The sequence below is a fragment of the Mesocricetus auratus genome, unplaced genomic scaffold, assembly GCF_017639785.1.
Source record: "Mesocricetus auratus isolate SY011 unplaced genomic scaffold, BCM_Maur_2.0 Super-Scaffold_100676, whole genome shotgun sequence".
Taxonomy (NCBI): Eukaryota; Metazoa; Chordata; class Mammalia; order Rodentia; family Cricetidae; genus Mesocricetus; species Mesocricetus auratus.
In genome coordinates, this window is record NW_024429266.1 from 90,394,315 (window position 1) to 90,538,493 (window position 144,179).

Sequence of the window (144,179 nt, forward strand, 5' to 3'; positions counted from 1 at the left end):
ATATGACGTTGTACAACTCCACTCCCATCATTCTAGGAAGCTAGCTCATCTTTGGGCAGGTGGGACTTACAGGCTAACTTTGGGTCTTTAAGTGGATATCTGAGTTCTAGAACAGCTTGATCTACAGAGCAAGACCCAGGACCGCCGAAGCTATACAGAGAAACCCTGCAAATAAGTAAATTACTATTTCATGTGAATGGGTGTTTTGCCTGCATGTGTATCTGTGCACCACGAGTATGCCTGGTGCCTGAGAGGGCCTGAAGGCACAGGAGGCCCTGCATTTACAGATGCATCATGTGGGTTCTGGGAATTGGATCCAGGTGTTCTAGAGGAGCAGCTAGTGTTGGTAACCACTGAGCCATCTCTCCAGCTCTAACTTTACTCTTCTGTCGTGCCTGTCTCTGAGAGTGCTGGAACACAGGCTAGGTTACACGATATGGGACATACTGCCCCACCCCCAAAGCCTGGGACAGAAAAATTCCCTTTGTGTTGTGAAACTATCGTTCCCCCTTCACTATCTGTGAAGGTCAGCCCTTCCAATGAAGATGCCTTTACACCTGAAGCCCTGCTTCCCCGCTTCGGGCTGAGAGGCGGATGAGGATCTGTGCTCACTAGGTTTATGTGAACTTGGCACGAGCTACAGACATCTGGGAGAAAGGAACCTCAAATGAGAAAATGCTTCCATAAGATGGGGCCATAGGCTAGCCTGCAGTGTATTTTCCTAATTAGTGATTCATAGGGGAGGGCCCAGCCCATGGTGGGTGGTGCCAACCCTAGGCACGTGGTCCTGGCTTCTATTAGAAAGCAGGCTGAGCAAGCCATGGGGAACAAGCCTGTAAGCAGCATCCCTCCATGGCCTCTGGGTCGGCTGCTGCCTCCAGCTTTCTGCCCTGGTGGAGTTCCTGTCCTGACCTTTGGTGATGATGAAGAGTGGTGTGCAAGAGTGACTGAAATAAGTCCTTTCCCCTGCAAGTTGGCTTTGGTCAGGATTTTTGTTGTTGTTTGTTCTTCCCAGCTATAGTTATCCTAACTAAGACAGGGTCCCAGGCTGCTAAGTGCTTTGTTGGTGAAGGGATGGTATTGTTATTAGAATGTCTGTCTGCTTCAGATACACAGCAGCAAGAAAATAACATAGGTAGTGGCCGTAGGCTTCACCCTAGACTGGGGCATCCAATCTGGAGTGATCCCCAAACCCCTGGCTTCCTGTCGTCCTCAGGAAATACTTCGCGTGGAATGCATGGAAAGGGAAATCCCTATGGTTGGAAGAAATCACCCATGTCACCTGCTTCACAGTCCACAATCCCATCAGGATCCATTTAGCCAACAAGTCAGAGGCTGCCCCTGCGGAGGGAGGGGGCAATCATGCCTTACATCCTAGCCATAGTGTCCCTAGATGGCTAGAACTCCTAGTGTAACAGTGGAAGGGTGGGTGGGATGATAGCATTAGCTTCCTGGGGTACTGTCTTGTCTACCTCCGTTCATCTGCTAAATTCTGGAACCCTTCCCCTCTGAGCTCAGAAACCTCCACACGCTAAAGTTTGTGATGATGATAAATCTTTGCTCCGTGGGTTATGGTGGGTCTCCCCAGACTTCCCCGTTCCCCAAGATGTAAGTACCAGGCATTTATTAAGGAGCCTGATTGCAAGCCAGGCAGTGGTGGCGCACGCCTTTAATCCCAGCACTCGGGAGGCAGAGGCAGGCGGATCTCTGTGAGTTCAAGGCCGGGCTGGACCAACAGCCTCCAAAACAGTACATAGAAACCCTGTCTCATAAAACCAAAAAAAAAAAAAAAAAAAAAAAACCACAGCCTAGATATTATCCTGTGTTGGTTTGGTTTGGTTTCTTGTTGTTGTTGTTTTGTTTTGTTTTGTTTTTTCGAGAAAGGGTTTCTCTTTGTTTTGGAGGCTGTCCTGGAACTAGCTCTTATAGACCAGGTTGGCCTCAAACTCACAGACATGGTCAAGTATTTATTGAATGACCTCATTTTCTGGTATCAAACACCTGTCAGGAAGAGAGGGTGGTTTGAGGTCGTGGTGTTGAGGGAATATGGTCCATCGAGGTGGGCAAATGTGCCAATTAGCTGTTGTCAACTTGTTGCAAAGTTAGCTGTAACTAGGAAGAGGGAGACCCAATTGAAGAATCGCCCTCATCAGATTAGGCTGTGCGCACGTCTGTAGAGCATTTCCTTGATTACTAATTGGTGGAGGAGGGCCTTGTCTACTCTGGGTGGCGCCACCCCTAGGCAGGTGGTCCTGGATTATGTAAATTAGGTAGCTGAGCAAGCCAGAGGAACCGAGAGTTAGCCGTGTTCCCTTGTGGTCTGCCTTGGCTTCCCTCAATGATGAACAATAACCTGTAAATTGAATAAACCCTTTCTTCCCCTCAAGTCGCTTTTGGTTAGCATTTCTTACCAAACCAAGCTAGAAAAGTACGGCTTGGCAGCAGATGGCGCCTTTGTGTCAGGAGTATGAGGCAGCTACTTGCTCATGTTCCAGTGAATCAAGGAGCAGAGAAAGGGGCCAGAAAGTGAGGCCAGGACGTAGACCTCAATAGACCTCAAGGCCTGCCCCCAGTCACTCCTCTGTGGTGAGGCTCCACCTTCAAGAGGCCCCACAACCTCTCAGAACAGCACCAGCGGCTGGCGACTCAGCCTCACACACCTGTGCCTGGTGCTCTGACCGTGCTTCTCAAGCCCCTCTAAAATGCCTGTTCTCCAGTGGCCTGCCCCCTCCCCCACAGCTTTCCAAGTACCCGGAACACAGGCACTATACCACTGTGCCAGCGGAGGCTAGCCTCTGGCTAAACGGAGTGGTTTACTTTTCAGCAGCAGATACCTCCTAAAGCAAACCCTTGAGTTATTTTTTGCCTAGTATCAACCTGGTGGCAAGAGACAGGAAAGTGTTGTTTATTTCGGTTTCTGATTATTAGCAATTAACCGAGGGCCCTTGGGTAAAACGCTCTGCCTTTCCCAAATGACTATTAAATGGTACTTAGTCTGTGCTGGACAGTTCTGAGCACTTTATGGGGAACCATTTGCTGAACCTCTCAACAACCCTGTGTGACGAGTGCTATTATCTGCCCTTTGGTGGGGAGGGGTGTGCTGGCAACCCAGGCTTCCAGCATGCTCTGCAACTGGGCCACACCCTAACCCCCTAGAGATATGCCTCTTTCAAGCACAGAGAGGTTTAGTCATCTGCACAAGGTCACACAGCCAGCCTATCAGCCAGGGTTATCTAGGGGAACAGAGCCAATAGATTGCGTATATGCTATAATGGGAATTATGAGACTGGTTTACATGATAGGGGCTGGGAAATCCAAAACTGGCTGTGTATACACTGGAGAGGCAGAAAACCACACAGCTTAGCAGTCCTCGTTGGAGCTGAAGGTCTGGAAGGTCCAGCTGCAATGGAAGCCTGGAGACCTAGGAGCCTAAAGTCGGTAGAAGACAGCAGCAGCAGTAGACCCGTCGCTCAGGAAGAAGCAAAGGTCGCAGGCCATCCTGCTCCAGCCTCTTCACATCCAGGCCACCAGCCGGGAGGAGCCACCCACCTAGAGGGGCAGGTCTGTCGGGGTGTCGACTCTGACCATGCCCTCACAGGGCTGACAGGCAAGCACAGTCAGACAGCTGGTGAGGGGTGAACCTGGCCTCCACAGGTCCAAATTTCTGCTCTGCTCTTCGTGGCATCAAGGACCAAACCCCAGGGCCTTGTACACGCTAGACAAATGTCCTACAACTGAACCAGGAACCACATTCTCAGTGTCTCCCCGGGCTGGCGAACATTGCAGTTGTTTCTCGGTCTGCAGCAGTTGACCCAGGCACTCAGAGCTGTAGGGAGGTGTGGGCGGAGCTACCTGGTAGAGCAGGTGCCTAGCATGTGCAAGTCCCCGGGTCAGTCCCCAGCACCATACACACAGAAATTTTTGTTTTGTTTTTTAATGTTGATGAGTCTGTATCTCAGCGGTAGAATACTTGGCTAGCATTCCTGAAGCCTGGGTTTAATCTCCATCTCTGCCAGAAACAAAACAGCCGCAAGCTTTAGGAGAAGGATAATTTTTTTTCTTCTGCCTTCTTCATTCAATTTCTGGGAGCCTACATATTAAACTGGCTCAACCAAGACTGATATAGTTTGGATGAGGGACAGCCCCCTAGACTCATATATTTGAATGTCTGATTACCCAGTTGGTGAAACTGTTTGGGAAGGATTATGGGACGTGGTCTTGTTGGAGAGGACTTGTCACTAGGGGTGGGCTCTGGGATTTAAAAGCCATACCATTTCCAGTTAGCTCTCTTTTTCTCTCTGCCTAGTGCATGTGGATTGATGGAGGTCATGGAAGTATACAGCAGGTGACAACTAGTATTCAACAGGTCTACCAACCAGATGAGTAACTCTCTGATGGGAAGCCCCACTTGGTAAAGACAGTGGGGTTACTGGCTGGAAAAGACTGGCTGTTTCTTTCTGTAGTTTTTCTCATGTGCCTGCTATGGGTATTATTCCCACTGTTTGTGTGTTTATCTTGTGAAAATAATCCATCTACTGGGTACACATATAGCTGTGGGTGGTCAGGAAGATGACTTATGCTTAATATATTTAATTCTGATGAATAGAAATAACACCAGGACGTTCTCATTACTCAGACTGACATAGGAAAGTAATAGCATTCTCAGTCACAAAGACAGCTAATTTTAAACTTCAGAACAAATTCAAAGCAAACTGGTTGCCCCTGGAGACAAATACACAAGAGCAATTTCCCAGGTGCTTATTGCTATTTCAAGGTCCGACACGAAGCAACTTTAGTAGACATAACTTTCTCAGCAGTGGACTTCCTGCTCATACTCTTGACCTCAAGGTTTAAACAACTGTTGGTTGTTTAAGTCCTGAATTTCAATGTTACTTTCTGTCTGGGAACCCTGGCCACTCAGAGATACATGCTTACCTTACTCACTGACCAGTCAGTGCCATCTCCCTAGCCTGAGAGAAACTGTGTGATCAATTTGACTCTGTTTCTTATTGTTTACTCAAGAAGTGCTGTGTGACCCTGAAAATGTGATTCACATTTGTCTAGAGGTTTTTCTGTAAAGGGAGTGGTAGGAGAGAAATGTGTGTGTGTGTGTGTGTGTGTGTGTGTGTGTGTGTGTGTGTGTGTATGTGTAAGGGAGATATAGCTGAAGTATGAGAGATGGAGACAAAAATGTTATGTAGCTGTGTGGAGACAGATTTTCAGAAAGTGATTTTTTGGTTATTTATTTATTTATTTATTTATTTTCGAGACAGAGTTTCTCTGTGTAACAGTCCTCGAGGTCCTGGAACTCACTTTGTAGACCAGGCTGCAGAAAGGGATTTTTTTAAGTTGAAGTAAAAGAGATTACCATTAGGAAAGCGTGTACTTGCTCCTTTTTTCTTAAGTTACCATGAGAAAGCATGTGTTTCCTTGTTTACCAACTCAGACAGAAGAAGTCTAGCCATCAGACTGAGAAGAAATTTTCTTAAGTCCTCGCTCTCTGAAGGCATTCTTTGTGCACTCTGTGTGCAGTCCAGGGAGCTGGACTCCGGGCTGCCCTAGATCAAGGAGGTCAGCTCTCAGGTAACTGCTCCAGGAAACATCCTGCCTGCCTGCTCCCATGCTCCCAGCTAATGGCCAAGGACTCTTAAAACTCTGAAACTGCAAGTCCCAATAAACTCTTCCCTCTTATAAACTGCTTTGATCATGGTGTCTGAACAGCAATAGAAAAGTAACTGAGACAAAGAGAGACTACCAAATTGATCTACTCATGTAGTTATATGTGTGGCTATATTAGTCAGGGTTCTCTAGAGCAATGAGTCTCACACTGTGGGTCAGGACCCCTTTGAGGGTAGAATGACCCTTTCATAGGAGTTGCCTGAGATCATCAGAAAACAGATATTTACATTACAATTCATAATAGCAGCAAAATTATAGTTATGAAGTAGCTACAAAATAGTTTTTAATTTTATGGTGTGTGTGTGTGTGTGGCTCACCACAAAATAAGGAACTGTATTAAGGGCGAAGCATTAGGAAGGTTGAGAACCAAAGTTCTAGAGGAACAGAACTGGAAGAATGAATACATAGATAGATAGATAGATAGATAGATAGATAGATACATACATACATACATACATACATACATACATACACACACACATACATACAACATACACACACACACACATACCATGGGGGTTTATTTGGATGACCTTACAGGCTGTGGTCCAGCTAGTCAAATATTACCAATAGAAGGTCCGAGAATCCAGTAGTTGCTCAGTCCATGAGGCTGGACAGCTCAGCTGGTCTTCAGTACGCACCGGAACCCCAAAGAAGTAGGCCTCAATGCCAGTGAAGGAATGGACAACAGCAGGAGCAGGAAGGTACAGAGTGCCAGCTCCCTGATACATCACCACAGACTAATATCCAAGATATATAAAAAACTCAAGAAACTAGTCACCAAGGAAACAATGACCCAAGTAAAATTGGGGAACAGGTGAGACTTCTCAAAGGAGGAAACTCAAATGGCTGAGGAACACATAAAGGAAGGTCTCACGTCCCTGGCCATCAGAGAAATGCATATCAGAACTGATTTAAGATCCCATCTTACACTCTCTGCCTCCTCTTCTGCAGAATTCCCTGAGTCCTGAGGGGAGGGAGTCCGATGAGTTCAATCCATCTTCAAAGAACTTGCAGCTGAGTCTGCTTGATATAGGAGAGAGAAACAAGGCAAGGGCAGGGGTTTTCCACAATAGCACCCCAGGTTCTCGGGCCTGGCTGTGGTCTGGCTCCTCATTGTCTTGGGCCATTGTCTTAGGATCAGCCGTGTAGAGCTATGTAGGTGCCAAGAAGGTGTCTGTTGCTTAGGCAGCAATTTCTTCGTTTTGTTCAGCAGTTGGACTTCTTTCTGGGATCTAAGGTAAACTGTCGCGTCTGCTGCGCGGCCTGTGTCCGAGAACGTGTGGAGGGTGTCGGGGATTGACAACACAGAGACTTGTTCAACGATGTAAAGAAAACTTTAAGCAGGCCCCAAAAAGGTTCAAGAAAAACTTCCTAAGAAAGGCTCCCTCCAGAGAAGCTTCTGCTCTCTCCTCTCCCCTGGCTGGTTCTGCTCTGACACCAGAGGTGGATGTGTGTGGGTTTTGAAGGTGCGATTAGTCTTTGGACAAGGTCGAGGTCAGGGCGGTTTCCGTGGGAAGGCCTTTTCCAGGAACTTATTGTATCGTTTTTAGTAAACATGTTTTTACTAAACATTGTCTTACAGCTGCCTACTCCCAGGCAGAAGGGGAAGTGGGTCTCTGCTCAAGGTCTGGTGTTCCCACAATTCACCCCTTTTTATTTTCAAATGAGGCACTCTTGGCTTAGGTCAAGTAGGGTCACCCTCCCTTTCCCGTCTTTGGGGCACCTTGAACCCCTGTCTTAGGTGGGAAGGGTCTTCCCAACAGGTTGCCCGTCGTCGGAGACACCCCAACCTTAAATCATCTGTAACCAACCTTCATGGCTATCGGGATTGCCATGGGCTAAGCTAAGCAATACTTGGTTACGGATCTCTTGCCTCTGGAACAAGGCACGTTTGAGCTCGGCATAAAGCCAGAATGCCTACTGCCACTGCCACCATTTCCAGGACCCCCATTGACATAGCGCCTCTCCATCACCGTACCCATCACCAGATCTGGGCCATAACATTCTACCAGCCTTCATCTGTTACAAGGGTAGCATGCACGTGATTTACATTCTGTTACAAGGGTAACCCGCATGTGATTTACATTTACAATTTGATAAAGTTTACAATCGTTTCAAGATCTGCTCAGGAAAGCATTTAGAAAGTGCACTTGCACAGATACATTGGGCACAGTCATTGATGTTACACATGTAGCATTATGAAAAATATGAACAATAGTTGTTGCATTAGGACAAGTTGCATTTCTCCAGAAAAATACACTGGCCTAGTCGTGATTCCAGAAACAGGAACCACTAAGTCTGATATTTCAAGTGACCATGTCCTGTTCAATTACTGAAAAGAGGCTTTTGTCACTCATCATAGTCCATACCAATGTCCAAATATTTTAAATGGGTCCTTTTTCCCCTAAAGGGAAAACTGGCAAAATGAATTCTGTTGTTTCAAGGTGTGTCAAGGGCAGACAGTTAGTCTTTCCAGTTCTCTGTTGGCTCCGGGATGAAAACTCACGGGTCCGGAAGGTTGATGCAGCAGGTCTGTTGAGAAACTGGAAATCTCGAACCGACTGATTTCTTTCTTTCTTGGGCTCTAGATTCGATGACATCAAGGGTCAGGAACACTGATTTAGGAGATCTCACTCAAACTGGCTTAGGTAGGCTCCCATGGTCTCAGGTCCAGTTTTTCTCTGCTCCATGCATCTCACTAAATGGTCTGACAGCTGCCAAAGCTTTATTCTTTTCCTGCAAGAAAACACAAACATGCCCTTGACCCCAAATTAGGGTCTTCTCCACTGTCTAGTGCATGGATGTCTCCATTTGACCTGAGCAATGGTTGCTCAAGTTCCATCATGCCAGAATCTGTCTGAAGCTCACTGGCATTCACATTATAAAATTTTTAAATGAGGAGTGTATTATTTGATGAGTCATGTGGGGACTGGGGGCATTATTTCCCCTTTTTTTATTTTCTAAAAAAAATTTTTTTGAACTGTTGAAGCTGGACCATAACAGTAGAAGGATTTGTCTACCCTCCTTGGTTAACTATCTAGGTAAATTGGGATTACTACTTAGATTATTTGTAGATGCCCATTAAAAAGACATATCCATTAAATATTTCCCAAAAACTTCTGAAAATCACTCAAAGATTGTAAACTATACTGTGTCCAAATAACTTTTGAAAATTATTTGAAGTCTGTGAGCAGTCTTTCCCAATCTAACCTGTAGAGCTCTCACTAGCTGACAAGGCCTCATTTGCATCTTAAATTTTTCTGTTAAAACATTAACAGACTGGCTGGATGTTCCTTTTGTCTATATTTAAAGCAATCTAGGTAGCTTCTTAACTATTTTTGAAGGGATTTAAGTATCCTTTTAATCATATAAGCAGTTCACACTCACGCATTCACAATCACATTTCATACATACCGGTGTGGCCACATCATACATTCAGAACATACATGCATCTTTTAGTCATCCTTTTTCCCTAGGTCATGATCAGTCTGTTGCAATGAAGCTCCCTTATTTGAAATCTATGTAAAAGAACAACTCCAGCCAATCCTTGAACTAAAAGGGTTAAAAAGTCCTGTATGTTTTTTATCATTCCTCCATTTGAGCTACAGTCATGGGGTACAGCTGTACCTACTCCTTGTAACTCTGTAGATGCAAGGTGGAGAGGCCAGGCTTTTGGCCAAAAGTTTTTAGAGATGACTCACAAAATAGAACTTAAATGTAAACAAAAATTTCCATTCCATATACCTTTGTCTTTTTCTTTTTCTTTTACTTAATACCAGTACCTCCTTTATTAACCGTTACCAATTTTCAATTCACCCACTTTTAATCTATCCTCCAACTGAGGGTGATCTCTCAGGTTCCCCTTTCTTTCCTGACCTTGGTGTCAGGCGAAGACCTGGAGATTTAATCCAATCCACCCTCTAACTTAGGGTGATCTCTCAGGTTCCTCTTTCTTTCCTGACCTTGGTGTCAGGCGAAGACCTGGAGATTTAATCCAATCCACCCTCTAACTTAGGGTGATCTCTCAGGTTCCCCTTTCTTTCCTGACTTTGGTGTCAGGCGAAGGCCTGGAGATTTAATCCAATCCACCCCCCATCTGAGGGCAATCTCTCAGGGTCCCCTTACTTTCCTGACCTTTGTCAGGCGAAGGCCTGGAGATTTAATCCGGTACCCCTAGCTTGGTACCCCTTTTTAACACATCCGCATAGCCTTACTGGCCAGCCTTTTAGATCTCTCAGTTCCCCTTTACTTTCCTGACCTCAGTGGATCAGGTGAAAGACTGGAGATTTTTTATTTTATTTCTTCTTTTACCCTTTTTTTCATTTCTTTTTTTTTTCTTTTTTCTTTTTTCTTTTTTCTTTTTTTTTTGAGACTGGGTTTCTCTCTATCCTTTTGGAGGCTGTCCTGGAACTTGCTCTATAGACCAGGATGGCCTCATTCCTTCCTATCTCTGCCTCCTGAGTGTTGGGATTAAAGGCGTATGACACCAACACCTGGCTCTCTGAATATCATAGCAAACATCCTCCCAATCTGGGACATTTAAGCCTTCCCCAGTAATGAACCATGGGCTCCCTAGTTCAATCCATTTTAAAAAGCCTGCCATGGTTGTAGTCCCCTGTTCTTCAAGCAACTTTTTTTTTAAAGATTTATTTATTTATTACATATACAGTGTTCTGCCTACATGCCAGAAGAGGGCACCAGATTGAATTGTAGATGATTGTGAGCCACCATGTGGTTGCTGGGAATTGAACTCAGGACCTCTGGAAGAGCAGTCAGTGCTCTTAACCTCTGAGCCATCTCTCCAGCCCCTCAAGCAACTTTTTTACGTGATACTGTAATTTAAACTTCCAGGGACTATTTCCCATTGTGTCTTTTCCTATTTTCCTCCATCTGTCCCTGGCTGGCAAAAGGGACGACCCCGTCCACTTACCTCGCTTTCACGATCTCGGTAGTACCTCCAATTGTCACGTCTGCTGCACGGCCTGTGTCCGAGAACGTGCTGAGGGTGTCGGGGATTGACAACACAGAGACTTGTTCAACGATGTAAAGAAACCTTTAAGCAGGCCCCAAAAAGGTTCAAGAAAAACTTCCTAAGAAAGGCTCCCACCAGAGAAGCTTCTGCTCTCTCCTCTCCCCTGGCTGGTTCTGCTCTGACACCAGAGGTGGATGTGTGTGGGTTTGAAGGTGCGATTAGTCTTTGGACAAGGTCGAGGTCAGGGCGGTTTCCGTGGGAAGGCCTTTTCCAGGAACTTATTGTATCGTTTTTAGTAAACATGTTTTTACTAAACATTGTCTTACAGCTGCCTACTCCCAGGCAGAAGGGGAAGTGGGTCTCTGCTCAAGGTCTGGTGTTCCCACAGTAAACTATAGGGGAGAAAGGTTCAGGAGAATTCAGGACTCAAATGAAAAAAAAATAAAGAAGGGTCAGAAACACAGTGGAGTTTGTAGGTCAGTGTAGGCAAAGTAAAGAAACTACCGAGATGGCCGGCCACTCAAGGGTGGAAAAGGCAGTTTATTCCAAACTGCCAAGGTATCTACGTGGGGAGTGTGTGTGTGGGGGGGGGGTGTGTGTGTGGGTGTGTGGGTGTGTGTACACATGCATGCTGCTCCACACATGTGGAGGTTGTTAGGTTTCAAACCTGGCTATTTAACAACCTTTAGGGGTCAGTTCTATTCCTCCACCATGGGGGTCCTAGGTATTGAACTCAGGATGTCAGACTTGGCCGCAGGCACCCATCCATACTGAGCCATCTTGCTGGCCCCCATCATTCCATTTTTATGGGAGGTTCCTAAATGTAGGCCCAGCTACAGCTCCTCCTTTTCCTCCCCATTCCTCAGTCTTGAGGGACTTGGTCACTGTCACTGGTTTGGCTGTCTAGTGCTTGGCTTGGTACTGAAGTGAGAAAGACATATTTGCTAAATCCTTGCCTGACCTTGTGTTAAATTTGAAGTTAGCCTGACCCTCATGCATTTATGGTACTTAAAGGAACTTTTGCTCACCTGCATTGTTCTGCTTCCTGATCAAACAAATCCCATTCTTGAAAGGGGTTAAACTCTCCCACTTTTACAACTGAATTTAGGTTTCAGTTCTCTGAGAAGGACACACAGGTGTTTTTCCCATCAAAGAGCCCATCATCACTGTACCCTTACATTCAGGGGCAGGGGAGAAAAAAGAGCGAGTGAGTCTAAGTCAGCCTCACAGTATCTCAAGGATAAACCCAGCAGCCCCCTTCTGAGTAATGTGCACGCTTATACAGATGTGTCAAAAATTATAAGACTAGCCAGGCGTTGGTGGCGCATGCCTTTAATCCCAGCACTCGGGAGGCAGAGGCAGGTGGATCTCTGTGAGTTCGAGGCCAGCCTGGTCTACAAAGTGAGTTCCAGGACAGCTTCCAAGACAATACAGAGAAACCCTGTCTCAAAAATCCAAACCAAAACAAACAAACAAAAAAACCAACAGTTTTTAGCAGTTCTATATTCTTGTTCTGATCTCTTAGGAAAGGGAGGATGGCCTTGTATATATGAAAGCAGTGTTAACTCCATGTTGACAGCCTGTATAGCAAATGCTAATTGTGCAAGGCTTCTGGTTTCTCAGTTTCTCAGGAGAAGAAGCCTCTTCATGTCCTCATGCTGCTCTTTGTCTTTCTGTCTGGCCTTGGTGCAGCAATGCATGTTAGTTTTTTTTTTAGATTTATTTATTTATTATGTATATATACAGCATCTGTTTGTATGCCTGCATGCCAGAAGATGGCGCCAGATCTCATTACAGATGGTTGTGAGCCACCATGTGGTTGCTGGGAACTGAACTCAGGTCCTCTGGAAGAGCAGCCAGTACTCTTTGTTTTTTTTTTGGGGGGGGGGTTTCGAGACAGGGTTTTTCTGTATTGTTTTGGAGGCTGTCCTGGAACTCGCTTGGTAGTCCAGGCTGGTCTCGAACTCACAGAGATCCGCCTGCCTCTGCCTCCCGAGTGCTGGGATTAAAGGCGTGCGCCACCAACGCCAGGCTCTGGTTCTGTACTGCCTGTTCCAGGAACAGCAATCATGTCTTTGTTTCAAAAAGTTGTTTAGAGCCGGCTTGCTGTTGGGCCTAAGTTGCAAAGATCCCCAGAGACCACCAGGAAGACAGATCCACCAAACTGCAAAAGCAAGGTTTTAATTGTTCATTCAACCATGACAGGGACCTAGCAAACTGATGCAGCAGCCTCCAGAGGGAATGAAGTTCCCTGTCTACTGCTAGGTTTTTTTTTTTTTTTTTTTTGGTTTTTCGAGACAGGGTTTCTCTGTGGCTTTGGAGGCTGTCCTGGAACTCCCTTGGTAGTCCAGGCTGGTCTCGAACTCACAGAGATCCGCCTGCCTCTGCCTCCCGAGTGCTGGGATTAAAGGCGTGCGCCACCAACGCCCGGCTACTGCTAGGTTTTAAAGACAAAAGTTACAGGATTACATCAGTAGGTACGGGTTGGTTTCTGATTGGTTGACATTTGGGAACAATTAGGAGAATTTCTCAAAGTCATATTTTGGAATGAAATACCTGTGCACCAATTATTTTCATTGGTCAGTGCTGAGGGGGATCATTCTGTAGTTTCTATGGCATTGTCTTGTTACTTGCAGGTGGCCTGTTGTTCATAGATACCAACAGTTTTCAGAACTGTATCCTGGAGACTATAGGGGAGGTTTTGGTCTCCCCTGGAGTTTCTTTTGTGGCCAAACAGTTCCCAGAAACCAAGTATCTAGGAGGCTAGGGGTGTCTGGAGTTTCTTTGTGTTCAGTTTTGGCCCTAGGCTCCGGGAGGCCAGAGGACCTGGAGATTCCTTGTGTCAGAGGCCTATGTGTCTTTTCTGTAGTCTGTCATGGCTACTAAAGCAGGGGGCTGAGTGAGGGTCTGGTCCCTTTATTAGAAGTGAAGCCCTTGAGTTTGGTTTGCCCCTTTCATCGCTGCCCTATCTTTATTTCGAGTGGTGATATGAGCACCTATGGCTGCCTTGTTACCCCATCTTGCAACCATGCATGCGTTTCTGGAGGGACTATGTGTTCTGCTGTTTTTAACAAAAGACTCAAGCGCTCCATAAAAACTGGGGAGGCAGACGCTGGGGTCAAAGCCTGCTAGCTCAGAGAGGCACAGAAAGCACACAGTTTAACTTCCTCCTATGGAGGAATCCTCCTCCCTCACCATCTCAAAAAAACCTCTCCAACTCCAAAGTCCCTCCCTTCCGCTTCCCCTGTGTTTGTCGTGTTTGTCTATCCTGCTTCCCCACAATGGCCTCTTACTCTCTATGGCTTATTCCTCTCAGCTGGTTGCTTGACCTATGGTTGGCTTTATTCAATTCTGTTTACAATATTCAAGCAGAGAACTCTTGGATTAAAGCCACACCACAACTAGAAACATGTTTTTCTAGTAAATAATGCCATCTCAGGAAAAAGTGTGATCAAATATCTTGCAACGCTTGCTCCTGCAACCCCGCCTATTTTGCTTAACCCAAGTTCTCAATGTAGGGCTCCCGCCGCCCCCACCCCTGAGCTATAAAAGCCTTGTGTCTCACATCCAAGGCTGACCTCTTTTTTTTTGTTGTTGTTTTGTGTTTTTTTTGTTTTTGTTTTCTTTTGGAGTCAGGGTTTCTCTGTGTAGCTCTGGCTGTCCTGGAACTCACTCTGTAGTCTACATCTGCCTCCCAAATGCTGGGATTAAAGGCGTGTGCTGCCACACCTACTCCAGGCTGACCTCTAACCCTCACCTCAGGTTTAATTAACTTGGCCATGATGATTTGCGTTGGTGGTCTTTTCTCCTGCTATCTTTGGGATTAACAGGGTGTGTTAGGCTTTGGCTAATGCTTATTTGAGAGGGAAGTGAGGCCGATTACTAGGGAACAGGGAGTTTATTAGAAGAGTTACTGTACGGAATGAGGGACAGCGGGCTGGCAGGGGCTTTGAGGAGAGTTCAGGCCACAGGACTAGAGGCAGACAACATGGTGGGGGTCTCCGAAGAGAGCCAAAGCCTCTTTGTCAGAGAGAGCATCTTTTTTCCCCTGTAAAGATTTATTTATTATGTATACAGAATATACAGTGTTCTGCCTGCATGTCTGCCTGCATGACAGAGGAGGGCGCCAGACCCCTTATAGATGGTTGTGAACTACCATGTGGTTGCTGGGAACTGAACTCAGGTCCTCTGGAAGAACAGCCAGTGCTCTTAACCTCTGAGCCATCTCTCCAGCCCCAGAGGGAGCCTCTTATAGCTAGCTCTCTGGGCATGAGAGTCTTGATAGCGAGAGCTGGAAGGGAGGCAGGGAAGGGAGTAAACACAGTACAGTGATACCCTGGATGTAAACTCACTTCCCAGGTAAGGTGTCAGGGCCCTGGGAAGTCAGTTAGCTAGGGACTCACAATGTCTCTGTAGAATAAAGTGTCTGTGAAGGGGGGGAGCGCTGTTGTGAAGCTATTGAGATCAGGCCAACCCAAGGTTTTCCATGAGGCTATAATGTTTGAAGAAGGAATAGTTTTCCTATGACCTGGAGTCAGGGCATTGGGAGATTTGATTCTGGTTATGCTATTAGTATGATGTGCACCTGAGAAACCCTGTGTCCTTTTTTTGTGAATAATTGCTTGATTAGCTTCCTGTTGACCTCCCCCCATTGTGTGATGGTTTTCTGCTGTCCAGTTTTTCCCTCAAAAATAAGATATACGATGCTGTGCATTATAGACGTGCTGGCACAAGTCTTCAGCTGATGCAGACCTGATCCCAACATTCCTGTCTTCTTTATTTCTGATCTCCTGGATCAGGAAGAGGATCCTCAGGAATCTGTCACTGAAAATCGATCTGCTAGCACTGTGACAGGGTGACAAGGTGCAGAAGTTCTTCTGTCTGGTGTCCTCCTTGAGGCCTTTTCAGAAGATTTAACTAGAGTTTGATCTCCCTTGGAAAACTACCCAACTCTATTCTAGGAACCCACAGTCAAGATGTCCCAGCTAATTTAACCTATCTTTTGTTAAACTGCCTGCATGTGCAAACCCCTCCTCCAGATAACTGCTTATCTTAGCTTCTGCTTGTTTACACACACACACACACACACACACACACACACACACACACACACACACACACACACACACACGCCTACCTGCCTGGTAAGATGCCAGAGTGTGATTTACGCCTTCAAAAACCTTGTGCTCTGCTGGGCAGTGGTGACACACACCTTTGATCCCTGTACTTGGGAGGCAGAGGCAGGCAGATCTCTCAGTTCAAGTCCTGCCTGGTCTACAGAGCAAGTTCCAGGATAGCCCAGCTCAGAGCAAATCTTTTTTTTTATTGTTTTTTTTTTTTTTTTTTTTTTTTGGTTTTTTGAGACAGGGTTTCTCTGTGGCTTTGGAGGCTGTCCTGGAACTCGCTTGATAGTCCAGGCTGGTCTCAAACTCACAGACATCCACCTGCCTCTGCCTCCCGAGTGCTGGGATTAAAGGCGTGCGCCACCAACGCCCGGCTGTTGTTTTGTTTTTTGAAATGGGGTTTCTCTGTTTAACAGACCTGGCTGTCCTGGAACTCACTTGTAGACCAGGCTGGCCTCGAACTCACAGAGATCCGCTTGCCTCTGCCTCCCGAGTGCTGGGATTAAAGGCTTGAGCTACAGAGTGAGTTCCAGGACAGCCTCCAATACAGAGAAACCCCGTCTCGAAAAACCAAAAAAAAAAAAAAAAAAAAAGTGTGCTCCACCAACATCCGGCTCAGAGCAAATCTTATTATTACCCTGAGGGACCAAAAATTAAAATTAATAAGAGTTTAAAAACTTGGACCCAAATTTATACAGAGAAAGGGAACTTCTAATGGAAAAGGAAAATTTAACTCCTTAAATCAGGAGTGCCATGGCTGGCACCTGAGCCCCTGCCCTCAGAGAAGGGGAGGTGACTGTCCACTACTCCTGTTAACATTCCTTTGCTAATTGCTGGTCACAAAGGTCCCCTGCCAGTTGTAAAGATTCTCTGGCCCAAGGGATAACTGACAGACACTGTGACCCTGTAACCCTGCAAGCCCATGCCCTGTCTTATCTTACTCAAATGTATCTTGCTTAAAATATATAGTAACTGCTTTACTCTGTACTTTTTATGACCTTAAGTAACCATGGAAACTGAAATTTTTGGCCTTCAACTTTATGGTCTGCCCCTTTAAAAGCTTCTCTTTTTGGCTGGTTGGAATCTGATTTCCGCCACCATGGAAAGAGACCCAGCTGGCCATCTGAACAATAAATGAAACCTTTTGCTTTTGCATCAGACTAACTCCTTGGATTAGTCTCTGGGATTCCTTAAGCCTGGCACAACAACCCTTTGACAAAGTGAAGTTGTTGATAGTTGGGACTGAGTCCATGTTTATTTAGAGCTGGAATGAGAAGAGATCAAAGAACCTCCCAATTTCTTTTTCCTTTTTCCTTTCCTTTTTTTTTTGGGGGGGGGCTTGGTTTCTCCAGACAGGGTCTCTATGTAACAGAGTTCTGACTCCTGGAACTCACTTTATAGATCAGGCTGGCTTTAAAATCACAGAGATCCACCTGCCTCTGCCTCCTAAGTGCTGGGATTATACATGGCTCCAATCTCTTTCCTGAATTTGAATAGGAACTCTAGTTTCCTAAAACTCTTGTAACCAATCTGGCAGGAAGCCATGCTGAGAAGAGACACTTAAATTCCCTCCCTTTGTCTATCAGGCATCTGAAACAAAGGATGCTAAGGAATTGGAATTTCTAGGGGGGGAGTGGGGAGGCTAAACCTGTTATTAGTCAGAGGAGAACGTTTCCTGGAAAGAGATTTCACATTTCTGAATTTCGTTCAATCACCTTGCAGGACAGATTGGAGCAGAGACCATGTTGGGCCAGACTACCCCTTGCCATTTTAGTGGTTCTGTTGTTGTTCAGACCTAAACCTCATGTCAGTACCTCAAAGATGAATTTGGCGGGGCCTCTGGACTTCTTCCTCCTGATGTGGCTCCATTCAATAAATCTCCTTTCTGTTTTTTTTTTCGGTTGTTATTGTTATTGTCTCTTTTATTAATTATTAAGGATGGATGTTAAGGTTGCTAGGGCCAGATTTCGATTCTAGACACTACCTTAACATTCATTTTCAGTTTCTAAAATCCAAAGCATTCTGCACGCCTATGCCTGCACAGCTGATACAAGCCTGTGGACCTCAGCGGTCAACTTCAGAGACTATGAGGCATAAAGTAGTTGAAGCAATGATGGGTCAAAGGATGTTTTGCGGATTGCTGGTTTGAACTCGGCATTCACAAGCGCCACTCTGCACACCGCTCTGCGAATGCACCGTACCGGGGGAACAGTAACCGTCCAACCGCAGCCCCGACCGCAGCGCCAGGTGTTTCCGGGGTAGGCTTTATGCGGCCTCCCGCAGGGAGACCCGTCGTTCCGGCTTGGGCCCAGGAGACCGCGCTCGCCACTTCCGTCCTTGGCGGGTGGACTTCCCAAGGAGTCCACCGCAAGCCCAACAACTTTCCTGCCCAGAGTCGCAAGGCCCGCCAGCCCGGGCTTGAGGGCGGGGCAGCGGGGCGGCTAGGCCCCGCCCACCGACGCCGGGGCACGTCCGAGGCGGGGCCCCGCCCACCGCGCAGGCCGAGGCCGCGCGCGGATTGGCTGCCGGGCTCCGGGCGCTCGGGCCGGACGCGCCTCCCCCCGACTTTCCCGCCAGCAGCTGCCGCGCGGCGGAGGCGGTACCTGCAGGCGCTCGCCGCGGCGGAACGCTCTGGCACGCCGTCCCTGCTTCACCATGTCGCGACAAAGCACCCTGTACAGCTTCTTCTCCAAGTCCCCGGCGCTCAGGGACACCAAGAAGGCCGCGGCCGGAGCCTCCCGCGAAGGCGCCGCCGTCCCCGGGGCCTCCGCTTCCCGCGGCGGGGATGCGGCCTGGAGCGAGGCTAGATCCGAGTCCCGGCCCGCGGCGGTGTCCGCCTCGTCGCCCGAGGCGAAGAGCCTCAACGGGAGGCTGCGGAGCTCGGCCGCGCCGGCCGCTCCGGACAGGTACCCGGCTGGGCGGAGTGGGGGTGCTGAGGCGGCGCGCGGGGCGTCCGGAAGGAGGGGGAGGCTGTGAGTGGCCGGGCCGGAGGAGCGGGGCTGGTGCCTGGGGCTTGCGGGGGGACGCTGGAGGCGCGTGCCCACTTTGGGGTGGGGTGGGGTGGGTCAGGAGACTCTGCGGCCGAGACCCCCCATCGACCGGGGTGGGGGAGCCCCGCGAGCGGGGTGGGGGGGCTGTTGTCCGGTGCGGGCTGGGGGGGGCGGGGCGGGGCGGAGCCACAACATCCTAGGGTGCTTACGGGGAAAGACGGCAGGAAACTTGGGCGGCAGGTGGGAAGTTTGTTATCAGGTGGGAAAAGGTGTTCCGGTTTGGGACGACGCAGTTTTGTAAAGTACGATTGCACACGAGGGGGTTTTTCGAAGTCTTGGGGTGTAGCGCCCTGGCCAAGAAAATTGGCTGGGGAAGCATATCTGGGGTTGTCCTAGTGCTTTGTGAATTTGCCTGTCTTTTGTAGAGACAATTAGGAGACTCTTTTGTTTTTGGAAAGCTGGCCTTTATTTTAAACACATTGGTTGGTGGCTGTTGAAGCCAGTGATGACATGGAGACTTAAAAAGAAAAAAAGAAATCAGAGCACATCGCTAGCCAGTGGTTCTTCGCAGCGATTTCTGATGCCTGTTCGAGTGTCCTATAGAAGTTGTTGGATTTTTCAAAGTTTAGCTGTAATTGTAGAGTCAGTCTCTGGGTGTGTGTGGGGGGAGGTGTTTTTTTGGTGCTGGGCCCGAAGCGCAGAATCTTGCATGCTGTACCACTAAACTTGCATGCCCAGCCCGTAATTGTGTATTTAAATTATCGGGAAAAGCCACTGGAATAGTCTAGGGTTGGAGCTTCTAACTTGGAGCGCTTGCTGTAGTGTGTTCCAGGTCCCGGCTAGGTGTGATCTCAAAGCCAGCTAAAGAAGTAGTAACCTCTGCCAGCATAAAAGCTAGCATCTGGCGAGGAATTATTATTTACTTGGTTGTGAGTTGATTTTTGTGGTATCCAAAATAAAGGTTGCATTTTTTTTTTTCGATACAGGGTTTCTCTGTGGCTTTGGAAGCTGTCCTGGAACTTACTTTGTAGACCAGGCTGGCCTCGAACTCACAGAGATCCGCCTGCCTCTGCCTCCCAAGTGCTGGGATCAAAGGCGTGCGCAACCAACGCCCGGCTTTCATTTACTTTTTACTGTAAGGTACTTTATGTATTTTATTTTAATGTATCCAGAGTAAAAACTGATCCCAAAGTAGAATGAGAGAGAGAGAGAGAGAGAGAGAGAGAGAGAGAGAGAGAGAGAGAGAGAGAGTGTGTGTGTGTGTGTGTGTGTGTGTGTGTGTGTGTTTTGGAGAGGGGGAAGCTGGGCTCAAGCTAGGATTTTTGTTTTCCTTTTTTTTCGGTTTTTCGAGACAGAGTTTCTTTGTGGCTTTGGAGGCTGTCCTGGAACTCGCTCTTGTAGACCAGGCTGGTCTCGAACTCACAGAGATTCACTCGCCTCTGCTTCCCGAGTGCTGGGATTACAGGCTTGCCCACTACCACCCTGCCAAGCTCTGTAAACTAAAAGGACAAGTTGGAGCTAGCCAGATCCGAGTGGGTTCTGGTTCTGCAAGCTGATCTGGAAGAGAATCTGTAAACCGGAAAAATGAAAGGGGTCAGACAGAAGACGCCTTTCAGTGGAATGTAAACTGGTCCAAGCTTGGGGCAGATAGGTCCAGAGACATTTGGACATGGGATGGAAGCTGAAGATAACTGAGCATCAAGTTTGCTGTTAGGATTTCCTTTTGTGCTGAAGTGTCGGTGATTTGCTTGTTTACTGGTTCTTTGCCGGTTATGTGTGATGCATGGGCTCTTCCATTCTGTGTTTTTCTTTCATTCGGCTCTGGCTGCCTTTTTTTGTTTAGAGACAGTCTCACTGTGTAGTCTTGGCTGTCCTGGAACTATCTTATGTAGACCAATAGACCAGGCTGATTTGAACTCAGATTGGCTTGCCTCTGCATTCTGAGTGCTACGATTAAAGATAGGGTGTTAACTCCAGCTTTGTCTTATCTTCTCATCTCCTTATTTCCCTTTAATTTTTTTATTCTCAGTTTATCTTAATTGAAATATAGCATTTACCCTTCCTTTTCCTCCTCCCAATCCCAATTTTTTGGGGGGGGTTTCTCTGTATTGTTTTGGAGGCTGTCCTGGTACTCACTCTGTAGACCAGGGTGGCCTCGAATTCACAGAGATCCGCCTGCCTCTGCCTCCTGAGTGCTGGGACTAAAGGCGTGCGCCACCAACGCCTGGCTTCCAATTCTTAAGTTATAAATTTTAATTTAACTTAAAAACATTTTTAGCTGGGTGGTGATGGCATGAGCCTTTAATCCCAGTGCTGGGAAGCAGATCTCTGTGATTTCAAGGCCAGCCTGGTCTACGAGTTCTAGGACAGGCTCCAAAGCTACAGAGAAACCCTGTTTGGCAAAAGCAAGCCAAAACAACCATTTTTTAAAAAAAAGATTTATTTATTATGTATGCAGTGTTGTACTTGTATGTCTGCAACATAACGAGAACCAGATCTCATTATAGATGGTTGTGAGCCACCATATGGTTACTGGGAATTGAACTCAGGACCTCTGGAAGAGCAGCCAGTGGTGCTCTTAACCTCTGAGCCATCTCTCCAGCACCAAAACAACCATTCTTTTTTTTTTTTTTGTTTTTCGAGACAGGGTTTCTCTGTGGCTTTGGAGGCTGTCCTGGAACTCGCTTGGTAGTAAAACAACCATTCTTAATGATGTATATTTTTATGTGTGCTGCTATGTTTATATGGATGCAGGCGCCCACTGAGGCCAGAGGCATAATTTGTAGTTACAGGTGGTTGTGAGCTGCCCAGTGTGCATGCTGCAAATAGTACTTAAGTGTTTTTAGCTCACTGGCGCCATCTCTCTGGCTTCCTCTTTTTCAGTTTTTAGGCTTAAAAATACACAGAATATTAAACATACTGTATACTCATAATACATTTACAGACCTAACTTGTGGGTGTTTTTGATGTGTGTCAGCTATCCTTGAACTTGGGGCTGCCCACCTGCATTAGCCTCCTGAGTGCCGGTCTTTTTAGTTTCATTTAGCTCCTCCCCTTACTCCAACACTGTGCTATTAGAGGATCATTTATTTATATGGTATCTCTAAATTAGTTTAAATTTTGGAGATGGGTCTTGCTTTGTAGATCACAGTGGCAATGTTTCCCAAACATGCACCCGCCACTCCTCACCCCCACCCCGTTTGTTTCTGTGGCAGTCAGGCTTCGAACTTCATACATAGCTGCAAGTGACTTTGAACTCCTAATTCTTCTGTTTTTTTTTTTTTTCTTCTTCTCAAGTGCAGGGATTACTGGCCTGTGCCACCATGTCTGGCATCTGTTTATAGAAGCAGATAGTAGCTTGGGTCAATCAATGTATTCTTTTTTCGAAAAGTAGGTTAAAATGTTGATGATGAGGTGGTATCCATGTGGGTACCAGTAGTTGGTGCCCACACGCACTAAATGTTACCTAGGGAAGTGCTTTGCTACCGAGCCACCTTAGCATGTCATTTCTTCAGTTAAAATACGTTGGAAGTGAATTTATGGTAACACCATTTTGCCTTGACTCCATTTTGTGTCTGTCTTGTTGCAGGATATATGATCACACTGAACTCCAAGATTGCATTATTTACTAGAAAAACCTAGAACATAGCATTAATCCAAGAGCTTTCTGTTTGAATATTGTAAACAGGATCAAGTAAAGTCAACCACAGCTCAAGAGACCGAGCCAGCAATCAGTTGGCAGGAATAAACCATAGAGAGTAAGGGAGTCAGGAGGATGGATAGAGAGATGCACAGGAAGAAGATGGGAGGGGCACTTAGTTTGTGGTTTGTTGTTGGACACTGTAAGAAAGGGGGCTTCAGGAAGTCCGTGGGGTGCTCTCTTCCTCTGAGCTTGCAGGCTTTCACCCCAGCATCTGGCTCCCAAGTTTTTATTGGTAAAGTTGAACCATTGAGATTTTGTTAAAAACTGCCTTAATACTTCAGCCTCACCCTGCATAACCACTTCCACCTTGGCAGCACTTTTAGGACTGTCATCCCTGACCATTGTCCAGATGTTTGTGCAAGCTAAAACATAAAATTAAAATAGCTAAGAAGATTCATGAATAAAACATAATTGTAAGCTGTGCAAAGACACCACCCCCACACACACTCACATAATTGATTTTGCCTTTAAAGTGAGCTGCACCAAAGACACGTTTTGGAGGAGTTAGCTTACTCTTGGTCTGGCCATTATTTTTTTATTGTTATTTATTTTTGGTTTTTGGAGACAAGGTTACTGTCTTTGGAGGCTGTCCTGGAATTAGCTCTTGTAGACAAGGCTGGTCTCGAACTCACAGAGATTTACCTGCTTCTGCCTCTGAGTTCTGGGATTAAAGACGTGTGCCACCACCACCTGGCTGGTCTGGCCATTATTAAAGAACTCTTGTGGTCTTAATTGGCTTAATTAGCATGGTTGTTGGTAACTATCTTGAGTGGATCCTTTCACTTTTACATTAATTTATTTACATCTTAAGTAATTTTTAGAAACAGACTGGGCATGGTAACATCCTTTAATTCCTGCAGTTGGGCAGGTGGTTGTCTATGAGGTGAAGAGTTTGTAGAGAGTTCTAGGCTAGCCAGTGCTACATGTTAAGGCTATCATAAAAGTAAATTTTGTGTTTCTAGGTGCTGTGTTTGCATGTGTGTCTGGTACCTGTGGAGGGAGGGTAGATCAGGAGCTGTGATCTGGGTGCTGAGATTTGAACCGAGGTCTTCTGGGAGAACAGTGCTTTTAATCTCTGAGCCTTATCTCCAGCCCACTGATTAATACTTAAGACACTCATATAATACAAGCTGGCTTCAAAACTTGCTGTGTAATGGATGACAAGCTTGAATCTCTGACCCCCCCATTTCTGGATACTAAGGATTACAAGTGTCTCTTTGTGCCTGGCATTTATTTTACTATTAGCATTTATTAACTATTTTGCCTCATTGAATTCCAAATTCAAAGAATAACTTACTTAAAATTTAAGTGGCGCACACCTTTAATCCCAGCACTCGGGAGGCAAAGGCAGGCGGATCTCTGTGAGTTCGTGGCCGGGCTGGACGGACAGCCTCCAAAACAATACAGAGAAACCCTGTCTCGTAAAACAAAACAAAATAAAAAATTAAAAACTTCTGGTACCCAGTACTCTGTCATTTCACTTGGGCGTCATGAGGGGCCAGTGTTTGTTACCAGGGGAGGGGATGAGATCCTTTTTGGATCACTTATTTCACCCTCTCCTTTTGTTTTGATAAAAGACACAACTGAGGAACAACTAAATAGAAGTATATATGTGTGCTTATCTATATGTATGTGTGTGTACCCATGTGCATTTGTGGTGCCTGAGGAGGACCTCAGACCTCTGGAACTGGAGTTACAGACAATTGTGAGCTGCTACGTGTGTTCAGGGAACTGAACCTGGTTCCTATGGAAGAGTAGCCATTTCTCCCACCCCATTATTTCTATTTTTTAAAAAGTTATGTTAGTCTATGGGTGCCGTGGTAGGCTGTAGAAGTCAGAACAACTTGGAGTTGGCTCTTCTACCTGTGGGTCCTAGGGATAGAGTCCAGGCAACCAAGCTTTGGCAACAGGTGTGTTCACCCTGAGTCATCTCAGCCCTGTCCTGACTTTTGGGAGACAGGGTTTCTCTGTGTAGCCCTGGCTGTCCTGGAAACTCAGTCTGTGGACCAGGCTGTCCTGGAACTTAGAGAACCACCTGCCTCTGGCTCCCACACGCTGGGATTAAAGGCATGCGTCACCACACCAGGTTGTCTTGACTCTTTCTGAAAATTAATTATGCTATTTATGTGGGGCTCTGGGTGATGGCTATGACTGTGCTCATGCATGGAGTGTGTGTGGAGTTTGAAACAACTTGTTACCCAGGTATCTGACTTGCTGAGCCATCATGCTGGGTCTCTGTGTAGTCCAGGCTAGCCTTGAACTCAAGATCTGTCTCTGTCTTCAAGATTGCATAATAAGTACATGTGGGGACTGGGGAGGTTGGATGGTAAAGATCTTGCCTTTTGGTTCTTGGCAATGGGGAGTTAGATCCTCAGGGCTAGCAGGCTAGCTAGCAAGTCAGCTAGCCTAGCTCATTTGGCAAGTTCTAGGCCATTGAGAGATTCTGTCTCAGAACCAAAAAGGTGGCGGCTGGTAACGGAGGTGTGACGCCTGAGACTGAACTTTGTGCACGCCACACACAAAGCTTTAGTATTGTTAGAAAAATCTGAGAGCTGCAGGACGCCTCATCAGAGCTGGGTGGTGATGGGCACACCTTTAATCCCAGCACTCAGGAGGAAGAGGAAGGTGGATCTCTTCAGTTTGAGGCCAGCTTGGTCTACAGAGTGAGTTCTAGCCAGGGCTAAACAGAAACCCCATCTTGGAAAAAAAAAGTGGTAAAGTGGCCGCTACCAAGCCTGATGACCTGTGCTTGAACCCTGGAACCTACATGGTGGAAGGAGATTTGTCCTCTGTCTCTATGTGCATGCCATAGCACTTACTTACATACCCTCCACATACACACAAAGAAACAAAAGTACAAAGAAAAAAATCTGATACTGCATATACTAAATGTCTGCTTTAGCTGGGCGTTGGTGGCGCATGCCTTTAATCCTAGCACTCGGGCCGGGCTGGACCGATAGCCTCCAAAACAATACAGAGAAACCCTGTCTCGAAAAAAACCAAAAAAAAAAAAAAAAAAAATCCTAGCACTTGGGAGGCAGAGGCAGGTGGATCTCTGTGAGTTGGAGGCCAGCCTGGTCTACAGAGCGAGTTCCAGGACAGCCTCCAAAGCAATACAGAGAAACCTTGTCTTGAAAAACCAAAAAAAAAAAAAAAAAAAAAAAAAAAAAAGAAGAAAAAGTCTGCTTTATTGTGTCATTCTTGTAAAATGTGCAGTTAGGAGGACCAGCCAGGCTTGTCCCCATTGGCATCTTTCTCCCTACTGGAGTAAAAAACTTGTCTTGGTTGATACACAGTTTGTTAAAGCATGAAAAATGTGTCACACTGGGAAATAGAGCCGTAGCCGTCCATCAGCCGAAATAAGGAGTGCGGCCTAGAGAAAAGTCCCCTTCCTCCTTAGAGAGCTTAGCCAGGTGTGGTGGCACACACCTTTGATAGCAACCCTAGGACACAGAGACAGATAGATCTTTTGTTTGCCATCCAGGTGTACGAGGAGTTCCAGGACGGCCTGGGCTACATAAGGAAACATCGCTGAAAAATAAAATTGAGGGAAAAACGTGTTTAGAGAACTCAACTTTGCAGTGTCTAAATTGGCTCAGTGAAGGGAAGGCCTGATGAGACTGAAGACCAGCCCCTGCTGGGCCGTAGGGTGGTTAGTGCTGAGGGCAGCTAGGCATTTCCCTGAAGCCTGATAGTCAGATGGAGAGGGGACTTACTAGTGCTTGCTTAAAACTCGGTTCGTGCTTGGCGAGGCCAGTAATAGCCTGGAACAGGGCTTTGAGGAAATTTCAGGGTGCTGGGAACACCCCCCTCCACACACACACACACTCTGGCCACCGAGGGCTATGGTGTAGGTGAAGAGCAGCTAGGTGGGCTTGAGATCCTGAAGAAAGACTGGCTGGGACAGGTCAGGTTAGGACACAGTTATCTAACTGTTTGAACTGTGCTGGTACAGCTTCTTAGTGATGAGCGTGTAGTGAGCCTGAGGCGATAGGCATAAACTTGTTCTGGTCACTGGGGCCTGAAGTGAGCTAGGCACTTGTGGTGCACACCTTTAGTCCCAGCACTTGGGAGGTAGAGGCAGGAGGATCTCTGTGAGTTCAAGGCCAGAGTTACATAGAAAAACAATAGAATGAAATTGCGAGCCAGTCTTATAAAGATAACGGGGCTGGAGAGATGGCTCAGAGGTTAAGAGCACTGGCTGTTCTTCCAGAGGCCCTGAGTTCAATTCCCAGCAACCACATGGTGGCTCACGACCATTTATAATGAGATCTGGTGCCCTCTTCTGGTGTGCAGGAATACATTCAGGCAAAAGGCTGTATACATAATAAATAAATAAATCTTTAAAAAAAGATAATGCTCATATTCTCTCACTATTGTATTCTAAAAGTGTGTTTTGCCCCTTTGGGTGGCAGGATGGAACCCTTAGCTGTGTTGTGTGCATGGTAGGCAAGTGTTATACCAGTGACCCATGTTTCCTAAATAACGTGTGCTTGTGTGTACACAGATACATTTTTGAGACAGGTCTTGTAATGTAATCCAGGATGGCCTTAAAATCACGGAGTTTCTCCTGCTTCCGCCTTATTTATGTGCTGGCATTACAGGCCTGGTTGGGAATATTAATGTGTTTTGAAGAAATACTGTTTGACAATTGGGTTGATTTAGTTGATTTCAACTAACTACTCTGGGATGTCTGAAGTATTCTTACTATAGTAGTGTGCTTATTTTAAGATTGTAGGTTCTGAGGACCTTTTAAGTAGGTCTAGAGAACATTGCTATTTAGTGCTTTTGGGCAGAAGTAGCTGTCAGTGGTCTTTCTGTCATGGAGGGGTTCTTGTATGGTACCACAGCCCAAGAGACTAGCTCCCAGAACTGCTCCAGGGTAGCGAAAAGAAACGCCAGCAGAGTAGCAGGACTTAGGAAAATCTCTGTTTGAAGGGAAGGTAACTTTATTATTACTGTCTCTTGAAAAACGACACTCTTGTCCCTTCAGAAAAACTGTAGACAGTGCATAAGTGACTTATTCAGAATCACGTGGCATCTCTTGAGTAAACAGTAAGAAACAGCCATCCTGATACATAAGGGATCACACGGTTTCTCTCAGGCTTAGAATGAATGATACTGACTGGCTGGAAGTGAGTAACCATGGCAACACTTGGGGGGGCAGGCTGCAGGCATGTCCTCTCCACTCATAGCCTGAGACATCATGGAGTGTGACCTTGAAATTCAGGACCTAAGCAGTAAACAGTTGGCTTGTAGCATAAGGTTGTGAGTCTGCAGAAAGTTCAATGCTGAGTTGTGTCTTTTATGTCATCTGCTAGGCTTTTTAAAAAGCAAGTGAGAAACTGGCACTAAAGTTGTTGTTTGTTTATGCCAGCCTTGGTACAGCAGTAGACACTGAGAAACTTGTCTTCAAGCAGTTTGTCTACAGGGCAACTGTCTGTTTGCTCTGAGGTCTGTAATTGTCTTAACATGGAGTAAAGGGAATAAAGGCCTGCCTAAGAAAGTGTATTTTATTCACCCAAATTACACAGTATAAGAAGTCATCATTCCATCAATTCACAGACATAGTTATGCCCCGAAAGTGGAAAACACATCACCAATGGGCCATGAAAAGAACTCCACAGCTGTTCTTTTTAGAGAGAAATTGTGGCAACACATGAGAAGTTATAGACAGAAACAAGCAGTTCCCACAGCCATTAACCTCAAGATCTTTCTCCCCGACAGAGAATTATCATCTGGTGGATCACTGTTGAATATTAGCTGTCATCTGCTTTATATTCGTAATGGCCTCTGGCAATATGATCTGTTAGTTTTTTTTTTTAATCCCTTTCCTCAGACAACTCACAATGGACAGTTTTTGTGAATCATGAACCTTTGGAAAAAAAATCCTATAGGCATGTGTATTCTCATTCTGTCTCTGACTCTCTGTGCACTTGTTGAGGAGACTAGTTTGGTAAGGGGAAGCAGCTTTTGGAATGTTGAGCACATAGGAGTCTAGCTGGAACAACCCTGGCTAACTTGATTGAATTCGATAACGTCACTATCAAGCTGCTAGTCATTCTGTGAATTCATTTCCTGTTGATTCACTTTCTGATGTGTAGTATAGGTATGATACTAAGTCTTCTGTGACTGGCAGGATGCTGTCTGAATTTTGCCATCATTTTAACTTCTGAGAAACAGTTGCTCATATAGTATCAGTTTATTAGTTGTCATAATTGTTAGATAAGCATTGTATTAGTTTGCTTGTTTTATAAAAGTTACTTGAGCCTTCTAACGTGCCAGAAGTTTCTAAACAAGCCTTAATGAGCGCTTCCTTAAAAGTGTTTATTTGTGGGTTATTAACCAAATTCTATATTTCTTTTTAGCAACAGTTCTTGTGACTTCTCACCAGGCGATTTGGTTTGGGCTAAGATGGAAGGTTACCCTTGGTGGCCTTGCCTGGTTTATAATCATCCCTTTGATGGAACATTCATCCGGAAGAAAGGGAAATCGGTCCGTGTTCATGTCCAGTTTTTTGATGACAGTCCAACCAGGGGCTGGGTTAGCAAAAGGCTGTTAAAGCCATATACAGGTAAGAGATACAGGGTGAGTGGGAGAGGGGAGACTGATTCTCCATTATACAGTGAAATTGTGTGTGTTGGGGGGGTTTCCATAGCAAATTGCAGAAATAGCAGTTGTAAAATACAGCATAATAAAGAGAGGGGATGCAGCTGGTCTTAGCTACTTCATTTTGTATGGAACTTTTATTTTTGTCTTTTGAATGACTTACAGCAATTAAAGTCCTGCGAGGAAAATTTCATCTCTTGATGGGAGTTAGTTAATTTCCTAGTTAACTGTGAAACAGACATGAGAAGTGTAAGAAGTTAAATTAGCTCTATTTTGAATGGTAAGAAGGTAGTATAAGCAGGAGAATAGCATGGCCTCAAATTGTAACAAATTGAGTATGTTCGAATTGTTTCACAGCAGAAGCCTTCATAGGCGCAGCCTTATTTGCACAGACACCAACAATGCTGCATATTTAACCTCACATGAGCTAAGGGTATTGTCTCCAGTTATATGCAGTGTACCTACAGTGTTGCAGGATACAGTACACTGTACATTGTCCACATCCTTTATGCCCAGACATCCCACGCTAGCACACTGAACTCTGGTATGGGAAAAAACAGGGTGAGTTTCTCAGAACTCTTAAGAACCACACCTTTGGTTAGTACGCTTGTCCTGCAAAAGGTAGGTTCATTGAAAGCACCATGTCAGAATGGAAAGAGAACCAGGAAGTTGAGTCTACTCTTTTACGTACCTGCTGTATAATCTTGGTGAATGATACTGTTACTACTCATATATAAATGATTTTTAAAAGATTTATTTATTATGTATACGGTGTTCTGCCTGCAAATATTCCTGCAGGACAGAAGAGGGCACCAGGTCTCATTACAGATGGTTGTGAGCCACCATGTGGTTGCTGGGAATTGAACTCAGGACCTCTGGAAGAGCAGTCAGTGCTCTTAACTGCTGAGCCATCTCTCCAGCCCCATAAAGTGACTTCTTTTGGCAGGTAGCAGATGACAAATGAGTTCTGTAGGGTTAATTTTAATATTTTAAAACTGCCTGGGTTCCTGACCTCTTACGTTGTTTCTGTGCGTGTGAAGTGTTGTGTCTTGTCTTTTAGACTCTGTGCTTTGTTTTTGGGCTGAGGGTATATGCTTTGGTGATAGAGCCCTTGTCAAAATGTGCACAAGTATAAGGCCTTATTTTTTCCTTCTAGTGCTGGGGAAAGTGTAGGCCTGGTTGTCCTGGGTATCGTTATGCTGACTAGGCTGGGATTAAGGGAGTGGTGGGGCTTGTTTACTTTTTGGGACTAAATTGTACAGTCTACTTTCAGCTCATTTTGAATTTGCTTTTGGTTTTGTTTTGTTGTTGTTGTTTTTGGTTTTTCGAGACAGGGTCTCTATGGCTTTGGAGGCTGTCCTGGAACTCGCTCTGTAGACCAGGCTGGTCTCGAACTCACAGAGATCCGCCTGCCTCTGCCTCCTGAGTGCTGGGATTAAAGGCGTGCGCCACCAACGCCCGGCTTGAATTTGTTTTTGTAACAAGGTCTTTTTACATAGCCCTGGCTGTTCTGGAACTTACTTTGTAGACCAGTCTGGGCTCAAACAGACATCTCCCTGCCTCTGCTTCTCTATGCTGGGATTAAAGGTGTGTGCCATCACAACCTGTCTGCTTTGAATTGAGTCTTCCTCCTTTAGTTTCTCTGAGCTGGGATTACAATCCCACTACTAGGTTAGGTCCCAGCAAGTCCCTAATTTCTTTAAAAAAAAAAAAGTTGTTTTAATTAGCTAGCCAAGAGCATGGACGGAGAGGCCTCTTTTGTTCAAATCTGTCTTGTAGGTACTGGATCAGGTGTGTATGGGGGTGTGGCGTGGTGTGGAGTGAAGCTACAGCGGGCACTGGGGAAAGTTCAGATCCACCTTCCAGCTGATAACTTTCGAGACAGGGTTTCTCTGTGTGGCTTTGGAGGCTGTCCTGGAACTTGCTCTGTAGCAAGTTTACAGAGATCTGCCTGCCTCTGCCTCCCGAGTGCTGGCATTAAAGGCGTGCGCCACCCAGCTGCTAACTCTTGTTGCAGGTTATAGCTTTTGCTCTTTAGGTAAAGGGTAAGTTGTATCTTCAGTTTGTCTTAGATGGTTCATAAAAGGTGTTAGTACCACCAAAGGGTAGGCTGTCCTGTTTCCATGTGCAGACAGAGGGTGATAGAATGCTTTGGATGTGTTAATTTAGACATTTGGCTTTTTCTTCCAGTCATGGTTCTATTTAGCAGAAGAACAGAGCAAAGCCACTTCTGTTTTCCGTTAACGTTAAATTGGTCATGCTAAGTTTTTGTTGACTAGATGAAAGTGTTTTCACTTATGATATTGATGAAAATCAGGTTCTAGAGATTGAGTCTTGGGTCCATGGTAGGCCGACATTCAGCCACTGCATTACATTCCCATAAAATAAATGTTAAATGAAGAAGAGTTGTATCTTAAAGCAGAGAGGTCTTTGAATGTTAGGTTATGGTGGTATTTGGAGGAAAAACTAAATGGTAGGCTACTTGCTAAAGAAATGCAGGTTGGTTTCCTTTTTTTTTCCCCCTGAGAGTTGTATGTAGCTGAACATGCCTTGAGCTCCAGATGTCTTCTCTCCCAAGGGCTAGCTACAGATTACACTTACTGTTACCTCTTCTGGTTTACTGGGTTAATGGTGCAGGGGATACAACCCAGGGCCTCCCTCATACATGCTAGGCATGAACTTTACCAATTGAGTCACATTCCAACCTGGCTATCCAGTTGTTTATTTAAGTAAGTCTCATCTGTCTTTGGGACAGTTTTACAAAGAGTCCCTAACCATCAATCTTGTTGATGTTGTAATTTGACCAGCTATCCAGCCACTTTGTTCTCATTGTTAAGTTTATTTCTAGGTTCAAAGTCCAAGGAAGCCCAAAAGGGAGGTCATTTCTACAGTTCAAAGTCTGAAATACTCAGAGCAATGCAACGCGCAGATGAAGCCTTAACTAAAGACAAGGTCAAGAGGCTTGAGTTGGCAGTTTGTGATGAGCCTTCAGAGCCGGAGGAGGATGAAGAGACAGAGGTCAGGCCTTCAGTTCTCTTAAGGGGTGATGGGGAGAAATGATGTATCTGTGATGCACACACTTTTAATCCTAGCCCGTGGGAGGCAGAGGCAGGAGGATTTCGTGAGTTCGAGGCTAGCCTGGTCTACAGAGCCAGTTCCAGTACAGACGGGGCTGTTACACAGAGAAACCCTGTCTCAAAACAAAACAAAAACAACGATGTGAATGTCCAGTGTGCTTATATGTATATGCATATACCTGTACCTTCCCTGGATTGGACGTTAGCTTACTTAGATTTCCAACAGTTTCCTCCCCCTTTTTTGACAGTCTTTGTAGCCGAAGCTGGCCTAAGTTACAATCTTTTTGCTTTTTGCCTTTCAAATATTGGGATTACAGACTGTTATACATATTGTCTCCCAGTCCTGGGGATTGAACCCAGGGTCTCATACATGTCAGGCCAGTGCTCCACCACTTAGCCCATCAGCGCCTTCATAGAAAAAAAGCTATTTTTTAATTTGAGACAGAGTGTTGGCAAGTTGCTCAGGCTAGCCTAGAACTACCAGCTCAACCTCACAAGAAGTTGGATTACAGACCTGTGGCATCAGGTTCAGTTTATTTTAAACTTAGTATAAACTGAAATAGCTTTAAGAAAGAACACTTTCTCAAGGGCAAGATTCCACAGTAGTATTGTTTCTGTTTCTTTGAGACAGGCTCTGTGTATCCCAGGCTGGCCTTGAACTCACATGTAGGGGAGGATGACTTTAGTGATTCTCCTGCTTCTGCCTCATTCCTGCTGTAGGACCCAGAAATGTGCATGTTAGTCACCTGAGCTACATCCCTGCCCCACGATGGCCTCTATCCCAGGGATCTTTATGCTCCAGCCTCTGAAGTGCTGGGGTTATGGGTGTGAGCCGTAATGTCTGGGTTTTGTTGTTTTTCCTCCTGGCAGGCGCCTGCAGCCTCTGTGTCTGACACGAGTGAAAAAGACCAGAGTGACAGTGAAGAGGAGCCGCAGCCTAAGACGCAGGGGCCTCGTAGGAGCAGCCGGCAGGTCAAGAAGCGAAGGGTCATATCTGACTCGGAGAGTGACGCTGATGGCTCGGACGTAGAGTTCAAGCCGGACACGAAGCATGAGGGAAGCAGTGAGGAGGAAATGAGCAGTGGGCTTGGAGACAGCGATAGTGAAGGCATGGGCACCTTTGGCAAGGGTGCTCCAAAGCGGAAGAGAACAGTGGCAGGTCACAGTGCCTTCAGAAGGAAAGCTTCAAGGAAGGAAACCCCCCCAGCCACCAAACGAGCAACTCAGATTTCCTCAGAAGCCAAGAGTACCTTGAGCGCCTTTTCTGCTCCTGCAAATTCTGAATCCCAGGCCCACGTCAGTGGAGGAGGCGATGACAGCGGTGGGCCCACTATGTGGTATCATGAAACTTTAGACTGGCTTAAGCCAGAAAAGAGAAGAGATGAGCACAGGAGACGGCCCGATCACCCCGACTTTAATTCTTCCACACTCCATGTGCCTGAAGATTTCCTTAACTCCTGTACCCCAGGGATGAGGAAGTGGTGGGAGATTAAGTCTCGGAACTTTGATCTTGTCATTTTTTATAAGGTGGGGAAGTTTTACGAATTGTACCACATGGACGCTGTTGTTGGAGTCAATGAGCTGGGGCTGGTGTTCATGAAGGGCAACTGGGCCCACTCTGGCTTTCCGGAAATTGCATTTGGCCGATTTTCAGATTCCTTGGTGCAGAAGGGCTATAAAGTAGCACGGGTGGAGCAGACTGAGACCCCAGAAATGATGGAGGCGCGATGCCGGAGGATGGCCCATGTATCCAAGTTCGATCGAGTGGTGAAAAGGGAGATTTGCAGGATCATTACCAAGGGCACACAGACTTACGGGGTGCTGGAAGGCGAGCCCTCTGAGAACTACAGTAGGTACCTTCTTAGCCTTAAAGAGAAGGAGGAAGATGCTTCTGGTCACACTCGTGTATATGGTGTGTGCTTCGTTGACACGTCACTGGGCAAGTTTTTCATGGGTCAGTTTCCAGATGATCGGCATTGTTCCAGATTTAGGACACTCGTGGCACACTATCCTCCTGTACAAATTTTGTTTGAGAAGGGAAACCTCTCAGCAGAAACCAAAACAGTCCTGAAAGGTTCACTGTCCTCTTGTCTTCAGGAAGGCCTGATACCAGGTTCTCAATTTTGGGATGCCACTAAGACTTTGAGAACACTGCTTGAAGGAGGATATTTTCCTGAGAAGTCAGAAGGCAGTGGTGCGGTACTCCCTGAGGTGCTTAAAAGAATGACCTCAGAGTCAGACTCTGTTGGCCTGACACCAGGGGAGAAGAGTGAATTGGCCCTCTCTGCTCTAGGTGGTTGTGTTTTCTACCTCAAAAAATGCCTGATTGACCAGGAGCTTCTGTCAATGGCTAATTTTGAAGAATACGTTCCCCTGGATTCTGACACGGTCATGACAGTAAGACCTGGTGCTCTCTTCACCACAGCCAGTCGGCGAATGGTACTAGATGCAGTGACATTAAACAACTTGGAGATTTTCCTGAATGGGACAAATGGCTCTGCTGAAGGGACCCTGCTAGAGAGGCTCGATACGTGCCATACTCCCTTTGGCAAGCGGCTCCTGAAACAGTGGCTTTGTGCTCCCCTCTGTAGCCCCCGTGCCATCAGTGACCGTTTAGACGCCGTGGAAGACCTGATGGCTTTGCCTGACAAGGTCGCTGAAGTCGCAGACCTCCTAAAGAAGCTCCCAGATCTTGAGAGGCTACTGAGTAAGATCCACAACATTGGATCTCCCCTGAAGAGCCAGAACCACCCGGACAGCAGGGCTATAATGTACGAAGAAACCACATACAGCAAAAAGAAGATCATCGATTTTCTGTCTACTCTAGAAGGATTCAAAGTAGTCTGTAAGATTATAGGGCTTATGGAGGATGTCGCTGACAGTTTTAAGTCTAAAACCCTCAGGCGGGTTGTTACTCTCCAGACAAAAAATCCCGAAGGGCGCTTTCCTGATCTGAGTGCAGAGCTGAACCGATGGGATACGGCTTTTGACCATGAGAAGGCTCGGAAGACTGGACTCATCACTCCCAAGGCAGGCTTTGACGCCGATTATGACCAAGCACTTGCTGACATCAAGGAGAATGAACAGAGCCTCCTGGAGTACTTGGATAAGCAGCGCAGTCGCATTGGCTGCAGGACCATAGTCTACTGGGGAATTGGTAGGAACCGCTACCAGTTGGAGATTCCAGAGAATTTTGTTACCCGTAATTTACCGGAAGAATATGAGTTAAAATCTACTAAAAAGGGCTGTAAACGATACTGGACCAAAACAATTGAGAAGAAATTAGCTAATCTTATAAATGCTGAAGAACGTAGGGACATGTCTTTGAAGGACTGCATGAGGCGGCTGTTCCATAACTTTGCTAAAAATTACAAGGACTGGCAGTCTGCTATAGAGTGCATTGGAGTGTTGGGTAAGGCTTTAAACAACTCTGTTCCTGTCCCCTAGGCTTTGTTCTCCAAACATGGGTGTGTTCTCTAAACATGGGTGTGTTGACATGCTTGTTTGGATCAAACTGTGTTGCAGAAAGCGATTGAATTTTCTGAATCTTGGATTTTTAGCCATTAATAATTGCCTTATGACATTCTTTCCCCCTCCATTCTTGGAATAATTGAGGTAAGAATTTTGGTTTTTTGAGACAGAGTTTCTCTGTAGCTTTGGAACCTGTCCTGGAACTCATCCTGTAGACCAGGCTGGCCTTGCACTCAGAGATCCACTTGCCTCTGCCTACTAAGTGCTGGGATTAAAGGTGTGCACACCACCGCCGGGCTTCAGTTTTCATTTAACAAATGCTTATTGGTACTATGTCTTTTTTTTTTTTTTTTGTCTGGGACAGAATCTTTAGCCCAAGCTTACTTTGAGCTCCTTGGCAATCCTCCTGCCTCAGCTCCCTACCTGCTGAGATTACTGAGAAAGCTGAGAGTAAGGTACTACTCTCTGGCTTTCACAGTTTAATTTGCCATGGATCAAATTAACCTAGAGTCTGTGCATGCTTGGGCAAACATTGCCACTGAACCAACTCTTGAGCTCAAATTACTTTTGTAATTTGAGGGTTTTTGTTTGTTTGTTTATAAAGCAGAGAGAGTAAATTTCGTTTTATTATTTGTGGTTCTTCCTTCTGTATTTCCTCGACTCAGATTTCCATGGAAATAATTTTAGAGGGCAGAGGACTGGGCAAGGTGGGTCTAGGCTTTGTGTGACCTGTATCTCTAGTCCTTGTATGGAATCATGCCCTGATTTGTGTGCTTATAATTTGGTAATGTTAAAATATCAGGACTACTGTATCTGGAACCATTTGGGCATCAGCTTTTTAAAAATATGGCAACCCAAGGTATTATACTGAGATTTTAACACAAAACCCTCATCTGAATACAATCATCAAATGGACTGGAGCAGTAAAACCTTTCTTTCGCAGCACGTAACTCTAAATCGGTCCATCTGTCTGACTCTAGCTGTTCCTCAGCACTAGCCGTAAGGTCCTGTCACCTGAGGCACTTGGTGAATCTGGCTGTACAAGCACCCCACCCCCATGGAGGAGGGGAGAGAGAGCTGAGAACTGCCAGGATGGAAACTTCTCCTGTCATTGAAGACATGGAAAACACCCAGGCTAATGACAACTTGTTTTCAGTAACAGCATTTTGTTGTTCTGAGACAGGCTCTTACTGTGCGGCCTTTGGCTTTCCAAGTGCTGGGATTAAAGGTTCAGTACCATGCCTGGCACTTTGAGCATTTTAGGACAAAATGGAGCATACTGCCTTTACTGAGTAGTATAATGCTTATGTATGTTATGGGGTTAGGCATGTGACAGTTCCCGTGGAGGTGGAGAGGACATCTGAGTGGGAATTAGCTCTCCTTCCACCATGCAGATCCTACAGATTGAACTAAAGTTACTGGGCTTGGTGGCAGGCACCTTCAGCCTGCTGAACATCTCACTGGCCCATTTTTAAAAGCCATTTTGTAGAAACTGGAATAAGCTAAGTCCTGTGTAGTGGGCACGACAGTATACCCAGCAAGAAATTTAACAAAACCTTCTTTTGACAGATGTTTTACTGTGCCTGGCTAACTATAGTCAAGGAGGAGATGGTCCTATGTGTCGCCCAGTAATTCTGTTACCAGGAGAAGACACACACCCCTTCCTAGAGCTTAAAGGTTCACGACATCCCTGTGTTACAAAGACTTTTTTTGGAGATGATTTTATTCCTAATGACATTCTAATAGGCTGTGAGGAAGAAGCAGAAGAAAATGGCAAAGCCTATTGTGTGCTTGTTACTGGACCAAATATGGGGGGCAAATCTACACTCATAAGACAGGTAATATGCTTCATATCCTATTACTTGGAAAGTGATTGTAACGTGAGGGGCAAATGTACTATAGTCCATTTTCCAGAAAGCACAAAGTCATGTATTTGTATCAGTCAGATGCCTCTTAGCTAACGTGAAGGTGGTAATGCTCTGGTGGTAGAAAACTCACCATTAGGTGTGTGACCCTGGCCTTGATTCTCATGAGCAACAAGGCAGGAAGGGAGGTTTTAGGTGACAAGTGTCTTTGATGTAGAGATCATATGATAAAATAATGGTAGCTTTATTTTGATGCTGGGGATTGAGCCCAGGGTCTCATGTGTGTACACGTTAAAGCTGGTTATATCATCTCTAGCTGCACTGTCTTCCCTCAGCTATTAGAGGAAACAAAGCAGCCATTTTGACATACTTGTCTCTTCTAATTACTACACTTAGCCAGCCACAGAGCTGAAATTGGCCTTTGAATTTCCAAAAGGCTGTAAAGAATAGGCACATGTTACATCATTGGTATCTAATTTGCTAGTGGCTGTATCACATGTATTTTTCAACTTTAAAAGAATGTGACAAGTATAGGGGTTATGCATCCAGGGCTGGCTCTCAGTTTTAAGGCACTTCCTCTTGATCTTGCCCTTCTTTTAATGCCAGTCAGAACACCCCTTTCCTCTCACCTTCACAGGCTGGTCTTTTGGCTGTAATGGCCCAGCTGGGCTGTTATGTACCTGCTGAAGAGTGTCGGCTCACACCGGTAGATAGGGTGTTTACCAGACTTGGTGCCTCAGACAGGATAATGTCAGGTGAGTTATTCTTTATACTCCACCCCTAAGGCTTTTACAATCCAGTTGGCAGTGATTAAAAAACAGCTGCCTCTTGTGTTAAACTTTGTAGTTTCATCTCTTGCTTGTCCTGTTCACATAAGATATAATCTGGTGTTAATGCAGTCCTATGTCCTTTTTTAGGTGAAAGTACATTTTTTGTTGAGTTGAGCGAAACTGCTAGCATACTTAGGCACGCAACAGCACATTCTTTGGTGCTTGTGGATGAATTAGGTAAGAAGCAGTTTTTGTTTGAATGCTGTCTTGAAAACACTAGAAGTACTCCTTTCTAAAGACCCATTCCCAGGAAGTTAGCTACTATGACTGTACACTTGTATCCCTTCTAGCAGTACTGGGGCTGAACCTTAGTCTCCTGTATGTTAGGCAAGAGAAACACATTGCCCATCTCCTTCCTCCTCCTCTTAAATAAATGATGTGTATGTGCCATCATTTAAGGGCATATATTGCTATTCTATAGGAACAGAGTTCATTTCTAGCGCCCACACCATGCAGTGCCCTTAGATTGATCTCCTGGAACTGTAGACAGATTTTCAAGATGGGGTTTCTCTGTGGCTGTGTTGGAACTTGCTCTGTAGATCAGGCCTACTGGGTAATTTTTGACAGGGCTTCTAACTAAGTTGTTCAGATTGGCCTTGAACTCCTGAGAAAGCTGGGTTATTAAGCCTGTGACAGCTTTAAGTCTTCTAAACTTGTTAAATCAACTGTGTACTGGGGACTTGCTGCCTGGGACTGATGATACTCATTTGAGATGGAGGATCAAATGTTTGTTGTCCCTGTTCCTAGCACCTCTTAATGTACAGTACATTTTACTTTCACAGGAAGAGGCACTGCAACTTTCGATGGGACAGCCATAGCCAGTGCAGTTGTCAAAGAACTTGCTGAAACTATAAAGTGTCGAACATTGTTTTCTACACACTATCATTCATTAGTAGAAGACTATTCTAAAAATGTTTCTGTGCGCCTAGGACACATGGTATGTGGAACTAATCGAGCATTTTTTATTGTCAGCACATAAATCATAGAGTCATTATAAAACAATGTCTCTGGTTTTGAAGGCTTGCATGGTAGAGAACGAGTGTGAGGACCCCAGCCAGGAGACTATCACCTTCCTCTACAAGTTCATCCAGGGAGCGTGTCCCAAGAGCTACGGCTTCAATGCAGCAAGGCTGGCCAATCTTCCAGAGGAAGTCATTCAAAAGGGACACAGGAAAGCAAGAGAATTTGAGAAGATCAATCAGTCATTACGACTATTTCGGTAATTATTTCTAGATAAAGAGTAGTTTTCCTATAGCTGACTTTGTAAAGAGTTGGAAATCTGGCACAGAGACAAAATATTTTTTTTTTTTTCTTTTTAAGGGAAGTTTGTCTGGCTAGTGAAAGGCCAACTATAGACGCTGAAGCTATCCATAGGCTGCTGGCTTTGATTAAGGAATTGTAGACTACATTGGAAGCTGAATTGACTTGACAAAGGTGGTAAATTCAGACAACATTATGATCTAATAAACTTTATTTTTTAAAAATGACCATTTTTCCATTTTCTTTCTAGGAAATTAAACCCTTTTAATTCTCATCTACCTTCTACATAATGGTTATTGAATACTCCACAATATATTAAGTCTAGATGTTATGGTACATGCATACACTTTCAGGCTGTTTATACCCACTGTCACCAATACACATAAATGGGGGGGGGGCTATGAAACTGTTTAGGGCTGTATATATACTGGTCTCAGCTTAATGCAGGAAATTGCTTTAATTTCCAGCCATTTTGTCTAAACTGTTCAAATAAAAACTATGAACAGAATTTAAATACAGGCCTGTTTTGAAGAGACTTTCTAAAGTGAACTTTAAAACATAGTAGTTTTTACCCTTCACAAAACTGAGATACAAGAATACTTTGTTTTACAGTGCATCCCTTCCTAGGAAGTCTCATTAAAACACTCAACTGTTTTCTAGGGGTGTTTTTTTTTTTTTTTTTTCCTTGAATGCTGCAAAGGAGAGGGAAGGAAATAATAGTCTTAACTTTTCTTAAAGGATACCAGAAACATTGCTGGATATAATTTAAGATTAGTGTTTTTCTCTTTCATAGAAAGAACGTACATACTGGGACATGAGTACAGTTACAGCAAGTCTAGGTGTGCTAACAAAACAGGGCACATTCAAGTACAATAAGATTTTGCTTGAAATTAAAAACAAACTACATGAGATTAAAGCATTAAAATCATATTCTCAATCTGAATACATGTTAAAAAATCAATGCAGAAGTGCTAGCTCACGTTTTTACCATATTACAAAAGCAATTGGTACCCATGTCCATAAAGGCAGCAACAAAGCTGCTGTCTATTGAAGATTACTACTGCAAATCGGACTGCATTCAATGCTAGCTGTAAAAACACCAGCTTTTTCAGAAGTTGGTATCTGTACAAAATTGCAGCTTATTTTCTTCACTTCTGTCCCTTCAAAAGTCTTACACAGTAATGCTAAAACACCCAGCTTTGAGATCCTGAGTCAATATATTGCCACTTTCTTTTTGGTAGCTTGAGCTTCATAGTGTCAACTGACCTTGCGTATCCACTTTTCAGTACAGTCTCTTTCTGTAGCATGGGCAAGTATTTTAAATCTTCCAAATGTTTTAAGTTATGGTGTTAGAATGGCAGGACGTTTTCTTTAGAGAAGGAATTCAGTTGTGCTGCAATGTATTAGATTCTATAGGTGGAGCAGAGTCATATAATGTGTCTGTATCATGAGTAGGTTCACCAGCTAATGTACAAGGATTGGACAGTGTTCCAGCACCACAGTCACAGAAAAACCTAAAGGAAAATGAAAAACCGAAAATTAGCAAAGCCAAAGGAAGTGACTGGGCAATATAGCAACAAGTATTCTACATACCTGTCGTGTCTAATAAATTCTACATCGTGTCCCTGATGGCACTTCTTAATGCAATTCACACATATGGCATTTCGATCTGTGGTGTTACAAGTATGACATCTAAAAAATAAAACATTGTGTTATTGAACTTGTCAGGAATTTAGAACCATGAATTTTTATTACTCTGGCCTTTTACTGAATTTTGGTAGCTGTCTAGAGTCTAGACTGAAGGGAAACTAGTATTGTGTGTCTTCACAGCAACAGTGGGAATGTTACTGTTTTCAAAGCAGGCACTTGAGAAGCAGACAAGTTGATTTCTGTGAGTAAGGCCAGCCTGGTCTGTAACTTAATGATTTTTTTTTTTCCTCTTTTGGTTTTTTGATACAGGGTTTCTCTAGCTTTGGAGGCTGTCCTGGAACTAGCTTTTGTAGACCAGGCTGGTCTCAAACTCACAAAGATCCACCTGCCTCCTGAGTGCTGGGATTAAAGGTGTGTGCCACCACCACCCAGCTGTAACTTAATGACATCAGTTAACAGTTCTACATCTCCCTCACCCAGTGTTTATTTACATCTCCCTCACCCAGTGTTTATTCTAACAGCTCAGTTCAGACAACAGAACCAAAGATATTAGGCAATGACAATTTAAAGGGAATCACTAACTTCTCTTCTGCATTCAAGGAATTTATAAATATACCTGTAGAAGTCATGCATGGGATAGCTGGTATAACTTGATATTTTATATAAACATTGTCCTCTACTAACAGCCTTTTCTATTGCATCTTGATTGTTCATTATTTTGTTATCTGTAAAAAAAAAAAGTGTTTAACAGCTAGCCAAGGATACAATCATTTATAAGCAAGAAAAGAAATAGGTTTTCCTTGTGTAAAATATCCCAACTCCTAGAACAAGCTTAAGTCAAACTCCAAACTAGTCATTTAAAATTGCTAATGTGGAAAGTGAAAGAAGGAATTAATGGCTTCTGATTGAAGGACGAGACTCCAACATACCTTTCATTGTCACATTAACACCAGATGCTAAAAATAAGCCTCCAAATCGGTTGTTAAAAATCTGATTGCCTTCTAGGGTTGCAGTTGCATGATTTGTAATTTCAATACCTGCAGTAAAATTTACAAACAAGTAGATGCATAATCACTTTGTTTTTCAAGACAGGGTTTCTTTGTTTAACAGCCCTGGCTGTCTTGGAACTCACAGATATCCACCTCTGTCTTCCCAAGTGCTGGGAATAAAGGCGTGCGCCATCACTGCCCGGCTACTTTACTGGGAAGGATGTAAGCTGGCACGTTCACATTTGTTTGCTGACTATCTAAAGAACACATTTTAACCATCAACAGTAACATTCACTTTTCAATGCTGACAGGGATGCAGTCACACAGGACAAGTAAACTGGGGGACTAATACTGTTGTTACAAGAGAAAGGGAGACAAGGATAACGCTAAAAAAAAAAAAAAGAGGACAATATCCAGTACTATGCTGAAATAATAGTTTTCCCTTTTAAAATTTACCTGTATTCACAATCTAACTACAACTTTATTCCAGTTAATGGTAAACATTAAGAGTAGTTTCTTGAAATCAGGTGGTGGTGGCACACACCTTTAATCAGTACAGATGCGAGTTTGAGGCCAGCCTACTCTACAGAGTTCCAGGACAGCCAGGGTTACAGAGCAAGGTTGGCCTAGAGTAATGGAATCCAGAACTTTGAATAGGTTCTCTCTTAATAACCAGGAAAAGCTTATAATTACAGGCTGTAAACAAGTCACAGATAAATAATACAAACCTGCAGCAAATCCATCAAATATTCTGTTTTTTCTTAAGACTGGATGACTATTAGTGCTGATAAGAACACCTGCTTGAGCGTTCCTGAAAATATCATTTTCTTCAAGGAGACCTATAATTAAAACACTTAGATTAAAGGCTAATGTATACAGCAAACACTGTTGAAACAGGGTCTTAATATGTAGCCAAGGCTGGCCTCCTAAGTTACAGGCATGCACTATGCCTGGAGCACAGGGGCTAATTTGACTAACATACCTTGTGGTATATGGCTTCTTCCTGTTCTTTAACTCAAAAGGAAGTAATGTGCAGAATTCTCATCGTTTCCTTATTTATTCCTCATTTGATGACTTTCTTTCTCTGCTCATAAATCTAATTTTTGAATGGTTTGAAATAACTTGCATTTGAAGTCTTTTAAGAGTCTCCGAGCCGGCCGTTGGTGGCGCACGCCTTTAATCCCAGCACTCGGGAGGCAGAGGCAGGTGGGTCTCTGTGAGTTCGAGGCCAGCCTGGTCTACAAAGTGAGTTCCAGGACAGCCTCCAAAGCTACAGAGAAACCCTGTCTCGAAAAACCAAAAAAAAAAAAAAAAAAAAAAAAAAAAAGTCTCCGAGGCAGCTGTCTGCCTCTTTTCTGTCCCCACTCTCTTGCTGTCTCTTAGCCCCCAGAAGAAAAGAGTATTCTGGTTATTTGTCCCGTTTGACTACATTACTGTGCATTTGTGAACCTTTGCTTTACATTATTCCTGGAATGCCTTGTATGCTTCCATACTGTCATGCCTACCATCACTTCTGAGAGGTTTTCACACCTTACACCACTCTGAATGTGTGCCAAGGAATCAAGACTTAAATTCTTCAAACACTTCCATGGTAAAGTACACTAGTAAGTAACAGCTATTACACAATCTGGTTTTAAGTGCTGAAGAGATGGCTCAGTCATTAAGAACGCTGGCTGTTTTTCCAGAGGACCTGAGTTTGATTCCCAGTACCACATGGTGGCTTATAAACACTGGTAACCCTAGTTTCAGGGGAACCAAAGCCCTCTTCTGGCCTCTAGATGCCAGGTATGTAAGTGGTGTGACTTCCATGGTCTGTTTTTGTACTGGTGTTCCTCTGTTCCCAGAAAGTAGACTTATTTCAGTAAACATTTGTGAAGGGCCCAATGTACAACTGAACACCACCCCCAGCACATTTCCACCTAATTAATTTGCCTTCCATGTTTGTCTGTGTGCCATATGCAAGCCTGGTGCTCAGAAAGGCTTATAGGATATTAAGATTCCCTGGGATTGGTGTTAACAGACTTCAAGCCACCATGTAGATGCTGGGACTTGAACCCAGATCCTCTGCAGGAACAGAGTATGTGTGTGTGTGTTGAGACAGGATTTCTATATACCAGGCTGGCCTTGAACTCAGATCTGCCTCTGGAGTGCTGGAATTAAAGGCATGTACCACCACTACCACCCTGCCAGACAGGGTTCTTAATCACTAAGCCATCTCTCCTGCCCCATTCCTACCATTTTAGACACATGGTCCTCGTAACTTTTGTTCGTGTATTCATAACTTCTTGCCTACATTATTACCAAGTCCCTGCTAACCAGCCTGCTTGTCTTCACTCTCGCTTACCGACTATGTACACCTATAAATATACATGTACATGTGTGGAGGTCTCTGGCTACCCTATGGGATATGGGGACTAAATTCAGGTTCTCAGGCCTGTGCACAAGCTCCTCTAGACACTGAATTGTCTTCATGGCCTCCAATGCCTGAGGACAGTTAAAACCCTCACCTCGCCGCACATAGAAAACCTCTTAGCCAGTTTCAGCTGTCAAACTTGCATTCTTCTACACCATTTTCATTTTCCCTAAGATTTGGTTAACAATGTGCCACTCCATTTAATTGATTTTATGGATGTCATACTTTTTATTTATGGTCTTTGGCTATCATTACAAAATAAGTCAAAGGCAAACAATTATACTTGGAAAGCTCTCCATCAGCTGAACAGATTATTTTACTATAGGAACCTTTGCTCAATGCCTTGCAATTAAAGCCACCCCTCTGTACTTTTCCCCTTTCAAGATGGTTTCTCCGTGTCCTGGCTGTTCTGGAACTCACTGTAGACTAGGCTGGGTTCAAACTCACAGAGATCTGCCTGCCTCTGCCTCTCGAGTGCTGGGGTTAACGGTGTTGCCACCACTGCCTTTTTGTGTTTGTTTTGGAGAGTCTCACACTGAGTCAAAGCTGAACTTGAGGATTATGGCACTTCTAATTCAGACTTCCCAAGGGATCAGACTAGAGGTGTGAGCCACAACTGGCTTATCCTCACTGTATTTCATAAAGACTGCCAACCTCTTTGAGAGTCTGTACCACTGTTCTGCTACAGGAAATGATCTCAAGCACTGGTATATTTCTTTCATATGGGAGAATACAGAATGCTGGGTGTTGGGTGCTGACATGGTAGAATCCGTGCTTTGCTTTCAGCACGTCTCAATCTATGAAGTTTATCTGGAAGGGGAGGGATCGCTTATACAACTAATGCCTCAAGGCAAACTAGGTTGGCTTTATGGACCAGGATCAAGTTGGCTTTGTTAATTTAGTTCTCCAACAGTTACATAATCAACACTTGTTTGCTATAAAGTTGCATGTATTTTACATACTCAACTTCTCTAACTTGACTTTAATGTTTATTAGGATAAAAGGACCAGAGTGAGGGTGTGCAACTCTATCTTCAAAAACTTTACTGACAACTGGCAGTCAAGGCAGTTACAAAAGATGGAAATACTTTACACAAATTTCCTAAACCATCTAAGGATGTGGTAAGGAGGTTCATCTATTTGTAACATTTTACTTGGCAGTGTCACTGATCATTAAAGATATAGAAGAACAACAGAAAACTGGGTTTTTTACTAATGCAAAATTAACAACAATACCTCGACCCCCATTAAATATACAGATGCCACCATCTCTTCCATCATGGATTTTATTTCTTCTTAGTGTAGGATTACTATCTGTCTTAATCCAGACGCCAGCCATTGCATTGTCAAATATTTCATTGTCTTCTATACAGCCTAGACCTATAAATGTAGAATTTAGGTATGTTATTTACAAGGCATATTTCTAAAGTTTATTAATATAGAAAAAGATGATGGATTAAGCATACCAGAATTATAAACTAGAATTCCACCATTCTGTCCTCCCCAAATTTTGTTGCGTCTAATTTTAGGGTTGCTTCCAGTCCTGTGGGTAAGAAAGAACGTAATGACATTTCAGTCAATCATTCTTGTTCACTAACTCATCTTTTGTAACTACGACAAGCATCAGTAACATGGCAAGAATGAACTGCATAGGGCCAGGGACATGGCTCAGCACCTGACAACACTCTGACGAGCCTAACCACATGGGGGAAGGAGAACCGGGTTAAAGGTTGTTCTCTCAATCCCAAATCTGTGCCTTTGCACACACACCTGCCCACATACACACAAAAGGAAGTTCTTTATAAATAAATGCTTTGATTAATCCTATTTTTCTCATAGAACCAAACCTTATATTATTTTGCTATAGAGTTCTATAGCTAAACTAAGATGAGGTTACATAACTTTAGATCTACTCATGAATGAAGTTAAAGGTTGAATTTATAACCTTTTTTTTTTTTTTTTTGGTTTTTCGAGACAGGGTTTCTCTGTATTGTTTTGGAGCCTGTCCTGGAACTTGCTTGGTAGACCAGGCTTGGTCTCGAACTCACAGAGATCCACCTGCCTCTGCCTCCCGAGTGCTGGGATTAAAGGCGTACGCCACCACCGCCCGGCTGAATTTATAACCATGAAGACTCTCAGCATTCTTGCACCAGGCATGATGAGTGGCATATACCTTTAATCCTAGAATTTGGGAGGCAGATCTTTGTGGGTTTCAAACAAGCATGGTCTCCAGAGACCCTGCCACAAAAGTCAAAGTCTAACATAACAACCACTCCCAAAGATTTCTAATTCCATGAAATATTAAAAATGTGATGTAAAAAGTTATTCGTGCTGGACATGGTGGTACATGTATTGAATCCCAGCATTGTGGAGGCAGAGGTAGGCATATTTCTGAGTTCCAGACCACAGTGAGTCACAAGGTTTGTTTAATATAAACAGCATTTAAATAGAAGTTTCCATTTTATGAAATGGAGTGACACGTCAGGCATAGGGTAACAGTAGGTAGCAACTGAACTACTCTACATGGCAGAGCAGTGAAATGAGCTAGCTCTTCTGCATGACATTAACTCCTGCAGTGCAAAGAGAATCTGCATGCAGAGAACACAATAGTGACTAGCCATTAGATGAGTAGTTTTCACAGTCTACATACTCCAAGTCCGTCAAAGAGAAAGCCAAGGAAACATTTACCTTATCTGCACCCCTGAATACATATGATTGTAGATGTCGTTATCTTCTAGCACACCGTGTCCATTGTCATAAAAATAAACACCAACCTAAGTTGGAAGGGAAAGAGAAGAAGAGTTCTTTCACACCACACCTTTGAAAACAGCGTTAGTGACCCAAAGAAGACCAAGTAAGTGATCTTGCCTGCTTGCCACTGTGTATCCGGTTTCTTCTCAGTACTGGTGTGCTGCCAGTCGTCACCCAGACCCCAGCCAGAGTGTTGCTGTAAACTTCATTCTCTTCTATGACGCCTTGTCCCTTCTCATGCTGGACACAAGTTAAGCTGGTTATAGCATATGCCATCTATGTGTGACCCTCCCTGAAACAGCGCTGCCAACCGCTGCAGTCTTGTCTTTTCCAGCTAGGTAAGGACAACTCTTCTCTAGCTTCGGCAACTGAACCTAGGACTCATGAATGTGAGGAATATGCTTGACCACTAAGCAGTATCTTCCAACACGTTTCTCCTGCTTTAAAAAATCTGTTACTTTATTGTGGGTGTGCATGATGTATGAGGGTGTGCACATGCCCCCAGCACAGCAAGACGGTCAGAAAACAGCTGTGTGGAGTTTGTTCTTTCCTTCCATCTTTACATGGGTGCCAGAGAGCAAACTCAGTGTCTCACAGGCCTTCCCTGGTCGTCCCTAAGGTTGTCAGGATGGTGCAAGAGCCTTTACCAGCCTCACCATCTCACCCTTCCTGCTTGAGACAGAGACAGACTCACTATGGAGTCCTGGGTGGGTCTGAACTCCTTAAGTAGACTAGGCTGGTCTCAGAGACTCACCTACCTCTTCCTTCTGAGTGCTGGGATTAAAGGCATGAATGGCCCTGCCCAACATTGCCAGTTTAATTTTTTAAAAAATTATTTTATATATTGCCTGGATGCATGTCTATGTGAGGGTGTCAGGTCCTGAACAACTTTCAATTTTCCCACCTCGCTCTCGCACACCACCACAACCTTTGTTTTGTTTTGTTCTGTTTTGTTGAGACAGGGTTTCTCTGTGTAGCCCCAGCTGTCCTGGAATAGCAAGCTTTGTAAACCAGCCTGGCATAACCATAACTTTTAAAAAATGTAGCTTCTATTTGAGTTTACTCTTCCAAAGTTTTTGTAACATTCTTTGTATAGTTTTGTACTTTTTTAAAGGAAAGGAACATTCCTAAGATGTGTAACATACTAAAATTGTCTCATTTAGCAAAGTTATTACAAACTTCTGCTGTGAAACATCTCCAAAATGATAAGGCTTCAATGTCATCAGTATTTTTACCACTGTCTGAAAATGATTTAAAAGATCCAGGTGGCTATTTAATTTTAAGGCTCTCTCTTTTGGGGTGGCAGTGGTGGTTGTAGTTCAAATATTGATTCCACAGAATTATGGATTCACAAGTAGTCACATTGATAAAATTCTCTTTTAACAATACAAAACAATCAGTTGCTACAATTTAGAACATGTTACTTACTACCAGTAACAGCCTTTAGAGGTAGGTGATACAGTTAAGCTGGTATAGGCATGTGTATTTCCCAAGCTTGATTTGAATGTGAAGCCTGAGGCCCACATGGTAGAAGGAAAGAACCAACTCTGTTTTCTGACCTCCCATTTTGAGGAGTGGTATGCATTTCCCTCCTCCAAATAGGTAAAGTAGAGAAGGTTCTATCTCCTATGCTACTTGCACACACAACTACAAGTCACTCATATACCCAAAGGAAGAACAAAACTAGTATTTGTCTACTACTAAAGGTACTAATTCATAATCCAAAAGTCCAATGTGCTCTTCTCAACCCTGCCTGAATCCCTCCCTCCCAGCAATTTTCCATTTCAGCCACTTTTATTATGTAGTAAGGCTAGCCTCAAGTTTTGTTTGTTTTTTTGCACTTCAGTTATTTATGCCCCTACTCACCCCAGAGATTCTTCCTTTCTGACTCCCCAGTGGTGGAATTACAGCTACAAGCCACCACACCTCATTATGCTTTTATGGCAAGTGTACTGCCACCAAAGCCACCTTGAAGGCCCTGCTCTGAGCCTGTGATTGTGCCGCCCTAGCTCTGCGCTAGAATTACAGGCCAAAATACCCAGCTGCCCCCACTTTTTCCTTTCTTTTTTAAATGAAAGGGTTGGGAATTTAATAGTATTTTAATATAAGGCTTGACCAGGAGTTAAGAGAAACAGGTGCTTAGAAAGATGTACTTAAGAGCAAGCCCAGGGGCTTCAATGAGTCACTCTGTAGGGTTTCCTTCCTTCCCTTCTATTTTTTGAGGCAGGGTCTCATGTTATCTAGGCTAACCATGGATTTGCTTATATAGCTGACAATTAGACCTTGAACTTCTGATCCTCCTGCTGCCTCCAAATCTGGGGATTATGGGCGTGGGCCACTAGCCTGGGTTTAAGTGGTGGTGGGAACTGAGCTTACTCTAGCTAGGCACTCCACCAAATGAAGCACATCCCTGCCATGGGCCTTGATCTCATACATGAGTTTACAGAACTATATTCATTAACTTACCACATAAATGCCACCATGCTGTCCATCATGGATTTTGTTATGTCGAACAATAGGACAACTGTTTGTCCTAATCTGAATTCCTGCTAACGCATTGCCTATTTAAAAATAAAATTCACAATGTCAATGTTTAGAGCCCAGTAGTGCACAGTAAGGATTTTACATCAGGCAGCAGTAACCGCTCATGTACTGGGATCTTAGGAACATTACAAGCCAACACCAAGAGGACTAGAGTATAAGTAGATGTAGAAATGTCAGATTACAGCGATCAAACGAGGTCGCCAAGGATTCATTTCCAATGTGACTTTGAGCCAGTATTTCAGACTCTTCTTGCCTGTTTTTTGATTAACAACTAGAAAAATACCTTGTGTCTGGCATTAAACAGGTATTAAATAAAGCTTTAATGAGGACTATTTTCCTTCTTTAATGAGTTCAAAGTATAGTGAACTTCAACCAACATTGTTTATTAGATATTGAGTGAACGTAAAAAAAATACATATTCCTTAAGACTAGGGTCTTATTTCTATTTCCCTGTGATATTTGGCATAGTGCCTTGTATATATAGCATTGAATGCTTAAGTACCAGAGAATAATCTTTGAGAATTTATTCTTTTTAAAAGATTTATGGGCTGGGGAGATGGCTCAGAGGTTAACAGCACTGACTGCTCTTCCAGAGGTCCTGATTTCAATTCCCAGCAACTACATGGCGGTTCACAAACATATACAATGACATCTGGCGCCCTCTTGTGGCCTGCAGGGATACACAGAAGCAGAACACTATACATAAAAAGTGCTCTTACCATCTCTCTAGGCCCTTTATTGAGACTTTAAAGGCACTAGATCAGTTCTCTCTCTTAGATAATTTCAGAATAGTCTACTGCTAATATGAAGTCAGGCTAGTCTTACTCTCATGGCCCCTGCTGAAGAGCAAGAGCCATAACTCTGCACTATGCCATGGCTGTACCCTCTATGAGACCACAAAATTACGATAAAGTGCATGGCAAAAGGAGGCACCTCACCAAACACTAAGTTTATATAGGATATGACCTAGGAGTGCACTCCGGAACTGCTCAAGATCTCCAAGGACAGGAAGGTGGACACACATCCAGATGAAACAAGTGCAGGTAACCATGAGGAAGGTGTCCTTCCTTCAGTAAGGAGTGTGCACCTGCACACTCACACAACATGCACTCACATCATTTGCTTACCGTAAATGTCATTTCCTTCAATAAGGCCTCGTCCATCACCAAAGATGTAAACTCCTCCTTGATTTCCATTAAATATAGAATTCCCCCTAAAATGTGAATTGATTACTTAGAAAAATTATATACTTAACAAACTTTATTTCAGATAACTATACCATAAGACCAAGATCATTCATGGTAACATGAAAAATCATTTAGCTTCTATGAGCTTAAAGTTTGTTAATTTGCAAAAAAATTTTTTAAAGCTGCTTTATTAGATATTTCTATATTATTATTTAAGATGAAAAGGGATTTATCTATTTTACAGTGCTGAACTAACTTAGGCCTTCTATATTGCTGGGTAAGCTCTAAACTATATCTGCAAATCCCAAATAATATTCTTTGCTGTCTTGATTTGGTTTTAATTTTTCCAGAGTCTTATTATATGTACAGGTTGGCCCCAAACTTGTGGGGCTTTCCCACCCTCTGAATCCCAACCGATGGGAATACAGGTGTTTGCTGCCACACCCAACTTCAAAATAATATTTTTAAACATTCCTTTGAAATCTGCAAAATAATTTTTTAGCTGGTTCAGAAACATGTGATCAGTGTTAGCAATGTATTTTCATAAAACCAACTGATAACTTGATCATTAAAAATAAATCATCTGGGCATGGTGGCACACACCTTTTATCCCAGCACTCAGGAGGAGGCACAGGCAGGTGGATCTCTGTGAGTTATCAAGGTTAGCCTGGACTACATAAAGTTTGAGGCCAGCCAACTATACAAGGAGACCAGAGACCCCATTATAAACAAAAAACAAAAAGCCCTATGCTCGCTCTGGTTAGATTCTAACAACTCTGTATTACAGGACTGACCAATGGTTCCTTTAAAACTTGCTCTAAGTTTGCTTGTTCTCTTACTGTGAATGGGCAAAAGACTTAGAAATTCTTAGTCTCTCTGTCATAGGGTCTCTGAGATAATTAGCTTCCTCAGTTACACTATTTGCTGTCTTTTATCAAAAAACAACAGCAAACCAAAGGCATTTATGTTCTAGGAAGGATATAGATCTATTTATTGACCTATAACATGAGTCATTAATAAACACCTATAAATGTGTATTTTGCCTACAAGTATGTCTGTGTGAGGGTGTCAAATCCCCTGGAACTGTTTACAGACAATTATGAGCTGCCATGTGGGTGCTTGGGACTTGAACCTGAGTCTTCTGGAAGAGCAGCTCTTAACCACTGTGCCATCTCTCCGGCCCCACACAAAGAAATATTTTAAGCCAGGTGGTAGTGGCAGCACACACATTTAACAGAACTTGAGAGGCAGAGGTGAGGGGATCTCTGGTAAGTTTGAGGCCAGCCTTGTCTACAAAGCAAGTTCCAGGATAGCCAAGACACACAGAAATTCTGCCTCAAAATGTCCCACCCCCTGCCAACAAAACATTTAAGAGTTAAAATTCAGTATCTTTTTTGGGAGGGGGGAAAATCAACCTATATCTGTAATAATGCAAATACCTTATTGTTGGGTCACTATTTGAGGTAATCCATACACCTGCAAAGTTGTTCGCATAGATTTTATTCTCTATAAATTGTCCTCTTCCTTTTTCATGGACATATATGCCTCCAGTCTGCCCATGGTGGATTTCACATCGAACCACTGTGGGGTTAGCATAGGCTTTTACTTCAAAGCCTGCTATCCTGTTTCTGTGTATGTTGCAACTTTCAAAATAACCCTGGAAAAAAAAAAGTTGAAATCTATATATAAAGGCTACTTTCTAAATAGAAATGAAAAATATACACTGATGTTCAAATGACAATACAGAAACTATGCACAGAATATGTAATTATTGTAAATGCATTCAACAGTAGTTAAGAAAAACAGATAAAGATCTATTTAACAAATGTAATTACTTAATATGTATTATCTTTTAGCCAAAGGCTGGAGTCATTAAAGAAAATACATGTTGATTGCCTTTCAACACCAACAAATGGGGTTGGAGAGATGACTTAGTAGTTAAGAGCACTTGCTGCTCTTGCAGAGGACCTAGGCTGGGTTCCTTGCACCTACATGGTAGCTGATAACCATGTTTTTAACTCAAATTCCAGGAAATCCAATCATGTGTTCTGGCCTCTGTGGGTACCAGGGATACATCTGGTGCATATACATACACAGAAACAAAACACTTATTATACACATCAATTAAAATTTATCAGTTGGTTGAGGGTTGGGAAAATAAAATGCCTATCATATTTGATTTTCCAAAGCATAAAAAGAGAAAAAATAGCTTTATAAATCACCTTCTAAAAGATGATCTGCCATTAGGAACTATGGGCCCAGAATCTAGCTAACTTGGAGGCTGATGCAGGATCACATAACCTGATCCCAGCAGATCCGGCTAGCCTGCACCAGAGGCCTAGTCTCAAAACACTCACCTAAAACACCCATTACATATGGTGGTCTGGGACTCTAGCACTTGGCAGGTAGAGACAGGAGGATGGAGAGTTCAAGGCTGGCCTTGGCTAAATAACATGTTTGAGATCAGCCTGGGCTATATATGAGACCCTGTCTCAACAAGCATTAGAAAAAAAAACAAAAGGTTCATTCGTCCTAACCCAATGGAACTAGCCATATTTTGCTTTAAAATGTAGTGTAAAGAAACATATCTATTTTGTTAAGATACAACTATGGTATGAACATAAAATGGTTAAAAAGCCAAACTGTAAAATGAATTTGTACAGAACACTGCTTTGTAACATAAGACCACAAAAGCTATAATTATAATTTTTGATGTTAAATCATTCTTACTACCACAAAGAAGTGCAAGAGACACACACGAAACCTCTCCAAATTAAAGAGCCAAAGCACAGTGGTGCATGTTTTTAGTTCCAGATCTCAGAAGAATAAGGCAGGAGGATCTTTAGTTCAAGGCCAGCCTCTTCTACACTGCCTTAATAAAATTAGAGGGAAAAAAGAAAAAGGCTACTTTCATTGAAACGACATCCACAACCCAAATTATAATTTATGGAACATCTGCCAAATGCGGCACACTCTGGGTAAAGAGGACACTAGACTAAAGTTACTTCATGATGTCTTGGAGCTAGTTCTCCTCACTGTAAGGGTGTTACTAATCTACTGAAGTTATCAGCTCTAATGGCATTCCAATGTGAAATTGGTTTGCCTCTCTGAAACTCCCATTAGCAGGGATTAAGACTTAAGGTAGGGCTGGAAAAATGACTCAGCAGCTAAGAGCACTGGCTGCTCTTCCAAAGATAGCTCCAACATGGTGGCTCACAACTGTAAGGGGATCTAGCGCCCTCTTCTGGGCTCCACTGGCACTGCACACATGTGGTGGAGACACACATGCAGGAAAAGCACCCACACACATAAATGAAAATGAAGGGGGGTGCAATTAGGAGGGAATGAGCTGCTGATTCTGTTCATAGGTAGCGCTCCACTCGTTTGTACACCAAACCAACCAACCCAAAGCAAGCTCTCCAAAGATGTGGGACAATAAGCCGGTTGTGTTCAGAGGCATGGTCTGAAAAGTAATTAGAACTAAATAGTATCACCAAGTGGAGCTTCTACCATTAAATACAGGCTGCTTGGTAAGAAAAAGCAAAGAGACCAGGGTAGAAACATTCAATTTTTTTGTCTACATTATGCTGGGTCACTTTGGATTTCTGCTCACAAGAAGACTGCAACTTCATCCTAGAACAGAACCATGAGCCAAAGTAAGCTTTCTCTACACGAGCCTGTGGTGATGATGATGTTGGCTAACATAGACAGATGGACAAGTAGGACGGGAGGGTAGGTAATACTTTTATCAAAGTATTATTTTGTTGTTTTTGCTTTTTTATTCATATTTCCAAAGACATGGCTGGCCCTTGAACTTGAGACGGGTGTGTATCCCAGCCTCCTGAGTGATGGCTAAGATTAAAGTAATGTGTCACCATTCCCAGCCCCTATAGTAATAGTTAACTGAAACAATTTAGACTTAAAAATGTAAATCTGAAGTAGGAAAATAACAAGCTCTTTCTGGGTTAAAACTTTGGCTTGGCAGTGACAGCACACCTTTAATCCCAGCACTCAGAAGGCAGAGACAGGAGGATCTCTGTGAGTTTGAGTGCAGCCTGGTCTACAAAGTGAGTTCCAGGACAGTCAGGACTGTTGCCGAGAGAAACCCTGTCTCTGATAAACAAACAAAACAAAACCAGAAAACCAACCTAATACTTGCAGGGGCTTGAGCATACCTCAGCAGTACTGTAGTCATTTAGCAAGTATGAGGCCTCAAGTCTGCACCGCAGCACCACCACCACCCAAATGCAAAATATGACTGTAACTCCAGTACTTGGAAAGTAGAAGCAAAAATAAAATAAAAAATAATCAACCGATCGACTGATCAATCAGGCATCTAAGGTCATCCTTGGCTATATGGTAAGTTTGAGGCCAGTTTGGCATACATGAGAATTATTTCAAACAAATTGTCCTCTGACTTACACACACACACACACACACACACACACACACACTCTGTAGCATATCTGTACTGAGTGCACACACAATAATAAATTAACTTAGACTTCCTATTTAAAGTGGTAAGAAGTGAAAGGGCGAGAGCCAAGTTTAAACACAAGAAAGACAGAATTTGTCACAGGATAAATTCAGAAATTTGGAATACATATTCTGAAATCTTATTAACAGTTCATCACCTCTGCTTTAATCATTATTTCACAAAAATTAACAGTCTTCAAACAGGGCATGGTGATGAACACTTTTAATTCTAATTCCATCATGTGGATTTTTGTGTTCAAGGTCAGCCTGGTCTAGACAAAGAGTCTAGACCAGCCAGGGGTAGAGAGTAAGACTCTCAAAATATAAGAAACAAACAGTAGGTCAATATTCTTCAATGCACTACACATAAAATAAAGGGGAAAACACCCTCAAACTGTGAACACCAACAACAGATTTGAATGTATGAAGGAATTATTCTTTAAAAACCTGTGTGCATGCGTGCACAAACACAGAACTCTTAAGAAACCCATCTCCTTTTTTGAGGCCTAGCATGGGTCACCAGGTCACCACCACACCTGCTTTGTTTCTGACTTTTGAAAAAGCACTGGGGATCATCCTCAGGCCCTCACACTTGCACACAGCACACATTTTACCAACTGCGCCACCTCTCTGTTTTAAGAGGAACACTGACATGGGCACTGTGAGAGGAACAAAAGTCCCCTCCTCACCTTTTGACACTGGTGGAAAACTGAGGGCTTCAAGTGCTCTACCACTAAGTCATAATCTCAGCCCCAGAATGCGAGATAAATGCTAAAATATTTACAAAATAAAGCTGTCTTGGATTTTATCAATCCCAGTAATGCTCAATTTTGTTTCTAATTGATTCAGCATGTGAGGAAAGCAACCCAGCAGAACCCAGGAGGTAGTGGAACAAAACTGGTTGTGAGCTATTTGTGACCCATCCAGTTCACCACATCATTTTCTCTTCTCTGTGAAGAATCATACAAAACATTCAAATGAAGTCACACAACACTTAAAGGAAAGGAACACAGCAATAAATAACAGAAGGAGTCAGGTTTCTAAAGAAAACATATGAAACAGAAAAACTGGAAAACATCAATAAAACCAGGATATGAAGACAGACAAAAGCAAACCAGCACCAGATAGAGAGCAAAAGTTCTGAGCCACACTGATGCTAAGAGGGGAAGATGTCAGCATAGCTGCAGACTCCACTAAGTTCAAAGGTAACCAACCGACAGGCGCTTTCAAGGGGTAGACACTCCAGACCCTAAGCTCTTGTAAGAATGAAGGGGGGGGGGAATGGCTAGCTGACAAAATGCAGACACATACCAAGAATGAACCAGAATGCAAAATTCAGGAACGGAGAGTCGGAGGCATGGGAAGAATATAAAAAACAAATACAAAGTAAATTCAGACCCGTAACTGCAAGAACAAAAACCGTTTTCAACATTGACAACGGAATTTGTAAGCCGGGCAGTGGTGGTGCGTGCCTTTAATCCCAGCAACTTGGGAGGCAGAGGAAGGAGGATCTCTGTGAGTTCGAGGCCAGCCTGGTCTACAAGAGCGGGTTCCAGAACAGCCTCCAAAGACAGAGAAACCCTGTCTTGAAAAACAACAACAACAAAAAAACAAAACAAAGGAATTTGTAGGGTTGGAGAGACAGCTCATCCATTGAGAGCACTGGCTATTCTTGCTCACAATTGTCTGGAAATCCAATTGTAGAGGATGACACCCTCTTCTGGCCTGTGTGAACATTGCATACATGTGATAGACGTACACATAGGCAAAACAGGTTTTAAAAAAAGCCTAGGCATGTTGGTGCATAACTTTAATCTCACTGCTCAGGATGCAGGAGCAGGAGAATCTCTGTTAATTTAAGTGTCAGCCTGGTCTACACAGTGAGTTTCAAGCCAACCAGGGCTACACAGCGAGACCCTGCCTCAAAAAAACCAAACCAAGCCAGGTGGTAGTAGCACACACCTTTAATCCCAGCACTCGGGAGGCAGAGGCAGGAGGATCTCTGTGAGTTCGAGGCCGGGCTGGACCGATAGCCTCCAAAACAATACAGAAAAGACCGAAAAAACAAAAAACAAACCAAAAAAAACCAAAAAAACAAAAACAAACCAAACCCCAAAAGATTTGAGTGATGGGATAAAGCTAGTTGAAAAGTTTATTTCCCCCCCCCCATTTTCTTAAAATAGAGAAACTCAAGCACACAACTAACAACAATAAACTCTGAAGTTGTAGCAAAACTTTTATTTTTTTCTACTTTCTTTTAAAGCAAAGTTTAAAGTAACTGTCAACCACAGATACTTCATAAATGAGGGGCTTGTAATCAGGCTAATACACCTCTGTACCTCTAAATCACTGTGAATAAGACACAGTATTCATGATACTTAAATTACATAATTTCTGGACACACTCTAAGGAAAACACAGGCAAAACTATCAGCATACAGTTCCATTACCAAATGTGTTTCCAAGGGAGAGCAACTGCCTAATAGTCTTGTTTCAATGCCCTTGGTATAATTATCCAACCCCCCTCTCTCATCTGGCAGTAAAGAGCTACCTTATTTATTATTACCCCCCTCCCCCAATTAGGGAGTTGCTATGAAGCTCAGGCTGGCCTTAAACCTGTGATCCTCCTGCTTCTTCCTCTTGCGTGCTGACATACGTGTGAACCACTATAACCTCCATTCTGCTTTTCTTTTTTCTTTCAAGACAGGGTTTCTCTTTTTCTGTGTAGCCCTGGTTGTCCTGGAACTTGTTCTATAGACCAGGTTGGCCTGAATTTTAAGTGGATCAGTTTTCTCAGATTATAGTGATAAAATGGGTAAGCCAATCTAAGAATTTGGCTTCTGAACTAAACTCCTTAGAACTAATCAACATTTGAAAAACGTTACTCAACATAGTTTATAATTCATCCAGGATCTGTTTTAGGGTTTCAGGTATAAGCGATGACAATTTTTCGATGACAATTTTTCCATAGACAATATGAACCCAGAATTCTCAGGTAGTTCAATACATAAAACAGCAATCAAATCTCAACATAATCCCATTTGTCACCACTTTTCTCCCATTTCTCTGATGCCTACAATACAAAATGTTGGCAATCCGTATGAGAACCTGAAAATTACCTTAAGAAAAATCAGACACTAAATCAAAAGAACATCTAAATGAGTATCTATGAATACTACTTTTGTTGTTGTCTTACTCTGTAGCCTTGACCTGCTTGGAAATTGCTTTATGGCCCAGGCTGCTCTTAAACCTGCGACCCTCCTGCCTCCAGTGTTGTGCCATTACATCAGTCTGCTATTAACACTATTTTGGAACAATGACCTTAGAGAAATCAAAAGTCAAGACTAGAAAATTGTGGAAAATAAGGAGCCAAATTTAGAATTTCTGCCAGTTTTACAACAGATAGCCTATTCTTTATATTGGCTTTGAATTTATGGAAGTTAAATGATGGTTTTTGTGGGTTTTCTTTTCTTTTTCCCTAGCTCTATTCTAATGTATCCAAGGTTGGTTGTGACTCCAGAGCCTGTGCCTCTACCTTGCAAGGCTGGGATCATGGTACATGGGTATATGGTATACCCTGCTTAACATTTTTCCCCCACAGGAGAAGTAAAATGAAAATCAAATTAACAGAAGAGGCTAGGTAGAACACTTGCCAAGTATTCCCCATGTCCTAGGTTTGACACCTCAACACTGTTCCCTACCAAAGCCAACCAACCAACCAACCAAATAAAAACCCTTAAACAACTGAGACTACTGCTTCCAAAGTAAACACATTACAGATAAGCTACATTAAAAATGCTTTTCTTTGGCCTCATTTTTGGAGGGCACGGAAATTCACATTCACACACACCCACAGACACACAAGCACACATACATACACCCCTCAACAACAACCAACCCCATAGGTTTCCATGTGATTTTTACATACATTCAGACTTGAAATTAACTGCTTGATTAAACTTCAATGATCACATCAATGCTCAATCAATTCCACAATAAACGTATTTTTCTAGGTATGACTATTTGGGAACATGGATTTATAGAGTGAATATTGTATGAATATAAGGATACTTCTCAACTCAGATAATCTGATGAAAATAATGCTGAAGTATGAAATGTTAATTGTCAGAGCCGGCTTTTATCTTAAGAACCAATCTTACCATGCCATGATCGAATGTGAATACACCAACATCACGTCCATGATGAATGTGATTCCGTCTAATAATTGGATTTCCATGATTTTTAACCCAAATCCCAGCTAACGCATTATTGGAAATTTCATTATCTTCATATATTCCCTACAACAATGAGAAACAAACATTAGTGCAGTTTCAAAAAAATTAATAAAAAAGAAAGTCCAAACTACAAAAATACCTGTGCATGATCTGTTATATAAAGTCCGACATTTTCACAGTCACTGATGTTACAATGCTTGATAGTGGGACATGCTCCTTGACCACTAACACATACTGCAGAACCAACTATAAGAAAAATTATTTATTCATTAAAAAACCTCCTGAGTAACAACAGTGACTCCACTTTACACAAAACACAAAGGCAACACAAACCTGTACATGTGCTCCGGATGATACAGTGGTCAATAATAGGGCTGCAGTTTACTGTAATCTCTAAGCAATGGTGTGCGTTGTGATGCTGAGCGGATTTGTCATCGGGGTTGAACTGAAAAGCAGAAACTGTATGTGAAACAACAGCTACCACATCACCTAATTCAAAAGAGGGTTTCAAAACGAAAGATCTTTCTTACTCTTATTGTCATATATCCAACATAAGCATCTTCAGAGCCTTCCATAAAAACAAAAGTTGAGTCTCTAGTGTTTTCAATGATAACCTTGTCAGCCACTTTCCCAGGTGCTGTAGAAAAGACATTTAACGCATACAGCTTTATTCTATTCAACCAGTGAGGTATCTGTGCAGAGGACTTCCCCCAAGGGCAGGGCCTCAGTATCTGGCTCAGGATAGTCTCAAACTCAAGATACTCCCAATGCCTCCTCCCAAGTGCCCAGGACAGGCCTATGCCACCATGTAAACCGAGAAGGGACTTAAAAAAAAATATATAAGTTAGCATTGGACTGGAGAAAAAGCTCAGTGGTTAAGATACTTCCTGCTCTTCTAGAGTCCTAAGTAGAGACCTAAGTTCAATTCCCAGCTCCCACTAGGTGGCTCACAATTGCCTGTGTCTCCAGCTGCAGGGATCTGGCCCTCTCTTCTGAACTCCAAATACACACACACAAATACATAAATTTAAAAGGTGTCAAGTAGCAGGACTAATATTGATCTTTTAGTTAACTATGCTTTGTTAGTATTTATGACAAATAATCATATGTATTGGAGATACTGTTTGATTAACACTATATCCAAACTCATATATGGTAATACTTCTAGTAATATTAAACTATAAACAGTAAATATCAAATACAGGAACTACTAAGAAATAAACAGTCACCGTCACCAGAAGCAGCAGCTCCAGGAGAGAAAACATCTCTTTATAAATCAATTAATTTTGAATGGTGAACTCAGGTTTTAAAGTTACAAGTTTAAAATTAAAAGAAGTCAAGTTTCTCTTTTTGGGTGTGGGTGTTAGAGCTTGAACAGGTTCTCACACATGCTAGACAACCACTATATTCTCAATCTCCTCTCCTCTTTATAATGGAGATAGGGATGGGAGCAGAGAGGCGGGAAATAACTCCTTAGTATTTTAAAGAAATACCTTATTACATTAAATGTTAGAAACCTGATTAGCACAAAAAGCATTTAAAAGCTAGAATTTGTTTCTTTAAACAAAGCAATAAGAGCTAGAGATAGAGATGGCTCAAAGGACTTAGGTTCAGACCCCAGCACCCATATGGAGGCTCATAACCATTTCTAACTCCAGCTTCAGAGGATCTGATGACCTCTTCTGACCTCTGAAGGCACCAGACATGCACATGGCACATATACATGCATACATAGAGGAACACAAAATAAAATAAACCTAAAAGACAAAATAGCACAGCAATAAAAACATAAACATCAGTGCTGGGGAGGTGGCTCGGTGGTAGACACTTGTTGAGTGAGTATATACGAGGTCCTGAGTATGAGCCTCAGCAGCAAAAAAACAAAACCAAAGAACACAGCACGCTTTTTTTCAAAGGGGGTGGGGGACTACACGACTATGTTTTCTCTTTCAGTGAGTAACTGAGAACAACTGGAGGGATCAGTGACACTAACACACACACATCTGTAATTCTAACCCTGTGCTTCCGTATACAAAGTACTCCCACCACTGAGATATTAAAGTTCAACTGGACTTTAAGTCACTAGCACTAAAAAAAGCCCCAATATGTAAATTAAATAGGAACAAAATGCTAAAATTCTAACAATAATGAGTTTCAAAATACCTGCACCAATCATAGTGATTGGAGATTCAATATATATCCATTCATCAGTATATATTCCAGAGTGAACAAAGATAAGCCCATCAAAATGTGCTTCCTGTACTCCACCAAGAGCATCTTCAATAGTATCATAATACTAGAAAAAAACAGAAGTATCAGTACAGAGCAGTTACTATCTAAAGTCATAAAAACACAAATGAGACACGATTAGGTGTGTCCACAGTAGTACAGAACATGTCATATAAGAATGGAAAGGGAGACATGGGGGAGGTCAACAGAAACACATCCTATCTGAAAATGCTGTAACAAAACCCCATATGCCAGTTAAAAAATAAAAGCGAACATACCAGCATATTTTCTCTTCCTTTGTATCTTGCAGGGTTACTGTAGAAGTGCTCAGCAAATCCCGGCTTTACATGTGCGCCTTTATACTGACAAATCAGAAACAAGACAGAAGAGTATTATAAGTCAATGTACCAGTGTAACGCTTACCCCAACTCATGTCAGTCATACAGGACAATGAAGAATCTAGTCATTACTATCTAGCAAGACAGGCACACTCAAGCAGAGGCCTCTGCCAAATGTGATACTAAAGACAAGTGTCCTCTTGTGCTTTGACAGTGTCTCAAGACTGCCGAAAGTTTCCCAACATTTAAGAACCACTCAAAATGGACTGCAAGAAAGTTAAAATATGAAGGGTGTGCTGTATGCCTTTAATCCCAGCACAAGTGTGTGTGTGTGTGTATGTGTGTGTGTGTCCAATTTGCAATCTATTATTGGATACATTCATTTATTTAATTAAAAGCTTTAAATTAGCCGGGCAGTGGTGGTGCACGCCTTTAATCCCAGCACTCGGGAGGCAGAGGCAGGCGGATCTCTGTGAGTTCAAGACCAGCTTGGCCTACAAGAGCTAGTTCCAGGACAGTTTCCAAAACCAGAGAAACCCTGTCTCAAAGACAAAACAAAACAAAAAACAAACAAAACCTTTAAATTAGGTATAGTTGTGTGTATGTGAGTGCAATTGGCCAAGAAGTCCAGAAGAGGGTGCTTGGATCCAAACTCAGGTCCCTTAAGAGTAGTGCATGCTCTAACCCTGAGTCATCGCTCCAGCTCTGGATCTATTTACAGACATGTAATATGAATCTATATTTTCTGTACTTCATACCAACTGCTGAAAACTCTCTTTCCATGGATTTGGATGCTCATATTCTTCTGGGTTAATCTGGTAGAATTTACCAGGTTCAGGATGCATCATAGGGCGTGTATATTCAAATACTTCCATATATAATCGTTTCCTGAAAAAAAAAAATCGAAAGATTTTTCTTATAGAATACTCTCTAGATCAATAAGATATTAAATGTTATCTGAATGACCAAAATTTCAGTACAGATACATTAAATATCCAAATAATAGAAATTAATTTACTGATCAGTTCCTCAGATTGTACTGGCGGTGCAGGGCCTCTGTGTTGTCCAGGTTGGCTCCAAGCTCCTGGGCTCAAGGGAGCCTCCTGCCTTACTCTGCTCGGTTCACCTTTTGTCTCATGTTGGCTTCCTTTATTTATTGTTTTTTTTTTTTCTTTCTTTTGGACAGAATCTCAGGTAACCTCAACTTTCCTATGGAGCTGGAGAACTGAGTCTCTTGCCTAAGATTATAGGGGTGTACCATACTTGGCTCAAAACCCCCAACTTTGTCTAAAGTAAAATTCACTGCTAGCAGATTTATCTCAACCTTCTAAGCAGACACCATACAGTCCATTCACTCACTCCTCCTTTTTGTAAAAGGCGTGTTTGTGTGACTTACTGGGATGAGTTTTGTATGTGCCTCTGAAAGGGCAGTGAACAGTCCTTGTGCCAGCCCTTACCTCATCCCTTACGGCTGGGAGGAGACCATTTCCAGCTCCCTACTCATTACCTACATGTGGTTATGAGAAACTGTGCAAAAAGTGAAAACATTTTCATAAATACAATGAGGAGCCTAAAGGGAATGTGCATTTAAAGTTTATAAATATAACTGTTAACTTATATACTGAACTACTAGATTTAAGGAACTATTTTAAAATTACACTTGGCTGATTCCTCTCCCCCTGCCCTTTTTTTCCCCAGACAAGAGCTTTCCTGTGTACTGGAACTCACTCCGGAGACCAGGCTGGCCTCAAACTCACAGAGATCTGTCTGCCTCTGCCTCCTGAATGCTGGGATCAAAAGCATACACCACTATACACCACTACCACCCGGCCGATTATTTTACTTTATTTTTGAGACAAGGTCTCATATGTAACCCAGGCTGGTCTTTTTGTAGACCAAATAAACTGACCTTGAACTCTGACTCTGTTGGGATTGAGATTAAAGGTGTGTGCCACCAGCCCAACTCGCCCTGCTTTCAAAAATGAGGCAACACTCCTTTGAGGAGCCTGTACCAACACTTGGGCATGTCTTCACACGACTCTTTATTTAAGAAACCCACATCCATGGTCCTGGTGTGCCCTACTTTCTTTTGAGTTATCTTTCTTTCCTCTCCCTCCCCCCATTTTTCTGAGACAGGGTCTCACTATGTAGCCTTGGCTGTCCTGGAACTCACTCTGTAGACCAGGCTGGCCGGGTGGTTGTGGCACACACCTTTGATCCCAGCATGCAGGAGGTGGAGGCAGAGGCAGGTGGATCTCAGGAGTTCAAGTGCAGCCTCAGCTAAACAAGATTCTGTCTTCAATACCACACCAGACTGCACAAATAAAACATTTCTTCCCAAATCACTCAACTGTTATCAACTTATAAACAGCAGAAACAATTTCATTTACTGGCTTATAAACATTTCTTGGGTTGACAAGTCATCCACATTTATGATAATCAGGTAACAGAGTCTATAAACATTTTAATTTTCTTTTAACTACTTAGCTCTAACTAGAAACTCACACCTCAACTTCCCTAAATTTGGCATTTTAGGCATCACATACTATATTTCAAGATAACAAGGAGGTTTTCACTTACCACAAAATTGGATCATTAGCAAGTTCACTGAAGCGTTTACACACACAAGCGGCTCTACAAAGATCCTGTTCCAGCAAATAAGAGAAGATTTTTAAAACTACTTCATCTGGCAGTTTCTCCTGAAGATACTGTTCAGCAGGTGCTGCTAAAAAGAGATTAACAAAGTGTAAGCAATTCATTTACCAAGCAATGATTTCCTCATTAAAGAATAGTTATTTATTAAACTATCTAATAGTTTCTATTTTTAATCCTATTTTCCTTTTACCTTACAAATACGTACACACACACACACACACACACAGAGTTATTGTTTGTTTTTATGTTTAAGGCAGTCTTGAAAAGTTTCCAAAGCTGACTTTCAACTCACTAACTCAGGGAGGCACTTAATTTTTCAACTCTCTAACTCCGTACATGCCCCTACTAGTCTCCCAAGTAGTTACACCACCTGGCCTGGCTATTAAAAACAAAGGACTTTTATATAAAAATAAGGCAGGAGTTGGCACTGTTCTTGCAGGGGACCTGTGTTTGGTTCTCAGCACCCATAACCAGAAGCTCACAAACCCAGGTCTAGGAAACCCAATGCCTTCTTCTAGCCTATTCAGGTAATTGTAATACCCTCTCCACAGAAACACAGACACCCATAATTAAAAATAAAAAATAAGTCTTTAAAAAAAGTCAAGGAGGTAATAACACTTAGGTCCTAACACTTTTAATAGTAACTACTCTTAACATTCAGATATTTATAATTTTTCATATCAAATATATGTTCATTTATTATTTTAGACACGATCTTTTATATAGCTCTGGCTGTCCTGGAAATCTTTATGTACACCAAATGGCTTTGAACTCAGTGATCCACCTGCTTCTGCCTCCTGAGTGCTGGGATTAAAGGCATGTGCCTTCAAAACTCCTTTTTTCTTACTCCTTAGCTTCCCATTCAAAATACCTGATAGATCTTGTGACTTTCCAGACACTCTGGCACGCTTTGCTCGATGACCAAAGTTTTCTGTAGTTGAAGTTGAGGCACCCTTCAGAACCAGAAAGAAAATTTATCAATCAAGTATTTCTCAAAAATTCTGCTCCCCTGCGTCCAGTTCTTTCACTGCAAAAACAATTACATTTAACTGACCTCCATACTGTTCTTTGTAGGACACGCTGTTCTTTTTGGCAAAAGAGTTTTTCTACGAAGTTGGTATGGACTATTTTGTGCACCAGGACCTGATTCTTCTGCAACCATATCTGCAGGAACATCATCTGTAAAAGAAAAAAGAAACATGATATCCATCTTTTTAATAAAAATTTCAAATTTGGCAAGAGAAAGGAGCAACAGGTTTTGGTATGGAATTCCAGCCAAATGGATGTCTGACAGATGTTAGACGTCTTAAAGTGCCTGGAAGACAGACTAAAGAAAGTAAAGATGCCCTAGTTGATGAGAGGAGCAGGACGGACAGTGAGCTGAGCAGACTGAGGGTGCACTGCAGAGTCAGTGCTGTGTATTAGACACCGACAGGGTGAGAAGGACACCCACAGAGGCTGCTCTGAGACTGGTGCTGGAGATGCAGAGTACGAAAGAAATCTGCCATGGGAGGGGGACGGGAGAGGCTGAGGTAGGCAGGGAGAGTCTCTCACGGCAGAGGTGGATTACACATAACAACAGAGTGAATGATGGGCAAGTAAGTACACAGGATAATGGAAGCCATGTTTCTGTTAGAGAGACGGCTGTAAACATAAAACAGACAGCAGGGATAAGCCCTTTGATGCTAAGACTGGAATAAAGGTGTAAATTGTGAACTCATGATTTTCGACCACAGATACAGAAACACAGATGTAAATATTTAGATGTGCATGGAAAATGTGCTTATCATCCTTAGCTCTCCCCACATCTGAGAACAGGATGCTTCTCAAAATAATGAGCGTGACTAATAGCTGGATCTTGCTTCTGAATAAACTTTTTACAAAAGGAAATTTTCATAATCATTGGAAAAATGGTAGATCCTAGGGCTGGAGCAGGAAAAGTACAAAAGAATATCTCGTGGCAAAATTAAAGTACTCAAAAAATGATGAGGTCATATAAAATGAGGTGGAAGTGAGCTCAAAAAGGTGAAACTATGCTGGAGCATCAAGAGTAACCAAAGCAAAGGTGTAATCCATAAATCCACAGGTACTTAGTTATCTACCTGGAGAGTAAGCTGTGAAACAGGATAAATGTCAGCCGCGTGCAGAGTGCAAAGTTAACATCATTAGCAGACAGGCTGAAGCTGCACCACTCTGTGGCACACAGTAGAATTTCTATGACCCCTGACAGAGATGCACAACATGGACTGAACTGGGAAGAATCAAGCAAGCTCAATTTCTTTTCTGAGGGAAAACAGTCTCTGTCAAAACAGAGCACAAAAGTTGTTCTGCAGGGTTCAGAGACAGGGCAGCAAAATGTGACCTGTGCTTCTTGTGGGTAGAAGGCTACTCCCTCCCCACCACCAGTTAGTGAAACCTGCAAACCTGGAGACCGGAAAGCAGGGTGTGTCAATGTTAACATCATGGTTCTTAGGAGGAAGTCTTGTTTGCAGGGCACGCAAGCTCATTGAGGTAGGATGTAAGAGTGGATTCGACTGCTAAAGGACTGGGGACCTCTCTACAGCTAATTCTCTAAGTTTGTATTAAAGCAACAACAACAAAAACCTTAAAAATTTCAATCCTAACACGCCAAAAGAAGAAAGATGGTTAAGAAAAATGACTGCAACACATTACATTGGGGCAACTGTTCACAAATCAATACATGATCAACAGGCTGTGGTGGTACAGAAGATGTGGACAGACAGGTCTAAATTAAGGAAATACAAATAAAAACAACAGTGAGATAAATAAATGTATATAAACACACACACACACACACACACACTTTCAAGACAGGTTTTTCTGTGTAGTCCAGGCTAGCCTTGAACTCAAGAGATCCACCTGAGCTGGGCATTGGTGCCACATGCCTGTAATCCCAGCACACGAGAGGCAGAGGCAGGCGGATCTCTGCGAGTTCAAGACCAGCCTAGTCTACAAAGCGAGTTCCAGGACAGGCTCCAAAGCCACAGAGAAACCCTGTCTCGAAAAAAGAGATCCACCTGCCTCTCTGCTTAAAGGCATGCTCTGCCACCATCTGGCTGATAATTTTTAACTACCAAATTAGCAAAGATACAATAAATAGCTTACATATTAGAACCATCAAGGCTAAGAGGGAGTCAATTTGAACAGGCTCTTATTGACTAACAAAAAAAAGTGATTGGAGAGACACTTCAGTGGTTAAGCACTGGCAGCTCTCCCAGATGATCCAGGCAGTTCCCAGTACCTACTGAGGGGGGTTCACAACTCTAGTTCCAGGTAATCTGGCACCTTCTGGCCTCTTCAGTCACTAGGCATGCATGTGGTGTACAGACATACATGCAGACAAAATACTCAAATTTGTAAAATAAAAAATTTGCTCTTCCTGGATTAAACCAAACCATCAGATGACCAATAGACAAGAAATGACCCCCCCCAGACACACACTCCAAAAGAAAGTAATAAAACCGCAGAACTGTGCTTTGCAATTTCTTAATGAATTAATAGACTTAGCCATTGAGTATCAGTCATCCCTAGCTAGTGTAAAAGAGAAACCAGACTTTATATTTCCTTAAGAAGAACACAAGCCAGAGGCACAGCAGCCAACTGAGCAGACAGCTTAGCTGTTACTATTTCCTTTACACATTGTTTTCAGCTAGGTGTCAGGGCACATGCTTAATACCTCAGCATGGAGTAGGCTAAGGCTGGGGTATCAAGAGTTTTGAGGCTTCTCTGGGATACATAACAAAATGTGTTCTTTTTGTTGTTTTTCATGCAGCATTTCTCTGTGTAGCCCTGATTGTCCTGAACTCACTCTGTAGACCAGACTGACCTTGAATATGGAAATCCACCTGCCTCTGCCTCCTGAGTGCTGGAATCAAAGGCATGAACCACCATCACTCAGTATTTTAACACCATCTTCAAATAAAACTCTGAAAGCTAACTTCCGCATGGGTACAGTCATATAACATCCTAAGTATTTGTGGAGTCCTTCCTTTGTGCTTTGATGTGGTTAGTTTTTACAAATGTCTGTCTGTGTCTAAAAGGGTCGAGCATAGTCTTCTTTCACTGTGTCTCTAGGTAGTAAACCTTTATCTTAGTACTCTTAAGATGTTAACTGAGCCGGGTGTTGGTGGTGCATGCCTTTAATTCCAGCACTCGGGAGGCAGAGGCAGGCAGATCTCCTTGAGTTCGAGGCCAGACTGGTCTACAGAGAGAGTTTCAGGACAGCCTTCAAAACAATACAGAGAAATCCTGTCTCGAAAAACAACAACAACAAAAAAAGATGTTAACTGAATACAGATCAAGGTTATTTATAATTTCTGGTGAATTCTTCAATTTATCATTATGTAATAGCTCTCTTTATTCTTTTCATAAAAATATAGACAAGCATCCTAATCTAAGAATCATCTTAGGAACTACCATGACCCTTTCTGAGACAGGGTTGTGTTAGATAGTTACATATCCTTGGAACTAGTGACGTAGACCAGGTTGGCCTTAAACTTGGGATGACCCTTTCATCTGTTCCTAAGGTTGGCATGCACTTCAAGCTTAATTTTTGCAAGTTGATTTGGCTTATCTTTTCACACTGGTCTGTTATAACTACATCATGCTTTATTTCCTTCTTTCGTCTTTTAGGATACTTTTTTTTAAATTTAATTTTGTTTCTTATTGTATGTGAATTCACAGGCCAGCTTTCTGGAGTTACCCCTTCTACCATGTGTTCCTAGGAATGAACTTGGGTCAGGATTGTGCAGCAAGCCCTTTACCATCCCACCCTTCCTAACTATTTCATAAACATTTTATAATATCTCTAAGTTTCTCTGTCATTGTGTTTATTTGTGAGTGTTTGACTAGTAGGTACTTTTTCTAGTCACTATGAACAATTAGGAATGTTTTCCATTTCTAAGCCACATATCTGGGTCTGTGAAAGCTGTTTTAAACAAAGTCCCAATGTCATACTTTAGCAGGGCAGTGGTGGCGAATGATTTTAATCCTAGAACTCAGGAGGCAGATGCAGGCAGATCTTTGAGTTTGAGGCCAGCCTGGTCTATGGAGTGAGTTCGAGGACAGCCAGGGATACACAGAGAAACCCTGTTTGAGAAACACAAAACAAAAAGTTGCTTTGGTGATGTTTTTCTTTACTGTAATAGAACAGACTAAAACAGTTGCCATAATTGTTTTTTCTTTTGCTGTATCATAATTGTAACCTCTGAGGACAAGAGCCCTCTTTTATATTTTTCTTCACTGCTCAGTACCTATACAGACTCAGTAAATATTGACTCCTCTGATAGACAGAGAATTACTTAATTTCCATAACTACTGAGAACTACGATCTTTACTGAAGAATGAACAGACAGGAATTGACTTAATTTTTCCTTCCTCCAAATTTATAATTTTTTAAACATTATTTTTGCTTCTTCCTAAAATTATAGAGAAGTATTCCTCAAGACAGATCTGGCACACAAGAATAGATAAAATATTATTTATTATATAAATAAGCAAGAAAATAAACAAAGTCAAGTCGGGCTGCTGCCAAATACTGACTAACTCAATTAGGGTCTTGCTATGTAACCCTCTACTTAGATATGTATGTGATCTCAAAAGCAAGAATAGCAACCAAAGTTAATATGCAATTCAACAGAAAGCTACATATATATGTAATACACATGTACACATACAATCAGAATTTATTTTTACATTTCTAGACTTTTCTTCAAATAATATATATGTGTGTTTGTTTATATATATATTTTTAATTTATTAGAATTTTCACTATGAATTGGAACCACTAGGGTAAAGAAGGCCTTCAGAAAATAAACAGGTTTCTTAATTTAAAGGTAAATATTTAACAACTTTATAATTAAGTAGCAATGAAAACTTATTAGGATACAAATAACAATCTGGTGTCTATCCAGTCTTAGGCAATAACACCTTGATTTTTATATATATATTTGGCCATCTCAAAGGTTTGCAGAACACAGTTTACAGAAATTAACATATAGAAGTTATCTTTTCCATGCACACAGACTATCTATATTCCAAATTACTTACAGAAACACAGAGCAGACTGCAAACAGTCAAGTCTGTGCTGGTGACAACCGTGTGTTTAGAAACAGCTCCGAGTCTTATGGTGCAAAGCACCACCACTTGACAACTGTTTCTAACACAGTGGGAAAACACTAAAGCTTTTTTCCAATGACAAATATCCATGAACAAACTAAAATCAAGAACACTTATTTTAAATATTCTGTAATTTAAATATTTTACCTAAAACAGATGTATTTTAAGATAGAGAATCCAAAAGTAGTTTAAATCTGCTTTTAAAAAGCTTGACCTGCTGCACAATGTAATCAGATCCTTGTTATATATTATGTTACACATTGTCAAAATTTAACCATTTGGTACAATGCTACATAACCTGTAGTAATGTATTTTATACAAACAGGTACACCATCACATACTGTAGGGATTAGTTTAATCCTTTAAAACAAAGGAGCAACAAAATAACCGGACACTTTGACTACTCAAAAATACAATCACTTTGGCTACTCCCTAACAACTTTCTCTAAGAAGCCAAAATTACAGAGTTAAAAATCATAAATGCCAAGGACTAACTATAGGTAAAAACAAACACAGCCTCCTTTAACTCCAGCAGTCATTTTGTAAGGTTGTAAAGTAGCCAACAACGGAAGGCATTTGGTAAAGCTGCAAAAAGGTCAACGATGTTGCCAGTTAGTGTGATTTTTTTTTCTGATTATAAAAGTACAAATACAATGAAGGACAACTGTCACAGTCAATGTCAAAACAATGGTCTTCACTGTAGATCACAAAGGAAGTAACGGCTCTTGTTAAACTATCAAACACAAGGGAAATATTCTAAACAGCCAAACTAAAGAGTAAATACAGAAATAGGACTACGACACAGTATCCAGCAAATAATGTAGTTGCCCTACAGAAGCAAGATGAAGGAAGCTCAAGATAAACAGCAGTCCCTCAATCTCTGAACAATCAATGTTTTTGTTTTTCCAGGAGTAATAGATAATGATAAAACAGTCCATTGAGACTGAAGTGACAGCTCAGAGGTTAAAAGCACAGGCTGCTCTTCAAAAGGACCTGGATTCATTTCTCTGTACGCACATAGTAGCTCATGAGTATTTGTAACTCTTCTGACATGTTCTAATGGCCTCTGAGAGCACCATGCATGTAAGTGGTACAAAAACATACATGCAGGCAAAGCACCTATATACATAAAACAATAGCTCATCAATATAACTAGGAAAAATCCCCCTTTGAGTGGCCCAGAGGTAGGGTAATACTACGTACTGGAGAATAAAGTATACTTCTGGTACATACATTCATATTCAGAATAAGATGAATACAAGTATATGTTTAACTTCTATACTCAATGCACACACAAATTACTGAAAAAACTTGAACACTTTGCACACATTACCAAAATACATTAAGATTTATTTATTTTTTTAAATGTACATTGGGGTTTTACCTGCTTGTGTGTCTGTGTGAGGAGGGTGTCAGATCCCCTGGAACAGGAGCTACAGGCAGACAGTTGTAAACTTCACGTGGGCTGGGAACTGACCCGGGTCCTTAGGAAGAGCAGCTGGTGCTCTTTAACACCTGAGCCACCTCTCCAGTTCCCAATATAGACATTCTTACCCTTCATAATACAGTCTTAGTTTCTATTGCTGCAATGAAATACCATAAGCAAAAAGCAAGTGAGGAGGAAAGGGTTTATTTGGCTTATACTTCCACCATTGGAGAAGTCAGGACAGGAACTCAAGCAGGGCTGGAATCTGGAGGCAGGAGCTGATGCAGAGGCCATGGACAGGTGCTACTTACTGGCTTGCTCAGCTTGCTTTCTTACAGAACCCAGGACTACCAGCCCAAGGGTGGCACCACCCACAACAGGCTGGGCCTTCTCCAATTGATCACTAATTGAGAAAGTGTCTTACAGCTGGATCTCATGGAGGCACTTCCTCAGCTGAGGTCCCTTCCTCTCTGATGACTCTAGCTTGTGTCAAGTTGACACACAAAACCAACCAGTACGATGCACATGCAGAACTATCTAGGACAGTGTTTCAATGAAAAGCAAGAACTGAGAATGTCACTATTATACTAAAGACAGGATCTACAGCTATCAACCAAAAGGTTTAAGGGAATTAAATTGATCACCACAGCAAGCTCAATAGACAACATCTAAAAGTAACACAGAAATGGTTGGGTGAGCTCTGAATGGCCCAATTATCTACTTTACTCAAAAGCTACTACTTGGAGCCATCCGTCTTAATGCATAAGTCTTTCAATTAAGACAACAAAGTTCCAAGTCTACACCTAATAGTATATGCACATTTACTTTCTAGAAATTACAAAAATAGGGAGCCAGAAAAACAGCATGGCAGTTAAGGGTGTGTATTGCTGTGCAGAGGACCGAGTTCATTCCTAGCATCTACATCTAGTTACTCACAACCTCTATTTCTAGCTGTAGAAGAATCAGCTTCTAGTCTCTGAAGGTACCTATACTCATATACAGACATGGAGACATCTGTTGAGAATGAAAAGACATACCTGGAATAGTCTTTGTATCCCCATACAGGCAAACTGTAGTAGAAATGATTTATATAAAGAAGCTATATACAGGAACATGCTATCACAGAAGACATGGGAGAAGAAGACAAGGAGTTAAGGCTAGTCTCAGCTACATAAGCTGGAGTTGGAAGCTAGCCTGAGGTTAATAAAAACCCTGTTTCAAAGATCTAAACTAAGAGCACCTTTTGCTCTTGCACACTACCTGGGTTCAATTCCCAGACCCTACATAGTAGCTGACAACCATCCACAATCCAGTTACATGGGGTCTCTTATGATCTCTGTGGGCACCAAACATGCACATAGTGCACATACATACGTGTAAGCAACACATACATATAATAAAAATAATTAAATCAATAAAATAATTAAGCGAAAAAGAAAACCCTGCTTTGGGATTGGGGGAAAAGTGTAAAGAAGTAAATGTAAGCCAGGCAGTGGTGGTGCACATCTTTAATCCCCAGCACTTGGATCTCTGAGTTGAGGCCAGCCTGATCTACAGAGTGAGTTCCAGGACAGCCAGGGATACACAGATAAACCCTGTCTCAAAATAGAGAAGAAGTAAATGTAGTTTAGGATTATGTGATGAGTGTTCATTTGAACGGACAGCTGTGGAACCTCACAGAGGATGAAAAACTAGGTGTTCAGAGATGAGAAGAGATATAAAACCATGAATGAAAGAAAGGATCCTTGTCACTGAGAGTCGGTAAGCAAAGTCTTTAGAAACTTAAAAGACATTGGCTGAGCATTCAAAACCAGCAAAGGAAAGAGTACACAAATATTTTATTCAAGTCTACAGTCATGTAGAAATCAGGCATGTAAAGCATGTTTTAAACTCAATTTTGTGCTTACATAGGCAAAAATAAGAACACAGTTTAACCTCCCTACTTACAAGTTTTACCAAAGTAAATGGAGTATTACATTAGGGAACAGCAGATGGCGCCAAAATGTCATCAAAATTACTGTTTTTTGGTTTACTGTAAATGACTTCATGATTAACTGAAACCAAAGGCAGGATGTGGAACCCAGGGTCCATCATAGTAAAATTGAAGAAATAATAAAACACTGAGGTTTTCATGTGGTACTGTTGAGTGCCCCGCCTCCACAAGTGCTGGGATTCTCCTTTTCTTGTCATGTTGTCAAATTTTCTAGCTATTCAACAACAGCACAGAATATTTTCTTTCTAATAAACCAGCATAACAAAGCAGCTATATTTTTAACGAAAACAGACACTTAATGGGAGTGTGTCTGTCTGTCTGTCCCGTAATAAAGTACATGGGGTTTAAAACTATGTTAGGCTGCATAGAAGTCTATAATCTGTTTCTTAGTGTTATTTCAAATAATTACAATATTTTCTGATACGGCAAGAGGAGGCTGAGTGGTTAAAGGCACCTGCTGTGCAAGCCTGCCTGACAAACTCAGACCTGACCTCCACAGCATATGGCACATGGGAACTCACGCATACACACATGTACAAAAAAACTAGAAAATTCCCGCCAGTGTTCTAACTGGTTATCTCTTGCCAGAAATCACAACCAGGACATAAAAGTGACTATCTCATCATATTGATGGCTATTAAATGTTAATGGCAATTATGAACATAAGATTTCAATCCTTATCCTTAACTAAATATTTTGCCCTAGAAACTAACCAACATTTAGCCTTGGGGTCCTCAGTAGATAAAACCCTGGCTGAACAGGCCTGGAGATGATCGTTTTGGTGCCTGGGATCCATGTAAAGGTGGCACAAAAGAAAGCTGTCCTCTGACCTCCTCTTGTGCCATGGTACATGTCCCTACCCCCCACACTGAAAAACAGAAACACATCAGGAAAGAAAAAGATAAAGATAAACCATAGCCAAACAGTGATACTTTGTGCCACTGAAAAGGAAGGGTCGGAACCCCATTTTTAAGCCTGAGACTGGGAAGTACAAACTGTCTCAGACTCAGCTGAAGAGTAGCCACTATAACTGATTTCACATATCCACCCCCCACGGCAGATGTACGTCTATTTCATGGTAGGCAAGCCAAAGCCCGTCTTACGTAGCATTTGTTTGTAAGACAGCAGTGTTCTTTTCCACCAGCACAATCTAAACCAGCTGACTGCTATACTGTCTACAGCAGATAGTCATCCCAGCGCTAAGGAAAACCAACCAGAATGCCAGGTTGACAACCTGATAAGGGCAAAGATACAACTGTGGAAAATCAGAAATAAAATTTACCGTGTGAAGTATTTCTTATGTTTAAAACATTGAGTTTAATTTACACCCAAAAGCACCTTGGGTTTTGAAAGAGTTCCACCACTCGTGATACAAAATAAGGAGTAACAACATATGAAATCCATGTTATTAAAGGAATTAAGCAATTTGGAGTAATGTGAAGAACTAAGAAGGAACAGTGAAAATCTAAACCTAATCTACAGTGCAAATAACTATTCCAATCCAAATCTCAAAATACACATAATGTATAATTCTTTCTTTGGATCCTCCTTTAACATCAATTATCATAGCACTACCCATATTATTGCTAATTAATAACCATGACTAATCTAAACCAACTGGTCCAAAGACTTAGCAGTTTCAAATACAAGGATTTATTTGACATTCAAGTCTGTTTCAGTCTAGGAAATAAAATCCAAACCAGGTTCCTGTTAAATTAGCTCAATAAGGAGTAGACCCGTCAGAACTATAGAAAAGATAACTGATGGCCAGGCCAGCAGAGGCAGGACAATGGCAAGTTCAAGGTAAGTCTGGGCTACACAGTGAAACCCCATCTTAAAAACAAAATAAAGCTGGGTGGTAGTGGTGCATGCCTTTAACCCCAGAACTCGGGAGACAGAGGCAGGTGGATCTCTGTGAGTTCAAGGCCAGCATGGTATACAGAGTTCTAGGACAGTCAGGGCTACAATGTGTATGTGTATGTGTGGGGTCGGGGGAATTAACAAAAAATGGTGTATTTGCTAGAAACTTAAACATACCTCAATTAAAAAGTTAGCAATTTGTTCATGTTTTACAAAGGCATGTGAATATAACTTCATCTTTAATTTGTAGTATCAAATTAATTGTAGTAAACAGAATCCATCATAAACAAATATTCCTATTCATTACATTCTAAGTTAGTTGTAGGCCAGGTTAGGTGGCATATGCCTGTAACCCCAGAAGTTGAGACAGAAGCAGGTGAATCACTACAAATTTGAGACTTGCCTGTCATACACCAGGGCCAACATAGTGAGCTCCTGTTTCAAAACCAAAAAAAAATTAGCTGTTATTTAACAGTGGCTTCTGTCAAGACTGAGCAGAGGGGCTGGAGAGATGGCTCAGAGGTTAAGATCTCTGACTGCTCTTCCAGAGGTCCTGAGTTCAATTCCCAGCACCCACATGGTGGCTCACAGCCATCTGTAATGAGATCTGGCGCCCTCTTCTGGCTTTCAGACAGACATGGAGGCAGGCTGTTGTATTGATAATAAATAATCTTAAAAAAAAAAAAGTCCATAAAGGTTAGGTAAATGACAACTTTATTCAGTAAGTCAATAGCAGACATACAAATTAGGGATTTTAGCACAGGAGTGTGGAGGATGGACATCAAATAAGCAAAGCTCTGGTGTTTAATTCTGCTTTTAAGATCCTGTTCTGACTCCTCGTGTTGTTTAATTAAGCAGTATGTTTGCTATGTGAAACCAGAGCACACTTTCTCTCTCATGTATTTGCAAACAGTGGTTTGTTTGTTTTTAAGTAACAAGGAATGAGACATCTAAGTGAATAAAAAATACCTGGATACTTTTAACATATTTATAGTTCATTTTTTGGAAGTGTGTGTGTGTGGGGGGGGGGTGAGACAGGTTTTCTCTGTTTAACAGAGGTGTCTGTAGACCAGGCCAGCCTGAAACTCAACAGATTCGCTTGCCTCTGCCTCCTGGCTACTGGGATCAAAGGCGTGCACCACCACTACCCGTCCTATAGTTCAATTTTGCTAAACTATAAATGAACACAGGGATATAGTTTTTACAGTACATACGAACCACAGTACTTATTAATAAGGAATTCAGAACAAAACATGTTTATATCAGTGTAGCAAAAACTGCTAAGGTTCTAACTGTGACAGACCTCAAATTGTGGAGGTTAATAACCTCTAGAACAGTAATTCTCAACCTGTGGGTCATGACCCACGGGGATGGACTGACTTTATCACAGGGGTCACCTAAAACCATCAGAAGATGCGGATATTTACACTCTGATTCATAGGAGTAGCAAAATTGCGTCCATTGAGTTGGCCATCTGACTAGGTTTTGGCAAAGAGAATTCAGTGTTCTGTATGACTTCTAGGATATATTCTAAAATAAAGAATGTCTTTCCTCAGTTTCCTGCTAGACAGAAAGCTGGATCATGAATACATAATTTGCAACAGAAAAGTCATGTAAGAGAGGAGAGTGAGCTAATACAACAGGAACTTAGGTCCCTTATGTCATGATGAAGTCTTCATACCAACTGTAAATCCTAACTCACTTCAAACGCTTCATGCTAGAGGGGGAAAACCTCTTACCTTTCACCCTTCTCTATGTGTGGTGCATGCATGTGTGTGCAGAGGCCAGAGTCAGTGTCGGATGCCTTTCTCTATGGCTTGCCACTTTAAAGAGTTTATTTCGCGTGCGTGCGTGCGTGCGTGCGTGCGTGCGTGCGTGTGTGTGTGTGTGTGTGTGTCCCTCCCTGTGGAGCTGGAGTTACAGGCAGCATCTGATGAGGGAGGAGAACCAAACCTCAGGCTCCTAACAGAGCCACCAAGTAGTGCTCTAAGTGCTGAGCTATGGCCACAGCTCCATCCATTTCATATTTTGCGACCGGATCTCTCACTGAATCTGGAGATCACCAACTCGTTAGAACAGCTGGCCAGCAAGCCCAAGATCCTCCTGTCCTCTGTTCCCTCAAGTGCAGTCACTGTAAGGCACATGCTGCCGTGCCAGGCTTTCATATGGATGCTGGGGATCAGCACACAGGTACTCACATTTCTTTTGCAGTAATCTCCCAAGTTTCCTCTTTAATCTTTCTAAAACTGCTATTTGAGGCATTTATTACCAGTAAGGCCAATCTAATTTTAAAGACACTTCTTTTTATCATGTAAAATTGTGTGTGTGTGTGCGCGCACACACACACACACATGTAAATATAGAATGCTTGTTTTATCCTCCGGGGCTGGAGTTACAGTCAGTTGAGCACCTTACGTGGGTGCTGGGAGCCAAACTCAAGCCCTCTGTAAGAGCAGTACACTGTTGAGCCACTTCATGAGCCCCATGTCTAATTCTAACTCATAGTTACACTGAGTCAAAAATTTACTACATGCATGCATATTTAAAAAAAAAAAAAACCGGGACTGGATCTGTAACCTCACCGAGCCTCAATATCACAACTGTAAAATGGCAAAAAACAAAACAACTATTTATTGAAATTATTTGTGAGGATTAAATATGTAAGGGAAGAAGAGGCAAAAGGATGGTCTGGAAGTGGTGGCACACACCTTTAATCCCAGCTTTTAGGAGGCAGAGGCAGGTCAATCTCACACAGATCAAGGCCAGTCTGGTCTATCTTGTGAGTTTCAGGAGCTAGGGCTACACAGTGAAACCCTATCTTAAACAAAAAAGCAAGCAAGCAAAAGGCAAAGAAAGCATACAAGCATACATGTGCAGAAGAGCTAAAAATCATTAACTGGGAAACAGAAATCAAAATGGTCGTTTTAAAGGCTAAAAGCAGGACTTGGAGAGATGGGTCAACAGTTAAGAAAATGTGTTTCTCTCGCAAACACCCAAGCTCAGTTCCAAGCACACACGGGACAGGGCACAACCACCTTTAAATCCTCTTCCAGGGGATCTGACACATTCTTAGGCCTCTGTGGGTGACGCACACACAAATGCAAGCACACTCCTTAACACTGCTAGGTGAAGGAGCAAAACAAGAACAACTCTGGAAGCCTCATACTGAAAACTAAATGATTGGACCGGAAACGATAAGCATATGTCCATTTGCAGATCTTTGGCAGGAACTGCTTATATAGGCCCATGATGGTGGGCCCAGAAGGAGGCAGGTGTGAGGGCAGGAACAGTCATGTTCTGCCATCAATGGAAGGGACACTATTCTAATTGTGCTCAACATGCCCTTAGGTACAAACAGCTAGGATGAAATGTCTCCGGATGATCCTGACTCCTGCCATTACCCCACCACTGCCATCACCTGCACATGTGACCCCCAGGGGGGAATTCTCTTTATCAACTGACACAGGAAGATGGGGATCACTTTATAGGATGTTCCTGTACAACATAGAGAAACCAGTTCTGGGTGGATAGATACAGCACTGCAACTCCATTCTGGGCCACCCACTGAAGGGCAGTGATGAAGGAATATAGTCAGATATACAATTATATAGCAATCCATGGGCTGTGGCCAATGGCTGGATGGTCAGGAACATGGAGATACATTACTCAAAGTTGAGCATGAAGAAACCTGGGGGAGGGGTATGTGCTTAAACATGAGTGGTCAAACTCCAAGATATTTGTGCTAAGATATAAATAAATGCCACTTGCCAGGCGTTGGTGGCTCACACCTTTAATCCCAGCCTCAGGAGGCAGAGGCAGGCAGATCTCTGTGAGTTTGAGGCCAGCCTAGTCTACAGAATGAGCTCCAGGACAAGCTCCAAAGCAATATAAAGAAACCCTGTCTCGAAAAACCAAAAAAAAAAAAAAGCCACCAAAAGTGGCATCAGAGAAGGATTTTTTTTTTTTTGGTTTTTCGAGACAGGGTTTCTCTGTATTGTTTTTGGAGGCTGTCCTGGAACTCACTTTGTAGACCAGGCTGGCCTCGAACTCACAGAGATCCGCCTGCCTCTGCCTCCCGAGTGCTGGGATTAAAGGCGTGTGCCACCAACACCCGGCTCAGAGAAGGATTTTTAATAAATATTCAAGTGGTGGCCTTCCCTTTTAGTAGACTCATGAACAGTGTCCATTAAGCAAGTAGCGAGGATAGAGGTTATTCCTGGGCTTAGAGGGGGCAAGGAAGGTCAGTTGATTGAGGCTGACTAGCAAGTGCTCTTCCCTACAGTAGGAGGCTGATGTCACACTTCCATAATGGAAGAGCAGCATCTTCTCTACCTTAGAGACAACCCAGCAAATGCTTTTGAAACAAACTCACTGAATATACTACCTGAAAACAACTTGGCTTCACAGAATAAAAGTCTTTTGAAGATTGTTAGGTTAATACTTTGTAAGGATGGGGTCATGATCTACAAGCAACCATGTATTCACTGTATTAGTGTTTAATATATGACACTGTTTCTTCAGTAGCCAGAATCCACATGCTTTAGAATCAAGAGGTAGGAAGTAAGGAATGCTTCTTTCTATCGAGAGATAAAATAATTCCACCTGGCCATTTCAAACACCCATGAATCTGAATCAAAAAGCAATGGAGTTTATAGGTTGTCTGAGTATTTTATCTGAACCACTAAGAGGAAACTGGTCTGTTATTACTCACAAGGGGAAACGGAAGACTGTGTCTGGTACGTAGCACATTCCCCAAGTTATAAAACAAAGTAATAATGAAAGCCAACAGAAAAATGCAACCCTAGGGGAATCAGGAGGAATTACAACTAGCCGAGGTGCTTGTTAAAAGCAAAAAGAACGCGGAATAGACTTCAATTGGAAATTGTTAAGGACAGCAGCTATAATCACCCAAATAGTGATAGAAAGAAAGAAGTACTTCTTCCTCATGTGTGTATATATTTAACACACAGGCTCCATTGGGGGAAGGAGGGTGTGAGTAGACTGAACTTGTTTATTTTCAGATAGTGTCTCCTATGTAGCTCTGGCATCTGGAATCAAGATGGCCTGGACCTTCAGAGATCCAGTGGCCTTTGTCTCCCTAGTACTGGGATTACAGGTGTGTACCACCTTGCCTGCATGTCTTGACTCTACACACACACACACACACACAATTTATTTGAGTTACCTTTAATGAGATTATGATCGGGTGTGGTAGCACATACCTTTGGTCCCAGCACTCAGGAGGCAGAGGCCGGTGGATTTCTGTGAGTTCCAGGACAGCCAGAGATTATGTATGGCTTAAGAAAATAACTTTGGGTGCCAATGTATCAATCTGGAGAGTGCCTTGGGGTAAGATGAATATTAAAACCATAAAACTTTTGAGTATAAATAATGCTCCATAAACACTGAGTAGGTCTCATCCTAGGAACTAAAGATTTGAAGCCTCCAGACTTCATCTGTCCCATCATCAATTATTATGGGTCTCAAGCCTGCTAGACTGCATGCAGATTTGTAAAAACCACAGACCACATAACTACACGAGCTAGTTCCTTAATAATAAACGCATGTATCAATACACACACTTAACAAGAGAAACAAAACACAGAAGCAGGCATTAAATTAAGTATTTTGCAGATTGTCCTCTGACTTTCACATACACTGCAGCATGTGTGCATGCAATAGAAAAACAGAAGTATAAAACAAAATAGTTTTTAGAAGCTATAGCTGGGCCACCCCTTCAGTGGGTGGCCCAGAATGGAGTTGCAGTGCTGTATCTATCCACCCAGAACTGGTTTCTCTATGTTGTACAGGAACATCCTATAACATTGATTCACAGAACTATAAAACAATGTTACTATAAATGTGCTACTGGAGAAGTTGGTCTACTACTTCTTTTTCTCATTAGCAAGACCAAAATAACAAAACAAAACAAAAAAAACCCCTAACATAAAAACCTATGGGGCAAAGATTTGTTTTGGCTTGTGACTTCAAAGGGCATACACAGTCCATAATGGTAGGGAAACTGGTGAAATATGTGACAGATGCTTGCTCATGTCATGTCTTTGATAAAAGCTAGATGGAACCTTCAGACAGCCCAATCCCACTTCCAAAAAGAACCATAGTATTTCAAAATAGTATCACAGGCTGAGAAATGAGTCCCCAGTAAATACATATCCTGTGGTAAAAAATTCAGATTCAAATTATTACTCTTCATAGAAAGTACGCCATGTTGATACATCTATTGCTACAGCTTCTAAAAACTATTTTGATTTATACTTCTGTTTTTCTATTTGCATGCACACATGCTGCAGTGTATGTGAAAGTCAGAGGACAATCTGCAACAGCCACTTCTCTGCTTCTACCTTGTGGGACCTAGGGATCTTACCTGTGGAAGAGCTTGGTGACAGGTGCCACTACCCACTGAACCATCTTGTTTGCCTTTGTTTTATGCTACAGTTACTGTATTAACACTTATAGCCCACTTTAGTTTTTCTAGGGATACCTTGAAAACTTTGAAACAGTTTTAAGTGCTGACAGAAAAACTTGATATTTCTACTGCAGAGTACTGAAAACAGGGTCATAATGAAGTTTCAGTACAAACACTGATAAGTTAATCACCTTCTTTCTAGGGTTTACTGGGAGGACATTGTAGGGTGCTAGAGACTGACTCCAGGGCTGTGTGTGGTAGGCAAATGTTCTATTACTGAGCTACATCCACAGCCCTTACATTGTTTTGAAACAGCTCAGCTTATCTCCTTTAATGTTATGCTGGGAAGACATGTCATCTTTGAAAGACAAATCTAGAAACCTAGTATTTATATGGGCAAAGATTAAAACACTAAGATTCTCACCTTTTCATACACAAACTTCCTACTTAAGTCATCATCTTAGGTTTGAAGACCCTTATCTGTATCCTTTCCATAATATGGCCCAGCTTCTCTACCTTAATAATAGAAACAGGCGTATGCCTAACTGTATACGACACAGGAAGGGAGCTGGATGTCCAACTGTTTTTATGAAAGTCTTAACTATCACTCCTCAAGTGATATAGACCCAGACTTCAAAGGGACTTGTGTCTTTAAATCATCTTTCTGGGTTCTTTGACACGACTTGGCTTGCCCCTTGTATCTTCCGTTCCTACGGGCTTACGTTCAACTTTACTGAAAACACTTTACCCGATTACTTTTTGGTTTCCAAAATGATTTTGGGGGGGGGTGCCTTTTCCCTTGTTTTTGAGTTCAGGCAGTTACAAAATGGTTTCAGTATAGTAAGGTATTGAAGGAGGATGTCTTGGAGATGTGCTGTATATGACTATGTTATGATTTACTTATGTTTTATTTTGTTACTCTGTGTAGCCCAGGCTGGCCTCCAACTCATAGAGATCCTCCTGCCTCTGCCTCCTGAGTGCTGGGATTAAAGATGTGCGCTATCTCCACCCAGACTCCATTCACTTTTAACTGTAAGTTTTAGAATGCAAGTATATTTTTGCTACAAATCCACACATACTGAACAACCCAACAATACCATTTTGCTTTCTATGACTATAACTAACAGATACCTGGCACAAATGCAATCACACACCTTAGATAAGCATTCTACAATCAAGTTAAATAAACTCCACCCAATATTTGTCATTTTTTTTTCTTTAAATTTGGAGACAGTGTCTTGCTATGAAACCCAGGCTGGCCTGGAACTCTAAAACAATCCTCCTGTCACAGCCTCTTGCATCTGGCAACTCCTGAGTGGCTTGTTTCACTCAGCATAACATCTTCAAGCTCTATCAAGGTGGGCCCCATGCTTCTTAAACCCTTGAAGGCTGACTACTCACAACACACATGACATTCTCCTTAACCATTCACATAGGCGTTTATTTGACTTTAGTTTTGTTCTTTTGAAATAAGATTCTTACCTATCCTGGCCTCTGCCTCACAAGTTCCAGGACTGCAATATCCTCTTTTAAACACTAGCGCTTGTTTTTAAACCCTATTATTACTGTGTGTGCACACCAACAGTAGGGCGGGGAGCATGTGAAGGAGTGGACAGCTGTGGCACCCTTTCTCTCCTTTCACCTTATTTATCTGGGACCTGGGGATCAAACACGGGTCACAAGGTTTGCACAGCAAGCCCCTTTACATGTTCAGCCGTCTCACCAGTTCAAGACCACGTTTTTTACTTCTTTTTGTGTTTTGACCGCTCCTTTTAAAAAAATATTTATTTTATGCATACATTTGTCATATTCCTTCTTAACTGAGATGGTTTGCTTGCTGGTCCCGGGACAGCACCCAGAATCTTGGGCAAGCTAAAGAGGCATCCTAGCACCAAGCTACCCTAGCTCAGATCATTTAAATGCTCTCCCTAAGCTTACAAAAAGACAGCTTCTATGATTTTTAAATTGTTAAAACTTATTCTATGCATGAGTATTTGGCCTACATGATTCCACTTTTTTGGCCTTTTTTTGTGTGTGTGGTTTTTGTTGTTGTCGTCATTTGTTTTGAGACAGGGTTTCTCTGTGTAACAGCTCTGGCTTGTCCTGTAACTCACTTTGTAGGCCAGGATGGCCTTGAACTCAAGAGAGATCCTTTGCCTTTGCCTCCTGAGTGCTGGGATAAAAGGTGTGCACTACCACACCACACCTGGCATGATTCCAAGTTTTTAATATTTTAGTTTTCAATGATCCATACGTACCATATGAAAAAACATTAAATTAATTTTTCCTTATATACCTTTGGAAACAGAATGTCCATTAATTAAAAGTTCCTCAATGAGAACTGCTACCTTTGATGTTACTTTGCCATTTCAAAAAACAGTATGTTCTCTCATTTGCTCAAGGCTTGTTTTGTGACATGTAAGGACACATAATGTTCATGAACTAAAATTGCCTAACAGTATATTTCTTAGAAAATACCTTAGGTGACTCAGAACAGTTAAATGAAACTTTGAGAACAAAACTAAGCTTTCTTTAATATTGAAAGGATAAAAAAAATCTTGTTAAAATCTGGTGAAAGAAAATTTACATGCAACTGTACTTGGAGAAAACATAGGAGTCTTGAATCAAACTTGCCTTATTAAGAAAGAAAAAAGTAGAGGGTTGATCTGAGGTTAGCTCATTGGTAGAACATTTGCCTAGCATACTGGAAGGTCTGAATTCAATCCCCTTGCTGAAAAACTGATACAGAACAAGTAGTGGGCTTAATTTACCTCAACAAGATAATTATTTTGAGGTTATGTTTAAGGCAAAACTAGTTCTGCCTATGTATTATGGAAATTGGTTAGTCATGTATAGTATTACCAGCTTACAACTTTTCATGGTGCATGACTAACTGTAATTTCTATATTTCATCTACATTTCTCTATTTACCAGTTACATCATAAGGACAATGTTAAACTAGGATGTTCCCCCAGACATCCACCGGTCTAATTAACATTTAATTGTGGTATTGGTGTAATGTTCTTTTGTATGCTTATAATTCCACTGACTGAATTTATTACTTAATTTGTGATCTTTATTCTTTTGGTTATTATTCTGACAAGCCAATGAAAATATTCTGTCTTCTTTCTCTGTGATATGGGCAGGCCTTGAATTTAGGACCCTCTTGCTCTAGACTTCAGAGTAGCTAGGATTACAGGCGTAGATTTACAACTTGTATCATTTCTCTCTTACTGAGTTACATAACATCAACATCATGTTCTGACAAGATGAGTCACCTTCAGGATTATATATGGCTGTGGATAGCACTGTTCTGCTATCTGTGTATTTCTGAGTCCTTAGGAATGTATCTACATTCAATACTCACCACCAAAGCTGCTCCCAAATGTCTACCGCTGAGGGTTCATACAGTGTTCTTGGCACACACAGTTGGGGGGCAGAGGCAGGCAGATTCTCTGTGAGTTTGAGGCCAGCCTGGTTTACAGAGTGAGTTCCAGGACAGCCAAGGGCTACACAGAAAAATCCTGTCTTTAAAAAAAAAAAACAAACAAACGAGAAACCCTGTCTCGAAAAACCAAAAAAAAAAAACCAAAAAACCAAAAACCAAAAACAAAAACAAAACAGTGTTCTTTGAGCTGTTTGTTACTTCAAGAACAGTGTGATTGGATATGAAAATCTTTAGTTCCTACAGTACCCTTCCTGTATGTTTTGTTGTTTTTCCAAACAGGATTTCTCTGTGTAACAAGCATGTAAGCATGCGCCACTAAGCCTAGTTTCTCTTATTTTTATCTGCTTATCTCTTTACTGCTTTTCAAGGCTATCTCCTCTTTCTAATTCCATGTGAGAGGATTTTTGTCTTTTCAAGTTCTTTTCTAAGTTTCTCAATTCACACTCCATTTCTTGTTGGTTTATCATCTTTTTCCTGAGTTCTTATGTTCCTGACTTTGGATCATCTTTGGCAGAACTTCTTACAGCACTTCCAACTCAAAAGCAAACCAAGTGCAGCAGCTGTGTACACCTATAATCCTAGCTCTTGTGAGGCAAAGGCATCCAGACACACAGAGTCTCTCTCTCTGTCTCTGTCTCTCTCTCTCTGTAAGAACACTTTACTAATGTGTCCTTTTGTGCTCTGGTAAATTTATGCTGCCATGACCACTTCTTTTGTTTTTGATACAGAATACACTGGCTCCCAGTGACTGGGCAGGGCAGGCCGCAGGGGTGGGAGGCAAATGGTACAAGCCACGGAACGGCTGTTTCTGAACCTGGGGCCGTGTGTGCTTCTGTACTGCTCTATTCTCTCTTCCTTCTTAGACAAACCAGACATTTCTGCCATTGACTCTTTCATTACGAGTAACTTCAAGGTGAACTCTCCCCTCCAGCAAATATACTTAGGCTTACAGCTTCTGCCTTCTCAGACACTTCTGATAGTCTTTAACAATCATCTTTAGCTTCACTGAGAATGAAGATTAAGGTTTTTTCTTATTCTCCTTTTTTATAATTTCCAGAGAAAAAAGGCCCAGCTGTTATTGTTCCAAAGACTGCAACTGTTTCATTTGTCAATACTGTTCTTGGAGAGACAGAGACTCTCAGAGCTGAAATTCACACCACCATTTTTTTTGGTTTTGCTCTATATACAGCACAATGCAGGAAATGGTAACTCACAGGTCTAGTAGAGATTAGATAAGCTTCCATATACTTGTAAAGCATCATGCATCCACCAAGAGCCATTTTTGGCTGGGTATGGTGGCTTTAATACCCAACAGCCTGGTCTACACAGGGAGTTCCAGGATAACCAGGGCTACACAGAAGTCTGCCTCAAAAACAAAACATTTTCAAAGAATACATACTCATGTACATTTATAGTAGGAAAATAAGTAACAATATGAAAGTAACATGATTCTAGTAGACACACTTTTACTTATTTCTATGTTTTAGATATTTACTTTTACCAGAACAAAGCATAGTTTTCCTTGGTTTGTTAAATTGCTACAATTTTTCAATTTTTAAACATCCTGAATTTTTAAAAAAGTAAGCATGTAATTTATTACTTATTACTGTCTTCCCCTCTCTCTTGCTTTTTCCAGACAGGGTTTCTCTGTGGAGCCCTGGCTGCGTTTCTTAGAAATATTTTTAGATCTTTTACATGAGATCATCATCATTGGTGCAGTATAACATAGCACTTAAGGGCCCGGTCCATCCAGGTGTTTAATCAAAGACACGGTTTCTAATCTCTACATTTTCTAGACTTCTGCCCTGTCACTATCTGTGTAATGAGGACTGTCACAAGACTAAAGAGCATTTAGTGCTCCCCTAAAACAATGACCAATAAATGACGGTTGTTGTTACTGCTCTAAGTAGTGTTGTTACCATTCTTAGACATTTTCTTCCTTGTTTTCCCATGTGTCAAGATAAATAACTGGGACACACATAAATGCTTCCAAAAATCTCTTTTCACACTTAACATAAATTGTACAGTTTCTATTGTGTGTTACAAGTCCATGCATTGACAACACACACTTTTAAACAAGGAAAACATACTCCAGTTGTATATTTAGCAAACTTAATTGTCAAACAGCATTACTCCTTAGAAATATTTTGGGTTTTTTGTTTTGTTTTGTTGAGACAGTGTTTGTGTAGTCCTGGAAAACTCTATACAGACCAGGCTGACCTTAAACTCACAGAGATCCACCTGTCTCTGTTGGGATTAAAAGCCTACCACCATGGTCAGGCAGAAATCTTTATCTGAAATGCTTGGGATAAGAGTCTGGCTCCCTCAACCCTCAAGTTCTTTTTGAGACAAGGTCTTGGACTAGCTGGCATCAAATTTACTTGAGGATGACTCTGAATGCAGCTCCGCCTGCCCCACCTACCTACCAGGTTCTGGGATTACAAGTGTGCACCACTACAGTCTCCATGCCTTTCTGACTTCTACCGACCTGGGTTACCAACCCAACACTGCTACTCCAAAAATCAGAATTCCAAAAGTTCACAAATCTTAAATTTTTGAGTTCAGAAAACTCTGGCCTTTATGATTATCTAAGAGGGCATACTCAAGACAGTGAAAAAAATATCTTACTATATAAAACACTGCAAAATATTTACTGATAACGTACCACTTATAATAGACCCACAAATGGGTAAGTACCTGAAGTTCTGATATTCGTAGCTATTAAAAACATATAAAAGAAGATGAATACAGAGGCAGTCACCAAGTTAAAATATCTTATAGAGGAGCCCAAAGAATATCAGTAGCCATCTTTGTGGTTCACTCAAGAACAATGTATAAATAAGGGGTCTGTCCAGGGAAGAACCCTGTGAAAGCAAACCAGTTCTATGTATGGAAGATTGTGGGTTCTGGTTTGAAGACAACAAAGTACCAATAAAGTGAACCAAGAGATGAGCAGAGAACAAAGAGTGTATTGGTAACTCTCCCAACCTCTGCATTTTACACGCATCCTCTCACAGAGGGTTGGTTTTTTGTTGCTGTTGTTTTTAATCGTTCTTCTTCTCTTTCCTCTACTCATTCTTCAAAATTTACTTGCCAGAAGTAGTGCCTATAATTCCAGGATTTGGGAAGTGGAAATAGAAGGATCATCTTAAACCCAGGATCCAGCCAAACTAAACCAATCCAAAACACGTAAATCTACTTTATCCCCTTTCTCTCACCTTAGACCTAGTTGTTCCCTAAGTATTTCATGTGGTCATTCAATCAATAGTATTTAATCTTTTTTTTAATATTTTATTTTCCAGTTTAAATTTAGATAAGAAACGAGGTTGCTTCACAAGTCAGTTCCAGGTCCCTCTCCAATTCCCTCCCCTCCTCCCGTGACCTCCCCCCAACCCCCCCCCCACGTTATCCCCTCATTCCCCCAGGGAGGGTGAGGCCCTCCATGGGGGTGTCCATAGTCTGTCATTTCATATAGGGCAGGGCCTAGACCCTTCCCCAAGAGTTCAGGGTGAGAGTGCACCTCACATTGTTCTATGGGAGTCCAAAGTCCGTGTGTATACTTGGGATGGGTACTGATCTGCTGCCCAAGGCTCAATAGATTACCTAGGCCTCCTCACTGACACCCACATTCAGGGGGTCTTGATCAGTCCCATGCTGGATTCCCAGGCTGATGCCTGGGATTCAAGAGTTAACCTTTGTCTGGTCAGCTGTTTCTGGGGGTTAAACCAGCCCAGTCTTAATCCCTTTGATCATCAGTCCTTCCTCTCTGTTACTAGCTTTCTTGAGTTCAGCTCAGTACTTAACCAAGGGTGTCTGCCTGTTCTTCGATCAGCCACTAAATGAAGTTTCTGTTTCCCAGACTCTCTGGCCATAGGATTGTAGGCTGGCACTCCCCAGATCTATGTCTAAAATCCATATATGAGAGAGTACATGCCATGTTTCTCTTTTTGTGACTGGGTTACCTCACTCAGGATGGTTTCTTCTAGTGTCATCCATTTGCCTGCGAATCTCATGATTCCGTTATTTTTTTCTGCTGAATAGTACTCCATTGTGTAGATGTACCACATTTTCTCTATCCACTCTTCGGGTGAGGGACATCTAGGTTGCTTCCAAGTTCTGGCTATTACAAATAAAGCTGCTATGAACATAGTGGAACAGACATCTTTGTTGTATGAATGGGCATCTTTTGGATATATGCCTAAGAGTGGAGTTGCTGGGTCTTGTGGTAGGTTTATTCCCATTTTTCTGAGGAATTTCCATACTGATTTCCAAAGTGGCTGAACCAGTTGGCACTCCCACCAGCAATGGAGGAGTGTCCCCCTTTCACCACATCCTCTCCAGCATAAATTGTCATTGGTGTTTTTGATTTTAGTCATTCTGACAGGAGTGAGATGGTATCTCAGAGTTGTTTTGATTTGTATTTCCCGGATGGCTAAGGATGTTGAGCACTTTCTCAAGTGCCTCTCAGCCATTTTAGACTCCTCTATTGAAAACTCTCTATTTAGTTCTGCAGCCCACTTTTTAATAGGGTCCTTTGGTGTTTTGGAGACTTGCTTCTTGAGTTCTTTGTAAATTTTGGAGATCAACCCTCTGTCAGATGTGGGATTAGTGAATATTTTTTCCCATTCTGTGGGCTGCCGTTTTGTCTTGCTGACTGTGTCCTTTGCCTTACAGAAGCTTCTCAGTTTTAGTAGGTCCCATTTATTAATTGTTGATCTCACTGTCTGTGCTACTGGTGTTATGTTCAGGAAGCTGTCTCCTGTACCAATTTGTTCAAGGGTACCACCCACTTTCTCTTCTAAGAGGTTCAGTGTGGCTGGATTTATGTTGAGGTCTTTGATCCATTTGGACTTAAGTTTTGTGCATGGCGATAAACATGGATCGATCCGCATTCTTCTACATGCCAGTCTCCAATTATGCCAGCACCATTTGTTGAAGATGCTTTCTTTATTCCATTGTATATTTTTAGCTTCTTTGTCAAAGATCAGATGTTCGTACGTGTGTGGGTTAATACCCGGGTTTTCAATTCGATTCCATTGGTCTATTTTTGTGCCAATACCAAGCTGTTTTCAGGACTATAGCTCTGTAATAGAGCTTGAGGTCAGGGATGGTGATGCCTCCGGACGTTGCCTTGTTGAACAGGGTTGTTTTGGCTATCCTGGGTCTTTTGTTTTTCCATACAAAACTGATTATTGTTCTTTCAAGGTCTGTGAAGAACTGTGCTGGGATTTTAATGGGGATTGCATTGAATCTGTAGATTGCTTTTGGCAGGATTGCCATTTTTACTACATTGATCCTACCTATCCAAGAGCATGGGAGATCTTTCCATTTTCTGAGGGCTTCTTTAATTTCTTTCTTTAAAGATTCAAAGTTCTTACGATACAGGTCTTTCACTTGTTTGGTTAGCGTTACCCCAAGGTATTTTATGTTGTTTGTGGCAATTGTAAAGGGTGATGTTTCTCTGATTTCTCTTTCAGCCCTTTTATCATCTGTATATAGTAGGGCTACTGATTTTCTTGAGTTGATCTTGTAGCCTGCCACTTTGCTGAAGGTGTTAATCAGCTGTAAGAGTTCCCTGGTAGAGTTCTTTGGGTCATTGATGTAAACTATCATATCGTCTGCAAACAGTGAAAGTTTGACCTCTTCCTTCCCAATTTGTATCCCCTTGATCCCCCTTTGTTGTCGTATGGCAATAGCTAGAACTTCAAGTACCATGTTGAAAAGGTTTACATTAAAGAGATTTAGAAAGTATACAAACCCCCTTTTTTTTCCAGACAAGGTTTCTCTGTGTAGCCCTGGCTGTCTTAGAACTCACTGGTATCTGCCTGCCTCTGCCTCCCAGGTCCTTTTGATCCAATGACCTAATTTTATGAATCTGTTTCCTGAAATTGTAACATAAGCATGCAAAGATACTACAGTTAATCGCTACAGTTCAGTAAAGGCAGAAATTAAAAACTTACGTATCAGAAAAATACTCAAATACAGTGTATTTATACAGACTACTCAGCAAATATTTAAAAAAAGCATGAGTAATGGATATGAAGGAATAAATAAATACTGTAGACATCTTAACTAAAAAGCAAAACTTAAATCACAAACTAATTCCTGTATATTTTATTAAAAAAAGAAAAGCAATCATAAACATTCAAATCAAAAACTTGGAATCCTTCATTAGTTTGAGTGCTGAGAGCAGAGGCATTCACCCCTGCAACCAACTGAGACTACCTTTTGTTTTGTTTTGTTGAGACAGGATCTTATGTATTCCTGGGTGTCCTTGAACTCAGTGTGTAGCAGAGGTTGACTTTGAACTTTGGGTCCTCTTGCTTCCCTCTCCCAAGGCTGCAGTACTGGTGTTAAAGTATGTACCACCATGCCTACTTGACATGATGCTGGGTATCAAGCCCAGGGCAGGGCTGTGTAGGTGCTCAGCACACACTGTAACAGAGCTATACACCCAGTCAAAACACACACACACACACACACACACACACACACACACACACAAAACTCTGCATACTTACTGCTATAATGTCATGTTTGTGCCTGCATGCACGCTCATGCTCTCTCTAGCCCATATTTGCTAAACTTCGTTCTCCCCACATACTTTTTCTAACAGTCTACTTTTTTTTTTTTTTTTTTTGCTTGTCCACAAAGTTCATTTGGGCAGTGCTGGTGCATGTCTTTAATCCCAGCTCTTGGGAGGCAGAGGCAGGTGGATCTCAGTGAATCCCAGGAAAGCCTGGGATACACAGAGAAAAGCCACTTTTAGAAGTTTCCTTTAACTGACAAAACACAAATATAACTGCTCCATTAAATTCTTATTTAAATTTGTTTCTCTTACTAATTTTTTTGCTAAAAAAAATCACTATTTCAGAGAAACACATCAAGTATATACCTATATAAATTATTACCTATAATCTACTCTTAGTGCCTTTAATTTTTTTTTCTCAGACAGGGTATCATTATGTACATCTGACTAGCCTGGAACTCGCAGAGATTCACATGTGTGCTCCACCATGTCCAGCTACTTAAGTTTTAATGATACTAATTATTAAACCTAGCACTTGAGCATGCAAGCACATAATCTATCACTGAGCTATTCTCAGTTCATTAACCTTTATTTTAAGACAAACATCTTTCACTTCTTTGATAGGTGTCTAATATATCTATAATAGGTAAGAGCTTGTTTTCTCTTGGTCTAGGTTTTGAGAATCCTGTAAGACAGTCATATAACTAATTGAATACATGAATCAATTTTTAAAAATCTAGTGGGGGCTGGAGGGACGGCTCAGCAGTTAAAAGCATGGGCTTTTCTTTCAGAAGACCCAGGTTCAAGTCCCAGCACCCACAGGGAAGTTCACAACTGTAACTCCAGTTCAAGAGATTCAACACACATACAGACATACACGCAGGCAAAGCACATGAAATAGAAGTAAATAAAAAAAGATTTAATGCCAGGTGTTGGTGGTGTATGCCTTTAATCCCAGAACTCGGAAGGCAGAGGCAGCAGATCTCTATGAGTTCCAGACTAGCCTGGTCTACCGATCGAGTTCCAGGTCAGGCTCCAAAAAACCCTATCTTGAAAAACCAAAAAAAAAAAAAAAAAAAAAAAATCTACTGACAATTGTATTTCAAAGGCCCTCATTGTTTGAAAGCAGTTACTCATTCCCTAGGATATCAGGTCTCCTCACAAACCAAAGGTAGAGGGGTGGGCTGCAGAGACAGCTCAGCAGGTAAAAGTGCTTGCTCTGCAACAAGAACAAGGACTTCTGTTCCTATTCCCGGCATCCACATAAACCTAGATGTTGTAGTGTCAGTCTGTACCCAGTTCTCCTAAGGGAAGATGACAGACAGACACAGGACAATTGATAGAAGCTTATGGAACCAGCTGGCCTGGTACACAGAGATGAAAAAGAAACCCTGTCTCAAATGAGGCAGAAGGCTACAAGAACCATCACCCAAGGCTGTTCTCTGACCACCTTATACATGCTCTAGTAGGCACATCACACACTGGTGTGTGTGTGTATGTGTGTTTAAACTGATGACAAAACAACTTCTTTTATCAATCTGTTTCAAAACCTCATGAACCAATAGTCATTAATTTCTCTAGGGCCAAACTCAGTTTTATGAAAAACAAACAGCCTTCAATCTATATACCACTGGTATCTAGGAAAAGGAGGAGCCAATTATTGTAACAAAAAACATATTTCCCTTTCAACCATTCAGTTTAGACACTTAATTTCCTTTTATTTGCTATCATAATATAACTGATACAGAAAGACTTGTATGCTATACTCACCAAGTTTACTCTGGAAAGAGTTGCCTGCTCAAAGTCCCAAATATTTCATCTTTAACTTTAGCCATCTGTCACTGTAAAGTTACTGTGGTTATAAATAACAAAGCTGTTCATAAATTAGTATTTAAAGCTACGCTGAAAAATACAAAGTTTAAGCTTTTCTAATTTAAAAAGAATTATGTTGAGATTACACAATTAACCAAGTAGTGTGACTTTGTATCATAATCAAAAACATTTGCCAGGTGTGGTGGTACACGCTTTAATCTCAGCACCTGGGAGGCATAGAGGCAAGAATATCTTTGTGAGTTCTAGGCCAGCCTAGTCTACATGCGAGTTCCAGAACAAACCCAGCTACATAGAGCCTGTCGTTTTCACCTGTGCCAAGTGCACGCAGTATTGCTTAACTGACACTTTGAGTCTGTTGACACCTCTACTGACCTGCTCTCATTCCGGGACTCATTGATTCTAGGAAACTATTTTAGATAGCTCATGTGAATGAAATCAGGCAGCACTTATCTTCTTGTGACTGGCTTATTTTGCTTAACACAATGTCCTCACAGTACATCAATGTCATTGCATACTGCATAGTATCTTTTTTAAAAGATTGTGTGTGTGCTTGTGTGTATACATTGCTTATCCATTCATTTGTCAATAAAAAGTGGATTGTTTTCACATCTTACTATGGGTAATTACCGCTATGAACACAAGAGGGTCAGCATCTCTTCAAGATACCGAGGGTGCCTGTGATTGAGAATAGAACTCAACTGGGAAGTGCTTGCCTGCTGTACAAGACTCTCCGTTTAACTCCCAATGAGAGAGGAGGGGAGGTACCAGTTTCAACCCTCTTTGGGACAATAACTGGAAGTAGAATTTCTGGGTAATACACTAGTTCTACTTTCTGGAAACCTCCGGCCTGTTATCTTCTACAGGACTGTACTATTTTACATTCTAAGAACAGTGGTTACAAAGGTTCCAGTCCTCTACCCCTCATCCCCCACCCCACCCCACCCAAATATGCACTGTCTTCTAGGGAGTGAGGTGCTAAGGACTGAATCCAGGGCCTTGCACACCCTAGGCAAGTGCTCTACCACTGAGCTACACTCCTAGCCTTGTCTATCTTCTTTTTTAATGTGTACATATGTGAGCTTACATGAGTTTATGTGCACCACATGCATGCAGGACCCCCAGAGGTCAGAAGAGGACATCGGATAACCTGGAACTAGAGTGGCAAGCTGTCTAGTTGTCACACGGGTGACAGAAAGGTTGGGTCCTCTGCTAGAGCAGTAAGCACTCTTAACCCACTGAGCCACCTTCCCAGCCCCATCTTTTTTTGCTGCTGTTGTTTTCAATAGCAAAGGCAAGAAAGCATTTTAGTTTTGACTTGTATTTCCCTGATGGCTAGAGACACTGTCTTTTTTTCACCAACTAGTTTGCATGTATGTCTTCTCTGGAGAAATCTCTTATGTCCTTTGCCCAATTTTAATAGAGTTACAGTTTTTCTGCTATCAAGTAATACTTCATGTATTTTGGAAACTAACTGGCTATCAGATAAATGGTAAGCAAGCAAATACTTTCTCCATTCATAGGCTGCTCTCAGTTTCCTGCCTATGCAGGAAGAAGTCTTTTAATCTGATGTAGTACTACACAACTTCTTTCACTTTTGCTGTCATAGCTATGATGCCAAAACCAAGGTCACACAGGTTCTTTCTCTTTAGGTTACATATATACTCCTGAGAAATAAATGTAGAAGCGTAACAAGCTATTCCACCTCTATCATAACTTCTCACCAAGTTTCTCATTAAAACATTTCAGACATTTATCAATGCAAGAATGCGTATTTCTCAGTTTCTGTTTCTATGTTAAAACATGTCTATAACAGCTATGTGGAATTTTTCTAGTCCCCTAAACCCAGAGTTTTTTTGTTTTGTTTTGAATGTAGCAGCTTTGGTTCAAGCTCCTGACATTTAGTTTTTCAACTCTTAAGAGATTCCGGATAAACTTCCACATCAATAACTCAGAAATAGAGTATAGGTTTCCTGGGAAACCTGAAAGCCCCATGAAGGCCCCTGGGAGTATAACTACTAGTTCATATTTGAGGAGCCTTCCAAGTATTGTTTTATCTCTGCAGTGGAGATATTTGGACTCCAGCAACATACAATTTAACTTAATCTCATCTTCCTACCTTTAATTCCTAGATGAGGTCAAATAAAGTATAGTAAAATAGAACAATACCAAGAAAATAAAATTAATGACCCCAATTCTATAGGTATTTTCTTAGCTGGTATAATTTTTAACAAACAATGCACATACACAAAACCCTAAAATTTGTTAGGTTAAAAGAACTTGGGGGGGGGGCTGGGGAGATGGCTCAGCTGTTAAGAGCACTGGCTGCTCTTCCAGAGGACCTGGGTTCAATTCCCAGCACCCACATGGTAGCACATAACTGCCCATAATTCTGGTTTCAGGGAACCCAACAACTTCACACATGCAAGCAAAATATGAATGCACATGAAATAAATCATTTTTAAAAACCTTTTTGAAATATGGCAAAGGCAATTAAAAGGCAAAAATATCACTACACAGCAGGAATCCCAACAAATCCACACACAAAACTGAAGACACACAGAGTAGCACACATCTACACTGGTCACTGTACTTGAAAATGTACATGTATCTGATTTAAGCAGAAAAACACGGGTTGACATAGGCAATAAATTACTATTCTAAACATTGAGAACATTGCTTTCTACTTGTCAGAAGAAAAAGATGGCATACACCTTCAACCCCAGAACTTGGGAAGCAGAGGAAGGTAAAGCTCTGAGTTCCTGGCCAGCCAGGGCTACACAGTAAATCCCTATCTCAAAAGTTAAAAAAAAAAAAAGTCAGTGAAAGCAGTATCATTATTTACAGTCCATCTTGATCCTGTATTTTATTTTAAAGCCAGCTTCTTAACTCAACCTTAAGTTTCAAAAGGCAAGAATTATGTACACATAATAACAACTAATAAATACAAACCCCACTGACTTATATTAGTAACTCAAAAACTACATGAAGATTTTTAAGAGGTCTCAGTCATCCTATTCAAAAAGACCCTAATTAAGAAATTCTCAGCAGGGCATGATGATTCATGCCTGTGATCCCAGAATTCCAAGGGCTGAAACTGCCTGGTCTACAAATGAGACCACCACCTGCCCTCCCAAAAGAAAAAAAAGAGTAAAAGTAAAAAAGAAGCAGGGAGAAGGGGGGGGGTAGATTCTTATGTCCATATTTTTAGGCAACACTTACAAAACACAGCTCAGCTAAACAAACAAAACAAAGAAGGCAAGACCCTGTCTGGAAAAAAGGTAAGTTTGGAAAGGAAGATAGCAATCTTCTCTAAACTGCTCCTGTGGACAGGAAAGATCTCAGCCTGGCCTGGCAAATACTAAAAGTAGACTTAAAGTACCGAGTCGTTCCTTCTGTGTGTACGACTACCATATGGTCCATTTCAAGCAAGTAGCCATTCTCAGGGGACACTTGGATTTTTTTACTGAGAACTTACCAAGGATGCTGATTTTCATCTTTTTCCTATATGTCAGGAATGATAAGGTCAAGGACTAGAAAAGCAGCAAAATATGCCTCAAATTTTCGGTTAAAGTTTAAAATTTTCAACCAGGCAGTGATGGTGCACACCTTTAATCCCACCACTAGGAAGGGAAGGGCAGCCAGAATTCGAGACTGAGTTCGAGACCAGTCTGGTCTACAGAGGGAGTTCCAGGATACCTAGGGCTACACAGTGCAACCCTGTCTCAAAAACAAGTTTACAAATCTTTAAAAGAGAATTAAGATTTATGTATTTTATGTGTACATGGCTTTTGGTTGCATGCATGTCTTTGCACACTGTGTATGTCTGGTGCCCACAGAGGACCCAGTAGGGGGTCTGACCCCTAGAACTGGAATTACAGATGGCTGTAAACCATTGTGAGTGCCGAGAACCAAACCCAGGGCCTCGGGAAGAGCAGTCAGGGTTCCTAACTGCTAAGTCTTACTGCAGTCCCAGGTTTTCTAATTCTTAGTTACACAGACTCTAAGACAATAAAGAGCAATTTACAGAAGAAATGTTTCTCTGCTGGGTATGACGGAGCATGCTTTTAATCCCAGCACTCTTGAATTCCAAACAGTGCTCTTTATAGGAATTCCAGGCTCCCAACCAGAGCTACTGAGGAATACCCTGGGGGATGTGTTGGGGAGGGGGGGGGTAGGTTCTCACTGTATAGTTCAAGTTTGTTTGGAACTCAATTATGTGCCCAGGTTGGTCTTGAACTCAATCCTTCTGCCTCCACATGTGGTACCTGCCCAGTGTAAGACACTAGATGCTTAAAAGCATCTAGAAACGGGTTTCAAACTTAAATGTGGAAACAAAAATACTTAGAACCACTTCAGTAGCATTAGCTGTTGGAGTGAATACTCAAAAATCACATGTCAAAGTCTTTAATATTTTAAAATTTCTAAAGATAAAAAGATGCTCTCCTTGCAACCACTTAAACCTATAATTTATGAGTAGAACATGAAGTTTGTTTACTTTTGTAGGTAAAAATTTTGGGGGGAGAGGGGAAAACAGTACTGGGAATTGAACTCAAAACCAGCGAGATACACCTTCAATTATCTTTCCAAAGTCTTATTTTCAGATAAAAACTACCAGATTGCCCAGGCTGACCTTAAATTTATAACCCTTCTGCCTCAGTCTCCTAAGTAGATGGGATTTCAGGCACTCATAGGTAAACTTTGAGGTACTGACAGTACAGTTCTCACGGGTTAGAAGGACAGCTTAGTGGGTAAAAGCCTCCAGGTCTGAGTTACAATTCCCAGAACCTGTATGAAAGCTGGACAAGTACCCTGAGGATCTGTAGTCTCAGCATTCCTATAGGAAAATGGGGGTGGATACAAGCCAATCCCTGAAGCTTCAGGTCGGCTGGTGTGTTCAATTAGGAAAACCAACAACAAAAAAAAAGACAAGGTGCAAGGCGAATATCCTCTGACCTCCACACATTTGCTATGGCATACATGAGCCCACATTCACACACAAAAATGCATGTGCATGCATTATGTGTGCATGCACACTCACACACACAGCAGGAACAGTGGTATGTGCATAAATGTCAAATCCCAGCTACTTAGAGGCTGAAGTAGGATTGCTTGATCAAGAATTCATGGCTAAACCAGGTTTCATTAAGGGATCCCTGATGCTTAGAGGAAAGAAAGGAAGGAAGGAAGGAAGGAAGGAAGGAAGGAAGGAAGGAAGGAAGGAAGGAAGGAAGGAAGGAAGGAAACCAGCCAGCCAGCCAGCCAGCCAGCCAGCCAGCCAGCCAGCCAGGACTGCATGGGAACCCACACCTAACACTGCCTCGACCAGAGGCAGGACAGCCCAGAGATAAACCAAACATGACTGGCAAAAAAAAAAAAAAAAAAAGTCAAAGAAATGATTTCTAACGATACTCTGCATACTCTGCTATAAATTGTCAGAGAGGATTCCTCCTGCAGCTGATGGGAGCAGATGCAGAGACCCACAGCCAAACACTAGGCAGAATCAGGGGAACCCCACAGAAGAGCGGGAGGAAGGATTGTAGGAGCCATCAGGATGGAGGGTGCCATGAGAATATGGCCCACAGAATCAACTAAGCAGGGTTCACAGAGACTGCTGCGACAAACACCCTGTATGGTATGAGCTAGGTCCTCTGCATACACCTCAGGGTTGTGTGGCTTGACGTTCTCGAGGGACTCCTGACGGGGGTGGGGGTGGGGGGTGTATCTCTGACTCCCTTGCCTATGCTTGGGAACCTTTTTTTTTTCCTTTTGAAGGGAAATAGGAACAATGGATCTTGGGGAGGGACAAGAAGAATGGAGGGAGAGGATGTAATGTATGAGAGGGGAAAAAAGGCAGTTTGGGGGCCCGGAGAGAAGAGAGCTCTGCGCTTAACAACACTGGCTTCTCTTCCAGAAGACTCAGGTTCAATTCCCAGTGCCTACATGGCAGCTCACAACTGTCTGAAACTCCAGTTTCAGGGATCTGACACCTTCACACCAATGCACTTAAAATAAAATTAAATAAATTATCATTATTATTATTATTAAAGCTGTTTGGTTAGTGGTAGCCCATACCTTTAATCCCAGAAGTCAGACGCAGGTAAATCTTTTAATTCAAGCAAGGACTGTTACACAGAGAAACCCTATCTTACAAAACAAAACAACACAACACAAACAGAAGGGGTCGGGGAGCAAGCACCAAAGTTATAGTAGTGTCTCCGGCATAACCCAGCTATTTCCATACCGATGTGTCTCTACCTGCAAAAATGAAAACGGAGGACATAGCCTTCTCCTCCACTGTATTCTTGGACTGTTAGTCTCATATCGAAATGGTGGAGTTTTTGTGATATCATCATGAGAAGCCAGGTTCATTTGTCTTCAAACTGTCCTATCTTCCATTTCTTGTAAATCTCTCTGGGAAAATGCAACAATCAATGTTGACACAAAACTCAAAAGGATTGTGGATGTGTGTATACTAAATGATAACATAATAATGTTCACTGACATCTAAGCACAAACACTTTCTATGTCTCTATGTTCAACTGTAGAATGGATATGTTGAAGCACATTTAAACAACATAATAAATAAGAATGAACAAGCTAATGCTACATACAAGCCACTAACATGGATGAATGAAGCCCACAAATACTAGAGGCACGTAGCAAGGAACACAGGAGTAGACACAGGTTGATTTTATTCACATTATGTTAAAAACATGTACAACTAATTCAAGGAATTAGAAGAGGGACCCTTAAAGGGGACTTCTAGAATGCCAGTAAGGTTTGTTTATTTCATGTAGATGTTATCAGTCACACACTTGTCAAAAGACATCAAACTGGAAACTATCTGTGCCCTTAACATACTTTGATTACAAGTCTGTTTTTTGTTTTGTTTTGTGGGCATTGCTTGTTTTTTTGAGACAGGGTTTCTCTGTGTAGCCCTGGCTGTCCTGGAACTAGCTCTGTCGACCAGGCTGACCTTGTCAGAGATTGGTCTGCCTCTGCCTCCTGAATGCTATGATAAAAAGGTGTGTGGCACCACCGCCTGGCACAATAAAATCATTCTCTCTCTCTCTCTCTCTCTCTCTCTCTCTCTCTCTCTCTCTCTCTCTCTCTCTCTCTCTCTCTCTCTCTGTGTGTGTGTGTGTGTGTGTGAGAGAGAGAGAGAGAGAGAGAGAGAGAGAGAGAGAGAAGAGAGAGAGAGAGAGAGAGAGAGAGAGAGAGAGAAAGAGTGAGACTCTATGGGGCTGGGGAGATGGCTCAGCAGTTAAGAGCACTGACTGCTCTCCCAGAGAACCCAGGTTCAATTCCCAGCACCCACATGTCAGCTCACAGCTGTCTGTAACTCCAGTTCCAGGGGATCTGACACCCTCACACAAATATATTTGCAGGCAAAACATCAATGCACATAAAATAAAATAAATTCATATGACTCATCTATATATGTACTTCCACTACAACCTATTCCAAATCTACTTCCCTCTATCCCAATCCTTAAAAATCAGTTTCAAAGAGGGAAACCTTAAGAAAACTGAAGTCAGAGTGTAGCAGAAAAGCATAGGATGTGCCTGCAAGACTTCTCCACTCTCCCTCCAATCACCTTCAATCACTGAATTTCACTTTCTGCTTTAACCTGGCCTAAAATATTAAAGCACACATTACTCAAAGTTCTTTAATGTAAAAAGCCTTCAGAGCATTATCAGTCATTCACACACAACTGTGAGTTAATTCAATGGCTACCTTAATATAGTAATATATGTAGATCATGTAAAAGAAGAAACAAATGTTTACACTATTTCTTATATTATAAAATCACTGTTAAAAATTCATTTCAGAAGTCTTTCATCTTTCTTAGCACGAGCACACACATGCACACGAGTGCTAGAAATTGAACTCAGGTCCTTTGGAAAAGCAGTTAGAGCTCTTAGCTGCTGAGCCATCTCTCCAGTCCCAGATTATAGATTCTTAGAAACAACATGCTCCTATATGTATGCACTATGTCATATATTATGGGTACAAAATATTAAGGTACTAAAGGAACCCACATTGGTGGCCAGTTAATTCCAGATCACAGAAAAACCTTCAACATAGATTCTGTCACAATCCAACTTGGTCATTTGGAAAATAGTGTTGTTCAATCAGGAAACAGTGAAACTAGTTCTACCCTTCAAATTTTTACACTTGAAAAAAAAAACTGTAATCTGGGTTAGAGAGATGGCTAATTAGTAGTTAAGAGCACTTGCTGTTCTTGCAGAGGACCTGAGTTAATTTCCCAACACCCACATGTGGCTCACAATCATTCATAGGCACACACAAGGCGCACATACACACATACATCCAGGCAAAACTTTCACACACATACAAAATAAAGAAAAAGCCCTATAATCTTCCTCATAAAACTCAAGAAAAAAAACTTAAACAACCCTCCTTTTCTCATGATACAGAAGTAGTGACAGTTTTTAATGTTTAGTCATCAAATAGGAGAACTCTTAGTAATTTTTCCTTTACCCTTTTTAGTTAACTTTTCAATGTGCTGCATGTTAGACGAGCAGACCGTCTGAAAGTGAAGCTTTAGAAACAGGGGAAGTAAGCAATACTCACACAGAACCTACACTTGCTTTACCATATCTCATTTAGGGTGTTTTAAAATGACAAACACTATTAGTATCTACTTGAAAGTAAAGCAAAACAAAAATGCTCTGGTAAGGAAAGCATACTCAGTTCATAAACTGGTTACAATTATTGTTGAACACCATTATTTAACTCACATTTTCCCCTCCTGAAATATTCCACCTGCAACCATGAGCTAAATAAATGACTTGAAATCCTTTACTCTTAAATTATGTGTAATTCAGAGGAAATCGACCCTTCTTTGTACAATAATTGCTAGTGTTGTCAACATAGATAGAAAAAAGCCATGCTGGCCAATCAGAACAGCATCTTACTAACTATTCTACAAGTGAAGCAAAATCATCAGGTTATTCGGAACACGTGAAGACATGTGACTCATTATTGGTACGAAACAAACATACCCACCTCCAAAACCTGGAGATTAGGTAAAGGGCAGATGTGCTGCTGCAAGGACTAGGCTAATCCTTCTTTGACATGATGCAGGCATCCAACCAACATGTTCTGGGCATTTCCCTTTATACGGAGTCAGTGATGTAAATCAACTTAGAAATTCCTTTTTTTGCTATTTCCTACGCATGGAAATTGTAATTCCTGTTGTTTTGCTGAAAAATGAATAACGAAATGTACTTTCCAGACTTGTATTAAGAAAGTGTCTGCAGATTAGTGCACAGCAGAAAATTAATGTTTACTGTTCAATACCTATTGCTTGTTTCCTATTAAAAACAACAGACAAAACAACCAGGGCCTGGAGAGATGGCTCAGTGGTTAAGAGCACTGGCTGCTCTCCCTGAGGACTCAAGTGCAATGTCTGGAGGTTTACAATCAGCTGTTAACTCCACCTCCAAGGGACCCAACGCCACTGGCCTGGGGCCTGTACCTGTGTGCACACACCTGCATGCACTCATCTCCATATAACAAAAAATATATCTAAAACTCGATTCACTATTTTATTTTTTTTCAATTCACTATTTTAAGATTACTTATTTACAATTTTTAAAAAAAGGTGTCAATGGGGCTGAAGAGACAGCTTAGCAGTTAAAAGCACTTCCTGATCTAGCAGAGGACCCAGGTTCCATTCCCAGCACCCACACAGTGGCTCACAACCATCTGTCACTTGAGTTTCAGGAGTCTCAATGCCCTCTTCTGACTTTCACGGGCACCAAGAATGCATACAGTGCACATACTACATACATGTAGGCAAAACACTTGTAAGATAAATAAATCTATTTTAAAAAGAATAGCTTAAAAAAAAAATCAGTGTTGCTCAGTTTATGCCAAACCATCTAGATCAAAACTTTTGGATCTACCGAAATCTTTAAAGTCTCATGGGCACTTATTTTCTTGCATTTAAGTTTGTACACAACTGATCAGAATGTCCTCTTTTTAAAAATATGTCAAAGAGTTGCCATTACTGAGCGATTATCATATGTACATATCATAGGTACTCTGCATCTTTCACTCTTACTCTTGTCTAGTTCAAGTGCTCACCTTAGAACAGCTAAGTTTTTCACACTACACTGCTTATCTGTCACGTCCCTATATTTTATGCTTCTAATTTTGTTTTCAATGTACAACAAATACAATTTGAAGAGTACTACCTTGTCACCAGTCTCACACACTAATCTGAGTTATTTGGGAGAATGTAATTCAAGCTAACAAAAGTGAAATGGAAAGTAAAAATTAGAATTCTTCAGAGATAGCTACAAGAGGATTTATACAAAATAAAGAGTACCTTATTAGTGACAGAGAAACAGGAAGTCAAGAACTCTTACACTGAAATAACCCACAGGCTGGTTGTTTTCCTTCCTCCTTTTGTTTTAAAGACAGGGTGTTTCACTATATAACCCTGCCTGTCCTGGAACCCTGAGATCAGCCCGCCTCGGCCTGCTGAGTGCTGGCATTAAAGGCTCATGTTTCAATGCTTAGTCCCCAGTTGGTGGAACTGTCTGGAAAGGATTAGTGGCCTTGTTGGAGGAAGTATGCCATGGGGGTTTTGAGATTTCAAAAGCCCACACCATTCCAAGTTAGTTTTCTCTGCCTGATGCTTATAGAACAAGATATAAGTGCTCAGCTACTACAATATTACCCATCATGATTTTCATGGACTCTTAGACCTTTGAAACTATAAGCCCCCAAATAAACTCTAAGTTGCCTTGGTCATGATGCATTACCATAGCAACAGAAAAATAACTAAGAAACTGAGCATGGTGGTGTACATCCTCGAGGCAGGCAGATATCTTTGCGTTCCAGTCCACCCAGGGCTATATAGTGAGACAGTGTTTTAAAAAAATAAGGGCTAGAGAGATGACACTTGATATTCCTTAGGACCCAAGTTCTATTCCCAGCACCCATATACCTGTACCTACTACTGGGGATCTGACACCCTCTTCTGTACCTAATCCATATTTCAGACACACAGACACACACACACACCCCACAGAGAAATTTTATTAAATAAAAAAATTTTTAAAAACTACTAGTTAGAATATTATAGCACATCTACAGATCTGTGTTCCCTATATTTCTAGAAAAGGTAAAAATAGGTTCTAAGAATAAAGGGGATGAACTCTGTGAGACAGGTTGCAAAAGCTAGCTCATTTTAGAATTTTAGAGCAAACATGCATGCATAAACAAACGAAATGAATTCAGTATGAAAACCTACACTGCCTCATTTACCTTAGGAGTCAGGACATGCAAACAACTCAAGAACCATCAACTGATGAAGAATAAGCATGTACATACATACATGTGCACACACATTTTTCAGGGAGAAAGGTGGTGACATATGTCATGATGTTAAGTGAAACAGGCCAAGCACAGAACGACAAATGGATATATGGAGTTTCAAAAGTTGACCTCACTGATGCAGAATCAGTGACACCAGGAGAACTGGAGGAAGGATGAGGAAAGTGTGTCAGCACCACGTTACAGTGAAAAAAGAGAACTGAGCACTGGTGCTGTACTGTCATAGCAGGCTGACTACAAAAACAATAATCCACGTTACAGTGAAAAAAGAGAACTGAGCACTGGTGCTGTACTGTCATAGCAGGCTGACTACAAAAACAATAATGTACTATGTATCTCAAAGAAGCTTGAAGAAAGGACTGTTTTTAATCAGAAAGAAATTATATTCAAGGAGAGAGATGTTTTTCTGATGCTTACCCTGGTTTGAACATGACATTCATGTACTAAAACAGAGTACCCACAAATATTCAAATTAAAAATGTAATATGAAGCCTACCATGGTGTTGCACGCCTTTAATCCCAGAACTTTGGGAGGCAGTGGGAAGTGGCCAGGAGGCCAGCCTGGTCTATGTAGTGAGTTCTAGCCTGTCAGAGCTACCAAGGAGGCCCTGTCTCCAAATAAGTAAACTAGTAAAATATATAGCAAACCAACCAAACGAAACCCAACCCCAAATGTTTTCCAACTTCATTAAATCATAGGATATATTATCCACCTGTGACTACTACATGGAACACAAACTTTCTTCTAGTTTTTAGTAGTATGTGAAATCCCAAACTATAAACTTTCAGGCTAAAACAAATAGCCTGTGCTAGTGTACAGTTTTAAATTGTAGACCATTTCATATTGCATGACAACTTCCCAAGAAGCATGTTGGCTCCTTCTCAAGGACCTATTAGAAATCCTCCAGTAAGTGGCACAGAATCCTGCTAAGATCCCACCTAAGTTTCTACTGCACTTCAAACAAGAGAAAATGTGCCTGTGTGTACAGAACAGACAAATACACATATTTGTAGACACATACTTAATAGCACTCCCAAGAATTTTTATTCTAGTTTACTTGTGGATAAAAAGCAACTAAAAAACAATCTGACAGATTTTGTTTGTTACTATATTGCAACTAAAAAGCTCACAGTAATCTTCATATGAAGTTAATTTTATACAGACTGCACTAAAAGTTGTGACTCTCACTTGATTTACTACCTGAACCACAATTGTGTAACTCTAACCAAGACTAATGTTAAATTAAATATTCACCAAGACTTAAAAAACAAACAAACAAACACATTAGCTTTGGCTCCTTCATTCCCTATAGATAATTTAAATTTTATTATTCGTTTATTTAATGTGTGTATGTATATGCTGATGTAATAAGGTCAGAAAATCACCTAAGGAGTTGGTCCTCTGCTTCCATCATGTGGGTCTCAGTATGGAACTCTCAGGTCATCAGGCTTGACCACAAGCTCTTTTACCCACGGAACCATCTTTCTGGCCCCCTTATAAAATTATTAATTACAGCATATTCCTAAACTAGTATTAACAGAATATTAAGCTAGAAATACTCTGTATACTCCCTAAAACTTTTAAGTACATTTAAAAATATAATAAAAATGCTAATCTTTCAAAGAATGATATTATTTTTGCACAAGCATAGGAAAATGTTCATTATCTTAGTCTTAATTCATCTTCATGTTTTATTCATTCTGAGGCCATCTATTTGCCGGTTGAAAGACTCACACCATTCTCCCCTCTCCGTGCCAATACTGAACCTCCACAACAGTTCCTACAACACAGCAACAACCCCAGAGTGCACTTCACTTACTATTTGGTTAAGTACATAATGAAACCACGATTCAAGAACATCTCTGTCAGTTTTTTAACAATAAAGAGAAAACTGACACTCTGGCATGTGACCATTAATGACCAAGATGCAGGAGGTAGGACTAGACTTTGGTAACTAATAATTTAAAATAAACGAAGAAAATGCCCAGGGTCTATCTCAACTAGATTAGAAACCAGAACAGTGGTGAGACGGGAATGCAGAATAAACATTTTAAAATACACAATGGGAATGGACTGACACTTTCAGTGCTCTGTTATTAACAGTTCAGGACATCTTTAAAAGGCTCACTGCAACGGCAGAATCCTTAACATTGAACACTTAACGTTTCAATTTTGCTTGTTTTCCCTAGTGTCAATTCTAGAGGACCTGATAATTATTTGAGGAACACTGCACAACTCTGGTATATTTAAGTGAAAGGTAACGAACGAACGATGAGATACATTTTTTTAATTTGTCAAAAATTGGTAAACGTATCAAAGAATTGCTAAAACATTTCTACCAACCATGTTGCAAAAGACCTCGAGCTGCCTGGAAACATTCCCGTCTCTCAAACAATATACAGCAAAATGCTTTCCCAGACTATTGTAACAGTGACTAAAGCAAACCTTTTAAACTGTTTTTCAAACTAACAATTTCCTTCACCTGATAAATATTTTGATCAACTACAATGAAACATTTAAGGAAAGAATGTACAACCTAAAAAAATACATTTAAACGCAGTCTCCTTAATCAAAGGAGGTGTGACAACCAACGCAACGCATGAAAAATTAACCTTAATCCGCCAACCAAAACACGCAAGATGTCTCCTAACAGGTCTCCTCCTTCAAACAACCAATACGCGAAATACCGTGTTGACTTACACCCACTGCAAGCGGCTCGTTAATAGACTAGTTATGTTCGGAGATCAAGGGGCAACCTCCCCAAACGACCACATCATCCCGGCAAAACCCAACATTATTTTTTGCTAAAGCAGGAATCCAACCCCGGGGAGCCTCAGCCCTTAGACAATGGTGGTTACCAGACAGCGCGGCACAGTTGGGTCCAAATGACACATTTCACTAGGCCTTGGTCACAACACACGCGCGAGCCTACATACAGATGCGCACGCACACGCACACACACACACACACACACACACACACACACACACACACACACACACACACACGATCCCAAGGGGCCGGTTCTAACACGGGTGCTCAAACCCACCAGGAGATAGAGGGGAGCACCGAGGCGTAGTGGGGAGGAGAGGTGAGGGGGACGACACAGCGGAAGGGTAACTGCACTGCACACGAGGGAGGGGGCTGGAAATGGCCGATGGCTCCTATATTTATTTATTTAAAGGTATTGATCTAACGGGTCCTTCCCGGGGGCTCTGTAACTAAAGGCAAACTGCGCAGCAAACATCTTGGGGTTGGGAAAGGAGCCGCTGCTCCCCGGCCCCGTGACCTGGGAAGGGGGGGCGCAAGTTCCCTAGCCAGCGCCGCGGACCACTCGGGCGCCCCTCTCCCCCTCCGGCAGGGCGAGGGGGAGCCCACGGCGGAGGGGAAAACAAGTTCCCCGGCCAGCCTCACCGCCCCACGCTGCCAGCCGTCCCCCCTCACCACCTACCACGAGAAAGGGGGAGCCCAGACCGAGCCAGCAGGCAGAAAGGGGGAAATCCCACCCTCTGCCCGCCCCCGGCCGCCAACAGCCTCCCGCGGGGTGGGCGAGCCAGCCGGGAAGCCCCGAGGAGGGGTGGGGACGGAGGGTGCCGGCCCCGAAACCAAACAAAGCGCGGCCTGAGCCGCAGCCCGGGCGAATCGCGCAGCCGCGGCTTTTCCTGCCGGCCGGGCCGGGCCGGGCCCGGGCGAACACTGCGGCACGGTGGGACCCGCCTCCGCTCGGCCTCCGTCTCCCACCCCGGGCGCGCCGCCGCCGCCCCCGCACGGCCTCCCGCCCGCCGGGCCCCGAGCGCGGCCTTACCCCTCTCGCCGGCGTTGTTCCGTTCCTGAGGCGGCGGCGGAGGCGGCGGTGGCGGCGGCGGGGGCTGCTGCTGAGGCGGCGGCGGGGGCTGCTGCTGCGGCGGCGGCTGTTGCTGGGGCGGCTGCGGCGGCTGCGGCTGCGGCTGCTGCTGGGGCGGCTGAGGCGGCGGCTGCTGCGGGGGCTGCTGCTGCTGTTGCTGCACCGGGCGCGGCCGCGACACTCGCCTGGGTCTCCGGTTGGCGGCTCGGACGGAGTTCATTTGCCGGGCTGAGGTGGCGGCGTTGGCGGAGGGACACACACGCACTCACGCGCACACGCACCGCGAGCTCCGGGGGCCGGGGGAGACGGGGGGAGGAGGGGGTGGGGAGCGGGAAAGAGCGTGGGGGGGAGGTGAGGGAGGACGGCCGGGGACGAGGGGACGGGGGGCCCGGGACGGGCGTGAGCCCCCGGGTCCGCGGGGAGGCCGGGGGCGCAGCCGGAGCTCGAGCGAGGCCGGCCGGCCAGGCCTGGCGCACGGGCAAGGCCGAGGCCGCCGGGCGGGGCGGCCGCGAGGGACGCAGAGAGAGAGAGAGAGAAAGAGAGAAAGACGGGCCGGGCGAGAGAAAGAAAGAAAAGGGCGTCCGTCCGCCTGGGGAGCCCGAGGCGAAGCGCGGCGGCGGCGTCTGCGGCCGAGCAGACGAGCCGGGCCCGCCGACTCCCGAGCGGCGTCTCCGGCGGCGGGGGGGAGTGGGCGGGCGGGCGGGCGGGCGAGCGGGCGGTCTCGGAGAGGGCGAGCGAGCGGGGCGGGAGCGCGCGGGGGGCGCCCGGCTCCTCCGTTCCTCTTCCTCCCCCCACACCCCCTGAAAGAGCGCCCTGCGAGGAGGAATTTTTCTCTTTCTTCGGCCTCCTTCTCTCTCTCTCTCTCTCTCCCCTCCGCCCCCCCTCCTCAGCGAAGGGGAAATGAGTGTAAAGGGAGGAGGAGACAGGGGCAGAAAGAGGCGTCGTCGGTCCTCCTCCTTAAAGGAGCCTTTCCTCCTCAGCCCCGCGCCGCCGCCGCCGCCGCAGCCGCTGCTCCGTGGCAGGAGGAGCCATGGACACCGCCGGAGCCTCCTCTCCGGCCTCGTCGGTCCCTCCCCGCCGTGGGGCTGGCCGGGGGGCGCGGGGGGTGGGGGGGAGGGCCGCGGGGCGGCGGGGGAGGGGCGGGTGGGCGGGGACGGAGGGGCGGGGATTCCTGCGGGACGCGGCCAATGGGGGGCGCGCGTACAGTCTGCGGGCCAATGGCGCCGCCTCTCTTATCGCGAAGCCCCTTCTTCCTCCAACGCCCTGTTTCCTCTCTCGGGTTTCCTCCTCCTTCCCCCCGCGGAGGAGGAGGAGGAGGAGGAGGGCGAGGGGAGAGGGAAGGGGGGGAGTGTGGCAGGACGGGTGGTAATGGGGAGGCTTCGGGGCCTATAATGGAGCCCGGGGGTAAGCGAAGGGGCGCCAGTGCGCAGCGAAGGTTCTAGGAGAGGAGGTGCACGGAGGAAAGGGCGGGGGCTGCTGATGTAATTAGGAGAAGTGATTAATCCTGCATTTTGCCGTTCCGGCCTCCCGCCACCCCAGCCCTCACCTGGTTTTCTTAGAGTGGAGTGAGGGAGTCGATCTTTGCTAACTCGGGATTTCTGTGCTCGGTAGGTTCTAACTCTGAGCTGTAGGGAGCGCTGCAGGCTCTGTGCCCTTCAGCCCAGCTGGGGGTATTTGCAAAACCTTAGGAGATCGGCTTTGACCGAGCTTAGTTTGGAGGCGCCTCCAGTGTCTCTCGTCACCCAAACCAGAGTGTTGAAGAGCTTGGACACTTAGTTTGCTTTTGGTTTTTGGAAAAGTGGTCTACATAATGTTCCGGAAGAGAAATTGTGTGGAGGTTGTGAACGTGATTGACTATTTCATTGTTTGTTTGTTTGTTTTCCTTTAGGTCCGACGCTCTCAAAAAAGAGAAACTCCCAGGAGGAATTATCTTTTGTATCTATCTGGTCCCCTTAGCATAATCTCTCCCCGAGGAAATGGTTTCTCTTCCCTGGCTGCCGTTGTGATGGCTGAAAATGTGCTCTTCTCACTATTTACTCATTATGGCATAGCTAGTAGTTTGCCTCTGGATTCCCTTATTTTCGAGACCTTTCAGTGATTTCCTACTTGAATTCCATTGATTGCTTTCTAGGCTCAAGATAGATAAGACAATACAAAGCTTAGTAAAACCAAGACGGAGGGGGGAGAAGAGTGAATTCTGAGAGAAACACAAGAAGAGAGATAAAATAGTATTGTGTGAGCCCCATCTTTTGGTTTGGTTTGGTTTGGTTTTTCGAGACAGGGTTTCTCTGTGGCTTTGGAGGCTGTAGACCAGGCTGGTCTCCAACTCACAGAGAGTCACCTGCCTCTGCCTCCAGAGTGCTGGGATTACAGGTGTGCGCCAGCACCACCCGGCTGCCCCCGATTTCTTATGTGATTCTAGGCAAATCACCTTTCTGGATATCAGACATCTCTCCTATTTAAATAAAACTTTATCAGATAATATACAATTGTTGGGTTTTTTTTTGAGCATGTGATTTTTGAGATGCCCACTTTTTAGTCAAGAAAATGGAGACTCGTGTACATAATCTTTTCAAAACCTAAATGTGTCCGGGCGGTGGTGGTGCATGCATTTAGTCCCAGCACTTGGGAAGCAGAGGCAGACAGATCTCTATGAGTTAGAGGCCAGCCTGATCTACATAGTTCCAGAACAGCCAGAACTGTTACAGAGAAACCCTGTCTCCAAAAAGAAAAGCAAAAACTATGTAAGACAGTTGTTTGAAAAACATCTTGAGAAGGCCGGGTGTTGGTGGCAAGTTCCAGGACAGCCTCCAAAACAATACAGAGAAACCCTATCTCAAAAAAAAAAAAAAAAGAAAGAAAGAAAAAGATCTTGAGGAGCTAGAAAGATGTCTCATCCTTTGAGAGCACTGACTGCTCTTCCAGAGGACCCAAGTTCTTTCTTGTTTGTTTTTTTGTTTGTTTGTTTGTTTTTGTTGTTGTTTTTTGAGACAGGGTTTCTCTGTATTGCTTTAGAGGTTGTCCTGAAACTCGCTCTGTAGACCAGGCTGATCTCAAACTCACAGAGATCTGCTTGCCTCTGCCTCCAGAGTGCTAAGATAAAAAGCGTGCACCACCACTACCTGGCAAGAGGACCCAAGTTCAATTCCCAGCACCCATGTGGCAGCTGTCACCCTCTTCTGACCTCCGAAAGCGCCAGGGATACACATGGTGCACTGAGCTGCAGGCAAAGCACCCATACACTTAATCTTGTTTTTTATTAGAGAAACCCAGCCTGAGTTGTGCATGACTAGCTCATGCCTATGATCTAAGACTTCTCAAGGTTGAAGCAGAAGGATGGCAAGTTCTGGGTCATCTGGGACTGCATGACAAGCCCATCTCTAAGTAATTAAGTAAACTAGCATTAAAATGTTATGGTTAACTGGGTGAAAATAAACATTGGTGTTTGGCTTAAATAAATATTGAGGGAAGAATTTAACATGTGTGGGAAAAACATTATAATTGTGTCCATAATCCTGAGCAGTGTATAAGGTACTACAGAAGATACCAATCAAAGACCAAACCTTTGAATTTTGGTGTGGTAGAATTGAAGATTTAGCTATTCATATTAATCAAATGTAGAAAGAAACTATAGCTTATTTTCTCTAATTACATTCTTTTTGCTGTTGTTCTTTTTGGTTTTCGAGACAGGGTTTCTCTCTGGAACAGTCCTAGCTGTCCTGGAATTCACTCTGTAGACCAGGCTGGCCTCGAGCTCACTGAAATCTGCCTGACTCTGCCTCCCATGTACTGGGACGAAAGGCATGCAGCACCACCACCTAGCTAATTACATTATTTTTTGTGTGTATGAGCATATGTGTGCAATGGCATGGTCAAAGGACAACTTGCAGAAAGAGTTGGTTCTCTCTTATTGTGGGTTCTGAGGACCAAACTCATCCCTATTTTCTGTTATTTTTTAACTTCAGATCCATACATCTCATTCTTCTACATAAGTACCATCGTTTAGATTTTGTTTCACAATTTGCTTATTCCAAAGTATGTTTAGGAATAAGCATAAAATTATAGAGACTCTCACCAGGTGGTAATGGTACAGCCCTTTAATCCCAGCACTCAGGAGGCAGAGGCAGGCAGATCTCTGTGAGTTCAAGACCAGCCTAGTCTACAGAGCAGGACAGCCTCCAAAGGTACACAGAAACCCTGTCTCAAAAAACAAAGCAAAAACCGAACTGGTCATTTCTGTAATTTTGAGAAAGTACTCAATTTCCTTTCATTGTAATTCTTTTGTAGGGGAATGTCACCTCCCTCCCCTCCCCCACACTACAGGGTCTGTATTGAACTCACATCTCCACAGGTCCCTTCATCCTCAGAGTGGCACTTGGTCTTCTCACTGAAATGCATCATCACTCTGGACTTCCCGAATACCCCATGCAGGCCTTGATGAGGCAGGGGACTCGCCTCACACTTCCGGGACCACCTCTCTTCCAATGTTGCATTGTCTGCCTGCATCGTGTTGAACATGCTTTGAGGCTGAAGGCGCACTCCAAGAGGCCTTGGCCTTTCACAGGCGCACCCGGGAAAGCAACTCTTTATCTGAGGCACCGTGAGCGTCTCCAGGTGTCTGTGAGTTTGTCAGCTGCCTACTTCCAACTTAATCTTTCCACCGTGACAGGGCATGGAAAGCAAATCAGCTCTTCTATGTCCTCCTGCCGTCTTTCCCTCACCCTCCCGGGTGACGAAGGGTGGATTTCTTTCCTTTTGGAAACATTCCTTACGTGTATGTATGTATGTATGTATGTATATATGTGTATATTTTTTTTAAAGATATGATCTATGTCGTAGTTCAGGCTGGCCTTGAACTTACACCCTGCCTAACTGAACATCCACAGTACTGAGAGAGCACAGGCGCCTCTTCCTCCTTGAGATGGCATCTGCTCTGCTCCGTTTCTTCAGTGAAGTGATAAAGTGTGAGAGAGAAACTAGTTTAATGATAATGGATCTTTGGGGAGATATTTTTTAAAATAGTCTATTCCCATATCGCTGGTTTAGACATATTTTTAGTTTATTTCACGGAATTAAGCCTTAAGAGTCTTGTTTGTACAACAGTGTTCAAAAACATCTTACAACTGTGGAACTCAGAGCTTTTTGGGTGGCCTTTGGAGACCATCTCATCTCATTTCTGTATCCGACAGACTTTGAAACTAAAGCCCAGAGACACAAGATGACAAAACCATATCCCGTTAACTACTCAGTGACACGGCCACTGTCTGCCAGTCCTGTGTCCTTCCATTCACAAGTATGGCAAATAGTTAATGCTTCTGCTGAAAACCTAAGACATTCCAGAAGGTTCTCACCCATTACCAGATCACCTATATTAGCGAGTGATCCTGACAGCTGCCATAGAAATTATCACTGAGCTTGGGCATGGTAGCTCACACCTGCAATCTCAACACTCTGGAAGCTAAGGTAGGCCAATTGCTGTGAGTTCAAGACCACTGTGAGCTATGTGCTGATTTCCAGGACAGTCTGGGCGACAGAGAGACCCTGTTTTGTGTGTGCTGGGGGAGTGTGGGCAGGTATGCTCTGCAGCAGTGTGTGCATACATGAAGGCCTGAGGGCGATGTCAGGTGCTCTCCTGTGCCTTTGAAGCAGGGTCTCTCACTGCACCTGCAGCTAGGCTGGTGGCCAGCAGGTGCCCTGACTGCTGTTCCTGCCTCCCATAGCACTGGGGCTACATGTGGGTATGTGAAGTGAACCCAGCTATTAACATGGGTGCTGGGATTCAAACTCAGGTTCTCCTTGTTTACTCAGCACTCTTACCTACTGAGCCAAATCCCTTGGGGTGTTTGTTTGTTTGGTTTTTGGTTTTGTTTTTCCAGACGTTGTTATTAGATGACGAGAAACAGAAGAAAATGTGAAGGGGGTTTTCAGCTGGGGTAGCAGTCATCAAGAATTACTTCAGTAACACTCAGTATAATTTGAGAGGACTGAATTCCCTCAGGGTTCGTTCCATCTTCAAGAACATTTGTGTTTGTTTTTCTCAGCTAATTACTAGTGCTTAACAGGTTAGTGTTCTTAAAATTATTTGCTTATGAATCCTCTCACAATAGAGGTGTAGAAAAAGAAGCCCTTTAATCATTTTAATTCCTGGCAGGTGATAGTTACTGTAATTTTTAAATTACAATTTCTGCCATTTCTAGGACTCAGCTTCCCTTTCCCTGTCAGCCACCATCTAGGTCCAAGCCATCAACACTCAGTCAGTTACATAAGACTCCTCCAAGTGTCTCGATCCTTTTATGTCGTTTAAGAAATTAGTTTGATCTGAATATAGTTCCCCTACAGGAATAACCAGCTCGGTTCAGGAGATCCGTGTTAGAGTATGAATGACTTATCTCACTAGGCTTCAGAAAGTCATTCCTTAGTACATGCTCAGATAACACTTAACCGCCTAGTGAAAATTGACTTGGAACTAAGGCTTTAAGTGGATGTGCACATGGAAAAGCCTGGTGACCTCCATCCCATGATACTTATGCTAGAGGTCATCGCTAAAGAATTGCAGAGTAACTTTAATACCACAGAATAACACAGCCAGCACAGTAGAAGAAATTAATTAGCTTCAAGATTTAGGGTGGATTGTGGTCCATATTTATACATCTTTACATTTTGCTTTTAAAAGGGAGAACCCCATTTCTCAATGTTGAGAAGAGTAGGCCAAAGTACTGTACAGAAGTTGTCCTATGGAAGGCTTGGTGGGTGTAGTCACTGGCTAGATGACCTTGGACAAATTCCTTGGCCTCTCTGAACTGGTTTCTACATCTGCATAATGAGGGTGGGGATTTATGATAATAGTTCTCATTGCCAGGATTATCACAGGGACTAAATAAATTAGTGTCTATTGAAAAAAAAAGTGTCACCAGGTAGTTGTAGTGGCGATGGCAGCAGCACACACCTTTCATCCCAGCACTGAGGAGGCAGAGACAGGAGGATCTCAGTGAGTTCCAGGACAGTCTGGACTGTTACAAAACAAACCCTGTCTTGAAAAACAACACACACACACACACACACACACACACACACACACACACACACACACACACACACACAAACACAAACACAAACACAGAGAGAGACAGACACTCAAAGTCTATGCTTAAACTTGTGCCTAACGCATAGCAGAAGTCCAGTTACAGTTAGACATTATCGTCATTGCCGCTGCAGGTGATGGATTTACTTCACACATTATCTGATCAGTGTTACACATTTTGGGGGCAGGTACATAGGGAGCAGGTATGCTCTTGTAAGGAAATGTGCCTAGAAAATGTTATAAGAGAATTCTGTTTGTTTTGTTTTTCGAAACAGGGTTTCTCTGTATAGCTTTAGAGCCTGTCCTGGATCTCACTTGTAGATCCGGCTGGTCTGGAGCTCACGGAGATTTGCCTGTCTCTGCTTCCTGAGTTCTGGCACTAAAGGCATGTGCCACCACAAGAAACACACAAAAGAAAGAGACAGGGCAGCTCTAGGCATGAACCTGACCTGGGTTGAAACTGACGAGAGGCGGCTCTTATGCAGAGTCTCTCCACTGAAGCCATACCTGAAGTGGTAGATGAAGGATGAGCTGCCGAGGACCAGTGGAAGCAGTAGGTCAGGAAACAAATGGGGCTGGGCGTTGGTGGCGCACGCCTTTAATCCCAGCACTCGGGAGGCAGAGGCAGGCGGATCTCTGTGAGTTCCAGGCCAGCATAGTCTACAAAGTGAGTTCCAGGACAGCCTCCAAAGCCACAGAGAAACCCTGTCTCGAAAAACCAAAAAAAAAACAAAACAAAAAAAAAAAAAAAACAAGAAACAAATGGGGCTGGATGGGGAGTAGCAGTTGAAGGTTTATTTGTGTTAGAGGAAGGATTGGACCTCCTGAAGTAGCAGCTTAAAATTTAAATACTCAGCCTAGCCAGGTAGCACGTTAATCCCAGCAGCACTCATGGGGCAGACACAGGAGGACCTTTGATTTGGAAGCCACCTGGGTCTAGATCCAGCTCCAGGCAAGCCAAGACTACATAGCAAGATCCTGTCTCCACAAGAGAAAACAACAACAAAACACTAAGTCCCATTGGGAGTAGTAAGTGATAGAAAAAAACAGGACAGGAGAAGAAAAGAGGCAGAGATGAAAGTACACAAAGTTCCAACAACTAAAAGCAGCAGGCTGCTGGAGACAAGCATGTCAGAGAACATGTTAGCCCCACTGAGTTCCTGAGATGGCTGGCTGAAGCAGTAACTGAAGGCAAGGATGTAATTGGATCACTAGACCCAAGATAAATGATAAATGGGCGTTTATTGGGAACAATTGCTTTTCCTACTGGACCCACTGACCCACCAGAAAGACCTCTCAAAGGAAAGCCACACCTCAAGCTCCCTCTCTTCTCACTTTCCATCTGCCTGTGGCCATGCCCAAGGAGGTGTGGCCACTGTTACAAGTTCACTGACTAGGCGCCTACAGGTAACTAGCTTCAAGTCAGGAATCTGTGCAGCTAGGACACACTTTAGGAGAGGGGACCTTGGGAGTAGGGTTAATACAGAGACCTAGAAAAAGAAACAGGGGCAGCAGCTATGCCAGAGTCTACAGTTCTTTCTGGAAAAGGGCAAATCGAGAGAAATCAGCTGTAGGGCTGTGTAAGCATGGAGTGCAGAGTTGACTACTGTAAATGTGAGGTGCCGGCTTCACATTTGAGAGAAGTCATGTCACTGGGCAGAAACTAGGGTAAGTTCAACATTGTGTTTCCAGGTCAGAAACAGCGGGCGGAAAGGGAAATAAGTGTTCCAGATATGGTGAGGGTTCCAGGGAAAGAGGGAGGCTTGAGAAAGAGCTAGACATTGAAGTACTACCAATCCTTGATCTCAGACCAATCAGACTAGCTCTTGATCTCCATGTGGAATGAAACGATGAAGAGATGCAGGGCCCTTAGAAGAAAAACGAAAGATATTTTAAAGTAACACCAGAGCAATGAAGAGTAACTAACACAGAACAGAGTCAGAACTGGAGAGGTCACTGAACCCGACTGCTGCTCCGGGGCCCTTCCTACTGTTTTGAGGCAGGGTTATGGAAGAGTTCGGAGCCGTGGCCTAGAGAAGTCCTAGACGTCGAGAAGCAGAGCTTAATGGGCCATTCGGGTGGGAATTTGGAAGGTAGTGCCTACAGCAGTGGGTCGTGACCCCTTTGGGTCAACTGACCTTTCACAGGGGTCACCTAAGACCATCGGAAAACACAGATGTTTACATTATGATTCAGAGTACAGTTAGGAAGCAGCAATGAAAATAACCTTACGGTTGAGGTCACCACAGCATGAGGAGCTCTATTAAAGGGCGGCAGTGTCAGGAAGGCCGGGGACCGTTGCTCTATAGGAACGGAAGCAGCAGAGGAAGTTGATGAGGGCTCAGGGACAGGGGTGGCCATAAGGACTCCTTGGGAATTGGGTTAGAAGCCATCATGTTAATTCTGACAAGGAATCTTTCTGTGTTCTCCCCATGTTCTGAAATTTTGAATGAGGCTGGACTAGGGAGGCAGAGGCAAGTGGGTCTCTGTGAGTTCAAGGCCAGCCTCCATTATACAATGGGCTCCAGGACTTTCAGGGCCCTGTCTTAAAACAGAAACCCCCAAAACAGTGATGGGCTAATTTGTTTGACAGAGAAAGAGTCAAGTAGGACAGCATTCAGGCCGTGTCATGGTTATTGCTCCCTGCTCTTATCTAGGTCTATACAGAAAGACACAGAGCAGAAAAATAAGAGAATTGTGCAGTTTGGAGAGGAAAGCAGAAGAGGAAGATTTAAGGTTGCAGACAAAGGCCTGTGGTATAGTGCTGTGGGCAAGGCCTCTGCTACCAAGCCCCACGACCTGAATTCATTCCAGAACCCACACAATAAGAGAAAGAAATGACCACAGCAAGATGTCCTCTGACCTCAACACAGGCATCTGACCACCATCACAGGCAAGTCTGAGTGTGTGCCTTGGAATTTCCATTGCCAAGACAACACCAGGACCAAAAGCAATCTGGGGAGGAAAGGGTCTATTTTAGCATATACTTCCACATCACTGTTGATTATCAAGGGAAGGGTGGGAACTCAAGGCAGGAACCTGAAGGCAGGAATTGACACAGAGGCCATGGAGGAGTGCTGCTTACTGGCTTCCCCGTCCTGGCTTGTTCAGCCTGCTTTCTTAGACCATGAAAGACTACCTGCCCAGGGGTGGCGCCATCCACAATGGGCTGGGCCCTCCCATATCCAACACTAACTAAGAAAATGTCCCACAAGCTTGCCTACAGCTTGGTCTCATGGAGGCACTTTCTCCACTGGGGCTCCCTCCTCTCAGAGGAATCTCATTTGTGGTCAGATTGCTACAAACTGGCCAGCACATCCTTCTGAAGCCATAAGTCAAAATAAACCCTTCCTCAAAGTGGCCTTTGTCAGGTCGTCTGTCACAATGAGGAAAGTCACTCATACAGGAAGTCAGCTAGGTCCGTACTGAATACAGAGCACCACGGCTGATGGCATGGTGAGAAATGCAAACTGAGTTTAAAATGGCAAACAAGTTACAGGCACCCTGTAAGCAGACAGGGAGATGTCTCGGTCGCCCTTTCCCTGTGTTGCTCCCTTTCCCCCTAGGTGCTAAGAGGAGCCATCATCTTTGATGGGTAACATTGCAAGGCTCTTATACGGGTTCTAGAACAACATTCTGCAATTATTTTAGAAGTTGCTTCTACTTCTGCATCTATAAGACATGGGATCTGAGCAGATTAGTTGTGAAAGTAACGAAAATGCTGTTGAAACTAGAGTTTCTTTCCCTACTGGTCCCACAGCCGTTTAGCCCCAAATGAACACACAGAGGCATCTATTAATTATAACCTGTTGGCTGATGGCTCAAGCTTCTTACTGGCTAGCTCTCTCTTAATTGTTAACCCATAACTACTAATCTATGTATGTCTACGTGTCCTTGTCTTACCAGAGAACGCCCAGTGCCTCCTATCTTCCCTGATATCTACCTGGCGTCTCCTCTGGCAGCTTCTCTCTTTCCTCTACCCAGCATTCTCCTCGTCTGGTAGTCCCACCTATACTTCCTCCCTGACTACTGATCAATCAGTGTTTTATTCATCAACCAATAAGAGAAATGTATATACAGAAGGGCATTCCCATCACGCCGTCACAATAGGAAGAGGACTCAGTGGCCCCGGCAGGACTGCACACCCACAGACATTTGAGGATGAACCATCTGATGAGACTGGAAAAGCAGACAACGAGAGGAGTATGCACTTCAGGTCCTTAAGCTCCACTTACAATAGGGCAAGGAATTCACTCTGGAGTCATTTTTCCTGGGAATTTACCAATGGGAGAGGCTTTTATGGTGTTCAATTCTTAGCCATTCATTTTTTGTTGTTGTTGTTACTTTATTTGGACTTTTAAGAGTATTTTTCTTCGCTGGCCAATTTTGGATACTACAATTAGATGTAATTTCAAATGGGAAACAGACCCAGAGAGTGAGGGTTTGTCCCAGGGTGCAGGATGGCCTTGAAGTTAAGTTGATTAATGACCTGCTGGACTCCATAATGATCCATTATAGAATGTCTTCAGAGGGATGGTTTAGCTACATATAGCTTTGGTCCTGGGAAGTTACAGTGAGAACCAACGGTAATCACCCAGGGGGCTGTTAATCTCTTAGTTAGACAGTCCTCTGTGATGAGGGCTTAGTCAAGCTCAGTTGTTAAAAATGATGGAGACCAGGAAGGCTGGTGTGTGAACTCTCAACATTTCCGCCAAAGCGTGAACTCTCAACATTTCCGCCAAGGCACATGAAACAACCCGTTCCTCCAAAGCTCAGCACTCCTCTGCTTTCTTCCTGGAGCTTCCTCGTGGGAAAAAGGGACTGGTCGGTATTCTAGTTACTTCCTTGTTGCTGTGATAAAGACAGCATGACCAAAAGCAATTTGGGAAAGAAAGGGTTTTTCTGGCTTACACAACCCAATCACTGTCCACCACTGAGGGAAGTCAGGGCAGGAACATGGAGACAGGAGCTGGTGGGGAGGCCACGGTAAAATGCTGCTTACTAGCTTGCTCCCATGGCATGCTCAACTTGTTTTCTTACGCAACCCAGGCCCCCTAACCAGGGCGACACTACTCACTGTTGGCCGTGCACTACCACAAGAAAATGCCTCACAGGTGTTCTTACAGTCAATCAGATACAGAAATCTCAGTTAAGGGTCCCTTTTTCCAGATGACTCTAGAGTGTGTGAAGTTGATAAAAGCTAATGACACCCCTAGTCAGAGACATTGGGGACAACTTCCTAGAGGGAGGGACTGGAATATTGAAAGGCATCTCTTTTATTGTTTGTGCTTTTGTTTCCTGCTGTTAGGAACAAGCTGACACACACACACACACACACACACACACACACACACACACACACACAGCAAATCTAGAGACTGGAGCTGGTGAGGCCAGATGGCCTTCTTCTCTCTCTTTTTGTTTTTGTTTTGGAGACAGAGTTTCATGCTATAGACCAGGCTGGCTTTGAACTCACAGAGATCCGCCTGCCTCTGCCTCCCGAGTGCTGGGATTAAAAGCCTGCGCCACCAATACCTGTGCGGCTCGCCTTCTTTTCTTGCCCGCCCTGCTTCCAGTCCCATGGCTCTGGCTGGCCAGTGTCATTCTGGCATGGGAAGGGTAGGCAGACTAAGTACAGTTTGGCTGTTGGGATCACTCCACTTGGGTATTGGCCTGACAGAAACACACACACACACACACACACACACACACACACACACACACATTCACGCACGCAAGCACACATGCATACACGTGCTTGTCTGCAAATGTGGTAGTCAGAGGATAACTTTTGGCATCTGGCTCTCTCCTTGCTCTCTGGGTTCTCGAGACTGAACTCAGGTTGTCAGGTTTAGAGCGAATGGCCCCCCCCAGGCTCATACGATTGCCTGCTTAGTTACCAGGGAGTAGAGTTCTTTGATTATAAGGATTAGTAGGCGTGGCCTTGTTGGAGAAAGTGTGTCACTGGGGGGGGAGGGTTGAAGATCCAAAAGTCTATGCCAAACCCAGAGTCTCTCCCTCCCTCTCTCCCTCCCCTCCCTTCTTTCCTCCATCCCTCCCTCCCTTGAATTAGGATGTAGCTCTTGGCTCCTGCTCAGGGCCTGCCTGCTTTCCTGCGCTCACCATGATAATGAACTAATCCTCTGAAAGTAAGCCAGCCCCAATGAAAAGATGTCTTCCACAATCATTACCTTGCTCATGGTGTCTCTTCACAGCAATAGAACAGTGACCAAGACACTGGTTGAGTCTTCTTCCTGGTTCCCTGTCTTTGCCTCTTGGGACCAGGTCTTATGTAGCCTAGACTGGCCTTGAGCTCCTGATTCCCCTGCCTCCACTCCCAAGTGCTGGGACTCCAAGGTGTGTAGCACGCCTGGTTTATTTTCTGCATATGAAATCTGTGCAAATGTTTTACAAGAGGTTGTACAGCCCACAAATTCCCCCAAAGAAAAATCGAGAAAGAACAAGAACTTTGAAGAAGTTAGAATTGTTTTTATGACATGAAAACTAGCAAAACATATGTATATGTGTATGTATATATTATCTTATGTGTATGAGTGTTTTACCTGCATGTGTGTTTGTGCACCATGTGCATGCCTGGTACCTACAGATGTCAGAAGAGGGTGTCAGATCCCCTGGACCCAGAGTTACAGCTGCTTGTAATCAGCCAGGTGGGTGCTGGGAATTTATCTGGGTCCTCTGCAAGAGCAGCCAGTGCTCTTAACCACTGGACCTTGTCACAAGCCCTTACAAATACATTTTTTAATTATTTTTTTATTTAGGTTAGAAACAATCTTGTTTCACATGTCAATCCCAGCTCCCTCTCTCTCCCCTCTTCCCCCGCCCTCCCCAAATACATTTTTTTTTCGAGACAGGGGTTCTCTGTATTGTTTTGGAGGCTGTCCTGGAACTCGCTCTGTAGACCAGGCTGGCCTTGAACTTACAGAGATCGGCCTGCCTCTGCCTCCCGAGTGCTAGGATCAAAGGCGTGTGCCACCAATGCCCGGCTCCAAATACATTTTTTAAGTAAGATTTTGCAACTGTAAATGGCCTCCCTGCTTTATGAGTAACTATTGCTATTCCAACGATAGAAAAACTGTAATATGTGAGACTATTCCAAAGTGATGGCAATATTACTATATTCAGTGAGCGTAATAAATTTTTTATTTTAACCATAAAGAGCTGTACGTTTTATATCAACAGAAAATGAATTTCTCTCTGCCCTTGGCCATCTAAAGGATACTGGGTTGAAGGGGTGCCTGAGTATTCCTTTCCCCAAGACTCCCTCCCATGGGCTTTGAGTCAATCTTTTCTGTCACCCTGTAGTCTAGCTTCTGCCTACTTTGTATGACCAGGTACTCTGTGTGACACAGCTCTCTTCTTTCAAGGCTCCTCCTGAAAACTCGGAGGAGGGGTGGGGGCGGGCAGTAGGATGTACTGGGAGAAGACAACAACCTGTACTACAGACATCAGGGAATCCCAGTTCATTCTGCTAGCTTCCCTTGGTGCAGCCCCCCCCCCCAGAACTTATGGAAATTGACAATTAGGGAGCTGATCTTTTGTGTATAGGTGAAACCCTTCAAGCTACTACTCACCTAGGACCACAAATGAAAGGAGTCAGGCTTCTGAAAACAAGCAGATGGACAGATTAGAAACCTTCCCGTGTTCTAATAGCCTGCGTTAAAACCCCTTAGTTAGAAAGTAAACAGAGATACTCATCGAGGTGGAAGGCTTGTAGCGGAGAAGCACGTGATTTGGGAGGGAGTAGGATACCGGGAAACCATCTTGCCCTGACAGGAGGGAGCCAGAGGGAGCCAGTCATTACAAACCTCATTTCCAGGGCCAAACCTCCCGTCCTGCCAGGATGTTTCTCGCCCGATACAGATCAACTTTCTTATGTGACTTATTTTAATGAATGCCTCACACGAACTCGAGCGTATCTTTGTTTTAAAATATGGCTTATTAGTGTTTGGGCGGGATCCTCTGGAGAAGTGGGCCGGGCGCGGGCGGCTCACCTACAAACCAGACGGAGTAGCATGAACAGGACAGCCAGATGCTCTCCATGTCTGGGCTGAAGACTCCCTTCCAGGACCTACAGGCTTGACGCTGAAGGCTCCCTCCCGCCCGTGTCTTCTCTTTGATGTCTTGCATCGGATCACTTTTTATGGAGCACCTTATTTTTACTTGTGCTGTCTCTTTCCTCCAGGCTCCTGCCTATATGGGATGAACACGGAGTTGCCAGGGGAAGCAGGAATATTCTCTGTGACAGAAATGATTGGACAGTAAAATGAAGTAGGAAAACATAGGTCTTGAAAACAGACCTCCGTCCAACTGTTGTCTGCGTCTCTGACCTAGTAAAGCACATCTCTGAGGACCTTCCTTCCTCCCTCCCTCCCTCCCTCCCTCCCTCCCTCCCTCCCTCCCTCCCTCCCTCCCTCCCTCCCTCCCTCCCTATGGTTTACCAAGACAGGGTTTCTTTGTAGCTTTGGAGCCTGTCCTGAAACACTCTCTGTAGACCAGGCTGACCTCAAACTCAAATAGATCCACCTGCCTCTGCCTTCTGAGCACTGGAATTAAAGGCGTGCGCCGCTGCCGCCGCCGCCGCCACCACCACCTGGCTAAGAAGTTTTCTTTTTAGTAAAAAGATATTAATATTCATCGCAAAGTATGGTTCTGATTGAAAATTGTGGCGATAGATGGGTCCACAATACTGTGAATATACCCTCTTTCTCCCCCCTTTTTTTTCCAGACAGGGTTTCTCTGTATTATTTTGGAGCCTGTCCTGGAACTTGCTCTGTATACCAGGCTGGCCTCGAACTCACAGAGATCTGCCTGCCTCTGCCTCCCGAGTGCTGGGAATAAAGGCGTGTGCCACCAACGCCTGGCTGAGATAGGGTTTCATGTGACCTAGACTACTTTTGAAATCACTGTGCGATTTGACTTCAGCTTCCAAGTGCTAAGATTACAGATGGGTTCCAGCATGCTCAGTTTGTATGGTGCTTGGGACCAAACCCGGGGACACTCACCGGCTGAACTATATCCAGTCCAGTTGTAGCTATTATTGTCTTGGGCTTTCTTGGATCTTAGTAGCACCTGGTTATTTATTTGTAAATCCATATCAAACAAAATGAGCAGACAAACAAAACTATAAAAACAAGCAAACAAAAAAGTTTTATTTTGAGTAAATGTATTGTTTCTATTAAAAAATCAGTTAAGTATAAGTAAGGGTTTTTCTTTGCTTTTTTTAATTATTTGTTTGTTTTTGAGACAGGGTCTCACCATATAACCCTGGCTGGCCTGAAACTTGAAATATAGACGAGACTGGCCTGGAACTTCCAGAAATCTGTTTCTGGCCCCCATGTGCTAGGTTTAAAGATGTGTGTCACCATGCCCAGCTTTGAAACTAGCTTTAATGTTAGGAAGAGAGCAAGGACAGGCTGGGAAGACAGAGACTTGCCAGATCCAGAAGGGCCGGTTATGTTTATTAGCCTGGTCTTTACTGGAGCCCAGTCAGAGCTGTGACAGGAAAGAGACCACTTAAGAATGGAAAGGGACAGGCTGAAGAGCGCTCTCAGCAGTTAAGAGCACTTACTGCTCTGGCTAAGGGCCTGGGCTGGATTTCTAGCACCCTCACAGCAGCTTACAACCACCAGGGTTCCAGGGTGTCTGATGCCTTCTTCTGGCCTCCACACACACACACACACACACACACACACACACACACACACACACACACACACACTCACACACACATACACACACACTCACACACACACACAGAGACACATGCACAGACACATACACACACAATCAGACACGCACACAGACACATACACACATACATTCACACAGAGAGACACACAGCCTCTTAAATTCTGGGGTTATAGACCACTCTGGAAGGCATTTTAGCTAGGAGAGAAAGCCTAGGCTTCTCTTTGCTAGGTGTAACTCCATCTTGTACCCTAAGGACACAACCCCAGGGGCATTTGATCAGCCCTTTGTCAGAATACCACAGGCTTAAGGACATGTCTATGCAACTGACTCCCCTTTTCCCTCTCTCATTCCCTTGCATCATCTGAAAGTAGGGACGTAGTCCCTACCATAGTTTCTTTGGTTCTGAAGTGCCTGTGTAGGTCCGTAAGGGAAAGGGGAAGCACTCGGGAGGTAGAGGTAGGTAGATCTCTGAGTTTGAGGACAGCCTGACCTACAGAATAAGTTCCAGGACAGCTAGAGATATACAGAAAAACCCTATCTTGAAAAAAATTATTTTTGAAATTAAAATGTAGTCACATTGATTTCCCCCTTCCCTTCCTTACCTCCTATCCTTCCTATATAGCCCCACCACTCAAATTCATGGCCTCTGTTTCTACTTCTTTGTTACATACTATATGTGTGTAATATATATGTGTATGGGATATTTACATATATATATATATATTTCTAAGTATATAAATGCAACTGCTCAGTCAGTTTCAAGTTACCTGTATGTATATGATTTCAATACTGGGATTTTGGTAACGATCACCAATTTAGGGCTCCTTCCTGGAGTATACTGTCTCTCCACTTGAAGTGTTCTTTAGGTACTTGTACTCATTTGTCTAGGGTTGAGGCCCTACGAGATTTCCCCATTCTCTTAGCATGATTATAGGTGCCATCTCGCTCAATTCTTGTTTAGATAGTCTTGTAGATGAAACACTCAGTTTTTGTGCTGTTTATTCTTTACAGAATAAGGACATAGTTATTACATAAATGTGTCCGTTTAATAGTCCAGGCTTTCAGGCTTACTGGCCCAGCACACCTACCGCAAAACCTCACTCCTGCTTGTAAAGAGCCCATCTGACTTTTATTCGGGGAATGAGCTTTCTGTTTAATTTATTTTTCCAGTCTGAAGCAGAGATTTATACATTCCAGGAAAGGGCTCAATTATTAGGTAAACATAGGAACACCCAATGACTGTACCCTCTGGGACTTGGTTTTCAAATGGTTTGCATTTCTGAACACATAGCATTCAAAATATTAAAAATATTCTTAGATTTATACATTTTACTTGGTGTATATGAATGTTTTGCCTGCAGATATGTCTGTGCACTACGTGCCTGCCTGGTGCCCTCGGAAGTCAGAAGAGGGCTTTGGATGTCATGGAGTCATGGATGGCTGTGAGTCACCATGTGGGTGCTGAAAACTGAATCTTGGTCCCTCTTGTAAGAGCAACTAGCACTCTCACTCACCGAGCCATCTCTCCAGCCCCAAAGTCAAAATAATTCAACAGCACGCAAAAAGAGGTTAAATGTTATTGGAAGTGCTCAAGGCAAACACTCTGCTCAGTTTCCCAAGCAGACTAGCCAAAAGGTCTGCATTGCCTGTTGGTGAGATTCCAAAAACATGTTGAGAGGAAGAGTTTCCAAAGTGAGAGCCCACCTTTGTAACCTCTTCCAGGCTCCTGGTTCTTTAGGGTTACTCCATATCGGAGCCAGGCGGAAGCTGGTGACACATCTTTATGCTCCTTCCCTGCATGACCCGTAGCTGCTCTGAGGGTCCTTCCCCGACTTGCTCATTTGCAGCATGTCCCTGTGCTTCAGTGCTAGGCGTTTAGGACCAGAACTGAGGGACCAGCTTCACCGATGATATGAACGCCATTCCTGGGACCCACTTGGTGGAAGAAGAGAACAGACTCCCAAGAGTTATCCTCTGACTTCCACATGTGTTCCGTGTCGTATGTGTGAGTATGTATGGACGGGGGCACACACACACACACACTTTCACAGAGATCCACCTACATCTGCCTCCCAAGTGCTGGGTCACTTATAAATATTTTGAAAGGTCTTCCATATACCCTGCATTTAACTTCAGTAACAATAAACAGTTGATCAATCTTTTTTATTTACATTTCCCAATTTTGTCCAATTATTTAAAAGTAAATTCTAGCTACTTATAATTCTGTTCATGAGTATATTAATATGCATGCTGAACACAAAGATCTCTGTCTTAATGGTATTTTCATGTCAAACAATAATTCTTTAATATTAGATGTTAACTTTAAATTAATTTCAATGAAATTAGAGGAATTTTATTCTGCTGAGGCAGTAGTATCTGGCAATGCCAATACAGTTTCTAAGTCAATACTTACACTTAAAAATGATCCATAAATTCCACATGTTTACACATTTAAAGAAGTTGAAATAATTATCATAGAAAATATTATGAATATGTATAACATGAATTCTGTTGCTTTCACTAATATTTTTGCCAACCCCTAAAGCAATATCTATCCATGAATTACAGAATATTTTTGTTTCAATTTTTTGATGATTGGATATCATAATGAAAAAAAAACAAAAGGAATAATATGTGGTTCAGTTTATTCAAATCTCATTCGAAAGAGACCAGACTGCTGTCTAGAATGTATAGAAAATAGGCATGTTTAAAAATAGATGCAGATTTACATATGAACTTCTTTTTAATCATACTATGTTTTTGTCTCCTCATTCCAATTTTCTTTTACTAGAATCTCATTTTTGTTGCATATTCCACATTTGTATTTTTCTGCCAGAAAAAAACTTTGTTTAAAAATTTCAGACATACTCCCAATTATTTAAAGAGTAAACTAGTCAAACACATCTGTGTCTTTAGAAGGTCTGTTGTTACGATGTTTGTTTCTGAGGGAGGGCATCTCTCTGAGCCCAGGCTGGCTGGAAATTCTGCCTTAGCCTCGGGAGCGCTGCGTACAGGCCTGTGCTGCCACATCTAGCCTTCTACAAGCCTTTTCCAGCGTTAGCAAAACAAGCAAAAGACCATACCAGGTAAGTGTGGTTGACACAAGACCAAAAGTGTTTTCTACAGGTGGGAAGATTGCTCAGTGGTTAGGCACATGTAATACTCTCCCAGAGGACCCAAGTTTGGTTCCTAGTCAGATGGCTAATTATAGTCTATAACTCCAGATCCAGGAGAACCCATTGCTTCTAGTCTCTTGCACGAGGGCACCTGCACTCATGTACATATAACTAAAAATAATAAAAATGAAAAAAATTAAAATAGCTATTTTTTTAAAAAATCCTTTTTGGGCAGTGATGATGCATGTCTTTCATCCCACCCAGCAGCTGGGAGACAGACAGGCAGACAGGCAGACAGGCAGACAGGCAGAAGGAGGCCAGCCTGGTCTATAGATCCAGTTTCAGGACAGCCAAGGCTACACAGAAGTCCTGTCTTGGAAAAACCAAAACCAATGCAAAACAAAGAAACAAACAAACAAAAAGGGATCTTTTACTACAGAACACAATTCCTTATTTATTTCAGGATTCTCTGCTAGTTCATTTAGCATTCCTCATTCTGCTCATTATCGTGTTCAAATTAAATCTAACAACTCAAGTGGCATTTTTTCTCTTTTTTTGGTTTTTCGAGACAGGGTTTCTCTGTGGCTTTGGAGGCTGTCCTGGAACTCACTTTGTAGACCAGGCTGGCCTCGAACTCACAGAGATCCGCCTGCCTCTGCCTCCCGAGTGCTGGGATTAAAGGCGTGTGCCACCAACGCCCGGCTTCAAGTGGCATTTTAAATGATCCAGAATGTTATCTAGAGGTTTTTTTGTTTTGTTTTTCGAGGCAGGGTTTCTCTGTATTGTTTTGGAGGTTGTCCTGGAACTCGCTCTGTAGACCAGGCTGGCCTCAAACTCACAGAGATCTGCCTGCCTCTGCCTCCCCCGAGTGCTGGGATTAAAGGCGTGTGACACCAATGCCCATCTTATCTAGACATTTTTAATCACTCTAAGGAATGTCAATAGTATTGTCAGCCTTGAAGCCCAATCTCCTAGGGATATACTGATAGACACTTAATAAATTTACATGCATGTGTATTTTGATATGAAGGTCCCTTGAGCCTAGAACAAGGTTTGGAGCAAGGACCCCCTCTTGCCCAAGTGTAAGAGTAACATTGCAGACAATAATAAATACAAATGTTAACAATACCCACATTTTTAGCCGGGCGTTGGTGGCGCACGCCTTTAATCCCAGCACTTGGGAGGCAGAGGCAGGCGGATCTCTGTGAGTTCGAGGCCAGCCTGGTCTACAAGAGCTAGTTCCAGGACAGCCTCCAAAGCCACAGAGAAACCCTGTCTCAAAAAAAAAAACAAAAAACCAATACCCACATTTTTGAAGCGCTTCCATATTTATAATTTCTTTTGAGCTTCCTAATAGCTGAGCATTCAACAGGGTAATTAGAGACAGAAGATGGATTAGAGAGGTGATATGGTTTACTTGAAATTACCCATTTAATCAGCAAGAGAGTAGGAGCCATAACAGATGAACTCAGGGCTCTCCACAGACATCTTCCTGTATATTACAGTTTTTAACATTCCCGAGGCAATGTGACCTGTCAGCTGGACATGTTGTTATCTTCACATTTTTCATCTCTCAAGACCTTTTGGGTTTCAGTACAGAAAGTAAATACAAGGCACTGAATAAAAGGAAGCCGCGTTCATGTCTGTTCAGCCGGCCCGGGACAGTCTATTCATCTTGACCAGGGCTTCAGAAGCTAGAGATTTATCGTCTTTCAGCAAAGTTTTGCTTGAGTCACACAGAATAAATCTTCGAGAAGGCATGGATCGCATTCTTTAACCCATTCCTAAGGTAGTGAGCATGACTTTGGATGACAAAGAGGATCTTCTAAGGGCCAGGTCTTTGGGAGTAGTTATCCCTTAGTTCATACATGTAGATATTAACTTGAAGCACAAGCCACAGGTGTGGAAACAAGTACCATTCCCTTGGACTTATGCAATCCAGGTTTCTTGCTGACTTCCCTGTTCAGCTTGCCTAGGTCTCCTTTGAATGTCGCTGCTCTCACTCACATAGATCCGAGATCTCAAAAGCTATCTAAGATGCTTGGATTTTTTTTTTTTGGTCTTTAGCTTTTTTTCCTTTACTTTTTAGCACCTTTGAATTTAGAATTCATCTTAATGACATCTTAGATGAAACAGACCATTGCAGACTCTCAGCAGTCATTATCTATATGCATCTTCAACAAGAGTAATATATTACTTTTATAATGAAAGTAAATTTTAAAAAGTCTGTCTCTTACACAGACACACACACACACACAGAACATGCGTGCACACACCAGGCATCTGCAATCTACTACCTCTTAGTGCCAAAGGTGCACAGAGAATGTAATGACAGCAATGCACACTTAGTGAACTTTTATATTGGTGATGGTTTTCACAAGCGGATACATGCCAGCCACTGTCTTGGTAGTTCTGAGGTATGCCTCACAGCAATTAGCTGAGTTACCCAGGATGGAAGCCTTCCTCAGAACTAGCTCTTCACCTTATTGTACTGCAATCATGTCTTTCCTTGATCTTTTTCTTCCCCCATCAGAGTGAGAGCTTCCTGAAGGCAAATCTGGGCTCACTGATCCCTGACCCCAGTGCCTGACACCGAGTCACACCTATCAAGTCACAAAACGGAAGCATGAATGAAAGGCTTCCAGCCACCCCATACACATTTTCAGCCTAAATTCTGCACATGAAGTTTAGAAGTTGACTTCTGTAGAGGGTGTTTATTCTCTGCTACAACAGGGCCTGTTGGCTTTCTTTTGCGAATGGTAAAGCACGGTCGAGAAATGTTATTTCCAAAAAGCATTACTGAATTTTCCCCACAGGCATCTACAACTTTACTTTTCTGTTGTCAGATCTGTTAATCTACCTAATTATTATGTAAGTCAAGAAATATACTTTCCAGTTTGCTAATAAACTAAGTACAGTCACCCATTGCTTAATGACAGGAATAAGTTCTGAGAAATGTGTTGCTAGGCAATTTCAACATTATGTCAACATCCTTGAATGTATTTACACAAATTTAAATGGCTATGACATCATTAGGTGATATGATCTTGTGGGACCACCTTTACTTATATGGTCTGTCATTAACCAAGTAATCATTACTCATTGCATGACTATATCTTACTGAGACAAATTGTGAACTGAGGAAGTCTGAAATTTATTTAACATTAGTTTGAATTTAATATTAAACTTGAAAAACATTACCAGTGAAAAGTTCTTGTGATTTCCAAAGGTTTTATGTGTGTGTGTGTGTGTGTGTGTGTGAGAGAGAGAGAGAGAGAGAGAGAGAGAGAGAGAGAGAGAGAGAGAGAGAGAGAGAGAGAGAGAGAGAGAGAGAATTGACTGGAGTTGGAGTTACAGGCAGTATAAACAGCTGCCTGATGTGTGTGCTGAGAACTGAACTCTGGTACTCTGTTAGAGCAGCAAGAACAATTGAGCTACCTCTCCAGCCCTTTATTTGTTTTTTAAACTGTGGTATAGTTTTTATAGAGATGAGATCTGTTTGTTGAAGGATGCTCAGTTCCTAAATATTCAAGGTAAAGGTTTAAACATTGCTTTTTAATAAGATTTGTTACACAAACAAAAATTTAAAAAAATTGGTAACTCATGAGATGACATATAAAATCCTTGCAAATCATGTATGTGATAAAGGATGACTATCCACAATGTATTAAAAAAGAACTCTATAAACACAACAACAGGCTGGGCGTTGGTGGTGCACGCCTTTAATCCTAGCATTTGGGAGGCAGAGGCAGGCGGATCTCTGTGAGTTGGAGGCCGGGCTGGAGAAACCCTGGCTCGAAAAACCAAACCAAACCAAACCAAACCAAACCAAAACAAAACAAACCAAAACAAAACAAAACCAGGAAAAAGCAACCCAGTTTTAAAAAGGGCAAAAGACTAAATAGACGTTTCTCTGAAGACAAATGACCAGCAACTCGGTAAAAAGATGCTCACTATTACCAACCACCACAGGAATGCAACTCAAACCACAACGAGATGCAACCTTACCAGTAAGGATAGCTATGACTAAAACAAAAGCAACGGCGGTAAATAACAAGGGTTGACAAGCATGGGGAGAGATTGGAAACCTGCTGCTTTAGAAGATCACATGGTAGTTCTTCAAAATGCTCACCATGGAATTACCTAACAATCTCACCTCAGGCTAAGTACCCAAAAGAGTCACAGGCAACCACCTACCAGCATCTTGACCCATCGTCAGTATTCACAGTTACTTAGAGGTAAAAACAACTCAACTGTCCATTGACAGATGAGTGGACACATAAATGTGGGCTTCTGGGAAATAATTTTCAGTCTTAAAGCCATTCACCTTGCTGTAAAGAGACACCAAGACCATGACTCTTATAAAGAAAAAAACAAATTGGGGTGGCTTACATTTTCAGAGGTTTAGTTCATTAATCTCATGGTGCAACATGGTAACATGCAGGCAGACATGCTGCTGGAAAAGTAGCTGTGTTCTACATCTTGACGTGCAGGCAACAGGAAGTGGTCTGTTTCACTGGATGTAGCTTGAGCATAGGAGACCTCAAAGGCCTGCCTCTACAGTGACACACTTCCTCCAACAATACTACATCCATTCCAACAAGGCCATACCTCCTAACAGTGCTGTTGCGTCCAAAAGAAGACCAAGGGAAGGAGGAGTCAGGAGGAATTGCTCAGTGGGTGAAGACTTCCAGTCTGGGAAGATAATCAATAAAAGATAGGTAATGGTTGCTTAGGACTTTGAATTTGCAAAGTATTTGGGGCTTTTATTGTCCTGTTCGTTCCCTTCAGTAACTGAGAGGTAGTTAGGGAAGTTATCAATTCATTATACAGATGAGCAATTAATAGCTCTTTTAGAGACACAACACTACAAAGGTCAAAATTAGAATCAGCACCCAGGACTCCCCGTACCACCCCCCCAACAGGAGCTTGCTGTGTAGCCCAGGCTGGCCTCTGGCCTCAGCCTCCTAAAGCGGGGAAGATCAGTACGACCATATCTGCTCCTTTCTCTACACAAACCGTCCTTCACAGAGGGTTGCTGGGAGGCCACAGTGGACACCGACTCAGGCTGACTAGCAGATCCCTGCCTTTTGTTTGGACTGCATGTGTAAAGCCGGGTTCCAATGAACCATCTTGAAAGGGCTTTCACGAGGACAAAACAATGGGCACAGAAATCATTAACCAGGATCCCTCTCCCCATCACAGTAAGGTTATGAGAAGCCTAAGAGAAGGAGGCGACATGACGGAGCAGCCACGGAAGGCTGCGCAGCCACACCAATCCCTCACCCTGTCTCCAGCTCCTTTTAAACAAGTTTTAGGGATGCCATGCTGCTGGACCGGCATTTCGATTTTTGTCAAATACTCTTCAGAATTCATTTGTAGGCTGTAAGACGATCCTGGAGAAGGTTTACATTGCTGAGTTTTACAGTTGCCACATAATGTAATTTGGTCAATGTCCAATGGTTTCTTTGAAAAAGTTATAATTAAAAAAAATAGCAATAGGAGGAATAACAAGGCAGACTTTTTTTTCTTTTAAATCTGAGAACAGTGTTTGCATTGTCAATTAACTCCCATGAAATCTTTCCAGTAAATTAATTACAGCTAAGAATGAGAAAGGGTTTTAAAGCCAGACTGGCACAGGAATCGCAGCCAGCTGTTCTTTGAAAGTGGAACACTGTTTTGTTTTCTTTCTAAGTACCCAACAGTCCCAACCCACCGTCACATGCGTCCCAGTCACTGCTGACAGACTGGGGACGCAGGAAGGGAAGTGTGTGTAATATTAACGCATCCTAGTGCTTCCAGGTTAATTTTATGGCAGGCTGAGAGCTGAAATTTTGTGGTGGTATTTTTTTTATTTACTTATAAATTTAAACTGTAATAGTTACACAAAGACAAAGTTACTTCAAAGCACTACTGCAGATCTCAGTGAATTTGAGGTTAGTCTGGTCTAATTACTGAATTCCAGGCCAGACAGTGTTACATGGTGAGACCCTATCTAAAAACAGACAAAAGCAAGCAAACAAACAAACCTGGCAGCACTCGGGAGGCAGAGGCAGGCGGGTCTCTGTGAGTTCGAGGCCAGCCTGGTCTACAGAGAGAGTTCCAGGACAGCCAGGGCTGCACAGAGAAACCCGGTCTTGAAAAACCAAAAAAAAAAAAAAAAAAAAAAAAAAAAAAAGACAAAACCAACCCAAACTGCACCAAAACCCTGTCTTAAAAAGACTTTAAAATATCCTTGGACTTTTTTTTTAAAGTCTACATTTTATTTTTTACTTAATCTGTATGTGCATGTCTGACATGCATGCACAAAAATGAAGAGGCCCCCCTCCCCCACCCCAGACAGAGGAGGGTGCTGATCCCTTGGAGATTGAGTTATAGGTGGTTGTGTGTTACTCTGTGTGATTGCTGGGAACCTCGGTCTGATCCTCTTGCAAGGGCTTTGATCTTCTTACCCATTGAGTCATTTCTCCTTTTGTATTTTCTAAATAAGCACGTCAGATCTATAATAGAATAAAAGAAATTTTATTTTAAAATAGTGATAATTTAAAGAATGGGGATATAAATCCACATCGGAGTGCTCGCCTGGTATGTGTTAAGGATATGTTTCTGACCTCTGGCACCGCTACGTACATAGATAAGTAAGTAACTAAATAATAAAATAACTTGGGAGAACGATGTAGGCCAGATGTGTTAGTCACCTTTTGCTACTGGAACAAATACCCGAAACAAATGGATTCGGACGGCGAAAGGTTTATTTTGTTTAAATCCATGGTTGGTTGGCCCAGTTGCTCTGGGCCTTGTTGAAGTAGAACAATACATCATGGCACAAGCATGTGGTAGAAGGCGCCTGTTCCAAGTCTCTCGTGGTGGGGGGACAAGCAAAAGGGCAGAGGCCAGGGCCCCAATAGCACCCCCAAGAGCATGCTATGACCTACCTAGTGGAGTTTTTGCCAGCTGCCGGTAGGCCCATGAACCACCTTTACCGCATAGAGTCAAGGAGGATAGCTTTGCTTAGCCTGCCAACACCTGTCAGACCAATCTGGGCTGGATTCATTGTGTTTCCTAACCATAAGTCCTGGTCAATGAAAAACACTTATTTAATGTTTCTAAGTGAATACTGCTTCAATTTTACCCAGAAATGTTAAAACAAGGAAGTTGTTTTGAGACAGGGGGCAGATTCCCAATAAACAGCCCTGGCTGGCTTAGAACTTTCTGTAGAGACCAGGCTAGCCTAGAACTCACAGAGAATCCACCTGCCTTTGCCTCTCGAGGGCTGGGATTAAACGAAGCCCAATAAATAACAGTATTTTTTTTCCCCATGTGCCCCAGAACAGGGTACTAGGCAGCACATGTCCAGGAATCAAGGCTGCATGCCTTTGCCTGGGAGATAATCTGACTTTCTGATAGCTTATCCTATAAGTAAGACTAATGATATGTGAAGAAAACCTCAACTTTTTTTTTTTTTTGGAGTTTTTTGTTTTGTTTTGTTTTGTTTTGTTTCGAGACAGGGTTTCTCTGTATTGTTTTGGAACCTGTCCTGGAACTCGCTCTGTAGACTAGGCTGGTCTCGAACTCACAGAGATCCACCTGCCTATGCCTCCCGAGGTAAATGGAGTTCTTAATTGGCTTAGATAATAAAAAGCCGGAGTCAGATACAGAGGGAAATGCTGAGAGTTCAGAGAGAAGGAACAAGCCTTACAGCACACCTTACCTCCTCAGCGTCTCAGCGGACAAGAGAATGATCCCCAGTTTCTCCCGGCTTATATCCCGTTCTCACCCAGCTACCTCACTTACTGTCTGTCTCTGCAGACCTCCAGACCTCTATGGTTAGCTAGTGCACGCTCCATTCTCTGACCCCCCAGACAGGCCTCATTTGTACAAGCAAGGTGTCACCACATTGATGTAATCGTCTCTCTTTCCAGTTGAGCCAGTGTTCTCCGGTCTGCACGGCATGGCATTGACGGAGGGCTGGAGTTCATGGCAGGCAGCAGCCGGTCCGGTATGTGTGCACTACACACTCCAAACTGGTGCTCAGCTACACTGCAGCTAGCGAACCGTTTGTGGTCGCTAGTCGGCCTCAAAGAGCAGTCACATCCCACAGTTGCTCACTGTGCCAGGGTGAGGTCTCCTCCGACGTATATCCGGGGAGCAGGGCAAAGCTTTCTTTCCATTTTAGCTAACCTTTGGATCTGTCTAACACGATCCCCTGCCCTGGCCAGGAATTCAGTCTACAAAAGGGTGCTCATTGAAAGGACTCAGGCATTATGCTGGCCTGCCCTTGTCACCTGACAAAATGCACTCAGGCAGTGCCCTGGTCAGCCCAGGGGTCCATGGTGGTGTAGTCTGCATCCAGCTGCAAAGGACCCTGCCCACTTACACTGTCTTTCCGGTTCCTCTCTTTCCCCTGGGGCAGACAGGACATTTCCTGTCTCCCTCTTCTCTTCTGTCCTCTGTCTCCCTCTTCTCTTCTGTCCTCTTTCTGTCTCTTTACCTCTTTTCTTTCCCCCCTTTCCCTTTCTAATAAAACATCTCACTAAGCTCAGTCTGCCTGGCGTGTTTGTCCCTCTGCCTTGGTCACCCTCGCCTGCCGTGGGATCTGCCAAGGCTCCTCACGCTTTATCGTAACAGATATGATACTTGTGTCTGTCTGCTTGGCCGTGTTCTAGTTTCTTCCCTTTCCTCTCGGCCACTCCTGACATCTCGAGATTTCTCTCTTCCTGGTTTCTAGTGAAAAACTCTATGATGTGTTTGATTGGACAGTCTATCTCTTCTAATATTAATAGGAAATGTAGTCTTTACAATTGTGTACCGTAGTCTCAAAGTTTGACTCTCAAACCAAGTTTAGCTGTCAAGGCTGTTTTTCATTCTCTCTCTCTCTCTCTCTCTCTCTCTCTCTCTCTCTCTCTCTCTCTCTCTCTCTCTCTCTCTCTCTCATTTTGAGACAAGGAGACAAGGATCTTGTGATGTAGCCAGCCTAGGTTGCCCTTGAATTTAGAGATCTCTACTTTTGCCTTAGCCTTCAGAATGTTAGAATTATGGGTATGGCTTGGTTTCAGTTTTTTTCCTTTTGTGTTTTGAGAAGTGGTCTTAATTTCTATGTCACTGATGAACTTGAAAGATGAACTGAACTCCTGCATCCAGCTCCCAGGTATTAAGATTACAGGTGTGCAATACCATATATGGCTTCAAAATTCTCAATACTTGCTCAAAATTATTAGTTTTGAAGTAAAAAAGCTGAATATAGGCTATTTCCCATTCTTTTCATTCCTTCCCTAATAATCCCAATTACCTAAGGGAAAAGAATGCTTCATACAGAATGAGGGGTGATAGCATACACACAGAGCATACAAGAGGAAAAAATCACAGTGATACAGTTAAGCATACCTCCTTCCTTATATATGCATGGAAAAGCAATCTGGAATAATTCACCGCCTGCCTCTGCCTCCCAAATGCTGGAATTAAAGACATGTGCCACCAACGCCCGTCGAGTTATAATTCTTATATAACTTGTCCCCTTTAAGTATCTATTTCAGCAGTTTCTGGTAAAGTCACAAAGCTGTGATCCATCATCAGTATCTAATTCTAAAACTTTTTCAGAAGTCCCAAGAGAAGCTCATTAGCTGTCACTTTCTGTGGTGTTTTGAAAGAAAGTGGCTCCCAGGGGGAGTGGCACTATTAGGAGGTGTGGCCATGTTGGGGTAGATGGAGGAAGTGTGTCACTGTGGGGACGGGCTTAAGCCATGTGCAGTGAGACAGATCATTTCCTGTTGCCTCCTGATTAAGATGTAGCCACAACCGCCTACACACTGCCATGCTCCCCGCCATGATGATAATAGACCAAACCTCTGAAACTGTAAGCTGTCACCACAATTGAATGTCTCCATATAAGAGTTCCTCTGGTCCTGGTGTCTCTTCACAGCAATAAAAACCCTAAGACACTCTCCCTTCCTCTTCTTCCCAACCCCAGGCAACTGCTAACCTGTTCTGTTTCTATGGATTTGCCTATTCGCAGTCACTTGTGTTGATTTCTTTCACTTGGCATGGCACTTTCAAGGTTTTCCATGCTGAATCACATTTTTCTTTTTCTTTTTGAGACAGGTTTTCTCTGTATTGTTTTCGAGGCTGTCGATTCAGCCCGGCCTCGAACTCACAGAGATCCTCCTGTCTCTGCCTCCTGAGTGCTGGGATTAAAGGCACGCACCATTAACACGGGCTTGACCATGATTTATTTGGAGTGGAGACATTGTGTTTTTCTTTTCTTTTTCTTTTAAAGAAAGAACATGTTATGTAGGTTGAAAATAAAGCACATATAAATTCACTTAAAAAAAAACTCTTGAAGTTGTCTGTACACCTACATTATAAATGGCTGTAGGATCACCTCTGTATCGGTGTTTTGGGGATCATCAATGGGGTTATTTGAATTTCTGACCAGTTTTGACCCAAAATGTGTTAAGTCAGTTTGGGCTGCTCTAACAAACTATGGCAGAATAAGAGAATTATTTTTCAAGTTCTAGAGGCTGGAAGTCCAAATTAAGGGTAGAAACGAATTAAGTATCTAGAGAGAACCTCTTGCCCTGCTGACTGATAGCATCCACAAATATTCTTAGATTTGGGGTTGGGGAAGTGAGAGAAACTATTTCCATAATGAATGCTCAAGCCTAATGGACTAATCGAACCATAATTAGTTCCTGAATGCCCTTCCTCCAAATGCTGTCACATCGGAGGTTAGGGCTTCCTCATTGGAATTTTGAGAGACAGAGTGCCCAGAACACCGTCCTTGGACTGAGAACCCTTGAGTAGGATACATCCTGTTTGTTACATACAACAGTTTCAGAACTAAGGTCTCTTACTCTGAGGGACTGTGTAGGAGAACACGGTCTCTGTCATCCTGAGACCTAAAGAGGAAGAAATGTAAGGGTAACCGGAAGTGTGAGAGGTTTGAGGTCTCACACTGAGGTCCTGCACTAAGATTAGCAGAGCTCCATCCTCCCCACCGGAGAGCTCAGAGAGAAGGCATAGACTGTGGAAAAGCCCGGATAACAGTGAATGCCTCCAGCCAGATTCACAAATAATTTGAGGGTGAACTCAAGGTTAGAAAGAGGGGGTCACACTCCCAGAGTTAGGAGGAGCCATCAGGAAGAGCAGATCTTTCTCAAAGGATGGTTTGAGGTTTTGAACTCTCTTTCCATTCACTCGTCTTCAGTATCACGCAAATTAAGTATTTGTGTTGTTACAGGGAAACATAGGCTTTTCTCATTTTTTTAAAAAGATGATCTGCTTTCTTGAGGTCCCCTTGCATTGTCTTCCTCCTCCAGGAGTAGCTAAAAAACCAAGTCAAGAGATTCCTTCTTAATTTTACTTCAGAAAGAATGGGGGATTTATGTCATATGCAGGAGACTCAGGCTGGGGCCAAACATCAATGACCTTGGCCTGAAGATGAGCAGGGCACAGCAGCTTGGGGACCTAATGGGCTTTTATGTCAAAAGGGGGCTATCTTTAATTTGCCCATCATTATTTTCAGTACAAATAAATGAAGTAGTGTACATCATTTAAAAAATCTCTTGACTTTTTTCTTAGAAGGATCATCAGGGAAAGCTGTAATCTATGTTTTGTTAAATTTGAGATTTTTTTTTCAGCTCTTGAAACTAATGCTGTCTATACAGGCCAGGCAAGCTCTCTGCCACTTGGGTGTATCACCAGCCTTTGGTGGTCAGTGACCTGATCTGCCTGTCAGCAGTGTGTGACAGTTTTCTATTAGCTTCTTCTTCTTCTTCTTCTTCTTCTTCTTCTTCTTCTTCTTCTTCTTCTTCTTCTTCTTCTTCTTCTTCTTCTTCTTCCTCCTCCTCCTCCTCCTCCTCCTCCTCCTCTTCCTCCTCCTCCTCCTCCTTCTTCTTCTATAAGCAGGGCTTTTCTGTGTAGCCCAGGCTGTTTTCACCTTAGGATTCTCCTGCCTCTGCCTCCAGAATGCTGTATTAGAGATTGCACCATCAATACTGCTTGTTACTAGTTCTTGAAAAACAAGTATTTTTTTTTAAATTTTGCTTTGGGAACTTTCCCATTTCCTGTTTTCCTCTTACTTTATTTTCTTGTTAAGATTCTTTTTCTCAAAAAATTTTTATACTATACAATTTAATTATGTTTTCTTCTCTCCCTACTCTTCCCAGATTCTCCACGCCTCCCTCCCTACCAAGCTTTATCCTTGTTTTCTCTCTTTAAAAGAAACAAACAAGCCAGGCAGTGATAGCACACCCCTTTAATCCCACCACTCAGGAGGCAGAGGCAGGCGGATCTCTGTGTGTTCTAGGACAGTCAGTACTGTTTCACTGGGAAACCCTGTCTCGAAAAACCAAAACCAAACAAACAAAAAACCAGAGAAACAACCAAACAAATAGAAACAAAAATTTAAAAACTAAAAAAACACAAAAATGGAAACAAAAATAAGTAATCAGAAAACTAATAAAATAAAACCAAAGAAGCCAAAACAAAATGATAGAAAAATATTATTGAATTCATTTTGTGTTGATCAACTGCTCCTGAGCATGTGACCTGCCCTGAAATGTGGTGAATATACTTAGTGATTACTGATTAATCAAGTATGGTTAGTATTTCTTATTGGAGAAAGCTGACTTTTCCTCTGCCATCAGGTACCACTTGCAGATAGCATCTTGGTTAAGGGTGGGACTATGTCCACATTAAGATTTATTTTTATTTTTATGTGTGTGTGGCCATCTGTGTGAGTGTATGTGTGGGTGCTTGTGGGGGCCAGCAGATCCCTTGGAGTTGTATTTACAGTGAGTTGTGAGCCACTTAATGTGGGTGCTGTGAACTGAAGATGGGTCCTCTAGAAAAACAGGAGATGCTCTTAAGATGCTGAGCAGCGTCTCCACCTCTTTCTGTTTCTGTAATGAGTCCTCTCCGTCCTGCCAGCCAGCTCCCAAATACTGACATGGAGATTTCTTACTAATGATGAAAGCTCGGCCTCGAGCTTAGGGTTGTTTTCAATCAGCTCTTAGAACTTAAGTTAATCCATGTTTTTGTTAATCTATGTTCTACTGTGTGACTTTTACCTGTATCCCTTTCTGCCTGGCTGTCTCTCCTTTCTCCTTACCGGAGTCCTCTCTGTTCCTGGAAGTCTTACCTAACTAACCTCTTTCCACCTAGCTATCAGCTCTCTATTAATTCAATCAGAAGGCACCTTGGCAAACACACATCTTCACAGTACAATCAAATATTCCACAGCATATTTCCTTTGTGGTTTCTCTGTGTCTCACCAAGTCTAAATGTTCAGTATTTTCCTAGAAATAATGGTTCCAAGTCCCTTCCCCCCAAATTCTGATTCCATTGATTTAATTAGCGTCTAGTTTTTTTTAGTTTGTTTTAGATGTGTGCCCTTGTGTCCCTCAGATACTACTGACTTTTTTTTTTTAAAGATAGGGTCTCACTATGTAGCCAAGGCTGGCCTCAAACTCATGCATCAGCCTTCCTGCCTCTGTCTCCCTGGAGTTGGAGTCACAACAGGAGTACCACACCTTGTACAGATTGTTCTGTTACTGCCTTATCTATCCATGTATCTATCCATCATCCATCTGTCTGTCGGTCTGTATACTTCGAGTCAGGGTCTCACTGTGTCACTCTGGCTAGCCTGTAACTCTTTGTGTAGACCCGGTTGGCTTCCAGCTCAGATTTCCCTGCATCTGACTCGCAGGTGCGTGTGTTTGTCTGTTTGTTTTGAGTTCCAGTGGAGGGCTGGGCACAAAGCTCAGTGCCGGAGCAACAACCTAGCAAGTGCAGGGCCCTGCGTTCCACAGGGTCCCATGAGAACACAAAACAGAGGCAGACAGAAGACCATCTTTAGGTGATTCTCATGAGTAGCCATTGCCAAGCTGTCTGTTGACAGCATCTACTTGGACAGCCTCTAATAAGCTCTCAGACTTAATTGCACCACCTGATCCCCACCCTGCCTCCTCCTCCCCCAGTTCCCTCCTAATCCCTGGTGGAATGAGTCATCAACTATTTCTCTCCATTGCAAACCCAAACCCTCCATAAACCCCGCTGGCGCTGCCTTCAAACTCTCTCCAGAATCTGAGTGTTTGACTACCATCACTGCTGCTCACCAGGCCCAGTGGGTGTAGTCTCTCTGGGCAGAGCTGCCATGGCCTCCTACATGGACCGCAGGAACAGCCTGTTTATCTCTCTCAGTCCTTATCCATTCTTAATTGTACTTAAAACAGATCACAGTAAACCGGGCGTTGGTGGCATACGGCTTTAATCCCAGCACTTGGGAGGCAGAGGCAGGTGGATCTCTGTGAGTTCGAGACCAGCCTGGTCTACAAGTGCTAGTTACAGGACATC

At 43.0% G+C, this 144,179-nt stretch overlaps 2 protein-coding genes and 1 long non-coding RNA gene across 5 annotated transcripts; 2 read left to right on the forward strand and 1 right to left on the reverse strand.

Moving 5' to 3' along the window:
* Positions 1–18,350: 18,350 nt before the first annotated feature.
* On the forward strand, positions 18,351–39,809 carry Msh6 (mutS homolog 6). The gene is made up of 10 exons (XM_040738937.1): positions 18,351–18,683; positions 28,839–29,044; positions 31,928–32,097; positions 33,027–35,568; positions 37,197–37,465; positions 38,130–38,247; positions 38,410–38,499; positions 39,105–39,259; positions 39,342–39,541; positions 39,643–39,809. The coding sequence occupies exons 1-10, from the start codon at positions 18,433–18,435 to the stop codon at positions 39,722–39,724; spliced, it is 4,083 nt and encodes a 1,360-aa protein (XP_040594871.1). The 5' UTR covers positions 18,351–18,432; the 3' UTR covers positions 39,725–39,809.
* On the reverse strand, positions 39,776–110,228 carry Fbxo11 (F-box protein 11). 3 transcript variants are annotated; one of them, XM_040738939.1, is made up of 23 exons: positions 109,881–110,228; positions 66,102–66,226; positions 65,919–66,000; positions 64,973–65,114; positions 63,151–63,280; positions 62,333–62,416; positions 61,989–62,121; positions 60,356–60,462; positions 60,159–60,270; positions 59,965–60,071; positions 59,751–59,888; positions 52,555–52,772; positions 51,056–51,141; positions 49,851–49,945; positions 47,502–47,624; positions 47,322–47,407; positions 46,100–46,176; positions 45,870–46,013; positions 42,950–43,060; positions 42,162–42,269; positions 41,849–41,957; positions 41,176–41,274; positions 39,776–41,096 (listed from the first exon to the last, which is right to left on the reverse strand). In XM_040738939.1, exons 1-23 carry the CDS (start codon positions 110,137–110,139, stop codon positions 40,967–40,969), a joined length of 2,805 nt encoding a protein of 934 aa, XP_040594873.1. In that variant the 5' UTR covers positions 110,140–110,228; the 3' UTR covers positions 39,776–40,966. The 3 variants fall into 3 exon arrangements, with proteins under 3 accessions (XP_040594873.1, XP_040594872.1, XP_040594874.1); XM_040738938.1 differs by having other exon boundaries at positions 64,973–65,117; positions 109,881–110,227; XM_040738940.1 differs by lacking the exon at positions 109,881–110,228 and adding an exon at positions 109,527–109,546 and having other exon boundaries at positions 64,973–65,117.
* An 859-nt stretch (positions 110,229–111,087) lies between these two features.
* Positions 111,088–112,403, forward strand: LOC110342234. Its single transcript, XR_002384261.2, has 2 exons — positions 111,088–111,526; positions 111,808–112,403. It is a non-coding gene; the product is annotated as an uncharacterized LOC110342234 (long non-coding RNA).
* Positions 112,404–144,179: the final 31,776 nt, after the last annotated feature.

What these genes read in the sequence shown, in the direction of transcription:
- Msh6 (XM_040738937.1), top strand. Translation starts at nt 18,433, where the DNA reads ATGTCGCGACAAAGCACCCTGTACAGCTTCTTCTCCAAGTCCCCGGCG. An exon ending in GCTGTTAAAGCCATATACAG is followed by an intron (nt 29,045 to 31,927) that starts GTAAGAGATACA and finishes GTTTATTTCTAG; the next exon opens with GTTCAAAGTCCAAGGAAGCC. An exon ending in AGAGTGCATTGGAGTGTTGG is followed by an intron (nt 35,569 to 37,196) that starts GTAAGGCTTTAA and finishes TTCTTTTGACAG; the next exon opens with ATGTTTTACTGTGCCTGGCT.
- Fbxo11 (XM_040738938.1), bottom strand. Translation starts at nt 110,139, where the DNA reads ATGAACTCCGTCCGAGCCGCCAACCGGAGACCCAGGCGAGTGTCGCGG. An exon ending in GAACAACGCCGGCGAGAGGG is followed by an intron (nt 66,227 to 109,880) that starts GTAAGGCCGCGC and finishes TTTCTTTTACAG; the next exon opens with ATGATGTTCCTGCAGATATG. An exon ending in TCACATTCGATCATGGCATG is followed by an intron (nt 52,773 to 59,750) that starts GTAAGATTGGTT and finishes TTTTTTTTCCAG; the next exon opens with GGTTATTTTGAAAGTTGCAA.